The sequence below is a fragment of the Cryptomeria japonica genome, chromosome 3, assembly GCF_030272615.1.
Source record: "Cryptomeria japonica chromosome 3, Sugi_1.0, whole genome shotgun sequence".
Classification (NCBI taxonomy): Eukaryota; Viridiplantae; Streptophyta; class Pinopsida; order Cupressales; family Cupressaceae; genus Cryptomeria; species Cryptomeria japonica.
In genome coordinates this window covers 427,774,402-427,918,580 of record NC_081407.1, presented here as the reverse complement: position 1 = coordinate 427,918,580, position 144,179 = coordinate 427,774,402, and positions in this window count along the sequence as shown.

Here is a 144,179-nt window from a genome sequence, read left to right as displayed (position 1 = left end):
GTCAACAGGTAATACACTGATCTAATAATAATACTCAATGCCAAGGCAGATCCACTTTAGCTCCTTTGCTTCTACAATCACACTCTGCAGGTATCAAAACACTTCTCTGGTCTAGCAAGAATCAAGTATCTCTTCACTTGGATACACACATAACATTGTCCAACAACTTCAAAATAAAAATCATCATCGACCTTATAGGAAACAGATAGGTTAGTAGCATAAACCCTCAACCCTAAACATTTAGGTTTAACAATTCGATTGGTTCAATCCTGATCATTAATCACACTGTATTAAATACAATAGTCTTGAACAGATCTCAAGATGTTCTCCAATGTTCATTCTTTGTTGCTTCAGGAAGTTGCTAACCCATCACGTGCTCTCCACTATTTATAGAGACTTTGCACATTCCCAAGGTAGATAGGATCAATCTTCTTCATGCAAGATCCTCAAGGAAATCCTTCACGCGCACAAGGCTGACATGGCAACACAATCTAATCTTCATTACAATGCTAACTTCATCACAAGATTTCATCAGTTGAATCACACAGGCTTGGAATGCATCAACCAGAAACCCTGAAGCTGAGACTACCAACCGGTAGTCATGCCAAATGAAAGCCCAATACAATACTTCCCATATACCGGTTCTCATTCCAACATACTGCTTCGCTTTTTCACATATACCAATTCATAATATCATACCAGTTCTCTTGTCAGTTTGCTTACTTCAATATACTAGTTCATACTTCAACATATTGACATCAATGACAACATACAATATCATCATGTCATCAAGCTCTGCACATATGCCAACAATCTCCCCCTTTGGCATTGATGGCAATATACAAAGATATCTCTCTGCTTCACATCTTCTCCCCAATACTGCAGATATCTTCTCCGCTTCACATCTTCTCCCCCTTTGACAACAATGCCAAAGTGGAGGCACAAACAACTATGTTCCACTATGTTGCTCCTCCTAAGGAGTAGCATCCTTCAACACACCAATCCTGAAAAAAGATTTATCAATGCAATACCTGACTGATATGGAGCACACACCTTTAGTTCACCTCTTGAAGGGGCAGCACCCCTAATTCACCTCTTAAATAGGTAAATGTAGCCTTCGGTAGAGGCTTGGTGAATATGTCTGCTAACTGCTCCTTACTGGAAACATGTTCCAATAAAACCTCTTTGTTTTGAACCTTTTCCCTCAAGAAATGATACTTGAGCTTGAAGTGCTTGGTTCTAGCATGCAAAACCAAATTCTTAGAAACATTTATTGCACTTGTGTTGTCACAGAATATACTCACTAGTTCAGATACAGGAACTTTGAAACCACTTAATACATGCTTCATCCAAATTGTCTGGGTGTAGTTCATAAATGTTGCAACATATTCCACTTCTGTTGTAGACTGAAAGATACAACTCTACTTCTTACTCATCTATGAGACTAGTCTACCACCAAGAAAGAATGCACCACCAGTTGTGCTCTTCCGGTCGTCACATTACCAGCCCAGTTAGCATCTGTAAACACTTTGAGGTTGAAATCATTACTGTATGGATACCATAATCCATAGTCACTAGTTCCCTTCAGATATCTAAGAATCTGCTTGACTACTATCAAGTGGGATTCTCTTGGACTTTTCTGGAACCATACAGTAATGCCCACTACATGTGCAATGTCTGGTTTGCTATGTACTACATAGTGCAACTTACCAATCATTGATCGGTATTCCTTCTCATTCACCAATGCTGAGTCATCCTCTTTTGACAATTTACAACCGGTCACGATCAGTGTACCAACCGGTTTGCTGTCTTCCATGCCAAAGGTCTTCAACACCTCTTTGACATACTTGGACTGAGTGATAAAGATACCATCTTTCATTTGTTGAATCTGTAGTCCAATGAAGAACTTAATCTCCCCTATAAGTGACATCTCAAATTCCTTCTTCATCTCATCTACAAAATCATGACTCATCTTGTCATCTCCACCAAAAATTATGTCAAAAACAAATACTTCACATATTAGAATCTGATCTCCTTCTGACTTCAAATAGATATTGCTATCTTCACTTGTTCTTTCAAATCCAATATTCACAAGATGGGAGTGTAAGTGTTCATACCATGCTCTAGGTGCCTACTTCAATCCATACAAGGATTTATGTAGCCTACACACCATGTCACTGTCTTCTAATAGGGAAAACCCATCTGGTTGCTCTATATACACCTCCTCTTCAAGTATTCCATTAAGGATTGCAGATTTTACATCCATTTGATATACTTTGAATCCCTTGAAGGCTACATATGAAAGAAGCATACGAACTCCTTCCAATATAGCTACTAGAGAAAAGGTTTCTCCATAGTCTTCTCCTTCTTCTTGAGCATATCCCTTACACACTAGTTTGGCATTGTTTCTTACTATTGTGCCATCTTCATTCAACTTATTTCTGAAAACCCATTTGGTGCCAATGACATTTTTATGCTCAGTTCTGGGTACCAAAGACCATATGCCATATTTTCTATCTAATCAAGTTCCTCTTCCATTGCCTTGATCCAATCTTCATCTTTATGTGCCTCTTTAAAAGTTTTAGGCTCAAATTCATAGATCATGCAAGAGTTTTCTCTGACCTTTCTTCTTGTAAGAATTCTTGCATCCTTGTCTCCTATGATCTGCATTGGATCAAGATTCAACTTTACATACCTAAGAATGATCTTAACAGATTCCTCTTGCTTTTCTTCTTCATCCTCATCTTCATCAGCATCAACATCTACCTATGTAGAAGCACTGTTACTGATACTAGGTTGTTTTGCAACCAGTTCCTAGAAGGTTACAACCAGTTCATCTACCACTTGCTCATAACTAATTTCCTTAGGTTTCTCAGAAGTTTCATCAACTCTAACATTGATACTTTCAACAATTCTCTGAGTCCTATTGTTGAAACATTTGAGAGCTTTTCTCTTGGTGGAATACCCTAGAAATATTCCCTCATCACATTTTGCATCAAACTTGCTCTTATGTTCACTCCTCTTGATATAACATTTGCTACCAAACACTCTAAAGTAGCTTACCACTGGTGTCTTATTGGTCTAATACTCATAAGGAGTTTTATCCTTACCTTTCTTGATGAGTACCTGGTTCATAGTGTAGACTGTAGTGCTTACTGCTTCTCTCTAGAAGGTGTGAGAACCTTCCCTTGAATCAACACCATTTTGGTTGCTTCAACTATAGTCTGGTTGTTCCTCTTTGCTAGGCCATTTTGCTATGGAGTCTGGGGGGAAGACAATTGCCTCTTGATGTCATTCTCTTCATAGTACTTGTTGAATTCATCGAAAGTTAATTCTCCTCCTTGATCATTTCTTAGGCACTTAATCCTCTTACCGCTTTCCTTTTTGAATAGTGCTCTGAAAGATTTGAACTTTCCAAAAGCTTCAAACTTATCTTTCAAGAATGTGACCCACATCATTCTTGAGCAATCATCGGTGAGAATCATAAAGTACCTATCTCCCTGCACACTCCTAGTTTTCATAGGACCACAAAAATCAATATGCACAAGATCAAGTAAATTGTCTACAGTGAAAGATTTACCTTTGAAGGTTGAGGAAGACATTTTCCCCAATTGACACTCTCTGCACAAAGGATTCTCTAGTTTTCTCAGCACAGGCAATCCTCTAACTGCCTTGATCTTACTGGCCTTCATAATATTATCAAAGTTTACATGGTAGAGTCTCTTATGCCATATCCAGCTATCATCAAACTTAGCCATTAGACATGTACTGATATTTGCATTCAGTTGAAATAAGTTACCTTTGGTCTGCATACCAGTGACCATCAGTTCACCACTCTTTCCTTTTATTTTGCGCACTCCATCTTTGAATTCCAGAGTGAGTCCATTTTCATTCAACTGGGCAACACTCAAAAGGTTCTGCCTGAGACCTTCTACCCAATACACATTATCAACACTTCTTTTTCCACTTAGAGATATGGACCCTCTGCCTTTTACCATACATGGTGCATCATTACCAAATCGGACCACACCACCATCATACTCTTCCAAAGATAGAAACTTACTTTGGTCACCACTCATGTGGTGAGAACAACCACTGTCAATAATCCACTCATTGGAATTATCAAAGCGGGAGACAAGAGCCTTCTTGTCTAACACATCTTCCTTAATTGCTACAAACACAATGTCTTCACTTTCTTCATCTTCTAATTCCTCATTAGTGACACCTTCATCAACTACTACAAAATAGTTTCTCCTATTTCCTCCTTTGAACTTCTTGAACTTCTCTAGTTTGTCCTTATTATCACCATTAGGACAATTTATAGCAATGTTTCCTATCCTATTGCAAGAAAAGCATTTCAAAGGGAGCTTACCTCTATATTTACCAGTTCCCTTAGGAAGTCTCTTGGCAAGAAGAGCTTCAAATTCCATCAGGATCTCCTCATCATCCATTTCTCTGCTTTGTCTTGATTCACAATTGGTACTAGCTTATTTTCCCTTTCTAGATCGTGCAATAGATGCTCTAAATGTTGATTCAGTCTTCTGAATACTGCCATCATAATTATTTATCTCATACGCAGTCAACTTAGAAATGATGGAGTCTAGGGATGCCTTTGTCTTGTCTATAGACCTCAACTCCTGAATAGAAGCAACCCTTATTGCATAGACTGGTAACAAGGATCTCAAGACTTTGCTAACAACAGTGGAATCATCTATTTTACCTCCTTCACTCTTGATGTCTCCAACAACAGTTTTGATTCTTATTCCATATTGTTGAATGGTCTCTCCTTCAACCATCTGCATGTCTTCAAAATTTACCCTAAGGATCTCTTCCTTAAATTGTTTCACATGCTCATCACCACCATAGATATTCTCCAGAGCATCCCATACTTCTTTGGGATTTTCTTTATCCTAAACATCAATAAACTCAATGTCAGATAAACTGTTGATTAGGGCTTCCATGACTTGCCCATTCTCTTGAATCTCTCTTCTTTTATCATCGGTGAGAGTACCGGTAGGGATAACATAAACATTCTCAACATAGCTCTAGTGTTGAGCACCCATACTTCTAATGTAGATCTTCATTTTGTCCTTCCATATCTAAAAATTATCTCTATTGAACTTTGGACTTTCCCTCCTCATCATTAGAGTAGGATCTTTTCCTCAAGCGGTTAAGCTTTCAACATAGAGGACCTGGAAGATGCTCTGATGCTAATTGATGAATAATGATGAACAGTTAGTACCAAACCGGTACTGAGAGGGGGGATAAATTAGTACAGACAAAAAAAACTTTCCCTGAACCAGTTTGACTGCAAAGACTGCACTTAACTGGTAAACACTAACATCGGTCTAAATTAGGGCACTACCGATAAAACACATTGAGAATATGAAAGACATAACCCAGTAACACTTAGATCTCCACACAATCTAATATCTCATTTCCACTTCACCCGTATGCATAAACAAGTAATATATCATTAGAAATGTAATGACTACTGGTACAACATGCTTTACCACTTTGATAGAAAATATTAAAGCATCACACATGACACATTGATTTTTCATGTGGAAACCCAACTAGGAAAAACCATGGTGGGGATGAATACCCACAAGTTGTTCTTTGAACTCTTCTGAAGTCTACTCTATTAGGAGCCTAGTCTGGTTAAAGACTTTTTACAATAGGTTCTGCTAGGAACCAATCGTACTAGGGATCACCCGATTAAAGGATGGCTAAATACCTTGTTAAAGGTTACCTCGCAAGAGGATTTGAAGAACTCATTGAATTGAGTCACCCTGTTAAAGGATTTATACAAAAGCCTATTAAAGCTACCCAGTTAAGGGATTTTCCAACTGCTGAAATGGTTAGAAGTCAATAGGTAATACACCGATCTGATAATAGCACTCAATGCCAAGGCAAATCCATTTTAGCTCCTTTGCTTCTAGAATCACACTCTGCAGGTATCAACACACTTCTCCGGTCTAGCAAGAATCAAGTATTTCTTCACTTGGATACACACATAACATTTTCCAACAACTTCAAAATGAAAAGTATCTGTAGAGTAGAAATTAGGAATCATCACAAGATAAGTAAATCAATCAAAACACTAGACATGATAGCTCAATCATAAGAATACTCATTGAAATGAACCTAATTCTAAGCACATTCAATAGAGGCATAAAAACAAAGCATTCAAAATGAAAATTATGCAAACCAGATGTAAGATTGAATACTCCTTCCATGCGGCTCCATTGTTGTTCTTTCCTCTTCAATGGGTTTGTGGATCTCACCTACAAGTGCTCACACAATTGAAAGCAAAAAGCTCAAGAGTACTAGAAACGAAAGTTCGGTAGTTTTGATAGAAATTCGGACTCGGGATTAGAAGGATTAAGATTCAAGGGATTTGATTGAAGAAAATCATCCAATTTATAGAGAAATTGGAGAAATGACAAGATTAGCATGATAATGATTCGAATAGAAATTCAAATCAATAATAGCAAAGTTATGACATGTTGCTATGCAAAGAGGCTTGTGACAATTTTATGACAGATTTTATGACAAATTTCCATGTCAAGACAAGACTCTATGACAAATTTCTATGTCAAGAGTATGACGCATGAAGCACACAAATAGGGAGAACTAGAGACAAGTTAATTAGGTGGAATTTGAATTGGAAAATTAGAAAAAAGGTGGAAATTAGGAATTAGAATTTAGGAAATTAGGAAAATTAATGAAAATTAGAAAAATTAGAAATGAGGAAAATAGGAACTTAGTGAATTAATTAATAATTTCTCATTTATCAATTAATTCACAAAGAGGAATAATTAGCCAATTAAATAAACATTTAATTGTGACACAAAGACCTAGGATAAATAAATAAATTATTTAATCCTAGAGGAAGAAATGACGCACAAGGTTAAACGATTAAATCACAAAACCCTGAAAGATGAATTAGGTCTTGAAAGACAATTGACTCGATTTGATTTGATTTTGGATTGATAAATGACCAATGTGATAAATGATTTGATTGAATGCGCCAATCGACAAGGAACAATGACAAATTGATCCAAATTGACATAATTGAGACAGACAATGATCGATAACGACATGATCGCAAAATGACAAAATCGACAAGAAGACAAGAATCGATGACAAAATAGATTGCAAGACGACAAGATTGATAATGACCACGATCGACCAAAATCATGATTGAAGATTGTTGTCGACAAGACCTAATTCAAAAGTGAGACAAATGAAGAATACAGAAGAATGACTCAATGCTCGCAAATGATAAAGATCAAGTGCGTGACATAGGAGAAATGTTAATGCGACGCAAAAACCTAAAATGAGGCAATGCGCAAATGTTGAAGTATGACTTCGCAAGCGTTGACCATTTTTGGGTGTCTACAGTATCATCGACCTTATAGGAAATAGATAGGTCAGTAGCATAAACCCTAAACCCTAAACATTTAGGTTTAACAATTTAGTCGGTTCAATCTTGACCATTAATCACACTTTATTGAATACAACAGTCTTGAATAGATCTCAAGACATTCTCAAACATTCATTCTTTGTTTCTTCAGGAAGTTGATAACCCATCACGCGCTCTCCACTGTTTACAAAGACTTCACACATTCCTAAGGTAGATACGATGAATCTTCTTCATGCAAGATCCTCAAGGAAATCCTTCATGCGCACAAGGCTGACATGGCAACATGATCTGATCTTCATTACAATGCTAACTTCATCACAAGATGTCATCGGTTGAATCACACAAGCTTGGAATGCATCAACTAGAAACCTTGAAGCTAAGACTACCAACTGGTAGTCATGCCAAATGAAACCCCGATACAAAACTTCCCATATACCAGTTCTCATTCCAACATACCGTTTCACTTTTTCACATATACCGGTTCACAATATCATATTGGTTCTCTTGCCATTTTGCTTACTTCAATATACCAATTCATACTTCAGCATATTGACATCAATGAAAAAATACAATATCATCATGCCATCAATCTCTGCACATATGCCAACACATACTTGGGTAGAAATATAATAGTCTTCTTATTCTTGTCTCTACATTAGGGGGCAGGAATAGTTTGTCCAATCATTCCTTCTTTCCCTTTATGGAGTTGTGCCTTTTATAATGATCTCTTCTTGATTGTGGAGGTGCATATCCCCATTGAGGATATTCTTCCTCTTATTAGAAAAAGTATTCCTTATGAGGATCTTTTATTTTCTTGAGAAGTTTGTGTCTTTATAAATGATCTCTCCTTAGTTAGCAACATAATTATCTTCCTTATTTTTGTCTCCATGCTTGGGGACAAGAATGGTGTTTCAATCATCTCTCTTTTCAAGGATTTCCTTTTCCTTTGTTGATTTTCATCTTTCATAAATTGATGTCCTTTCTTGCATATAATTATCATATTGCAAGGTTGATCATAATGAGTTGTTTATGTGTTGTCATTGATGTCTGTATTGGTGAAAAATTAGGGCTTCCATCATATGAAGGATGAAAACCGCTAATTTTTACTTAGGGACCAATACATTAGGGAAAGATAGGAAGTAGATAGATATAAAACTAATAGGCCTAAATTCTAATAAGATTTCAGGTATCTTGGATGAGCCTCTTCTTTCCCTTGAGTTGAATTGATTTGTTGAAGATGTTGAAATTAGGGCAAATGGGATGAGCTATAATCATTGAATCGAGCCATGAACTTGGATCTAAGGGTTTTAAGAGTATTCAAACTTGTTCCCAAAAGGAGGTCTTGATTTGTCGAGACCATAGCAACAGTTTCTCTGGTCCTCCACACTTTTTGTACTCCAATAAGGGATTGATTCGTCACTATAAATAAAGCCAATTCTAAATATCGAAACTTTGTACCTATTCTTGCGCACACTAGAGAAGGGAAATAGGTTGGGAATTGGGGTTTGCCTAAGTCAAACCCCAGTTTAGAAATTAACCTTGAATGAAATAATGCAAATGTTGAAATAAACAATTGAAAGATATACCTCACATATGCAATGACTGATAATGATGCTTTGATTCTTGAATCTAATCACATATGTCATATGAAATGGCATGAACATGACAAAACCCTCATCACACCCACATTCTTGTATATGAATGTTGTATTTTTCTCCACAATGGTAAAATGGAGGTGTAGACATATAAAAATGACCATATTCTTAAATGAATATTTTATATTCATTTCTCTATTTAATTAAATCCATCACCCACATTCCTCTATTTAAATTAAGTAAATTACTCAATTTATTTAAATTAAATTCACTAGGCCTCTTTTGACATTTAATGAATAAATCATTTTATTCAATTAAATCCCTTCTATCCACTTTTAATTAAATTCAAATTTAATTAAATAGTTTATCCTAAATTGAATAAATCTATTTATTTGATTTCCCCAAATTACAACCAAGTTGAATTAAATTCATTTTATTCAATTAAATCCTATTATCCCTTCATCCACTTGCAAAACCCTACATCTCCCACTTGCTTCTTAAACCCTACCCCTAACCCCTTCTAGACTCTTCTAATCACTTTTAAATTAACTTAACCCATTTCCTAAACTTTGTCACATCCCTAAACAAAGGGAAGTCACTTCTCAAACCCTCAAAGTCTTTGAAAACCCTTAAAGGCTTCAACCACTTAACTTTGAAAGTCTCCCAAACCATTAATGATTAACTCAACCCTCTAGCATGATTAAAGAATTTCCCTAAACTCAACCTCCATGTAACCCAAGGGTCTCATTAAGCATTTATTGCTTTGACCATGGTTATCCTTAATCTTTTGCACAAGAGTTTATCCTTTGGGTAAAACCTTTATCCAATGGGTAATCCTAACTTAACCATAACCCTTACCCCTAAGATAACCATGAGGTCTTCTCAAGCATTTAATGCTTCCTACCTCTCTTCTCAACGTACTCTTATGTTGACATTTGTCACCATTTCATTGGTGACAATTGCAAACATGGATTCCCAACTTTCAAACTCAACCCTTGATTAATTCTTTCAATCCTGACCATCCATTGCCCTATTTTTGCTATAAATAGAGCTCTCATTCCTTCATTTTCATCATCCAAGTCTTTAGCATCACACTTATACTAAAATCCATCCAAGCTTTAATATATCATTTGTGCTCATCATTTAGCCTCTCTTTTCAATAGGAATTAATCTAAATATGTATGTTTAGAGTATTTTCCTTATCATTTAGCTTAATCATAGACTAATATAGCATGCTACGATAGTCTTGTTACTAATCTTGTCATCTTATAACTAGTTTATTGCATTTATATGATCATATATAACTTAGGATGCATTTCATCTTAAAATCAACCAAAGCATCCCTCGTTCTTGCATTTGTCATCCCTAAACCACTTTGCTCAGTGATCTGAGAGCAAAGACATTGGTTTGAGGGACCTTGTGAGATAGAGAACCATGGAACCAAGCTTGGGAAGCTGAGCCATACTTCATGACTCCATAGCTTGCACCAAGAAGTCTCGTGGGTGTGTGAGAAAGGCTCCTTAGACTCCATTTTCTACATATTAAGTTCTATCGACCCACTTTTCCTGTATATATTTTTGGTGCCCACCGTGGGGCCCAACCCCATATATCAAATCAGTTTTTGAATTTAACCACTTTTGTAGGTCCGTGGGAAACAAGAATTAGCACGTGGGAAACATTTCCCAGTGCATCCGGTTAACAGTATAGTGCATCCCATTTTCTATTCAGTGCGTGGGGTTCATCATCTAGCACGTGAGATCCTTATTTTAGCGCATAGCCCTCACTAACATTTTCCTATAGGTCTCGACGCGGGAGAAAAATAGAACAACACATCGGAAATACAGAACAATGCATTAGGGAAATAGAGTAGCGCATCACAGCCATCTTGTAGCATGTACAGTCTATTCTATAGCACATCACAGATAGAAAATAGAGAGCTAATTTGTAACAAAAATCAAAATTTAGACTTGTAGAAGTCCACAGAATTCATCTTTTTTCTAACTCACTGACTGGTTTTTTTTGCAGGTTACTAACATTTTGATTGTAGGTTTTAAATCTATTTAGGCTAGGATTAAAGTGGTTTAAATTTTTACTAACTTTTTAAGTTAGGAAAAATTCAAATTTCTTTTTTTTCCTTGTTTAAGTAAAACTGAACTCACTTTCATTTTGGGCAAGTAAAACAAACAACAATCAAAATTTTTTCTTGCTTTTCTAGGAGAAAATTTATCAATTTGGGCTCTAAAAAGAACAATACAAATTTTCATTTTTGCAAAAGGCCTAAAAAGAATTTCACCATCCTTTGGTGCATAAAATGATCCACCTTTAATTTGGGGCAAAATAAAGAATCACACCAAGTCACAAAAGTCAGTTACAATCAAAGAGGGAAGTTATTCCCCTTTTGCCGATTTTCTTTTGTTGACCAAATCAAAATTTTGCTTTGTTGACCAGGTTCTTTTCCTAGATTAAATAATCACTGATTTGAGGAAATAAAATAAACATCATGTTTTTGTGGAGCAACATCTCCATATAGATCTTAGAAAATCACTGAATTGATAGAATAAAAAGAACAACTTGATTGCTTTGTCTTGAAAGTAGAAGGTATATGCTCTCCCCTTAACTGGGTGATCAAAAAACCAGACTACTCTTATGCTTTCAGTATTTCAAGTAAACAAAACCCTTTAGCAGACCTGCCTTCTTGAGGGGTTGAAATCAACTCTTAAAGCCATTTATGGTTGGTGTGAAGGGAACGACCTAAGTGGGAAATGACTTTGACGCCAAGTGTTCCAACCCACTATAATCAAAAGTGGAAAGTGACGAAAGTCCTTTTCAACGGTTGTGCGCAGTGATTAGCCTTCCCCCAGTATCCTCAAGATACATAAAGCCTTTGTTCTAAAGGTTGGGAAGCCTCCTAAGGGAGTTTATCACTGACGGCCAAATAGGAAGCCTGATTTTGAACCTTAGAAATAGCAACCTTGAGCTGAGTCAGTAACCAGAAATTTGTAATATCATAGTGCAAGGGTGGGGAAGAATCCGCCCCCAAGATCGCTCACCATATATCTCCCAAGATAACTACTCAATTGTGAAGCAATTCACTTTGAGTTAATTTCTAGCTAAAGGCAAAAAAATGGGCACCCTCTAGGGGGTGACACAGCTATTTGAGATGATGGAGTATCGAGACTAGTGGGCTATGGTATTACTTATGACCCTTGAATAAAGAGTCTTTTTGGAAGTGTATTTATTGTAACCAAACCTATTAAAACATTGGGGATTTGAACACATCCTCGCAGAATATACACTTACTGTTTAGATTATGCAAAATGGTTATGTATTTTGTGTTGTGTTTACATTTGTTACTTCAGAAAAATCATCCATCAAAATTGAAAACCTAAGACAAAACACCAAAATCACAAAAAACAGTCAAAACAGGATAGTTTAGCACGTAAAAGCAACTTCTTAGCGCTTTGGAACCATCCTTTAGTGCATCAAAGCCTATCTTTAGCGTATAAAGTATTCATAGTAGCGCTTCATCAAAATCTAGAAACAGTCAGAGATAGTTAGCACCTCTGAAAAATAGCCTAGTGCCTTGAAGCATTAGCTTAGTGCATAGAAGTCAAAAATTAGTGCATCAGGTTTATCAGTTAGCACGTGGAAGGCCCATATTAGGGCATGCTCTTTTAAATAAAACATAAAACAATTTTTAACAGTCTCAACCAATTAGCACATAACTGGGGGCAGTCTAGCATGTGGGGTCTTTTGCTTAGCGTGTGAAGAAGTATCTGTAGTGCATTCAGTCTTTGTTTTAGCGCTTGATCAAACCCAGAAAAACAGTGGAAAATTTTGAAAATTTAGAAAACATTTTTTAGCATCCTTTCATCAACTTCATCTTCATCAAACCAGAGTATCAAAAAAAAGCGTTAAAAACTATTTCCTAAGCAAATTTCGTGTCAAAACAAAAGTTGTTCAGAATCCAAAATTGATCGCACGATAAAACATATCTATCCTATCAAAATCGAGAAACATCATCGCAAGTGATGAATAGGTCCTTTATTATCTCACGGATTATATCTCAAAACACTTGTTCAAAATCTCACGTTGTCAAATCAAGTTTCCATATCGGGAGACTTTATCCATATCATTTGACACACTTTGTCATGAAGGGGCATCTAAACCTTCACTTTGATAAAGTAAAACTTGAGTTTTCAAAACAAGATCAAATAAATCCAAAACAAATCAAAGGAAACCATTGAATCACTTGTGCATGACTAATCCCCATATTCTGAGAAGAAAGAATATTTATGTAACACCACGTTGAAGAAACAACAACCAATTTTTTCCAAATTTGTCAAAAGAAATAAATTTTTATACATCAATCGACAACTTGTCAAATCTCATCAAACATTCCTTCATCACGTCAAAATTTATATCCAGAACAAATCCAACAAATTTGACAAAGACCCTTTGAAGACTAGGGTATATTGTCAAAAATCCGCATTCAGTCAAATTATAAACCATGGAGGAAAGATCAATCCAGCATTCTTTCCTGATGAGTGCATCACTTACAACACACCCCGATTTGAACCACCAACCCTAGAGTAGCATATCGAAGAGGATTTTGTCCCCTTTGTCACAGAAAGATTCTACTAAAATGCCTGTCACTCGCTCTCAACGAAACAAACAAAGCGAGGCACAAGCAGAATCTAGTATGAATCGGAGGTTATCAAATCCTTTTGAAGGTCCACATCTAGAGGATACTGAAATTTCTAAAGAACTTCTTCAGGAATGCCAAGAAAGTGCTTCATTCCAAAAACTTGTGGAAAGACTCATGAAAAATGACAAGGAAAAATATTTGCTAATGCTCACAAGAAAAGGGGTTAAACTCCCTGAAGACTTTGACACAGACATGTTTAAAATGAGATCTCAACATTACGAATATCAAGAAAGACAATGAGAAGGGAAGCACGCATCCCTGAACAAGATATTCCTGAACAAAACATACCGGAACAACATACACTAGGACAAAACATCCCTGAGCAACACATCTCTGAGAAAAAAATATCGTTCCATACACCATTTCAACCCAAGATTAATGCAAGGGAAGAACTCTTCCCTCGGCAAAACAATGCACCTTTGGTTGCCCTTACTCAACAAATGCAAATGTTACAAAGACAAATGCAAGACATACAACAAGGGACAACAATACGGTATTCATTAAATGAAATTTGTCCTTATCCATTTGACAAAAGGTTGCACATGATCCCTTTTCCTCCGAATTTAGACATGCCTAAATTTGACAAGTACGATGGAAAAAGCGATCCCCATGATCATGTCAAAGAATTCTATACCATGAGTCTTGAATTTGCTCATGATGACACCTATCTGATGAGGTTGTTCCCAAGAAGCTTGGGAGGACAAACAATGGAATGGTTATCCAAAATCACACCTCCTGTCAGATCATTTGATGAATTAGTCAACAAATTCATAACACAATATTCTTATAACATTCAACATGATATAACCATGCTAGACATCTGCAACACCAAATAGAAAAACAATGAAACATTCATGGTATTCCTTCAACATTAGTGACGTATGGTTTCACGATATCCTTGAGATATTCCTGAAAAGGAGAAAATGGAAATTTTCATTGACAACTTGAATGGTGAGATGAGTTACAGGCTCAAACTCCAATGCATACCATCTTTCACTAAACTTATTGAAAACGACATTCAAGTAGAAGAAGCATGTGTCAAAAAGGGAATGCTCAAATTCTTCAAAGAAGGAACAAGTTCATCAAACTACAATAACCAAAACAAAACAACTTAGACAAATCTAGATTCTGGACTCGAAACAAAAATGAAGGTGGCAATGAATCACATGATCCAAAATCTAAATAGCCAGTGCTCGCATTATCAGGAAATCCTCAAGCTACAAAGAATCCTAAAGGTGCTAACCCAGATGCTAACACATACACACCGAATACCAATCAAGGTCAACCCAACACAAACAACACTGACGATACTCAAAACAAAACCACAAATCAAGGACCTAATAACAATTCGCGAGACGACACCAACAATTTCCAAAAACGTGTCTTCACACCACTAGGACAATCACTGGAGTCAGCATTCAGAGAACTCCTGGCAAACAAGATTATCTCTTTGCCCGCAATCAGCAACTATGAACCCCAAATCAAACCACCTTGGTGGAATGACTCACACTTTTGTGATTTTCATCGCAACAAAGGTCATCGAACGAACAATTGCATGAGATTGAAAAACATTGCTCAGGACATGATTGATAGAGGTGATTTAACGGTGGATGGTCTCAAAACAAATGGTTACCATGGATCCTTTAAAAATCCTCTTCCAAACTACAACAAAGATGGAGCTTCAACCTCGAATGATACACGTGGGGCTCGTATCCATCACATCTACAATAACACCATCAATCACATATCAGCTAAAGACAATCATGTAAATGTCATCACAATCCAAGACCAACATAATCATGAATCTGTCAATGTAACAACCAGAGCTCAGAAATATGTCTTAAAGGGCCACACAACAACAATGGACACTACACCAAAAATCCAATATGATTTAGTCAGCCAGCTATGCAAAACTCTTGCTCAAATATCTATACTGAAATTGTTGAAACTGTCACCAAAACATAAAGACATATTGGAATAAGCGATGTTGGAAACTAATGTACCTCAAGATCTAGATGATGACAAATTCCAAGCCATGGTCGCTCATATGATAGGGCCTCATAATCTCACCTTCTCAGAGCATGATAATACTTCCTTAAGTCATCCACATAACACTCCCCTCCATATTGAAGTCATCATTTATAAACATCGAGTAAAAAGAGTATTGATAGATGGAGGAGCTGGACTTAATATATGTACCTTAAAACTTATCCGTGCATTAGGCTTCTCAGAGGATTCAATTGATCCATGCAAAAAAATTACTATAAAGGCATATGATGATGAGGAAAGATCCTCTAAAGGGACAGTATTGTTACCCATTCAAGTTGGCCCCATACAAAAGGATACTATGTGTCAGGTCTTAGACATAGACCTCATGTACAATATTTTATTAGGTCGACCCTGGATACATGAAATGCAAGCAATACCTTCTACATATCACCAGTGTGTCAAATTTTCCTATAACGGACAAGAGGTCTCTATATCTACTGATCACAATCCATTTTAGCATTTTAATGCAATGGGGATAGCCCAGGACAGTTTGGTTCCCCATAATAGGGAAAAATAGAAATCCTCAACATCAGATCTACAGAAGGCAAAGTCTGAATCATTACTTGGATATTTCAAGCAGAACATGCAAATCAGAGAACAAGGCATGGGGGAATACTCTTTGGAACCCATATGTTTGGCCAACTTACCAACAACACCCAGATCTCATGGATTACCTACAACATCAACACATCACGTAACTCAGCCCATCGCCAAATTTGATGGTACCTTCATCCAACTCAGCACTCTAGCACATGAATCAGAGGAAAAGGACATCCTTAGCTGGTTATACAAAGATGAGGAAGAAGATAACCAAGCAGCTGCTCTGGACATAGTTCTACCAACACACCTATATGGAAAGGGATACTTAATCATGCAACAAATGGGATATAATGGTAAAGGACCTATTCGAAAATGCAAAGGAGTCACAGAACCAATAGACCTTCCTTCACAGCTCAGTAGAGACAAAACATGATTGGGCTGTAAACTCACTTTCCTACTAAGAAAGATACCACGCATAAATCCAAAACCTCAATGGAAAGCAAAGAATAAGTATGAAGAAGAATCTTGGCAAGAAGCACTACTTGAGTCAGCAGCAACAATTTGCAAGGACCATGAATGTAAAGAACAGAAGCAACATTAGGAGAAACTTCTCAATCACAAGAAGGCCATATCTACAGTAGTAGCTCATATTCAAGCACCAATATCTAAAAAAGCAGAACTACCTCCTGATATCATTATTCCTCCCTAAGGAGGAACAGTATATGAGCAAATACAAAAGGTAGAAGTAGGATCCGACACAGAATCAACGAAGACTATCAAACTAGTATCAATTATCAAAGATCTCTTTTCACCATACAACACACCTATTTATAGCACTAAAAAGATCAGGGATAATACCTCTGAGACTGATTCCAATGAATATGAATGGGGTAGCTACTCAAATGCTACTGGACATACTACTGACAATACTAGTTCCATATCCCTTTCTCAAGAAGAGCATGACACGGAAGTTAGACTACCTAAATTTGGACCATAGAATATCTATGACGCCAAGGAAAGCGAGCAAAAACATTATGAACAAGTCTATGTGGAGGATGATACCATCGAAGACCTCGACGAAATCCTGAACTTCTTTAGCACCTGAACCAATCATGATGAAACCTTTGTCTTGACACTTACAGTAGTAGAACTTGATCCACCAAACGATTCCTTACCACTTGTCTTTCTCGACCTCATTGATTGGGATGAACCCGAAATGCATGATATACCAATTTTCCCAGATGATGAATTTATTATCCACTACCTATGCACCGTTAACCCAAAAATAGGCTCTACCAGTGAACACGATAATGATGTCTGCAACCAAGGGAGTGCTAAGTCTCTCAGTCGCAAAAATGAACCAAATAAAAGATCTGATGCTGAAAACTAGTCAATGGCAGCTCTAGATCACAAAAAAGTAAAAATAAAGGATGCATCTGAGGGTGAAAACCTTTTTAAGGCACCTAAGGATGGGAGACTTGACACTCTTCCTAAACATTTTCATGAGCGATCACCCATATTGATTGAACCCACTCAATCAATCAACATTGGTACTACAGAAGCAGCCAAAAACATACACCTAGTAGAATCTATGATAGAGGAGGAAAGATCAACATTTGTCATCTTTTTTAAAGAAAAGCAAATTAACTTTTCTTGGTCATACGCAGATATGCCCGGAATTGATCCTTACTTAATCATGCATCACTTGTCCATCTCTCCAAGAGTTAAGCTAGTCAGGCAAAAACTATGAAAGATGAATCCATAGGTAGCACTCATGGTCAAGGCTAAATTGAAGAAACTATTAGATGTCGGATTCATTTGACCCATCCACTGTGCAGAATGGATCTCCAACATAGTACCAGTATCAAAACCAGATGGTAGTATCTGAATCTACATTAATTTCTAAGATGTCAACAAAGCCTGTCCAAAGGACGACTTTCCTTTACCCAGTATCGACATAATTGTAGACCTCACAGCGGGCCATGCAGTGCTCTCACTAATGGACGGTTTTTCAAGCTATAATCAAATAAAAATAGCCCTAGAGGATCAAGATAAAATAGCATTTACCTATCCTTGGGGAATGTACTATTGGAATGTTATGCCTTTTGGCTTAAAGAATGTAGGAGCTACTTATCAACGAGCAATGACAACAATCTTTCATGACATGATGCATACCTTCATGGAAGACTATGTGGATGATTTACTAGCTAAATCCTTCACTAGAGTAGAACACCTCAACATCTTAACAAAAAAATTTGATTGATTAGAAAAATTCCAAGTCAGGTCCAACCCTAAGAAATGTGTCTTCAGGGTACATCAGGCAAGTTACTAGGCTACATAGTCTCAGCTAAAGGTATTGAAGTAGATCCAGCAAAGGTACAAGCCATTATGGATATGCCACCACCAAAGAATATCAGTCAGCTCAGATCTCTACAAGGATGACTCCAATCAATCAGGTGATTCATTGCTCAACTAGCTAATAAAAGTCTACCATTCAATCATTTGCTACATAAGAATGTACCTTTCAGATGGGAAGCCAAGTGTGCAGAATCTTTTTATCAAATCAAACAGTATCTGATGAACCCACTAGTTCTAGTACCACCAATAGCAGGAAAGCCACTCATTTTATACATTTCAACAATAGATATATTACTGGGGGTACTATTAACACAAGAAGATCAACAAGGAAAGGAACGAGCCATATACTACATCAGTAGGACATTGAATGGCTATGAACTCAACTATACATTCATTGAGAAGGCTTGTCTAACAATAATCTTTGCTTCTCAAAAGTTCTGACATTATATGCTAGCACACACAATTAAGCTAGTTGCAAAAATTGATCCTCTCAAATATCTACTCAGCAAGGCAGCTCTTATAGGCCGATTGGCTAAATGGGTCATGATTCTCAATGAATTTGACATCCACTAAATAGAATGAAGAGCTATCAAAGGACAAGCAATTGTAGATCAACTAGCTGAAGCACCGCTACTAGGAAAACAAACTATGGAGATTGAATTTCTGGATAGAGACGTTCTTGCTATTTCTACCAAGCAATGGACCCTATACTTTGACGGATCCTACACACAACATGGTTCAGGTGCTGGCATTCTCTTCATCACTCCTGAAGGACACACTATACCAAGATCATATCGGCTTATGTTCCCATGCATAAATAATGTGGTTGAATATGAGGCATTGGTTATAGGCATAAAAATGGTCGTAGAATGTAAAATCATGGAGTTAAAGGTCTACGGAGACTCACAACTAGTCATCAATCAAATCAACAATGACTATCAGACAAAAGATGACAAGCTACTACCCTACAAATGAATGGTGGATGACTTCAAACAGTATTTTATACACATCACCTTCGAGAAAATACCAAGATTGAACAACAAAGCAGCCGATGCAATGGCTACTATCACTTCATTTCTACAGATTCCAGAGCAACAGAGTCGTTACAAGTTTTTGGTAGAGAAATTGTTCTCCCTAGCCTATGACCACTTTGAATCCCATGTTGTCTATGCATTGACTGGTTTAGATTCCCCTTTGTATGGACCGATATATGATTATCTAAAGAACAACACCCTACCCATTGACCAATCTCGAAGCCAAAAACGTAACTTTATCTGACAAGCCACCTGTTATACCCTTATGGCTGATACTTTGTACCGTCGAGGTCTAGATGGTACTCTTCTTCGTTGCCTTGATCATAATGAATCTAATTCTACTTTACATGAGCTTCACAAAGGTATTTGTGGCACACATTCAAGTGGAACTACCCTTGCTAAAAAGATTCTACAAATGGAGTACTACTGGCCTACAATGGAAAAATATTCTTACCACTTCGCCAAGAAGTGTCCTAAATGCCAGATCCATGGCAATCTGATACATGCACCAACACAAGAACTATAGCCATTTACAACATCCTGGCCCTTTTTTTTCAGTGGGGACTCAACTTGGTTAGCAAAATTCATCCTTCATCTTCACATGGACACAAGTTCATTATAACTGCAACAGAATACTTTACCAAGTGGATAGAAGCAGTCCCCATGGCCACAGTAACTAGAAAACAAATCGCCTCCTTTATCCTAAACTATCTGATCTGTAGATATGGTATTCCAAGTTCCATCAGCACCGATAATGGATGACCGTTCAAAACCCAAGATGTCTGAGAGCTATGTGAACAATTCAAAATACAACATTGGTTCTCTACACCATACTACCCCCAGGGGAATGGTCAGGCAGAAGCATCCAACAAGACAATACTGAAAATCCTAAAGAAAATAGTGAATGATGTAGGCAAAGATTGGCATGTACAACTCAATCCAGCACTTTGGGCATATAGAACTAGCATTTGCACACCTACAGGAGCAGCACCTTTCTCATTGGTCTATGGATCAGAAGCTATTTTACCATTGGAGGTAGAAATTCCATCTCTCAGAGTCTCTCTAAAAGGCTTAATCCCAGATGAAGAGTATCGAGTCAACCGACTACAAGAACTAGAACTTCTAGATGAAAGACGTCAACATGCCTACACTCATCTCAAAGCATATCAGCAACGTATGTGCAGAAGCTACAATCACAAGGTCATTCCTCAAAATTTCAAAGTTGGTGACCTAGTCCTCAAAGAAAATCCAAAAAATCAGCAAGATCGAGAAAATAAAGGAAAATTTGAGCCTAACTGGTTAGGTCCCTATGTCATCATATCAGTCTATGGATTAGGCGCTTATCAGCTAACAACTTTAGAAGGAGATGTGCTTGACGAACCAACTAACAACATTCATCTAATGAAATACTACACTTGAGTAGTCTAATGCATGGAAAAAGTCAAAAACATTAAAAAAAATCAAAAAATCAAGGAAAAGCAAATAAAAAAGTACAATAAAAGTAACTGGTTGAAACCCGGTAACAGATGCTATTGTGAAAGGATAGCTCCTTTATCTATATCAATATCCTTATCTCCATAGTAAAGCACTATCAGCCATCGCCCGACACTTAGCAAACATCCATTCAGGACATACTTAGCGTAGTCACTATCCTAATTTATCCATCTATCCTTTCACCACACTTTACCATGGCTTGGTAATCACTATACATATCCACATCAAGAGGTACACTTAGATAGGGGTAATATTCATCAACACTTGCTGCACGTTCAAGCCATCAAGACTATTTGCAAAACTCAGAGCATCATGTCCAACAAAGCAAAAACTTATACAAACCCAAATCAAAACATCGATCGATAAAAGATTCAGAAGAGAAATACGATGGATGATTTTATGAAGTACCAACTGTTGCATTTTGCATAAAGTCTTGACTATTTTTGCATTTAGCTTTTTGAATTATTAGATTCTCTAAATTTTCTCAACAATGCTTCCAAGCTAGAGAACATCGAGAAACTCCAATATTTTCTTAGTCTTTTGTCTATGAGGCGATCATTTGTACTGTGCAAATACTTGTCTCGAGATGTGATACAATGAATATCACTGAAGACATGATTCCACTTTACGCATACAAATGGTTTAATCTTGTCTGTTTATACGCAATCTGCACTCTGGTCATCCTGGTTCAATTATACCTTGATGCTTCTGCTATCTTGCAAAATCAAACATCATGTAAATTTTTCTCAGGTCATCATGGTTTAATTATACCATTATGCTTGTATAAATTTTTAACATATCCAAAAAAAATCAATCCATGCTCGATGATGATACATATATCGAAAGCAAATAACATGTGGTTATATCGGATGACAAGTGCAGAATGAGGGTGCTCCAAAAACAATTAGTTGCATATCATTTAACAATTAGTTGCATATCATTTTACAATTAGTTTCATATCATATCATTAATCTCATTTTCAAGATACATCTCACAGCATATCATATCATTCATCTCATTTTCAAGATACATCTCATAAACATCATACATTTACATCAGGCATTTCACTTCATCATATCATCTATCTAAGCATTGCATCATCATAAAGTAAAGTAAAAGTGATCAAAGAAAATGGTGTCATATATATATATATATATATATATATATATATATATATATATATATATATATATATATATATATATATATATATATATATATATATATATATATATATATATATATATATATATATATATATATATATATATATATATATATATATGTATATGTATATATATATATATATATATATCAGAATGATCAAAAATACAATAGACACAACATCTCTCAAGTATGACTATCTCCTGAAGGAGATGGTCTCGCCGCAAAAGTCCCAGCCCCTGGATCTCCAGGTGGATCATGTCTTGGTGGCCCTGTCACACCTTTGCTCTCTGACCACGATCTCGTCTCTTGAGATCGACTCGATCTTGATTGCGTGAAACTCTACACTCGATGATCCTTGGGCACCACAACCTCATAATGACGATGGTAGTACTTCGCCTCCTGCGCTCTCAAGGCCAGCTCTCTCAAGGTGTCCCTCATCGGCCCACCTTTTGCTGCTCTCTGTACACTCACTACGAGCTCCTCCACTTGACCTTGCTGCTCTATCTCAATGTCATGCTCAGTGGTCAGCTATGTAATCTGACACTAATGCGCTAATAGTTGTGCTTGAAGCTGCCGCACTGTCACCTGTAAGGTCCTAATCTGGGCGTCCTCCACATGAGTCAGAACCCGGACCAATAGGGGTACCTTTGAGGGGGTACCCCCTATCCCTCTACCTATCCTCAGTGCTGGTGGAGGAAGCACATCAGTCCTCCTCCTCTGGGCTAGCCATCTCACCTCATCGGTCCCTCCCACTGCTGCTATCACCTCTCCCACCATCCCCTCACCCCCTGCTCCAATTTCCAAGCCTCCTCTACCTCTATCCATCACATCTCATCAAACTACTCTCTACCTCTGTCTCCTCTCCTACCTTGACCTCCTCCACCTCCTCCCTCATCCCCATCTCCCCCTCTCTCATCCTCATCATCATCAAAAGTGGGGTGCATCTCCATTGGATCTGATATCCTTGCCACGACACAAGCTCCAAACAGTCTCGCAAACTCATCCATCATCCTAGCATCCAAAATCTCTAGGGCATAATCCCATATCTAGCCCACTAGCTACACAAACTCCTCCACGACCGCCACACTATCAATAGTCAGACCCCAATCTATTATGTCCTACCTCCGGCGCGCATACAAACAGGTCCCCTATGGTATCCCCTGCTGCCGACCAAATTGCCGCAAAACTCTCATAACCAAGAATCTCTCAATGACAAAAGGGGTCCTCCCTATCAAAAATTGGGTCATAAAGACATATGGCATCTCCAGCCCATCCTCATCCCAAACCTCACAACCTGTATATGGTCATCATATGACCATATCAATATCATCCAACACCCTCCTCCAATGCTCTAGTTTGCCCAACTTCCGCTAGACAACTAACCCCTTGTATCCATATGCATAGACACATTTAATCAACCTATCTTTGTCCACCAATGGTCTAGTTGCAGGAATGTGCTCCTAGCACCATACCTGTAGAAGTGTAACGCCAGCTAACAAACTGTCGTAACCCAGGTATACTACCTTATGCAAGTCCCTATACAAATTAGCTAGCATAGCTGATCCCCATGTGAACCTGTGGCTCTGTGTCACCATCTCCTCTAGAACCAGTCCCCATCCCACAAATAGTCCCTTTGACCTGTGGTCAAGACATAGAAAACCACCTACAAACCCTGCCAATACTGATGGAAGAGGCGCATAATCCAAATCTAGAAACTCCTGCCACAGAATCTCATATCCACACACTATCTCATCATGAAAAATCTGATGAAGTGCCTCTGTCCCGCCCTCCTCTAACTGCTCATAAGGTAGTAGTACACCTACTACAGGTATGTGCAGGATCTGGTAGCAATCCTCAGGGGTCACTGTCATCTCCCCTGTGGCAAAATGGAAGGTGTTCGTATCACTATGCCATCTCTCTACAAGCGCTGTCAGTAAACCCCAGTTCACAGTGAACTGAGGCATATCCAATAGGGAAGATAGGCCGCTTCTCTCAATAATGTCTAAATCAGCTTGTGCCAACTGTGGTATCAATGCCCATGGTATCGGGAACCTCTCGTGCAACTGCACCACTCCCAATCGCTCCTGTCAAACAGCAAAACAAGTTCAATATTAGTTTCCTCATAAAAACATAGATATCAAAATCAAAATCACATCATATCTATCCATATCAACTTGTAACACAACTCAAGTTTTCAAAAACTATATCAAACTTGTAACACAACTCAAGTCCCCATTTCACATCAACTTGTAACACAACTCAAGTTTCCAACCCATATCAACTTGTAAAACAACTCAAGTTCCACAATCATATCAACTTGTAGCACAAATCAAGCTCCACATATATTAACTTGAAACAATGCAAATCAAATCAAGTTTATCCCAAATCCACATCGATATCTATGAATAACTTGAAAAATCACAAATCAAACCAAGTTATATCAACACTTATATTGAACAAACTATCAAAACATGACGCAAACATAGAAATGAAATATTTTACACCTATCCCAGCCAAATTGACCTTATCCCATCAATTTTCGTCACTCATAACTCATCTTTTCTCACAAAACCGACAACATGCGCTAACTAAATTTGGCTATGCGCTAGATTGACTCGATGCACTAACCTATTTTCTCCACGCGCTATCCTATCTACCCCATGTGCTAGATTCACTCTATGTGCTACCTATTTCTTTCCATGCACTATCTAAGCTACCCTAGGTGCTAAACCTATCTTACGCGCTAACCTATCCTGCGGCTGCGCTACCTATCTAACCCTATGCGCTAGGTCTAACCTACATGCTACTTACCCCTACCCATGCGACTCACTATCTACCCAATGCGCTAGGTTTACCTAATGTGCTACCTATTTCAATTTATGCGCTACCCTGTGTCCCTAATGCGCTAATGTGCATTTATGTGCTAACCTAGCAAACCTAAGCGCTAACCTAGCAAACCTATGCGCTACTCTACATTTTTCAGACACAACCTAAATCAACAACCTTATGCACTATGAAATTTTTTCGTATGCACTGACCGGCGACCTAGATGCGCTAAAACATTAAACCTGCGTGCAAAATTTCAAAAAAGTACCCAAAACGACAAAATAAAAAATCAAAAAGGGGTCAAAAGGTTGACTTACCGGTGGTCCATACGCGACAGGCCTCCGATACCTCCGAATGCACTCAAATCGATGTGTAGACTATGGAATAGGAATTTTGTCTTCTCTCCAAAAGTCTCTTTCTCTGAAGTCAACAAGCACAAATGAGACAAAAAAATGCACTTTTCCCCTTTTATAGGGTGAAATAAAATTAGGTTTAGGGGATTGAGCATGTAATTCGCTCGTGGTCTTTGTCATACCCTTGCACACATCAATTATCGAGAGATGAATCAATTCAAGCATTCCACATAGCCAAAATTTTGCCAAACAAACACAATTATCAAATCACATCAAATTCTTCTGAATTTTTGATTCATCTCCTGAGGGAGCATTATCAACATCAATTATCAAAATTGGGGCATGGCATATCTCAAAATGACATAAAATTTTTATTTGATAATAAATCACAATAACACATCATTTTATTTGAATTAACATGTGCACACACGTCACTTCAAAGAGGGGCAAAATCTAGACGTATAAAAATGACCATATTCTTAAATGAATATTTTATATTCATTTCTCTATTTAATTAAATCCATCACCCACATTCCTCTATTTAAATTAAGTAAATTACTCAATTTATTTAAATTAAATTCACTAGGCCTCTTTTGACATTTAATGAATAAATCATTTTATTCAATTAAATCCCTTCTATCCACTTTTAATTAAATTCAAATTTAATTAAATAGTTTATCCTAAATTGAATAAATCTAATTTATTTCATTTCCCCAAATTGCAACCAAGTTGAATTAAATTCATTTTATTCAATTAAATCCTATTATCCCTTCATCCACTTGCAAAACCCTACATCTCCCACTTGCTTCCTAACCCCTTCTAGACTCTTCTAATCACTTCTAAATTAACCTAACCCATTTCCTAAACTTTGTCACATCCCTAAAGAAAGGGAAGTCACTTCTCAAACCCTCAAAGTATTTGAAAACCCTTAAAGGCTTCAACCACTTAACTTTGAAAGTCTCCCAAACCATTAATGATTAACTCAACCCTCTAGCATGATTAAAGAATTTCCCTAAACTCAACCTCCATGTAACCCAAGGGTCTCATCAAGCATTTATTGCTTTGACCATGGTTATCCTTAATCTTTTGCACAAGAGTTTATCCTTTGGGTAAAACCTTTATCCAATGGGTAATCCTAACTTAATCATAACCCTTACCCCTAAGATAACCAAGAGGTCTTCTCAAGCATTTAATGCTTCCTACCTCTCTTCTCAACCCAGTCTTATGTTGACATTTGTCACCATTTCATTGGTGACAATTGCAAACATGGATTCCCAACTTTCAAACTCAACCCTTGATTAACTCTTTCAATCCGGACCATCCATTGCCCTACTTTTGCTATAAATAGAGCTCTCATTCCTCCATTTTCATCATCCAAGTCTTTAGCATCACACTTATAATAAAATCCATCCAAGCTTTAATATATCATTTGTGCTCATCATTTAGCCTCTCTTTTCAATAGGAATTAATCTAAATATGCATGTTTAGAGTATTTTCCTTATCATTTAGCTTAATCATAGACTAATATAGCATGCTAGGATAGTCTTGTTACTAATCTTGTCATCTTATAACTAGTTTATTGCAATTATAGGATCATGTATAACTTAAGATGCATTTCATCTTAAAATCAACCAAAGCATCCCTCATTCTTGCATTTGTCATCCCTAAACCACTTTGCTCAGTGATATGAGAGCAAAGACATTGGTTTGAGGGACCTTGTGAGATAAAGAACCATGGAACCAAGCTTGGGAAGCTGAGCCATACTTCATGACTCCATAGCTTGCACCAAGAAGTCCTGTGGGTGTGTGAGCAAGGCTCCTTAGACTCTATTTTCCACATATTAAGTTCTATCGACCCGCTTTTCCCGCATACAGGAGGAAATGCATCCTTGAAGATCTCTAGGAATGATTGATGATTAACACTTCAATGCTTGAATACTTGATTTCTTGCATATGGAGACTTAGATAAAAATGAATTGATTAATGTCTTTATGTATGAGATCCTAGGTCAATTTACCGATTAGGCCAATCTTGAATGGTCACATAAAGCCACCAATTACATTTCCCATCAAGATGATAGGTCACACCCTCCACTTAAAAATTGAGTCCCATTTAGGGGGACTAGGGCATTGGGTGCTCTGGTCCTTGGTCCTCCTCAATCAAGGGCCTCATATCAGCCCCAAGGAGAATGACATAGCCCTAGAGGATCAATTGATAGGTGTATATGGCATAAAAATTGGAGTTAAGGCACTAAACAAACCCAGATAGGAGATGAGGGGTAGATGCACTAAAGTAGGGGTACAAACATGAGGTGCAAATTAGCCTCATGACAGTTTACAATGCTACAATGCCAACATCTAATTGGTATAAATGATGTTGAGTTTTTTGTGTAGTTGTGTTGAGAGATTTGCTCTATATATATTCTATGTTGCAAATCTATTCATGCAGTTTGGATATGTTGTTAAGCTATGTTTAGAGATTATATATTCCGGATGTGGTGCTCTGAATTGCTATGGAAAGGAAGTTGTGTTTACCAGTATGTTTGATAGTGCTTTTGTATAAAATGCATGCTCTCCATTTATTTGCATTATTATTTCTAGTGTTGCAGTTTTGGAGTTGAGTTGATAATGTCCTTAGCTTCATTCTATTTAGTTGGCACATGTTTTTGGGTTTCAAAAGAATGATTTTTAAGTTTGAAGGTTTTTACTCTAGGTTTGGCTGACCTCGGGTGTTTGCGCTTAACATTGTTTCTTCAATGATTATGGATTGTTGTTTAACATGTTTGATGATTATTTTTATCCTAGTTAAGATGTGTTATGGTCCACTTTACATTATTTTCCACTACGAGAATGTTTAGTGTTGACCTAATTTGAATTGTATTCAATTAAGTTGCTTAGATAACCTTGGAATACTTTGTGTATGTGAAAATGATATATATAGTGGTGCTTGGGTCTTGTGGATAAATATGTGTGAGTGTGAAAGAAAGTGAAATGTGATGAAGGTGTGTGAAAGAGGATCTATCTTCCTGACTATTTAATGACTGATGTTGAGTAGTGTGATCTTTCATGCATGTGTTAGCTACTAAAAGCAATGAGCCAAAGGTATCTACAAATCTTATGGTTGCAGAATTGCATCAATGGTGGATTCTTTCTCATTAATTATTCTTCATTCTGGCCGTGAGCCCTCTGGCATTGAGCCTCTCTTTCTTTCTCTCAAGTAGTGATCCTTTCTTTGTAAAAATCACCTTAAACAGTGTCACCCTAATAGGTGTTCATATATTGATAATAGTTTCTCTGTGGTTTTTCCCCTAACAGGATTTTCCAAGTAAAATCTAGTGTCTCATTGTGTATGGTGTGTTGTGATGTTTCATGTTCATATTTTTTATGTGGATTATGTGTCAAACTTAAGTTGTTCCATAAATAGATTTAAGATTTTATACAACTATTTCACCCCCCCTCTCAATTGTATTGTGTGTTAGAATATTCAACAATTGGTATAAGAGATTTGGTTCCTTGGAGAAGAGAATAACTTCTTGAGGAGATCCTAATGGCGCATAAATTGACAATCCCTATTTTCAATGGATCTAACTATGCTTTCTAGAAAGTGAAGATGCAAGGTTACTTAATTTCTCTTGGATATGAAGTATGGAAGTCTATTATAAAGAAGTAAATTAAGCCACAGACTAGGGTGAACACTCCAAATGAGATCAAGGATTCTGAAGACAATGAAAAGGCATGGTTTTGTATCTTTATTGCTCTTTATAAGATTGAATTAACAAATGTAGTATCTTTGGAATCTGCTTATGAAGTTTTAGATAAATTAGAAAAGACATATAAAGGATATGATAATGTTAAGGAAGATAAGTTGTAGAATGATAAAAATAAATATTAATGCATGTGGATGGATGAATAAGACAACATAACTATCTACTTGCAGAAGATAGAGGATGTTGTAAATGAGATTAGAGGTCTTGGAGGTAACTTACCAGAAGATAAAGTTGTTAAAAAGGTACTCAAAAGTCTTACTAAACCCTGCAGCTCTAAAGTTTCAGCAATAGAAGATAGAATCAAAATAAGTACATTAGAGAATACTTGTATGGCTCTTTATTTGATTTTGAGATGAGAGAATTTGGTACTATTAGTGTAATAACAAAGACAACATTCAAGGCTACTAGATCAGTGAAAGATGAGGAATCTGATGAAGATAACTTTGATGAGATTGAGGAAAACTTTGTGAGAATGATAAACAAAGGCATTGAAAAGTACAAAGGTAAACCCTTTAAATGTTTTAGCTATGGTAAGATAGGTCATTATGCTTCTAGATGTCCTGACATAATTGCAAATCAAAGGAACAAGGAATTCAAAGAAACATTCAATAAGAAGGCTTATTATGTTAAAGAAGATGCAAATATTTTTGATGATGAATCTGATTATGAAGAAGATAGTAAATGTTCGTTCTTGGTTGTAATGGAAGAATCTTGTTCTGCTAACCCTCAAAAAATTGTTAAGGAAAAAGCTTTGGAAGATGATGCTAAAACAAAAGGTACAATTGTTTCTTCTTTTCATGCTAGAAGAGATAAAGATGAATGGATTATTGATAGTGGATGATCAAATAATATGACTGGTGACAATAGTAAGTTTGTAAAGCTTGAAAAATTTGATGGAGTTAGATTTGGAGATGATCAAACAACTATGATAGTTGGAATTGGTTCAATTTGTTTGGATGGCATACATAATACTGACAATGTTATCTATGTTAAAGGCTTGAATCATAACCTTTTGAGTGTTGGCCAAATGTGTGGAAATGGATATAACTTGTTTTTCAAGATGATGGGTGTGAGTTCAAAAAAGGATCCAGAATTGTGATTGCAACAGGAAAGAGGATAGATGGAAATGTATATCAGTTGAAGATTGTTGATGGATATTTCATGACGATGTAGATTAATAAGAGTTGGTTGTGGAATCAGAGGATGTTTCATATTAATTTTTATAATTTGGTGAGGATTAGGTCAATTCAAGTTATGAGAGATTTACCAAAGATCAAAAAACATGTTAATTCTATTTGCAAAGAAAACAAGGAGAACTTTCAAAATCAAGTAACAACCTTCTACTAGACTATTGGAATTAGTGCACATTGATGTTTATGGACCTACCAAAACTAGAAGTCAACAAGGTGATAGGTATTTCGTGCTCTTAATTGATGATTACTCTAGAATGACTTGGGTTACTTTATTAAGAGAAAAGTCTGAAGCTCTAAAAAAGTTTAAGAAAGTCAAGATCATGGTTGAAAATGAAATTGATAAAAGAATCAAACACTTAAGGTTTGATAGAGGTGGATATTTTACTTCTGGTGAATTCAATACCTTTAGTGAGAATCATGGGATAAGAGGACATGTGTCTGCTCTAAGGACACCACAGTTAATGGTGTAGTTGAAAGAATGACTATAACAATTCAAAAAGTTGCTAGAACAATGATGAATGAAGCAAGTTTATCGAAAATATACTAGAAGAAGAAATACACACTATAGTATACACTCTTAATAAAGTACAAATTAGAAGGAATCATAGGAATAAATCTTATGAACTTTGGTATGGAAGGATTCCATCTGTGAAATATTTTAGAGTATTTGGAAGTAAATGCTATATTAGGAGAGAGAATTAAAATTTGGGAAAGTTTGACACAAGAGCTAATGAAGGTATTTCTCTTAGGTACTTTGCCAAAATCAAAGCTTACAGATGTTACAACAAAAGAATAAGAAGAATTTTTAAAATCATAAATGTGAAAGTTTATGAAGACACTTAAAAGAATACAGTCATAGAAATGGGATATAAATTTGATGGAACTATCAGAAAACCAAAAGATTTTTTTTTTAATAAATAGAGGTACGGGATGATAAAGAAGATGTTCTGAAAATTGCTCCTAAGACTCTAAGATATGTGTAGAAGAATCATTCAGAGAAACATATTATTGGAGACAAGAACAAAGGAGTTATCACAAGAAGTAAAGTTGTTGAAGAATGGGTGAACTTATGCTTAATTTCATAAATAGAATTGAAAATAGTAAAGGATGCTTGCAATGATCAACATTGGATGAAATCTATGCAAGAAGAATTGGAACAAATTGAGAAGAATCAGACTTGGGAACTTGTCCCAAGATTGACTGACAAGAATGTGATAGGAACTAAATGGGTATTTCAAAACAAACTAGATGAGAAAGGTCACATAGTGAAAACAAGGCAAGATTTGTATGTAAAGGCTACCCATAGGTAGAAGGAATAGATTTTGAGGATACGTTTGCCCCTATAGCAAGAATGGAAGCTATCAGTTTGTTTTTGGATTTTGAAACACACAAGGATTTCAAGGTCTATCAGATGGATGTGAAGTCTGCATTCCTTAATAGAGAATTGAAAGAGGAAGTATATAATGAACAACGTGAATGATTCAATCTATCAAACACTCCAAATATGGTCTACAAATTGAAGAAGGCATTGTGTGGACTAAAGAAAGCTCCAAGATCTTGGTATGCAAGGCTTGACAGGTATTTGCTAAAGCAAGGATTTCAAAAAGGTACTACTAATAGTAATCTCTATTTTAAGGTTGTAGAGAATGACATCTTGATTGTAGTTGATTATGTAGATGGTATAATCTTTGGAAGAAATCATAGTATGTGCAAGAAGTTTTTTAATGAGATGCAAGAATAATTTGAAATTTCTATGATTGGGGAAATGAATTTCTTTCTTGGTTTACATGTTAATCAGAAGGATGATGGTATATTTATTTCACAATCTAAGTATGTTAAGGAAATGTTGAAGAAGTTTGGAATGGAGAATGCTAAACATGTATGTACTCCTATGGCTATTGTTTGTAAGCTAAGCAAAGATGTTGAATCATTAAAGACTAATTAGAGCATATATAGATCAATTATTGGAGGATTAATTTAGCTGACTGCTACTAAACCAGATATCATGCATGTTGTTTGTCTTGTGGCTATATTTCAAAAATATCCCAGAGAGACATATGTTGTTGTTGTGAAGAATTTTTAGATATGTGAATGGAATAAAAGACTATGGTCTATGGTGCCCTAAAATATCTAATTTCACTCATATTATATATATAGATGCAGATTGGGCTGGTTGTATGGTCGATAGGAAAAATACTAATGGGGGTGCATTTTTCCTTGGACCTCGGTTGGTTGCTTGGCCAAGTAAGAAATAGGATTCAGTATCTCTATCTACTACTGAAGCTGATTATATTGATGTTGCTACTTGTTTTACTTGGGCATTGTGGATGAAACAAACTTTGAAGGATATTAGAATGTTATCTGATGAACCTATTTTTATCCTTTGTGACAATACCAGTGCACATTTCTAATAATTTGGTACTACATTCAAGAGTGAAACATATTTCGATTCAATGTCACTTCTTAAGGGAGAAAATTTTGGAGAATGAAGTGAAGCTTGATTATGTGCCTACAAAGGAACACATTGTCAATATCTTTACTAAAGCACTTGCTAAAAATAATCTTGAATATCTCTAAGAGAAATTAGGGGTAATTGTCCCTCCTTTTCTGAACTAAATGCATATAAAGATGCATTAGTCTAGTGAATTTAATGAATCCTACTATTCTGGACTAATGATTTGGTGATACCTCTTAGGGGTAGCTAGCTGTAGTTGTAAGTTTCTGAAGAGTTGAACAAAATGAACTAACAATTTTGTATTTGACCCTTTGTCCTTGATGGCAAAGGGGGAGAGAATGAGAAGATGATATATCTGGAAATGGACTCGTTTCTTGGATTTTGGTATGAGAGTTGTTGTTGTTTTTGTTGGTGGTGTTGTTGATGTATTTCCATCAATGACAAAGTGGGAGATTATTGCAATGTTGATTAGAATGAGCTATTTATGTGTTGGCATTGATGTCAACATGCCTTAGTTGTCATTAGTGATTGATTGGTATAAGTGATATTGAGTGTTTTGTGCAGTTGTGCTAAGAGATTTTCTCTACATATATTCTATGTTGCACATCTATTCATGTAATTTGGATATGTTGTTAAGCCATGTTTAGAGATTATATATTCTAGATTTGGTGCTCCAGGTTGTTGTGGAAAGTAAGTTGTGTTTAATAGTATGTTTGATAGTTGGCACATGTGTTTGGGTTTTAGAAGCATGATTTTCAATTTCGATGGTGTTTACTCTAGGTTTGGCCAACCTTGAGTGTTTACACTTCACATTGTTGCTTCAATGATTATGGATTGTTGTATAACGTGTTTGATGATTATTTTTGTCCTAGTTAAGTGGTGTTGTGCTCCACTTTAAATTATTTTCCACCACGAGAATTTTTAGTACCAACCTAATTTGAATTATGTTCAGGTAATTTTCTTAGCCAACCTAATTGGAAGACTTTGTGTATGTGAAGATGATATATATAGTGGTTCTTGGGTGTTGTGGATAAATATGTGTGAGTGTAAAAGAAAGTGAAATGTGATGAAGGTGTGTGAAAGAGGATCTATCTTCTTGACTATTTGATGTCTGATGTTGAGTTGGTGAAAAGTGTTGAGTAGTGTGAGATTTCATGTGCTAGCTACCTAATGGAGTGAGATGAAGGTATCTACAAATCTTGTATTTGCAGAAGTGCATCAATCATGGATTCTTTCTCTTTTAGTCTTCTTCATTCTAGCAGTGAGCCTCTCTTTCTTTCTCTCGAGAAATGAGTCTTTCTTTGTAAAAATCACCTTAACTGGTGTCACCCTAATAGGTGTTCATATATTGATAATGGCTTCTTCGTGGTTTTTCCCTAACAAATTTTTCTGTGTAAAATTTGGTGTCTCATTATGCATGTTCATATCTTTATGTGAATTATGTGTTAAAGTTAATTTGTTGTAGAAATAGATTTAAAATTTTATACTGTATGTCCCTTGGTTAGGATCCATCACTTGCTTGAAATAGTTTTTCCTTTATGAAAAATCCCTCCTTAGTGATTGCATATAATCCATCACTAAGAATCCTCTTTTTCTAGCAATAAGGAAGGTGAGAATTCTTAGTTTCCTCCCCTTTTCAAAGATGTCATCTTTATTAAAGATCTCTATTTTTAGTGGTAGATATATTTAGGAAAATATCTCTTCCTCCTTTCAATATGCATCCCTTAAAAGGATCCCTTTACACTTGTTGCAAGATACTTCTTTTACAGCTATCTCTTCCTTTCTTTAAAAGAGTTATGCCTCTTTGGCTTGGAGTAATGTAAATTTTTTCTTAAAGGATATCTCCTTGGTATTGAAGGTGTTTATCCTTGTCTTTTATTTCTACCTTTAGATGTCAATGTATGGTTATTATGACATCTAAAGTGGGGGCATATATGTAGCTTTTTTTTTGCTTATGTTGTGGATTTCCTTGCATACAATGCTTTGGTTGGTAATCCTTTTATAATTCATGTTATATATTTCCTTGCATACAATACAATTCATTGCTTGGTTATCCTTGTTCAGGGTTTCCTTACATGAAATGCTTTGTTTGGAAAAATATTTCATTACGATTTACACAGATTATCTACCTTAAAATTTTGCTTGGCACTCTTTTGCAAGATGAGTTGACTAGCATAACACAATTTTCTAGACTATTTGACTCTACCTTTTCCCTTTTTGATGCACCCATAACTGGTAAAAACCCTCAAAAGAGTCAATCGACTTATGCAGTAAGAGAGACACAAAAAAAGAAGTAAAGAAAACATAACAAATTCACATAAATAGATCAAATTAAAGCCTTAGAACTTATGGCAATCATCCAACAATCATCATATTATCATCAAAGAACATTCGATAATTAACTGGTTACATGCAGGCTTCAAGCCAGATACAATCCGACTGAGACTCTAGGAATCAACCAGATCAGAATATGTGAATCTCAATCCTTATTCTTAGTTCTACTTCCTCTGACCCCTATAAATGAATACATGATAACATATTTATACCCACCGGAACACTTATGGGTCGGCCTAATAAGATTACATTCACCAGTGCAGGAAAATGAAACGTGTAATTAGGTCGGCCCTAAGAATTAGATAAATCTTTCTAGAAAATAACAACCAAGTGATGCAGTTTAGCAGAAAGGTCGGCCACATGCCAAAGAACATCAGACAAGACTCAATATGGATCCACACACCAAGAAATGCATCGGTAATGAAGGAAAACCAACCGATAAGCATAAGAATTGTCCTGGAACCCAGAATTAACAGTCAACCAGAAGTGATAACTCACCAGAAAAGAACACAAATGAACTAAAAATTTGGAATTAAGCACACAAAACCACCTATAAACCAAAAATAAGATCTACCATAAAGAACAAGCAACTACCGGTACCAACCGGTAAGAACACAGAAAACTGCACAAAGAACCAAACAAGAACAAAGCTAAAAGGAAATATTTTTGGTTGATGCAATATTTTTCATCGACCAGGGATGCTCCTACATCAGACAACCTAGGTAGAAAAAGATGTTCCATGAGAGGCAACTCATGAACATCTAAAAGGATTCAGAATGAAGATCCCATGCTCATTTCTGATCTAAACATCTTTCTTATCTGCCAACCTCTTCTTTAGCTCCTTCGGTGCCTTAACTGGCTTCTCTAACCTTTGACTCCCTTTGTTTCTCATTTTTTCTTCAGATCTGCACATTGTCTCTATTTCTGCAACTCTAATTTGGTTCTACCACAAGACTTCATCCGGTTTGTCACCATCAGCTCTCTATCATCCGGTTCCATCTATCCATCAGGCTCAACTATTAGATCCTTCTGCAAACCCATGTCACCCTCTGATATAGCCTCTGCTACTAGTTCTATCAGATCTTACTTCAAACCCTCCAGTATAACTTCTACCACTAGTTTCTCAATACTGCAACTTTTCTCAAGACTCAAATTCTTCACCTCCTTCTCTTTCTCCTTCAAAGAAATCAATGCGAACTTATGTCCATCCTTTTCAATAGTAACTAGGTTTCTTCTACAGTCATAAATTACTCCTCTATCATACTACCAAGATTTTCCCAACAAGACATGACAAACACTCTACATAGACACAACATCACATAAAACTTTATCTCTAAAAGGCCCAATATCGAAACTTACGAAACACTGCTCTTTTATCTCTATCTTCCGATCATCTTGTAACCAACTCACATCATAAGGACAAGGATGCTTAAGCCTCTTCAACCCAAGATTCACAACCATCTCCTTAGATACTAAATTATCAGTACTTCCACTATCTACAATGACCTTGCAACACTTACCACCAGATTTGCATACATTCTTAAAAAGACTCTTCCTCTGAGTAGATCCGGTATCCTTTCTTCTGAACATAAGGGATTATCCTTGCTCTGGTGCACAGTCAGGTTTGGTACCATCTGGTTCTTCACTTGCCACACAACTTATTTCCATTCCTTGACTACATTCATAGGATCTATGTCCGGTTTCTCCACACTTGAAACATTTGTCAGGAAATTCTCTATCAGTATTGTTTCTACCTTTCCTTGGTGTCTTCTATTCCGGTTCTTCACTCCACTTAGGTTTTGACTCATCTTCTAAAACCGATTTCTTCATACCATCACTCATCTTGAATTTCTCCTTTCCCTTACTTGATTTTCTTCTTCTCACCTTCTCCTCAACCTTCAAAGCATACCGGTAAGCTTCTTCAACTGCGGAAATATTCAACATACTCATCTCATCTTGGATGTTAAAAGCAATTCCATTGATGTACCTTGCCACCTTTTCTCTATCCATCTCTTTATGTCTAGATCTAATCACCACCTTGTAGAATTCCTTAGTATATTCCTTCAAATTCATGTTTCTCTACTTCAGGTTCTGCAACTTCTTGAACAGTTCCAATTCATAGTCTCCCGGTATGAACTTGGCCTTCGATCTTGCAACCATCTATCTCCACTAGGTGATCTTCAATTCACCATTCTCCACTCTACTTTTCTGCAATTCTTTCCAGCAATAGACAACATGCCCTTTCAACTTGGTATGTGCCAACCGGACTCTCTACGGGTCCTTGACATCCTCCAACTCAAAGTAGTCCTCCAACTCTCCAATCTAATTGATCAGATCCTCTGGGTTTAGTGTTCTAGAAAAGTTGGAAACCTCAACTTTATGAACTTTACTCACGTGCACCACTGCTCTTAGGAATATTTCCTTTCTTTCATTATCCGGTCCTTCACCTTCCTCAAGCTCTTCATCGGCTTCCTCATATTCATCCTCTAAATCAGGGTTTCTCCACAAACTAGCCTAAGCATTTCGGATTTCATTCCTCACTTCATTCTTGAAGTCTTCCATCATCTTCTCTACCCTCCGGGGGTTTTTTCTCCTTGGTGGCATCTCTCCTTCCACTCCAATGAAGTGCCCCAACTCGGTGATCTGACTACCGATTTCAATTGCCTCCCCTCGGTGATCTATTGAACACATGTGCAACTTGCCTCCAATCAACAATCTATCCACTTCAAGGAATGCCTCAATGTTTGCAAATGATTCTTCCACTAGCTAGTCCATAACTAGCTCTAATACCACTTGATGCATCCATAACCGATAATTTCTCAAAAGAGTCAGTTGACTTATGCAGCAAGAGAGACACAACAAAAGCCACAAGAAAACATAACAAATTCACATAAATAGATCAAATTAAAGGCTTATAACTTCCGGCAATCATCATATTATCATCAAAGAACATCCAGTAATTAATTGGTTACATGTAGGCTTCAAGCCAGATGCAATCCGACCAGGACTCTACGAATCAACCGGATCACAATATGCAAATATCAATCCTTATTCTCAGTTCTGCTTCCTCTACCCCCTACAAATGAATACATGATAACATATTTATACGCATCATAACACTTTTGGGTCAGCCTCATAAAATTATATTCACCAATGTAGGAAATGAAATGTGAAATTAGGTTGGCCCTAAGAATTAGATAAATATTTCTTGAAAAATAACAACCAAGTGATGCGGTTCAGCAAGAAGGTTAGCCACATGCCAAATAACATCGGACAAGAGTCAAGATGGATCCACATGCCAAGAAACATGTTGGTAATGAAGGAAAACCAACCGGTAAGCACAAGAACTATCTTGGAACCTAGAAACAGTCAACCGAAAGTGATAACTGACCAGAAAAGAACCCAAATGAACTGAAAATATGGAATTAAGCACATGAAACCACCTGGAAACTGAAAATAAGATATTCCATGAAGAACAAGCAACTACTGGTACCAATTGGTAAGAACAATGAAAATTGCACAAAGAACTAAACAAGAACAAAACTGAAAGGAAATATTTTTGGTTGATGCAAGATTTCTCATCGATCAGGGATGCTCCTGCATCACTTTTGGAGGATGATTTGACTAACATAACATAAATTTCTAAACTATATGACTCTTCCTTCTCCCTTTGCAGGATGAGTGGAACTAGCATAATATAGCTTGCTAAACTATTTCAACTTTTCCTTTCTTTATCTATCCCTTGGATTACCTATCATAACACAACTTGCTATCCTATGGAATCCATATTTCCTTTCTCCTTATCCTTGAACCTATAAGCATAACATACTTTGATAGTCATTGAGTCATGGTTCCGTTGAAAACCAGGAAGGACTAAGAGGGGGCCTGAATTAGTCTAGAACTTGAAAATGTATTGTTAATAAATAACATTAACTTAGCATTAACACATTAATCATCAACACACAAGCATCAACCATCAACACATGAACACCATATTTACATGGAAAACCCAAACAAAGAAAAACAACAATGAGAATCTAACTCATAATATAAATAACAATGTTTATAAAATTTTAGGCTTACTGCCAAGGAGCACCAACACTTGAAGGACTTGCATAACTAAGATGCACAACCTTAGGGAAGATACAAAGAGGACTTGCACAACTGAAGAACACTTCTTGAGGACAAGATACAAACTATTTCCAAAAGACTCCCTATCAATTAGCAACGAATGAAATAGATGAAGTTAAATTGAGAAGGATAATCTTGAACATAAAATTATCCTTGAACAACTAAATCAAGTGACCAACATCATGGCAAACATCTCTAATAATCTTCATTATCACAACACAGAGTCTTGCAAAATATATTACCTTCAAATCTCTTCTCAAACTGACTTTCGCATCACTACAAACTCAAATTTGCTTACAAATCATTTTCATACACTTATCATACAATTCACTTTTCATCCACACACAATTCATCCATCCACACATCTTAAATATGAGATACAACATATTGAAATCCTAATTAAGGGTCGACCAAGATAGAATAAGAAATATTACATAAAATAAGCCACCTGAATCTAAAATACTTGAATCGGTCCACTCTAGGAGAAAGAAGGAACCAAAATATATCACAATACATCCTTCCATAATTTATCCAACAATCTGTACATGCTAACACATACTCCAAAGGTGTTACGAAATGTAACATTGTAAAAATAATAACCAGTCGGCCACATAACCTCTTCGGATGCAAAGTATACCATGAGGATCTCCAAATGCCATGGTGAGACCCAAATTAACATCTCAACACATCTTCCAATACATATATGGACCAAAGGAATATGATCCACTAAACTGCAATACAATAAACAACATATCTGGAGGGCATCAAAAATGTTTCAGACCACCCTAAACATAGGATGACACAACCAACACCAAAAACATTAACTGCAACATAAAACATAATTCAACAACAACCAAAATCATATCCAAATCAACATCCATCTAGATAACTAGGTTCAACATTAATGGCAACCACACAAGAACATGCTATCAACAAAGTCCAATAATCTCCCCCTTTTTCATTGATGACAACACCAATAGAAACACCAACACCAATATAATCCTAATAATCTCACAACAACTCTCACTCTAAAATAATCTCATAACAACTCTCTCCCCCTTTGACAACAATGACAAAGGCTGCTACAAACCATACTGACTAGCACACACCACTTATCCCCCTGAGAGTAGCAACAACATCAATCCAGGAGACAAGGATAAGCACTAAGTCTCCCCCTAGAAAGGTGCACCACTAAAATGCATCTAGTTAGAAAAAGGAGGGGAAATAACCCCTAACTTCTATCTAAGATACTCAAAAGTATCATTCACCAAATCATTAATAAAAATGTTTACTACCTGCTCTATTGTAGAAATGTATTCTAGTCTAATTTATTCCTCTACAACCTTCTCTCTTAGGAAATGATAATAGATTGAGATATGTTTAGTTCTCGAATGCATAACTGAATTGTTCAAAATGTTTGTAGCACTTGTATAGTCACGCATAAAAAGGAATAGATTCATTATACACTAGTCTAATATCCTTAAGAGTCTACTACATCCACAATAATTGAGTACAACAAGATGTTGCAAAAATATATTCAACTTCTTCAATGGATAATGAAATTGATTCTTGTTACTTACTCATCCATGAAACCAATTTGTCTCCCAAAAATAATGCACCACCACTAGTACTTCTCCCATCATCAATACTTCTAGCCTAATCAATATATGTAGATGCTTTCAACATGAAATATTCATCCTTCTTATAACACAGGCCAAAATCTTTAGTTACTTTCAGATATCTAAAAATCCTTGTCACTGCTTGATCATGAATTTGCTTCAGACTAGCTTGAAATATTGCAACCAAACATATAGCTTGCATAATATCTGCTCTCAAAGAGGTAACATATAATAATCCTCCAATCATAGATCTATACTTCTTCTGGTCAACATTTGAAGATGTATCATCTTTGCCTAATTTGCATCCAATTGCTAAAGGTGTAGTAACAGGTTTACAATTCTCCATATCAAACTTATTTAATATCTTTTTAACATACTTAGCTTGAGAAATAAGAATTTCATCATTCAACTGAGTAAATTGAAGACCAAAAAATGATGACATCTCTCTAAACATAGACATCTCAAATTCTTTACACAATACATCACTTCCTCCAAAGATAATATCATCAACATAAACAATAACAATCAACAACTTATAGTCTTCAACCTTGAAAAAAATATTATTGTCTACAGTACCTTTCTTGAAATTTTGTTGTGACAAATATTTGTTTAGTCTTGCATACCATGCTCTAGGTGCTTGTTTGAGTCCATAATGTCTTCTTTAATCTACAACTATGTCTAGATCATCTTGTTGAGACATGGACCAGCTAGGACTCAAACCTAGGACCTTCCATACGCTGTTGGAGTGCTCTACCACTGAGCTATTGGCCCCTCTTGGACCAGTCCATCATCAGTCTAGGTGTGGCTTATTTCCAACACCAACACCCCCCCCTTAAGTCACACCTCTCGTGTGCTTGGGGCTCCTAGCCTAGACCTGACTCTGATACCATGTTGAGACATGGACTAGCTAGGACTCAAACCTAGGACCTTCCATACATTGCTAGAGTGCTCTACCATTGAGCTACTAGCCCCTCTTGGACTAGTCCATCATCAATTCGGGTGTGGCTTATATCCAACACCAACACATCTAACAATCTAAATCCATAAGGTTGTTCAATGTATACTTTTTCCAATTCTCCATTCAAAAATGCTGACTTAACATCTATCTGATATACTCTAAAGTTCTTGTAGGCAAAAAAAGAAAGAAACATCCTAATAACTTGCATCCTAGTAGTTGGGGAGGAATTTTCTTCAAAATCAATACCTTTTACCCAAGAACAACCCTTACATACCAATCTTGCCTTGTTTCTTGTGACTTATCCTTATTCATTCAGTTTGTTTCAGAACACCCACTAGTTCCTATCACATTTTTATCCACCGGTCTAAGTACTAGCTCTCAAGTCTGATTCTTCTATATCTGATAATTTTTTTCCATTGCTTTTACCCAATATTAGTCTTTGTTCACTTCTTTATACGACTTAGGTTCAATAAGTGAAAGAAAAAAAGAATTAGTTTGCTCATTTACCTATGGAAAAATTCTTGTTTGAACTCCTTTATTCTTGTCTCTGATTATCTGATCTTTTGAATGAATACTTTGTACATATTTTGGGGTCTTGATTGCTTACTATGGTTTTTCTTTATATTCTTCCTCTATTTCATCTGATCTTTCTTCATTATTTCCTTCTGGATCTATCTTTTCTTCTACAACAATAGGAATAATCTCAAATTCGGTCTCTTGAATAGGTTCAAGGGCAGTCTAATTCCATACCTCACATACTTTCACATTGTCACATCTCGATCTTTGCTACTTTTATTATTTTTGATATATTTGATGAGACTATTGGACATCATCTTATGTGCTTGATTAAGTGGTTATGGTTAATTTGAAATACATAAAAATGAAATTGAAATGGAAATAATGTTAATTATAATGCCATGGTTATGAGTTTAATCTTGCATATATTCTTTGACTATGATTAAAGGTACTGACCTACTGATGTGAATCTAAGTGCAAGTGGGTGCAGGTACCATTGAAGACAAGAATTTGGCTAAAGTAGAGGTGTCCTAGCCATTTGACAATAATATACATGAAGGTACTCGGTGTATATGCACACACTCACGTAGGATATTCATATTGCATTCATGATTTAAAAGAATTTTGTGTTCTTATGATTTGGAATGGTGTTATAGATAAATACTTGCTTATTATATGCTTGTTTGAAAATAAGATGTTAGAAAAATAAAAATTGCCTCTTTTATTGCTTTTTCATAAATATGTAAATAGCTTTTTTTGAAAAATAAAAATTTACCATATTTTTAGTGTAATTATTTTCTTCAAATATATATAAATAGTTTTATTTATATTATTATAATTTATCGATACTTATATTCTTAATTTTAAAGTAAATATAATAAATTAATAATATATATTAACAATTCTAATTAAAAATTGCATATTTTGAATAAACATAACTAAAAATTGAATAAATTAAATAAATACTAATTTAGTATTATATTTCATATTTCTTTTAATATTAGTAAAAGTAACTTGATTAGTTTTATTTATATTAAAATGCTATGCATGTTGGAAATAAAACAAAACTAAAATTTTGTTACCATTAATAAAAGTTAAAGGTTCTCTTTTAAAAATATGTATAGAAAGAAATCATAAAAACTAAAAGAATCAAATTAACCAATATGAAGTTTCTAAGTTTCTTTATTAATTAAAAAAACTAAAAGCTAACTTCCATGTGAAGTAAAGAAGATACCTTAAACAAATAAATTAAAAGTAATATTCTTCAAAGAAAACATGTCTTATAAAAGAAAGAAGAACATACTTTAATATAAGACAAAGTGAGTTGTATAGAAAAAACTAATAACAAGAAATAGTAAAACCTATTAGAAAATTTAATGTATGAAGTAAATTTTTTTTTAAAAAACAAAAAGTATTCGAATTTTAGTTTTCTTTTATGACTATTTAGTCAATAAGGGAAGAAAATAAAACTAACTTCCATGTGAAGTAAAGAAGATACCTTAAATAAATAAATAAAAAGTAATATTATTTAAAGAAAACGTGTCTTATAATGGAAAAAGAACATACTTTAAGATAAGATAAAGTGAGTTTAAAAAAAAAAAACTAATAATAAGATAAGTAAAACCTATTTATATGGAATGCACTTCAAAAATTCGAGCATGACTTTTATTACAATGTATGAAGTAAAAACATTAAAAGAATGAAAAAACATTCGAACTCTAGTTTCCTTTTATGACTATTCACTCAATAAGGGAAGAAAATAAAACTATGACATCATCATGCAAAAGGAATTGATGAGTTACCAAAATCATGCAACAGAATGAAGGTCATAAATAGGAGTGGAACTTACGTTTTGGAAGAGGACCAATAAATTAGAAAGTAAAAGTTTGAAACGGATCCAAATATAGCTATTTGATGGCTACCTCTATAAATGGAGATTGAACTTCTTTTAAGAGATAATTCTCAATATACATGTAATTTTATACAACATCATTTTGAGGAATAGTGAATACTTCTAAGCAGCAATAAAGGAGTTCGCAATAGAGGATTGGAAAAGAAGTTTTGGAAGTTGTGTGGGATTGTTTACAGTTTGAATTGGGTCATTACCAGATATGAAGCACATAGATTCTTGGGTTATAGTAGGTTGATCTATCATTGATTTCTTTACAATTTCTTTACACAAAATCAATAGATAAATGTGCTAAACCAATATTTATAGTGCTCTATCTGTAATGTTATTTATTCTTTTAAACAATATATATGCACATACATACATATGTATAAGTGAATACACACACACACACACACACACACACACACACACACACACACACACACACACATATATCTGTGTGTGTGTGTGTGTGTGTGTGTGTGTGTACATATATATATACATATATATATATATATATATATATATATGTATATATATATATATGTATATGTGTATATATATATATATATGTATGTATATGTATATATATGTATATGTATATATATATATGTATATATATATATGTATATATATATACACCTGATTATTAGGGCAGAACCAGGGCGTGGCACCCTAGTCCCCCTTAATGGTGACCTATCTTGGGCCCTTCCCTCTGACCTATCTCAAATTTGAAGTGAGAAAATCCCCTCTATATCAGCTCATGTCAGAAAATTAATCAATTAATCCTATGAGAAAGTATATAAGAGGGATTTCCCCTCTCATTTGACAACCCACGATCACACACAATCATTATCAAGAATCTAAGCATTCAAGAGATCAAGCATTCAAGAGAAATTGAGCATTTTCAATCTTCCTTCAAGCTTTGGAGAAGCAATAGAGTCAAGATTTCATGCATTGAAGAGGAGATCATCATTCTAATACATGAAATTATAATTCCATGTGGAGGCAAGCAAAAATTCACAAGGAGGTATAAGAATTTCATTTTCTATCAGTTCAACATCCCCTCAAAGAGGAGCATTTCTACTTTCAGTCATTTCAATTACATTGTTTCAACCACTTGATTAATTCAAAAACTGAAGTTTGACCTAAAGTCAAACCCCTATTCCCAACACATTTATCTTTCCTTATATGTGTAGGAATAAGGTGCGCAACTATACTTCTGGAATTAACCTTTCTTTGCTGAGACAAAAAAAACCCTTTTTGATACGCGGAAAGTTCGAAGGGCCGATAGGAGGGCGACCTGGTACAGACACATGATCCCCACAACTTTTGACAAATTTTGCAGTGTAGCTCTAAATCATCTCAAACTTCTTAGATCCACATGCTTGACAAAATCCTGAATCTGTAGGTCATTGTTTTCTCATATTTGTCTTCATCTCCAATACTTAAGTCTTAATTCAACTAGTCAACTTACAAAAGAGGGTCAATTAAATTCCAAACACATTCAATTTGCTTAGTATTCAATCATTTGCATCATTTAGGATAGGATCTAGTGGATTCATCCCCTCTTTTGAATGTAAAGTCCCCCCAAGTGAAAATTGAGCTTAGTGAATCCCCCTTTCTTCGTGGTGAATTTGCTAAGCCCCCCAATTTTCCGCTTTACATTTTGGTGAAACTGGTGTGAACACCCTTAATTCTGATTTTTGTTTTCAGATTTGAGTGTATGCAATTTAAAATTCAAATTTTCAATTACAAGTATAATTTCCTTGCAATTTTCAAAAAATTAAGAGGTTAAATTCACAAAAACCCTAATTTTTAGATTCAAAATTGAGCTTGTGATTTTTCTAAATTGGATTGATTGTTTCAAATGTGAGAACTCTTCAATTTTACAATTCAAGTTTTCATTTACATGTTCAATTTTCTAAAAAAAATTAAAATTAAGTGGTCGAACTAAAAAAAAAAACCCCTAATTTTGAATTTTAAAATTGAACTTGTGGGTTGTGTAGAACTTGAATTAATTTTTAGATTTGAGTCCTTGCTTCAATTTCAAAATTCACTTTCCCACCTTACAACATTCAAATTTTCAAATTTAATTTTTTAAAATTAAGAGGTTTATGCAACAAACCCTAATTTTTAAAATTAAATTAATCTTGTACAATTTCAAATTTTCCTTTAAGCATTTAATTGACTCAATTAAATCTAAAGCCTCTTGTTGTACTTCTAAACATCATAAAAGTTGGCCCTTAAGTGTGCCCCTTTTTTGTTTTATTCTTTCAATTAATTATCTTCTCGAACATCCTAAGTGTGTTCTATTTCGACTTTCAAGGCTTATTTTTGCATATCTAGGCATCTCCAATTCACATATCCTTCTGGAATTTGCATTGAAATCACAATATCTTGCTTCCCTGAAAAATTTGGTAAAAAGTTGTTCGGACCAAGTAAGTACCTACTTGATCCTGACTTTTTCTCCTTAAATTTTGGGAGCCTATTTGGACCGTATTTTATTGCTCAATTCCAGAGATTTGTGAAATTTTATTGATTTTAGGTCACCCTAAGGTCAAAAACAAATCTAAGTTTCAACATTTCCATTTTCAATTTAAATTTTTAAATTAAGTGGTTAATTACATATACCCTAATTTTTAAAATTAAATTGATTTCTCCAATTTTTCATCATTCCAAAATTTTTAATTTTAAAATTAAGAGGTTATATTTGGACAACCCTAATTTTAAATTTAATCTTCCCTCCTTTCAATTTTCAAATTTTTAAAATTAAGAGGTCATTTTGAGCCCTACTTTTAAATCTCTATCTTCTAAGGGATAATTTCAAATTTAAATTAAGTGGTTATTTTAGCAAAGCCTTGATTTTAAATTTCAAATTCTTAGGAGATTGCAAATTTCCAATTTCCCTCCCTTAGTGCATGAATTTTACTACTATTAGTCCTACCTGTAGTATCCCCATAAGGAGAAGTTGTAGAATTAGGACCACCCAAGGTTTAATTACCAAGGAGATGGAGCCTAATTTGGCTAGCTTTTTCAATGAGGATATTGGTGGTTGTTCCCATCCTCCAGATATTCTCATTTATCCTCTTGATAATTCTCATAATGAGGAGGAGTCTTGTGAGGCCTCACCTCGACTTAGTCTGACATTCAGTGGATTTTATATTTAGACTATGATGGATACTTTATTTTGATGCTTTTTGAGACTTAGAACTTACATGATTTCAGGATTTGGATAACATTGCTATGATTTGATGATTTTACTTATATGCTTTATGAGGTAGAACACTACATGATTGTTAGATAGGATGATATTGCAATGATAGATGTCGTTATTGAATTTGCAGGACTTTACTCTAAATATAGAACTATGATGTATGTTTAGTTTATGTGAATTGGGATGAAATTGCTTATGTGAATTTGCTTGATAATTGTATGCAAGTAATGATGTGTATTGTTATATTATTGAATTATATTATATATGGATATTTGGAAGTACTATTGTGTAAATTGAGATGCGCAGGAAATTTACCATGTGACCATGGAAATTACGGAGAACCAAAACCTAGACTTATGTATGTTCGTAAGCCAGGGTTTGTCTATTTGGAGAGACAACACCCCGTTTGTGTTGTATTTTATTCGTAACAGTATATGTTGCATGAGTGTTAAGTGTTATTTAAATTTATTGTGTAAAAACCACAAGAGACAATTTCATGTTTTATTTTTGTAAAAGTGTTTTATTTGTGTCACTTGACACATGTGTGGATTTAAATTTAAATGTTTTATTTTGTCTCTTGGTGGGAAAGTGTTTAAATTATAGTTCTTCTTAAATAAAATAATGTGTTGTCATAAATACTTTGGGAATATAATATTTGGGGTGGTCAACTTATGTTTGACCCGAAAATAAACTTCAGAGGGGTTTAAAATGGGTTAAATGAACACCTAGGGGTAGTTTAATAGGGTTTCCTAAAGCCCATAAGGTATACCTAGGGGTTAGGGGTAATTTTAGGCAAGTTTCTACTTTATAATGATCTTTTTAACGCTTTAAAAATTGGTTTTTTTGAGTTGTGCGAAAATTGAAAATTAGAAGTTTAAATCTAATTTAGATTTTTCTTATTCGAATGGGAGTCTTTTTGCATTTTTGCTTTCTTTCCCTTTTGGTTTTTAGAAACTTGTGAGAACTCAGAGAGTGAGCTTCTTAAGCAAGATTTTTTGGGAATTGAAGGGTAATCACCCACTCTCCATTTTTGGAGACAAGAGAAATTTTGAAAAGAAAATAATGTTATGGAATAGAAAAATTGATTAAGGGTAGAAGGAAAAAGATTCGTGGATTGGACAGCTCTTCATCAAATATCATAATACCTTTGGGCAGATTAAGGTTGGTTTCAGTTATTCATTATAATGTCTTCTTCTTGCTTATGTCTGGAAGTTTGTTGGTGTAAGAAATCTGTGTTTCTTGAATGTATTTGTTGAAAAATCTTTTGGTATTTTTGCATTATGATTTGTGTTGTGTTTTGGGAGTTTCCTCAAGACCTCTTTCTCTTAGGAGAGAAGAGGATCTTGTGGGTGGTAGCAGTGACAACCCTCGAGTGAGAGACTCTCTTTTGAGAGCGATCACAAGGGATCTTTGTGTGACCCTTGCTGCATGGCCTGTTTGTGCAATGGGGGTCATAAGGAGGGATATAAGGCTAGAATGCCTTTGGGGGGCATAAGGAATAAGGGGTTGAGATTCTTGATATATTTATTGTGCCATGAGGTGGCTTCTTGTTTATTTCATACTTGCAATTCTCCTCAGGGTATTGGTCCACTACCACCCTTTGAAAAGATCATCACCAAAGTGTGGTGCTGTGAAGCCAAGTTGGGAGTGTGTCTGATTATCTGTATGCATTGCCTTCTATGTGTTTGCCTGTATGTTACCCGTCTAGGAATTGGTTCTCCGAGCTCGGGGGTGGCTACCAGTTAGCCTAGGCTAGGAGGTGAGCACTCCGTGGTCATATTTGTGTTTTCTATTATGCAGGAAAGTTAGGAGTAAGAGAATAGGAACCATGAAAAGACACAGAAGATTATTGTTGAAGATACTTAAATCCAGTTGCAAATATTTGTTTTAATTTGATTCAGAAGTATGCCCTCATTCATAGAAGTGAGAGGCAAGTTGTAATTCTTGAAAATAGACTTGAGTTTTATTGTTTTAGCTAAGCAAGGAAACATCCTGTAAATATGCAGAATATCTTAGAGTTGTAAAAGCTTGTTTTATTTCTACTTCTGTTTGGGTTTCAGAAAAAGAAAAGCCTCTTTGAGTTGCATGTAAAAGCTTCTTTTGTATTATGGAAAAATTAGTTTCAAATAAATTTTATCTATATTCTACTTGTTGAAAAGTATGAGTTATTTTGCTGAAGAATTCTAAGTATTAAAAAAAAAATAAGAGTGTTTTAAGTAATTGTTTTATTAGTGGAAAAATCAATGAATGTGTTTTATTCAGAATAGTATGATGTATTTTTTTATTTTTTTTTAAAGTGTTAGAATAAAAGTTTAGCAAAAGATCTACTTCTATTTCTTTTATCAGCAATTAGAATAAATAAATAAAGAGCCTAAGTTATATATATATATATATATATATATATATATATATATATATATATATATATATATATATATATATATATATATATATATATATATATATATATATATATATATATATATATATATATATATATATATATATATATATATATATATATGTTTATTTGTGCACATGTAATTTTGGATTTACATAATGTGTTTCCCATTGTTATTCTGTTTAAAATTTTGTATGTAAATCTTATTAAAAATATATATATATATATATTTTTATATATATTCACCCTTAAAACTTTTGTATATATAAATTTATATAAATATAAATATATATACATATATATATATATACATATATTTATATATAATATATATTTTTTAAAAATATATAAATTAGAAAAAAAAAAGATTTGGGTTCCACGCGGGCCGCACTGTGTGTACGCACAGTGAGGGCCGCGCGGCGCCCACTGTGTGAACACACAGTGCGGGCCACTCAGCTCCCACTGTGTGGACACACAGTGGACGACCGCGGCCGCCACTGTGTGGCCACACAATGGTGTGAGCCGCTAGCGGCGCCCACTGTGTGGACACACAGTGGTGCCGCGGCACCCACTGTGTGCCCACACAGTGGCGCCTCGGCCCTCCCTATTGCCTTCTTCAAACCTGCAATGAAAATGGCCGCCGCCTTGGGGTTTCGGCCCTATCAAAAACACTCAGTGGTAAGCAAAAAAAAATGGATTAAGCCCTAGCCCGGGTAGGGCTAGGGTAAATGAATTAAATTTTACATGATAGTTTAGAGTTGATAATATATTATAAAAAAAATAGAACCCTAATTAGGGTTGGGAAAATATTGTTTATTATTTTGGAAAGTTATTTTAGAAGAATTAAGATATATAAATATATGTAAATATATATCTATATATATATATGAATATATATATATATATATATATATATATATATATATATATAATTCTGGTTATATTTGGAGTAAGTAATTAATAGAGATTTAAATATTTAAATACCCCTGAATTGGTTTCTAATAGGTATTAAAAGAAAAAAATATACAAATTTATGAATAAAGCCTGGTCTTATAAAATTCAAATGTATTTAGCGAGTTAAATGCTTAATATTGCCCTAGTTAATTTAATTAGAGAATTAAAATTTTAAAATGGTTGTTTAGACTATATGGTCATATTGGAGATTGAATTAATTTTCCTCTCCTATTTCTTTAGCGTGATTGTTTTAATAAACTTAATGACTAGGTATCTCGTGGAGATAAATTTAAACCAGTTAGTTTTCCGCAATTAGAATTAAACAAATTATCGATGCTTGGTTCGTATCAGAATTAGCTCGAATATAATTATGGGAATTTCATTAATGCTTGTCGTGTGAGCAAACTTGTTAATTAATTAGTATTTTATAAAAAAAAAATCGTTTCGTTTTTGCCCTAAATTTTGGGCATGACAAGTCTATTGGAATCAATGAACACTGAGAGGAGGGGATGAACTAGTGTTTTTCAATTTACAAACTTATTAAACTGATTCTTAAAGCACCGAATAAAGAAGAATGAAAGTAAAGTGTAGAAACATAAAGAAATCAACCACACAACCATAACACTAAGAATTTTTCATGGAAACCCAGAAAGGGAAAAACAACGGTGGGATTTGAACCCACAATATTATTATACTATGGCCATGAGTATGATAATATTACATAAGGTGAATGCACTTGCATTCAGGCACACTGCCTATGGCTCACTGCTCAATTACATAAGAGGGCAATAACCCCCGAGGACTCAGTGTCCTACAAGTAAGATATAGGAGTAATTACAATGTTTGAATTGGAAAATAGCATCTACAAATGCCAAAGATCAGTTTCAGTTAAGCACAATCTGACTATCAAATGCTACTATGCCTTACAACCCTGTTTCATTGCACAGTCATCTACCAGAGCACCAATCCTGCATTTTGATGCTCATTCGCATATTTCATACTTAAAATGATCATCTAGATCAACATTTTATATGCGCACAACCTAATAAGATTTCAAACATGTCGGCTTCACAAAAATCGCATTACAGACAACATGAAATGTGTAACCTTAAGTTAGCTCAATCCATCCACAAATCCATATGTGGACCCAAATAGAATGATATAAGGCTTCATACAAGTCAGCTCAAACTCCTTGAACATGAAACCAATCACCAAAATCAACCCAACAATTCCACATCACACGTTACACAAGAATATCTATGTTCTAACCGAATTACTAGATACCAAACCTTTGATCTTGCTCATGAATCAACATCGGATATTAGGATTACAAGACAAGATTCCTCAAACCTTGAATCATCTGCCTTAATCACTGCAACCAAAATTACATAGTCAAAATCAAGATATGCACAATGATATAATTCTCTACCTATTATTGTATTCCAACTTCAAGAATTATGCCTTATGAACAATATGACTTTGGTAAATGAAATCTATATACACCGAATGTGTTCTCTAAACTGGGTTGCCATCAATGACAACTCCTAAGCATCTCCCATCCATCGATCTTCACCGAAACAATGTCTCTTACCAACAAAGTCATTAACTAGGGTATCTATTGACCAATTGGCAAAGATGGACAATCAATTTGACAATCTCAAACAACAGATAAGTCAAGAATACTAGGAAATTGAAGCTCTCTCATTGATTGAAGGATTAAAAAGAATGATTCAAAGTGATAAATATGGTGTTGATATCTTGCGTTGTATTGCTCATATTGTTGATTCTAATATCATGGCTATGAAGAGTTGTGTTGAAAACCTAGATTATACACAACCTCCTAGTCAAGTTAATCATTCCATTCCGTTAACAACTCCTATGACTATTGTGCCTACCTTCACATCAAACATCATGACTTCTTCTACACAAAATGTCATACCTACAAATATCAGTCATGGGGGAAATACCTCTTCTTTCATTCCTCCTACCATGAGTGTTCCTCTTGTTACCAAATCACATTCACCACCTATAAATGTTAGTCATGGGGGAAACTCCTTCAATCACAATTCCTTCATTCATCATATGAGTATTCCATGTGTTACACAACCTTCTCCATTACCTACTTATCATAGTATCCCATCTCCTTATTCTCAATCTCTTCCTTCATTCAACAATGTTACTCCTCCATCTCAATCCAACATGTCTAATTTCAACCCTTCTATCGAAGCTATAATACAATAGTCTAGCCCAAATAGTGTCTTCCTTACAACAACAAATAGCTTCTATGAATCAATCCAAGTATAATGTGCCCACATTTGATGTAGTGAGCCCATTATCCAATGACATTGTTAGAGTCATCCCTCCTAAACATGTAGAAGTCCCTCAATTGGAATGTTATAATGGAAAAGGTGATCCCTTAACTCATTTTAAAACATTCCAAACTTTGTGTAGTGACTTTTCTTATGATCAAAGATTACTAGTGAAATTGTATAATAGAACATTAAGGGATAGAGCTTTTCAATGGTATTGTTCTTTACCTCCTTATTCTATTACTTCTTTTCAGCAACTAGCTAATGCTTTTATTCAACAATTTCACAATAACATTGGTCATAAAGTTACTTTGACTTATTTGATGCATTGTAAACAAGGAGTTAAAGAAAAAGTGATTGATTTTATTGGCAGATATAAACATTTGTATTCTCAGATTTCTTTTCCTATGCCTAACCAAGATATTCAAAAAAAAATTTGCTAATTTACAAAAAGATATTAGGGATAAACTTCTCTTAACTAAGTTTACTTCCTTTCTGCAGTACTTCACAATTATCAATTGAATGTGAGTCAATTGGAACAATCATCTCCTTCCATGGCTCCGAGTGATAAGGGTGATAGTGCTCAAAAACCATTTGTGAAGTTCAAACCAAACAAAGTATTCATCAAATTCAATGACAACAAAAAAAAATCAACTGGTAGGCACTACAAGTGTGCCTCCTTTTTTTAAATACTTTAAAAGAGTAAAAGAATTTACTCCTTTGAATGAATCTTTACATAGCATTATGTCTCAGTTAATACACAAGAATGTATTAAAACTTCCCTAAATCAAACCAATTAATCCATCTAAGACAACTTCACCTTACTTTGATGCTAAATCCTTTTTTCAATACCATTGTCAGTCTGGTCATGATACTGAAAAATGTTTTTCATTGAGAAGTAGGATTCAAGAATTGATCGATAACAATACCATATATGTGGCAGGTGTGAATGATAAAGGAAACAAATCCATATCTCCTCCTAATCAAAAATTTCATATTTTCACTAATCCTTTACCATCCCATTCCACTAATGTGATTGAGACTGACCATCTTGCTTTTCCTCCTAATGATGTTGTCCTTGAATCTAACAATGTGGTGAACCTTGTAGATCAACAAGAACCTCCTAAGTATGTGTGCATCACATTTTATCCTAGTGAGACCACTAAAGCACTCGATGGCCCATTATACATAAGTGCGAAAATCAAAGGTATACCTACTAGAGGAGTGCTTATTGGTCCTGCTTGCATGGTTAGTGTGATAACTGAAGAATTTCTTTATACTTTTGAATTGCATCAAGTGATATATGATGATACTAATGTGGTAGTTAAAGTTTTTAATGGATTTTCTTGTCCTTCTATTTGTTCTATCACACTTCCTATTGATGTTGGCACTAAATGCTTAGATGTTCAATGTGATATCATTCCTACATCCGATCAATTTTGTGTGAAGTTGGGACATCCTTGGGTCTCTTCCATGAAAGAGATCACTTCTACTATTCATAAGTGTTTGAAATTTCCTTATAATGGTGAAATCATAACTATTAATCATAGCATGTATCAACCTACAATGAGGCATGGAGATGTTTGTCTTGATTACTTTTGGTCTAAATGATTCTAGCCTCTTTATCCTAGAAGTGATGCTCTCTTTAGATCATACCAACACTGGAAAAATGAAATAACTTTATCCTTGAGTAAACCTATAAAACCAACACTTGGCATTCCTCTTGATGATCATATACCCCTTCTTGAGGATAAGATTATTCTTCCTCCTAAGGAAAGAAATAATCTTTTGAACCCAAAGAAGAACCTATTCCTTCTCCTAAAGAGAAGAGTATCCTTTCTCCTAAGAAAATATATTCTTCTTCCTAAAGAAGAATCTATTCCCTCTCTTATGGATGAGTCTACTCCTCCTCCTAAAGGTAGAAAAAATATTCCTCCTAAACATCAATCTATTCCTCCTAAGGCTAAACCTATCCCTCCTCCTCATGATGGACCCGGTCTCCTTCCTACACCTCTCATTCCTCCTTTATATGGTGTGGTCCTCCTCCTTCATCTTATAGAGAGAAAAAACCGGCCTCTCCTATTGTCCAACCTAAAATACCTCAACCCATTCATCCTTCCCTAAAATAAGAGATGAATCCTATACCTGATGAACCTAAACCTCCTCAACCTTCAACCAAAACTAGATGACACCACTATGTGATAGAGCGTCGACAAATACATCGTGCTAGAGCTTGTGAAGTTGCTTCCCAAACCATTTATTCTCCTAAAACACCAACTGTTTACATGATTCCATTTTCTCCTAAACAAGATGTTCAACCTAATTCTCCAAGAGGCAAAATTCTTAAAACAGATGATGGTTCAAGTTCTATTCCTATTGGAGCTCCTATTCTTATAAATCTTGATGAAGAAATAGGTGAAAATGTTGATCCTAATATTTTTGATAATGAATATGAATATGTTGCTGTTGACAAAGATTTATTTGTAAAATTTTCAAAATCATTAATCCTAGCTCCCAGTAACAAACAAAGTGACTCATCATTAGAGAATGGTCCTTGTTTGGAACTTATGATAGCTCCACCTACTATGCTTGATGTGGCTCCTCTTGCATGTTGTCCACCTTCCTAAAATAATGATCAACAAGATCAAGGGGAGGATGATGTGCTTGATTATCATCATTAGCACCGTAGATTCTCTCTCTCTCTCTCCTCTCTTGCTTATTTGTGACATTCTTCTATTTGTTGTCCCTAGTGTTGTCTACTTGAGGACGATGCAAAGTGTTGAGATATCTTTTGGTCTCTTCCATGTTGACTCAACAAACACATGTGTTCCCTTCTTCCTTGGTGGTTTCCTTTCTTTGGGGGATGAGGACAATTATATGCACATATATATACATGATATACATGAGTTATCATAAAAAGCATACTGACTCCAAAGTTAGGTGAAACCACCTTGTGTTTTGTGCTTTGTGTTCAGTATCCTTTGATTTGTCCTCTCTTGGGGGCTAAATTATTGTGATAACATGCTTGTCTTTTTTGGGGTGTATCCTACCTTAAAGCAATTGCTCCTAGAAAGGCATGTGTAATTGCTTTAACATGGGGGCATACACTCCACTCATGATTCTCTCTCTTGATACTTAAAGTTTCTTAGTGAGCTTTGTCTTTGCTTTGTGAGTTTTAGTATCTTCTTTTCATGACTCATAGTAAGAGAACCTTACTAGTTGTAGTCATGGTTCTCTCTTTCTCTCTAATGATCTTACCTTTTACCTTATCATTGAAGTCGTAAGATCCTAAAGTCCATTGGGGGCTTGGTGAATCTTACCTCTTTGACTTGGTGAAAGTCTTTCAATCTGAATTCCTTGTACTTTACCATGAGTATTTGCATATGCTCATACTCCTACTAAAGTAGGGGGTAAATGTAACATCCTAAAATTGCACCCTTTGCAATCTTTGACTGTATTTGGGTCTTTTCCTTAGTGTTTGTGCCCCTCTGCCTAATTGTAGACCTGATTATGCTCACACATGTCAAAAACTTCATGCAACTCAATGATGCACCCTACCTGCACCTTGATCCTGTCCCAAATTAAGGCAGGACCAGGGCATGGCACCCTGGTCCCCCTTAATGGGGACCTATATTGGGCCCCTCCCTCTGACCTATCTCAAATTTGAAGTCGGAAAATCCCCTCTATGTCTACTCATATTGTAAAATTAACCAATTAATCCTACGGGCAAGTATATAAGAGGGATTTCCCCTCTCAATTGACAATCCATGATCACACACAATCATTATCAAGCATCTAATTATTCAAGAGATCAAACATTCAAACATTCAAGAGAAATTAAGAATTTTTAGTCTTCCTTCAAGCTTTGGAACAACAATAGAGTCAAGATTTCAAGCATTGCAAAGGAGATCATCATTCTGATTCATGAAATCATAATTCCATGTGGAGGCAAGCAAAACTTCACAAGGAGGTATAAGCATTTCCTTTTCGATCAATTCAACATCCCCCAAAGAGGAGAATTTCTACTTTTAGTCATTTCAATTACATTGTTTCAACCACTTGGTTAATTCCAAAGCTAAGGTTTGACCTAAAGGCAAACCCTATTCCCAACACATTTCCCTTTCCTTTTGTGTGTAGGAAGCAGGTGTGTAGCTATAATTCTGGAACTAAACTTTGTTTGTAGAGATGGAAAATCCCTTTTTGACGTGCAAAAAGTTTGAAGGACCAATAGGAGGGCAACTTGGTCCGGACACATCGCCCCCACAACTTTTGGCAAATTTCAAAGAGAAGATCTGAATCATCTCAAAATTCTCAAATCTAAGTGCATGATGAAATTTAGAATCTGTAGCTCATTGTTTTCTCATATTTGTCTTCATTTCCAACACTTAGTCTTAATTCAACTACTCAACTTACAAAGAGGGTCAATAACATTCCAAACACAATCAATTTATTTAGTATTCAGTCCTTTACATCATCGAGGATTGGATCTAGTGGATTCATCCCCTCTTTTGAATGTAAAGTCCCCCAATTGAAAATTGAGCTTAGTAAAATCCTCTTTCCTCGTGGTGAATTTGTTAAGCCCCTCAATTTTCCACTTTATAGGAGGTTAGTTAAGTTTAGTTAGCAAGATTATATATAATAATTTAGAGTTCAAGTTTCATAGAATTGTATTAAAAAGCATGTGTTAAAGAAATATGAATAATTGCATGACACTGATGATATGCATGAAAAGTGAAAGAATAAAGTATATGTGTTTGCATGAGTGATTTTATTTAAGTAAAGCGGTTTTCTTTTTCTTGTATTGGTTGGGTTTGCGTGCTTAAGAATGGGTGTCAAATATGGGTAACAGAGAAGGATGGTCCTCTTTTCAAGATCTTATGTTATTTTAAAGTCACTTTGATCAAAGTCTTGCATTCATTGAAATAGATGAATTATCTTAGAAAAATTATTTATCATATTTCTCTGCCATATCCTAATAGTAGGACGTGTATTTCATACAAACAAATGCATGTAGATATATCAAGTTGCACCGGATTTCCTTCTTGCCTATTGTTCCAAGTAGCTAGGCATTTCATTGAGGGATGGGTACTTTCATTTCATGAAAGATTCTGGGGGAGCATAAGCTTCATGGTTGGGTATAAAAGCAACTGAGCCAAGTTCTCATCTCTCAACCTAGCGGTTGACTATTGGGGTCGATGGCATTCAGAGACCTATTGTCTATAATTTCTCTATCATCTCTTATTTATGTGTCTTGTATTATAGCTCATATGGTATTGTGTTGGACACATGGAATGTGATGCCTAATTATGCACTATTGATAGATTATTTTTCATGTGCTAACACCTGGATTAAGAACTGTTGGCAAATGCACACTCCAATGAGAAATTGTAGGTGATTGAAGGTTTTGTCATTGATGGTAACCTTGCAATCATATGATATTGGCAAGACAATTATATCGGCACCTGCAACGACAAACTCTACACCGGCACACAGAACACCGGCAGTGAAAGAAAGGATACCGGCACCCAGGCTGACATGAATTTTGTTGATAATATATTTTGTTAGGTGAAATAATGCAGACCTAATATGTGAATTTTAGGTTAAGGGTTTATGTATGCAGCAGAGCTAAAACCAGTACTGGATCTGGCATAGCAGATGCTATTTTGAAGCAGTGCAAGACATTGGATTATTATAATCCATTTTTGTAAGTCAGTGTGACTTCCTTTTGTAATTGAGCAATGAGCTCTAGGCACTTGGCCTTCCTACATGTGCAGGCCCCTATTGTAGCAGTAATATTCCCTTATTGGCTAGTAAGTGAATATTCTGGGTCACAAATCCCACCGAGGTTTTTCCCACACCAGGTTTCCTCATTAAACTACTGTGTTATGGTGTGCTCTTCATGTGGTTATTGTTTTTCTTGTTTACTGCATTACTTTTGATTTATCGGTACACTGTATTGATATGCTTTACATGTTTTAATTCAAGTAAATTAATTAAATGGTTAGATACTGATTCAGCCCCCCTCTCAGTATCTTTAGGAATCCTAACAATTGGTATCAGATCTTGGTCCTGTATTTTCAGAAGTCTAACAGCTTGAGGAAGATCTTGACACTGATAGAGATGGAAAACTTGAGAGAACAATTGAAAATAGCTCTTTCAGACTATGATACATAAAAGGTGAAGAATATCAAACTTGAAGATGATCTAAAGGCTACTTAGGATATCATTCAAGAACTTCAAGAAAATCTTACCATTGTAAGAAATAAGAGAAGAGAACTTTATGAAAATGTAGAATGAGAATGATGAAAAGGAAACTCTTAATGATCTGGTAAACAAGCTAAGACAAGAGATCAGTACAACACAGAATGAGATGCAGGATATGACTATGAGATTTTGTAAAGAAATTGAAGATAGGAATAAAAATGAAGAAGACTTGGCCAGAAGACTAAATGATGCTGGAAATGAGAACACAAGACTTAGTCATGAAAATGATATGTTGAAGATAGATTTAATGCACACACAAAATGATAGAATTGAACTCATAAGACAAAAAGGAATCTTGGAAAGTGAACTAACTGCAGCAAATCATCACAAAGAAAAATTCAAGAAAATTTTAGAAGAACTTGGTGACATGCTAAAGAATCAGAAACCTAATGGTGATACAAATGGGCTTGGATTTGAAGTTGGTGAAAGCTCCAGTACTGCAAACAATCATGATCATAGCAAACCGGTAAGACAACCTACTGCTTACAAATTTAATGGCAATTGCTTTAACTGTAACAAGTATGGTCATAGAGAAAATTAGTGTAGATCTAGAAATTATCAGAACACCAATACACCCACTGGTCAATGTTCTAAATGCAACAAAGTTGGTCATAATTCATAAAATTGCAAAATGAATGTAAGATGTTATGTTTGTGGAAGATTTCGACATTTATCTAATGAATGCAGAACACATACCGACATAGGATATGGGAAAGTTATTCAGAAAAACAATGTGACTTGTTATGTTTGTAACAAGATTGGACACATTGCTAAGTTTTGTAGAAGCAAGACCTCATCGACAAATAACAAAGGTCCTAGTTTGAAAGGTAAAGAAAAGGTTGAAGAGGTAAAGCAAGAATTGTCAAACCAATGGATTAGAAAGTCAGATCAGAATGTTGATGTGAATACTCCTCCACCGGCCAAACAGAGTAACACTCCACCGGTAGAAGACTCTTCATCTAACTGAAGGAAAATCCTTTGACGGTTTAGCAACTAAATGAGAAACATGCTATTATTCCCTCGGTTGATGGTAAGAAGTTGAAATTACTTCTATACCAATAGAAAAGTTAAGTCATTACTTAACCGACAAGCCTTAAATGTGGTAGTTGAAGAAAATAACATTATAAAGCAAGTGTTTTGGTTCCATTTTTCATTCACCGAGCATTCAAACTTTTGAGAGCGTGAAAATTTCTGAGCTAATGCACCCTTAGCGAAGCAATTCATCAAGCAATCATTCCTTAAGGCAGATAAAGGTATTTATAACCATGGCTTCTTCATCTACTCTTGAATTCATTGCAAACCCTACTGTTGTTGAAGTAGTTAAGCACCCTAGACCCGCCTTCAAATTGGTTCCCAAAATTGATAAGAAAGATGATGAAATGGGTGCATTCTCCCAAATCCCTAAAGGAGTAGTTTATGTTGAAGACCCTAGAATATATATACATTGTCATATAGAGGAATTGGGTGATGATGAAATCAAAAACATGTATAAATCTATAATTTTTGATGAATTCAAAAATGTCAAAACTAAACACAAGATAATAGAAACTCTAGGTTTTACAAAAATTCTTAGTATCCCAGATTTTCCCAAGGATATCATAAGAATTGTGCTAAGCAGGGTTCATGGTGAATTCTTTTGGTTGGACTCTATTCACAAGATTACTAAGGAAGTTGTCAAAGCTTTAACAGGGTTACCTTCCACTGGTAACAGACCTGACAAAACCAAGAGAGTCTCAAATGACACAGTGATAGACCTAACTGGTGCAACATTTGACAAGAGATCACTAAGGGTAAATGATGTAACGGATATCAATGTCAAATTTATCAGTATGATCTTAGGCTACAAAACTACACATGCAAATAGGTTAAACTCAGTCTCTAGCCTATGCATTAAAAGTGCCTATGATATGGTAAATGATAATGCAAGGATAGACATATGTGAATGGCTTAAAGATGAACTGATTGATAATTTGGGAAAGATAAAGAAAGACAAAAAGGGAACATTCATATTTGGAAACCTACTTGTTCGTCTAATGTTGTACATAACCAAACAAGTACCCGATATTGGTATTAGAAATTTTGGTTTTGATATACCAGTAGGCAGACAATTGTTAGATTTACTGAACAACATGGGAGAGAACAAGGAAAAGAACTTAAATGAGTATTTTCAGGCATTGAAGGCCCAAATGAAAACTAGAGTTAGATTGTCACAAACAATTATGGACAAATATAAGGATGAAATCTATTTTATAATAAAGAAGGATGAAATCTGGATGGAGGCAGTTATTCCTAGAAGCATCTGGGTAACTGAAATGGGGTATGAAACTGATGACAACATAATAGAAACTTATGCAAAACCCCTCCTGGAAGCTCCAAAGGAACCTGAAGAAAAAGCTTTTGGCAGTGATGAAACAATAGAAAGCTAGATTCAATCAAGAAAAAGGGTTAAGAAGGTTGAGGCAACTGTTAGAAAAGGAACCCGATAGGCACAAGCTATTGAGGAAGATGTATTAAAACAAATCAGTATTAAGGAGAGTGAACTAGAAGAAGTCTAACTAGGAATTCATCTGTCACTGGTTGTAACTTCCTCTGAGAGTGACATACTGGCTAAATTTAAAAGAGCTAAAAGGAAGAGAAAAAATTCACCGATACCCTCACCTTCTCCTAGAAAAGCAAGATAGAAGCAACAAGCAGTGAGGCCCCTAGAAAAGAAACTGACTCCAAAGAAAAAGAAGATGACCCCTAAGAAGAAGACTCAACAAACTGTTGCTCCCATTGATAAACTTCTCAATGAAATAATAGAGTATGGAAAGCTGAAAAACATTAACAAAATATATGACACACTATCGGCTGATGACAAGGAGAAAGTAGAGAACAATGTAATCTTACACTTAGATATTTACAAGAAATTTTTAATGCAAGTTGTTGATGAAATACTAGTAGATCTATATAATAGACTAGAAGCTAGAAGGTTAGCTATTGTTGAGCTTGATAAGAAAATAAAGATTGAAAAACTACTTGTTGTACATCTTGTCAACTCACCTGATGAGATAGATCAATTGATCTCTGAGGCTAACCGGTCAGTATTTTCAATTGCTCACCAGCATGTAGCACTGATGGTAGGTAGAGTGAATGAGGTAATAGAAGAAACAACTGATGTATGGGATATATTCCTTATAGAGAAGGAGAAACAGGAAGAGTATAGAAGCCCTAAACCCATCAAGGTATATCAAAATGATAAGGGAAAAGGTAAGGTTGGTGGACCACCCAGTATAAAAATAACAGACAACTTATCCCCACCGCCTTTAGATACTCTACCGGTAGTTACTACTAACAATCAACAGGCTATTGAGAGTATGGACACACCACATGAAGATACAAATCTTGATTTTGAGGTGTTATATACAATGAACATTGACACTCAGAAATTCAATATTGTGGTGGATAAAGAATCAACTAGAAAATCAAATGTGGCAATAAAGCCATTGACAGAAAACATTACAGTAATCCCGGACATTGGAAAGGAAAAGACCACAGATGTACATAATGATTCATCTACAAAGCCACTAGCAACAGGTAGTATAGAAGAAAAACCAGCAGTGGACAACACTGAGAAATAGGCAAAGCAACAGGCTCCCTCACAGGAACAGGTTCATGCAGAGACAATGCCACCGGCAATAGCTGAGAAACCCAAACCTTTGCTTAGAGAAATGCAAACACAAACTGACCTACCAGAGGTCACTACAAGAAAAGAAGTTACTCACACCAGTGGAATACAGATTGTTGGTTCTTCCATGGCAGAATTCAAACCAACAAATGTGACAGAAGTTCTATTAGATTCAATCAAGAAAATAACAGAGTGCAGTGCACAAGCATACAAAGCTATTGATGATACAATCCCAATTTTGAAAATGATAGCACCCAAGTATAATGTGGATAATAAAGATTCTTTAAATCAACTTGACACATTGTCCAAGTATATTACTAACAACATTGTGACAGTTGAACAAATAAATGAGGAAGCATTCAAAGAGAAAATTGAGAAAGAAAAACATAGATTCTTTGAAGAGGAAATAAAGAAGTTCATGAGATAATTTGACACTCTTTTACCAGCACTATGTAAAACATTAAAAGAATTTAAAAAGTTGTACAAAGATACATGTAAAACAAACTTTTTGACAACAGATATAGACAAGAAGATCAGTATGGTACAAGAAGAAATAAATAAACTAGCTAACAATTTCATTAATTCATCTAAACCATTATCAGTTTTTGAGTAGAAAATAACAGGTTTTGAGGAGGAGCTTCAAAAATTTGAAAAAGAGAAGGAAAGAATAAAAGGAAAGGTGAAATATCTAAAATGGAGACTTAGTCCAAAATTGGACTACCTCGCCTCCTTGAGAAAAGAGATATCTAAGGCATTGGTTCAAGGATAGAAGACACTGGAAAAACAAATGCAACACCTCACCGATACAATTTAGAGGATAGAGGGCGCATTAAAGGACAGTGAACGGTTCACTAAGAGCCTGAATCTGGTATTAGCAGACCTTTTTTCAGATTGTAACCAACCAGTTACAGGGATGAAGCTGGAAACCACACTCAGTTGACACTTTGACACCCTTTGTCATTGATGCCAAAGGGGGAGTAATGGTAATGAGAAAAATCATTAGTAGAAGACACCATCAGCTCAGGGGGAGCACATATGATTTGGCACATAGTTTTTGGTAAGACAATTTTGGCAGATTCTTTTTGGACAACACTTTTTGGATTTTTCTCATGAGTGTTGCCATCAATGCCAAAGGGGGAGATTGTTGGAAAATGCACACTCCAATGAGAAATTGTAGGTGATTGAAGGTTTTGTCATTGATGGCAACCTTGCAATCATATGATACTGACAAGACAATTATACCGGCAATGACAAACTCTACACCGACACACAGAACACCAACAGTGAAAGAAAGGATACCAACACCCAGGGCGACAAGAATTTTGTTGATAATATATTTTATAATTAATTGTAAAATCATTGTAAGCTGACATGGCAAGTTGTAATATGACTCATATATGTATGAGATCATTGTAGAACATTTTGTAATAAGGTGATAGGTGAAATAATGCAGACCTAATATGTGAATTTCAGGTTAAGGGTTTATGTATGTAGCAAAGCTAAAACCGGTACTGGATCTGGCATAGCAGATGCTATTTTGAAGTAGTACAAGACATTGGATTATTATAATCCATTTTTGTAAGTCAGTGTGACTTCCTTTTTTAATTGAGCAGTGAGCTCTAGGCACTTGGCCTTCCTACATGTGCAGGCCCCTATTGTAGCAGTAATATTCCCTTATTGGCTAGTAAGTGAATATTGTGGGTCACAAATCCCACCGAGGTTTTTCCCACATCGGGTTTCCTCATTAAACTACTGTGTTATGGTGTTCTCTTCATGTGGTTATTGTTTTTCTTGTTTACTGCATTACTTTTGATTTACCGGTACAATGTATTGATATGCTTTACATGTTTTAATTCAAGTAAATTAATTAACAGGTTAGATACTAATTCACCCCCCCTCTTAGTATCTTTGGGAATCCTAACAAGAACTATGTTAATGAGATGCATTTGACATTTGATATGAGTACTAAGTCATTACTTATTGTTTTTCTTACATTATTATATTTATGAGCATTTAATTAATGTAGTAAAGTCTAAAAGGAATGAGCCTTTACATCTGGTATCAGAGCTCTAGGTTTAGCACTAGGGCCTATTTGTCTATGATGCTAAATGCAGACTTTGATATAGGACAATGCTAATCAATTTAAATGGATACAAGGAACACCAATTGCACTGAACCTAGTAGTGGGCAAAACAATGAGCAAAATCAAAGGTTGGACTAGATCCTCAACCTCTTAAGCTAACAAGAAACCAAGATGGATAATCTTGAGCAAGAGGTCAAAGGTATTTGAGATGGTTAAAACCAAAATAATAACCTAAGGGTTGAGGAGCAAAGGAATAATCAACAAAATGTTGGCAATGAGAACAATCAGGATAAGATTGCAAAGGAGCTGGGGAAGGACCTAAAGAAGGTTAGTCCTCCTAAATTCTATGGCAAGACCATTGGAGATGGAGCTGATGCATGGGTTATTTAGATGGAGAAGTATTTTAAGCTCTGAAATTTGTTGAATGAGACCAAGGCAATGTGGGGGTCATATCAGCTTATTGGAGATGCAACAACTTGGTGGGAAAATGAGAAAGATGAGAAGAAATTGCAGCCAAGGGAGATTACTTGGGGTGTTTTCCTCCAACTTTTTAGGAAGAGGTGGCTACCCCAACACTTCTCTGACAAGAAGATGATTGAATTCCTGAACTTGTCCCAAACTGCTATGTCAGTGACACAATATTGGGAAAAATTCTCCCGTTTTCTCAAGAATGTGCAATAGTACCAGACGGATGAGCGATTCAGAATCAAGAAATTCATCTTGAGATTGTGACCATAGATTGGAGGAGAGGTGGATATCCATAGCACATAGATTATGGATGAGGCCTTTGAGAAAGAAACTAAACAAGAACAAAGGCTTCAACAAGCAGCTACCTATCATGATAATCATGAAGCCATGTTTGGGAATAGGAAATTTCATAACAACTAGCAAGGTGGTAACAACAAATAGATTCAGAACATGAAGAGGGGTAATAACTATCAGGATAGGCTAGAAGGGAATCCAAATTGAATTAACAAGAGGGCCAACAACAATAGAATGGATAGACCAGAAGGACCCAAAGCACCTTGAGATGGGTGTTATGTATGTGGAGGTGAACACTATGCCAACACTTGTCCTCAATGTTTAGGAGGGAAAAGGAATCATCCATTAACACCATAACACCAGATACATGCAATAATAGACAATTGTCAAGCTAAGTTCCAAGCCATACCTATCCATTTTCTAGGTAAGCTTTATAGCCATGTGTAGACATCTAAAAATGGTCAACGCTTGCGGAGTCATACTTTAACATTCACGCATTGCCTTATTTTAGGGTTTTTGCGTCGCGTTAACATTTCTTCTATGTCACACACTTGGTCTTTATCATTTGTGAGCATTGAGTCCTTCTTCCTCATTTTTATTGCTTTTGAATTAGGGTTTTGTCATTTTCAATCTTGTCATTTTGTGATCGATTTGTCATCGATCGTCGTCCTTCTCAATCATGTCAATTTGGATCAATTAGTCATTGTTCCTCATCAATTGGTGCATTTATCAATCAAATCATTTATCAGCATTGGTCCTTTGTTAATCAGAATCATGATCGAATCAACATCAATTATCTTTTGTCAAGACCTAATTGTCGTCCTTGCATTTCTAATTCATCTTCTAAGGTTTTATGATTTATTCATTTAACCTTGTTTGTCATTTTCCCTCTAGGTTAAATAATTTATTTATTTATCCTAAGTCTTCTTGTCACAATTAAATATTTATTTAATTGGCTAACTAATTCCTCCCTCTTTGTGAATTAATTAATAAATGAAAAATTATTAATTAATTTACATAATTTTCCAATTTACTAATTTCTCCTAATTCCTAATTTTCTAATTTTCATCAATTTTCTAATTTCTTAATTTCTAATTCATCTAATTTTCTATTTTCTCTAATATTTCTCCTAATTTCATGGGAATGACATAGCAATCTTGTCATAATTTGTCAATCAATCAATTTTGCATAGCAACCTTGTCAATTTTGTCATAATTGGTCAATCAATCAATCTTGCATAGAAAGTGTCAATTTATCATAATTTATCATATTTGTCATTCTTGATTTGAAATTTCCTTTCAAATCTCTTCATGCTAATCTTGTCTTTTCTCCAATTTATCTATAAATTGCATGAATTTCTTCAATCAAAGGGTCGATCGATCAATCAATCACGCTTCTAGTATCCTTATGTTGTCTTATCAATCTTGCTTTCATATTATGCTTATGCACTTGTAGGTGAGATCCACAAACAAAGCAATTTGAAGGAGAAAGAAGGACAATGGAGAATTATGAAGGAGATATCTGCATTTGGTTTGCTTTAATTTCATTTTGAATATCTTGTCTTCATATCTCTATTGAGTGTAATTAGGATTTGTCATTGCAATTTAGTTTTCCGTGATTGAACTAGTTTAAATTCCTATTTGCTTTGATGATTTCCAAATTCCTAGTTACATTTCTTGGTCAACCTGACGTGAACTAACCCCTTAACCATGTTTTGAGTGCTTTTGAGCTATTTGCAGGTGAAAAACTCAAGAAACAAAGCAACTCAGAGCTTTCTGGGCACTTCTGTGCCTATGTCAAAGAGATCTGCGCTTGTGTCAAGGCATTCTGTGCTTGTGTAAGGTACACAGGCACATCTTGATGGGTTTTGCACCTGTGTTAAAAAAAAATAAAAAAATCTGCACCTGTGTAAGCAATCCTACGCCTATCTAAGGTATCCTGCACCTGTGTAAGACATTCTGCACTTGTGTAAGGCCAGAAACAGAGGTGAAAATCAGTGTTTTTACTTGCAAATTACTTTGTTTTGCATTCTATTCTTGTATTCTGGTTTTCTTTGGTAACTAATTCTCTGTGCAGCACATTGGCATTACGTGTGACGAAGACTAAGAATGAAACTACTAACAAATCTTATGCAGGTTCGCTAGTCAAAGACCAAACAAATCGAACTCCTAACTTAGTGATTTTGCAGGTTGCCTTATATTCCAACTAAACTTTGTGTTTGTGATTCATAATTAGGCACCTAGTATGTTTGCTAAGTAGGATGGAATGAACATGTGTTCACTTTGCTTGTTGAGTTTGACATTGGAGTAGAAGAGTATTCTCTCATCCTTTTTAGGGTGATTAGAAATCTAGACCTTCGATACCATTCTCATGTTTTGGATTGTTTGTTACCTTTAGAGGGTCTGCCTTCCCGACCATTTGCTTTCTTTTGCAAGCAAGTGAAAATCGTGAGAAGGGAACGACCCAAAGTGAGCACAACCAGAGTACCTTGGCATTCTAACTCACTATAAATAAATACCTGATGGGTGAAAGCTTTGAAGGAAGGGTTACATGGGAATTGTAGTTACTTGGGAAGTGATGACCCTTGGACTCTTTCTCATATCAACATCTAAGTAGGGCCTCACAGTCTAAATCATGCTTGCGCAACTAAATTTGTTTGGTATCTTGGTGGGCCTAAGTCTCAATCACGCTTGCGTGACACCAAGGAGTAGTGCTTAATAGAAATCCTTATTAAACACCTTGTATTTAGAGGCCAAAAATCCTTCTAGTTGCTTGAGAAGGAGGAGTTCGGATACTTGGAAGAGATACTAAGTTCACCATGGGGAGATTTCCATTGGGACTGATGCTTGGCTGCCCTGAGAAGTGAGTGCCATGGAGGGGAGCCCATGGGGTCAAGCATCTATGTATTCTCCTTGAATCTCATAATGAGTCTACCTCTCAAGTACCTACCGTCCTTACCTACCATAAGAAATGTGTGAATGAGCATGATTGTCTTGAGTCTAAGTTAAAATATTTTGTCTTCTTTGCTTGTCAAAAGTTGAGTCGTGTCTCATTTCAAAAACAAGACAAATTTATTTAAAACAAGGTTAAACACAAGAGTATTTCATCCAACAAAGTTCAAAATGCCTTCAAACATGGTTGTAAAATATTTTTTCAAAATCTTGTCTCAGCATTCATGTCACTTAGATTTAGGTCCTCCATTGTCCATACTTAGGGCTTAGAGCATCATTCTTGCATTCCACTTGGTCCATTTCATTTAGGTGTCCCCTTGCATGTCATTATTAGGTCTTCACTTAGGTGTCATATAGGTGTCATATTGCATGTCCAACATTAGGTTCATCCTAGGTTTGCATTTTGCAAATTCATTGTCAAGTACCAAGGTTAGGTTTCACCTAGGTCATACTCATTTGCATATCAATAAGGGTCATCCATTTCCATGTGTCCTCTTGCATTAGAGTAATACCATTTCATAATTCAACCTTAGGTTTTGTCTTAGGTTGACATTGTCATACATTTGCATTTGCATCCTCATAACATTGGGTCACATTTGCATACCCTAGGTCTCTTCATTAAGCTTAGGTCATTATCATATCATATTAGGGTCATTTGCATAGTAATTTCCCCTTTGCATATAGTGTCAAAACTAGGTTTTGTCATACTTGAGTAATCCAAATCTTTGATATACCCTAAGTTGTTGTTAGGGAGTCTTTACCTTGTCTAAAATTTGTCCTTTCATTAATATCATTTTTGTCAAACCTAGCTTAGTATCCAAGCATATAGGTGAGACATTGTCAATTTTTCCTATTGTCATTTGGTCCTTTGTCCTTTAAGGTCTTGGCTTCATTTCAATTTCCCAAGGTTGAGTCTTTAGGTTTGCATTCCAAAAAGTTTGTCCAAATCTTGAAAAACAACAAAAACATAGGTTGCATTCTTGCCGTAGATTGCATTTTCATTTATTTAGGTTGCATTTAGTTGCATATCATACATCATCCTTTTAAAATCAAAAATCCCAAAAACATTGCATAGTGACATGTCTATTGAAACAAGGTTCCAAGCACCAATGATGCAACAAAGTTTGACGTATCAACTGACAATGCAATCGAATTTTAATCCAAGGCAATCACAATTATATCCAACCCAACAACAAGGCAATATCGATCAAACTTTTTATGATGTAATTGTCCAAATACAAAAACTAGAGGAGAAACTAGCTCAATAAAATGAGATTTTGGAACAAAGAGTGAAAAACATTGAGAAGAATAGATCACAAATGTCCAAAATGTTTCAAAAATTTCTAGGTCGAAATCCAAAGATTGAGCCAATTGATGTAAGATCTCTTCTTGAATGATGAGACATACCAGCTCTCCTCTCCCAAATAGAGATGATGAAACAATTTCAAGAAAAGAGACAACAACAATTTCAACATTATGTGCCTCCACAACAAGAACAAGAAGGTGTTTACTATCAATCAAATTTTCAACCAATACAACCAATGGTTCAACCAATTGTTCAACATATACAACCAATATAACCAATGGTCCAATTTCAACAATATGTCCAACCAACTATACAATGTCCACAAATAGTTCAACCAATGGTGGAATATCAACAAGTTCAATCAACATATCAATGTCAACAACTACAATCACAAATTCACAAACAAAACTTGCAACATGCACCAAGCCAAATTTTGAACATGTCAAACCAATTTGAGCAACATCTAGTTCAAAATCAAAACATGACATCAAACCAAGACCAAATTCTTGCCAAACAAGTTCAAATTCCAGATACAACTATGTCAAAACCTCAAAAGAAAGGTGGCTTTATTGCAATGATCTTAAGGAAATTACCAAGTGAGTTCTTTGAGGAAGATCAAGATAATACACTTATGTCTAGCAATGTCGCATCCCCCTGCAAACAAATTGACTCTCCAGTGGCATCTATCCCTACACCTTTAGAAGTGTCACAAGAACCTTCCATATTATCCTCATCAAATAATACACCCAAGGATGAAATTATCCAAGGGCTATCCATAATTGATTGCCAAGATAATCCAATTCATGATGCACAACCTTGTCATATTTCAGAAATACAAGACCCAATGCAACCATGTACTTTATTGCCATTACCTATTTTAGAGGACCCCATTCGAAGTCCCTCTTCCTCATGTTCAAGCATTGATTCCTTGCCAGAATCCATCACAAATGTTCAAAGTGCATTTCCTTCATGCCAAAACATTGATCCCTTGTCAAAATCCCCCATGCATATCCAAAGTCCAACCCCATGTCAAGAGGATAATTTAGAGCATGAAGAAATGAGTCCTAAAAAAGATCAAGATCAAGATCCTGAAACCTTATCATCCCATCCAATTGTTGACCAGGACCCCATCTTCCCAAACACTCATGACGATTCCCCTATTCTTGTCCATCCGATCCAAAGTCCTATTGACACTCCATTCCCTGAGAAAGATCAAGATATCCTAGTCCATCCAATCCCAAATGATCCCCTTCCATTTCATGAAAAAAATGTCCTTTCAAATCCCATTGACATTCCACTTCCTAAGAAAGATCAAGATATCCTTTCCATCCTTTATGATGATCCCATTAAAAATCCAGAGCAAAGCAACTTTAAAGAGGATTCCAATGATCTTCCTCCTTGTCAAGATCAAATTATTCCTTTAAATCCTCCACAAGATCCTTTTGTTCCTCCATCTCCTTGTCTTAATGCTCCATATACACTCCAAGATCGCATTTCTTTTGATGATCCCATTATTTCTCCCATTCCATCTCTTGAAGAGCCTATCATTGAACCATGTCCACTACACAATCTTAGTCCCCCTCATGATCCTAATCCCCCTCATGATTCTAACATGTCATTGCAAGATGTTCATGAACCCTCGACATGCATAATGGGTTCTTCCACTTTGGTGCAATCCGATCCACTTCAAGATCTCATTATTTCTCTCATATCATATCCACCTCATAATGGACTCGCGTCTTCTTCCCAAAGAAAAAAGTATCCTACAAGTCAAGATATTCATAAAGGCAAAGGAGTAGATCTCCTTAAGCAAGCATCCCTTCATGTTAAAGAAAATATTAAGGGTCACGACCTTAGTGAAATTCCTCAAGACATGGGTACCCCTACTAAATCCAACATCCCTTCAAAATCCAAACATATCCCTTCCCCATCATACTTTCCATCCATCTTAGGTCCTTATATTCCTTCATCCTCTATGCAAGGTCAACAAAGGCACACATCCTTGAGTAAATTTCATCCATCCAAAAGAACTCCATTTCATTCATATCCATCCATGCATTCCTTTCCCCCTCCAAGCAATTTGGATGCCAAGTATAAAAGTCATAAGTCTAGCAATCCACATGTATTCAAGGATCAACATGTCCAATATAATCGACATGTCAACACAAATAAAAATATGATCTATAAAGAAAAAGAAATATCCAAAAGGCCACAAAGGCCCATTTCTCAAAAACAAAAGTTAAAATCTATATGGGTTCCTAAATCCCTTGTGTTGGCAATGCACTCCAAGGAACCACAAAAGCATGAAAAATAAAAAACCATGTGGATCCCTAAGTGGCTCCTTGAAGCACAAAAGCCTAAAGAAACATCCAACTTGGCATCCAAAATTGTTATTCCTCCATCCAAACCTTCCAAGTCTATTCCTCCATCACCTCCTTCTTCCATTTTGGGCCCTTATGTCCGCAAATCCCTAGCTATTCCTTCATCAAAATCTCCATATCCAAAACCCACTCTTCCTCCATCAATCCACCACCCCTCAAGGTGTGTGCCAATGTTAATCTTGCCAACATTTCTATCCACTCAAGCACAGTTCTTCCAATACCCTATCTATTATCCAATGCATATTTTCCATCCTTCGATCCCTCTGGTCCAATCCTTTGCATAAATCCTTGCCTTAATTTCATCTCTTTTTCCATGTCCTTATCCTACCAACATCTTTGAGCATACTTTTAAAGGTCATGGTCCATTTTTTTTTCAAGGCTACTATCCAAACAAAAAGACCCTTGAGTCCTTCTTCCATCCCCTATCATGTGTCCATCTTCTCTTGAAAAAATCAAAAAAATCAAAAAAATCAAAAAAAAAAAAAATGAGAAAAAAAAAGACAAAAGAAAAAAGTAAAGCAAAAATAATCTGTCCATTGGTGAAAACCTAGCAAATAGGCAACTTGGGCAAGTACCATGATGAAAAACTGGCAAACAGGCATCATGCGTAATTTTTGAACTTCTTGCACACCACACTTGGGGGCAGGTTTCCTCCTTCTTATCCTATTGCCCTTCATTAGCCTATCATACCATGTCATACTCCTCCATTATCCTATTGTCCCTCATGTCCATTTCCCCTTTCCACCTTTGATCTTGACAAGGCTGAGGATCTTCATGAGCATCATGCATCTTGTTTGCAGCTTTTAGTCCATCATAGCTTTTGGTATTTATCCATTTGCTTATTACAACCTTTCATCCATATTCCCTAGCTTATTGCAACTTTCTGCCACTATCCCTTAGCCTACCCCGACCTTCAGTCCATGTCCCTTATCCATTCTTGGTCTTGCTTATCCTATCCATATCTTATTGCTATCCATACACTCTTTTTCATTCCCTGATCTTGATCTGACATAAGGATGCAAAATTTAAGCATGGTTTCAAAAACGTCTTGACATGTCCCTCATGCCATGTCACTGGTTTACATTGTCATATCCAGTCTCTTGTCCCATCACGCAATAACCCTTGAAAATTGCATCTGTATTGTCTCCATGATAAAAGGCCTTTGTCTTCCCTCTATCCACCGACATTTCAGAAAGCCTATTTATTCACCTGTCATATTCCTTGCCTTGCTAGACACTGGGGGCAAAATAAATAAAAAATTGCAAAATGTCTTGAAATAATAAAAAAAATTGAAAAAAATCCTGAAAACATTCAAAAACATCAAAAAAATCAAAAAAATGTCCTGAAATAATCCCTAAAAATCAAATAATGTCCTAAAAATCATATAATGTCATGAAAAAATCCCTAAAAAAAATCAAATAAAGTCCTTGAAAAACAAAACAAAAATATCCCCTTTGTACATAGGCAGATCGTTGAGCATACCTCCAATGACACGCAATCACACATTGTGCTTTAATGAAATCACGCATTCACAGATGAACTTTTTCAATCAAACCAGACATTCAAACTGATTAAAATTGTCATATCAATAAATCAACATCAATATCATTCGTCCTTGGCACATTATCATGAGTCTTATACAGGGTGTGGTATGCTCGAAACCAAACTGTGTCCTGTCTTAGATGGGGTACTGCATGTCCTAAAACCAAACAACATGATCATCCTATCAACACTTTCAACTTTTGACAATGAAGATCAAGATGTTTGTTTGACTTGTTGGAATTAGCGAGTCTTATCATTTATTGATTTATCTTTGATCATGTTCCTATGTTGCTCGATGATGTCACTGAGTGATTTAGAGTGACCGGGATGGTTCATGGTCTATTTTTTTTGTTGTGTTTGTTGTTTGTGGAATGTTTGTCACAAACTAGGGCAACTATATCATTGGGTGTCTATGATAAGTACATTCACTTTGTGAACGCCGCACATACCTCAACCCTTGATGTATGCACCCTAGGATGATTCACTCATTCCTTGTGTGTGATGTGTCTGTCTTTTGCAAAAAGGGTTGTGTTTCAGCTCTAGCCTTCAATGCCATGATGCTTTGCATCCGCTTTGCTACATTAAATAAAGGTTCTCACCTACTTATGTGCATTTGTGAAAGCAAGTTTTCCTTCATTTGTAACTATCCTCTGTCTAATTTCTTCTTACTAACATTTCTTCTGTCAATCTTGGCAGTCCATTCGGTCTAGTTCTTCGATCTCCAACCTATCATTTTCTATCATTCTTATCGATCAATTGGCCTCTTTTCTAGATGTTTCCAGCCAATTCCTCGAGGGGGCATGCATATGTCATTGTCATTGTCTGGGGCATTTTCATTATTGTTCTTTGAAACAATGCTTAAAATCACATTGTCTCAAAGAGGGGCAAAATGTAGACATCTAAAAATGGTCAACGCTTGCAGAGTCATACTTTAACATTCACACATTGCCTTATTTTAGGGTTTTTGCGTCACTTTAACGTTTCTTCTATGTCGCGCACTTGGTCTTTATCATTTGCGAGCATTGAGTCCTTCTTCCTCATTTTTATCACTTTCAAATTAGGGTTTTGTCATTTTCAATCTTGTCATTTTGTGATCAATTTGTCATCCATCGTCGTCCTTCTCAATCATGTCAATTTGGATCAATTAGTCATTGTTCCTCGTCAATTGGTGCATTTATCAATCAAATCATTTATCATCATTAGTCCTTTGTTAATCAGAATCATTATCGAATCGACATCAATTATCTTTTGTCAAGACCTAATTGTTGTCCTTGCATTTCTAATTCATCTTCTAGGGTTTTATGATTTATTCATTTAACCTTGTTTGTCATTTTCCCTCTAGGTTAAATAATTTATTTATTTATCCTAAGTCTTCTTGTCACAATTAAATATTTATTTAATTGGCTAACTAATTCCTCCCTCTTTGTGAATTAATTAATAAATGAAAAATTATTAATTAATTTACCTAATTTTCCAATTTACTAATTTCTCCTAATTCCTAATTTTCTAATTTTCATCAATTTTCTAATTTCCTAATTTCTAATTCATCTAATTTTCTATTTTCTCTAATATTTCTCCTAATTTCATGGGAATGACATAGCAATCTTGTCATAATTTGTCAATCAATCAATTTTGCATAGCAACCTTGTCAATTTTGTCATAATTTGTCAATCAATCAATCTTGAATAGAAAGTGTCAATTTGTCATAATTTGTCATATTTGTCATTCTTGATTTGAAATTTCCTTTCAAATCTCTTCATGCTAATCTTGTCTTTTCTCCAATTTATCTATAAATTGCATGAATTTCTTCAATCAAAGGGTCGATCGATCAATCAATCACACTTCTAGTATCCTTATGATGTCTTGTCAATCTTGCTTTCATATTATGCTTATGCACTTGTAGGTGAGATCCACAAACAAAGCAATTTGAAGGAGAAAGAAGGACAATGGAGAATTATGAAGGAGATATCTGTATTTGGTTTTCTTTAATTTCATTTTGAATATCTTGTCTTCATATCTCTATTGAGTTTAATTAGGATTTGTCATTGCAATTTAGTTTTTCGTGATTGAACTAGTTTAAATTCCTGTTTGCTTTGATGATTTCTAATTTCAAATCTTGTTATAATTTGTCATAATTTGTCAATCTATCAATTTTGCATAGCAACCTTGTCAATTTTGTCATAATTTGTCAATCAATCAATCTTGCATAGAAAGTGTCAATTTGTCATAATTTGTCATATTTGTCATTCTTGATTTGAAATGTTTCTATATAAATTGATACTAGAGCCACAAAATGTTTTGTAGATCCAAGAGTAGTTTCCAAATTACATGTTAGATTGGTTATATGGCCAAATCATGGATGATCCAATATGGAAATTGGGTAAAAAAGAGGGTAGAATCATGTCTTATTTGCAGTGAGTTAGAGCTTCCCAATTTTCAAACATAAGTAAACGTATATGTTGCACCATTAGGGTCACATGATGTGATTTTAGGGATCAATTGGTTCGTTGAACATAAGTCACTACTCAATTGTGAAGATAAGGTAGTGAAATGCTTGGATGACTTTGGGAATTATGTAGATTCATGGATTTCATAAACCTCTATAGCTTATATAAATTTCAGCTATGCAACTCAAGAAAGCTCAAAGAAAGGTTCATTCAATTTATGCAGTTCAAGTCAGTGATCTAAACAACACAAAGCCTTCTTTAGATGACTGCCCTATCCTTAAGGAGTTTCAAGATGTATTCCCAAAAGAGTTGACATAATTTCCACCTAAGAGGGAGTTTGAATTTTCAATTGAGTTGCTACCAGGGACAAAGCCTCAATCTAAAGCTCCCTATAGGATGACCACAATAGAGATATGAATTGAAGGCACAATTGCACGATTTGTTGAAGAAAGGGTTTATTAGACCTAGTGTATCCCCTTAGGGTGCACCATTTATTTTTATGAAGAAGAAAAATGGGACCTTGAGTTTGTGTGTTGACTATAGGATGTTGAATAAGGCAACTATGAAGAACAAGTATCCACTTCCAAGGATAGATGATCTTTCTAATCAGATGAAAGGAGCTACAATGTTCTCTAAATTAGACCTTATATTTGGCTATCATCAACTGTGGATCAAGGATGAGGACATTTCAAAAGTGTCTTTATATGGAGCCTCATAAGACTCAGAGGTTAATTTTTCCCTTCCTCTATCGATGTGGTTTCCCCCCATATTTTTCGACTAGGGTTTGGGGGCAGCAAACCGAAGATGGAGTCAAGGGGCAATGCCTTGCGAGGCCAAAAAGACTTATTATTTTATAAAGGTGTAGAGTGTTATTTTTCTATTGGCTTACATGTTTTAACCCTAATTTTGTAACTGACATAAGTATTGATAAAAAGGATATGGGTTAGTATTTTTTGTAGAGAATTTTGTAGCATTTTGCAATGATATTGAATTGCAAGGGGATTGTTGGTTGTAATCGGTTTTGATTTACTAGATAATAATATTGGACTCTCTATTTGGTGGATGTAGCCTGAGATTGGGTGAACCACGTTAAATATTGTCTCTTCGTTGTTATTATTTATGTGTTTTTCATACCTGTGTTTAATATTTATTTGCATATAATTGATATTTTTTGCATGCAATTCCTAACAAAAAGCATCTTTCAAGACTCACTATGGTCACTACAAATTCATAGTTGTACCATTTGGGTTAACTAATGCTCCAACAACTTTCATGAATTTAAAGAATAGTGTGTTTAGGGATTGCTTATATGACTTTGTGCTGATATTCTTAGCTGATTTCTTAATTTACTCATAATCAATTTGTTGGCATTATGTGAACCGGTTTGTGGACATAATGACATTGTATGTTGTCATTGATGTCAATATGTTGAAGAGGTATGCACTGGCATATGTGAGAACTGGTATAACACTGTGAACCGGCATTTGTGCCAAAGTGAAGCGGTGTGCTTGTTCAAGGTGAATCGACATATGGTTATGGGAACCAACACATGGAAGCGTTGTATGACTACCGATTGGTAGTCTCAACTTTAGGGTTTCTGGTTCAAGTGCTTCAAGCCTGTATGGCTCAACCAGTGATCTTTGTGTAATGAGTAAGCAATATAACAAAGAACAGATTGTGTTGCCATTTCAGCCTTGTATGCGTGAAGGATCTTGCATGAAGAAGACTATCCCTATCTACCTCGGCAATGTGTGAAGTTTGTAAATGGTGAAAACGCGTGATGGATTATTAGCCGCCATGAAATTGGTGGATAATGAACGATGGAGAATGTCTTGAGATTTATTCAAGATCTGCTGCATTTAATACAATATGATCAACGGTCAAGATTGAACTGTTTGAATTCCTTAACCTAACAGGTCTAGTGTTTAGGGTTTATGCTACCAACCTATCTATTGTCCTATAAGGTCAATGTTGTGATTCTTTCAGATATTGTTGGCAAAAGTTGTGTGTGAGTATCCAAGAGAAGGGATACAAGATCCTTGCCAGACCAGAGGAGAGAAGTGATACCTGCAGAGTGTAAGTGCAGAAGATGAAGAAGAGCTTAAGTGGATCTGCATTGGCATTGAGTGCTATTACGAGATCATTGTAATACCTGTTGATCTCTAACCACCTCAATAGTTGGAAAATCCCCTAACAGGGTAGCCTTAAATGGCTTGCTATAAATCCCTTAATAGGGTAACTCAAAGTTATTGAGATCTGGAAAGCTAAGAGAGCTCTAGAAATCCTTTAGCTATTGAGTTCTTGAAATCCTCTAACAAGGTACCCTTAACAGGGTTTAACCCTTAACTGGGTATTGTAGCCATCCCTTAACCGGGTGATCTCTAATAGGATTGGTTCCTAGCAGAACCTTTTGTAATGTCTTTAATCGAACAAGGCTTCTAACAGAGTGGACTTCCAAAGAGTTCAACAACAAGCTTGTGGGTATTCATCCCCACTGTGGTTTTTCTCAGTTGGGTTTCCATGTGAAAAATATGTGTGTCATATGTGATGCTTTTATCTTGTGATGCTTTGTTATTGCCTCTTAAGCATATGATGGTTCTGTGATTTATGCCTGTCAATAAAACATGTTGAACTAGCTATTGTAAAGATATGTTGATAGATTACCTGTTCATGCATAAGGGTGAAATGGTAAGTGTAGTTTTGAGTTGAGTGGAAAACTTAGTGAGTACCAGTTTATGATTGTTTTAGTTGTTCTGAGTTTTACCGGTTGCACTCTGTGTCAAACCAATGTCACTGTTTGCCAGTCATTTGGAGTAATTGTTGCTGAACCGATTTAGGTCTGTATTTTGTCTGTATTGATTCACCCCCCCCTCCTCTCAGTATCAGTTTGGTACTATTCGTTTATTATTGAGTTATCAATTGGTATTAGAGCATCCTCCAGGTCCTTTGTGTTATAAGCTTAACCGCTTGAGGTAAAGATCCCAGACAAATGATGAAGAGGGAAGGTCCAAAGTTTAACAGGGAAAATTTTGATATATGGAAAGATAGGATGAAGATATTCATCAGAAGCATGGGTGCTCAACACTGGAGTTATGTTGAGAATGTCTATGTTGTCCCTACCGGTACTCTCACCGATGACCAAAAGAGAGAGATACAAGAAAATAGGCAATTCATGGAAGCTCTCATTAGTAGTCTATCTAACATTGAGTTTATTGATGTTCAGGACAAGGTAAATCCCAAAGAGGTATGGGATGCTCTTGAAAATATCTATGGTGGTGATGAACATGTAAAATAGGCTAAGGGAGAAAGCTTGAGAGGGAAGTTTGAAGATATGCAGATGGTTGAAGGTGAGACCATTCAGCAGTATGGAATAAGAATCAAAATAGTTGTTAGAGAAATTAAGAGTGCAGGTGGTAAAATAGAAGACTCCACTGTGGTAAGCAAAGTCCTGAGATCCCTATTGTCAGTCTATGCAATAAGGGTTGCTTCTATTCAGGAGCTGAGATCAATAGACAAAACTAAGGTATCCTTGGACTCCATCATAGCAAAGTTGACAGCCTATGAGCTAAATAGTTTTGATGGTAGTGTTCAAAAGACTGAATTAGCTTTCAGAGCTTCTATTGTACCATCCAGGAAAGGAAAAGAAGCAAGCACTAGTGGTGAACCAAGACAGAGTAGAGTAATGGATGATGAGGAGTTTCTGATGGAATTTGAAGCTCTACTTGAAGCTTCCTAAAGGAACCGGTAAATATAAAGGTAAGCTACCTTTGAAATGTTTTTCTTGTAATCGGATAGGACATATTTCTATAAACTGTCCTAATGGCAATACCAAGGACAAACCAAAAAGGTTCAGGAAATTCAAAGGAGGAAATCAGAGAAACTATTTTGTGGCAGTTGATGAAGGTGTCACAGATGAAGAATCAGAGGATGAAGAAAATAAAGATATTGTGTTTTGTTGCTGTCAAAGAAGATGTGTCAGACAAGAAGGCTCTTGTCTCCTAGTTTGATAATTCCAATGAGTGGATCATTGACAGTGGCTGTTCTCACCATATGATTGGTGATCGGAGCAAGTTTTTATCATTGGAGGAGTATGATGGTCAAAGGCAGAGGGTCCATCTCTCTGAATGGAAAGAGTAGTGTTGACAATGTGTACTGGGTTGATGGTCTCAGACACAACCTTCTGAGTGTTGCCCAGCTGAATGACAGTGGCCTCACTCTAGAATTCAAGAATGGAGTTTGCAGAATCAAGGGAAAAGATGGTGAATTGGTGGCCACCGACATGCAGACCAAAGGTAATCTATTTCAGCTGAATGCAAATATAAGCACATGTCTTATGGCCAAATTTGATGATAGTTGGATATGGCATAAGAGACTCTACCATGTAAACTTTGATAATATTATAAAGGTCAGTAAGGTCAAGGTAGTTAAAGGATTGTCGGTGCTAAGCAAACCGGATAATACCTTGTGCAGAGAATGTCAATTGGGGAAAATGTCTTCCTCAACCTTTAAAGGTAAATCTTTCACTGCTGACAACTTGCTTGATCTTGTGCATACTGATTTGTGTGGTCCTATGAAAACTAGGAGTGTGCAGGGTGATAGGTACTTCATGATTCTCACTAATGACTACTCAAGAATGATGTGGGTCACATTATTGAAAGACAAGTCTGAAACCTTTGTAAAGTTTAAATCTTTCAAAGCATTAGTGGAGAAGGAAAGCGGTAAAAGGATCAAGTATCTGAGAACTAATCAAGGAGGGGAATTCACTTCCAGTGAATTCAACAAGTATTGTGAAGAATTTGGCATCAAGAGACAACTATCTACCCCCCGGACTCCACAGTAGAATGGCCTAGTAGAGAGGAATAACCAGACTGTGGTTGAAGTAGCTAGAACCATGTTGATTCAAGGAAAGGTAGCTCACACCTTTTGGAGAGAAGCAGTGAGCACTGCAGTCTACACAATGAACCGGGTACTCATCAAGAAAGGTAAGGACAAAACTCCTTATGAGTATTGGACCGGTAAGACACCTGTGGTTAGCTACTTTAGGGTATTTGGTAGCAAATGTTACATCAAGAGGAGTGAACATCAAGAAAAATTTGAAGCTAAATGCGATGAGGGAATATTCCTAGGATATTCCACCAAGAGTAAAGCTCTCAAGTGTTACAACAATAGGACTCAGAGAATTATGGAAAGTATCAATGTAAGAGTTGATGAATCCTCTGAGAAAACTGAGGAAATCGATAGTGAGCAAGTTGTAAATGAACTGGTTGCAACCTTCTGGGAACCAGTTGTCAGTCAACCAAGTACCAGTAACAGTGTTCCTGAACTGGTGAATGCTGATATTGATGAAGATGAGGATGAAGAGGAAAAGCAAGAAGAACCAGTCAAGACCATTCCTTGGTATGTCAAGCTGAATCATGATCCTAAGCAGATCATAGGAGATAAGGATGCAAGAATCCTTACAAGAAGAAAGATCAAAGAAAACTCATGTATGATCTCTAAATTTGAGTCTAAATCATTCAAAGAGGCTCATAAAGATGAAGACTGGATCAAGGCAATGGAAGAGGAACTTGACCAGATAGAGAAAAATGGTACATGGTCCTTGGTACCCAAACCAGAGCATAAAAATATCATTGGCACCAAATGGGTGTTCAGAAACAAGCTGAATGAAAATGGCACAGTGATTAGGAACAAAGCCAAATTGGTGTGGAAAGGATATGCTCAAGAAGAAGGAGAAGACTATGGAGAAACCTTTTCTCCTGTAGCTAGATTGGAAGGAGTTCGTATGCTTCTTGCATATTCAGCTTTTAAAGGCTTTAAAGTATATCAAATGGATGTAAAATCTGCATTCCTAAATGGTGTACTTGAAGAGGAGGTGTATATTGAGCAACCAGATGGGTTTGCCCTATCTGAAGATAGTGACATGGTATGTAGGCTACATAAAGCCTTATATTGTCTAAAGAAAGCACCTAGGGCATGGTATGAGTGCCTACATTCCCATCTTGTGAAGATTGAATTTTAGAGAACAAGTGAAGATAGCAATATCTACTTGAAGTCTGAAGGAGATCCTGTGAGGTATTTGTTGATGACATTATCTTTGGTGGTGATGACAAGATGTGTCATGAGTTTGCTGATGAGATGAAGGAAGAGTTTGAGATGTCACTCATAGGGGAGATTAAGTTCTTCATTGGACTACAGATTCAACAGATGAAGGATGGAATCTTTATCACTCAATCCAAATATGTCAAAGAGGTGTTGAAGACCTTTGGCATGGAAGATAGCAAATTGGTTGGTACACCGATGGTGACCGGTTGTAAACTATCCAAAGAGGATGACTCTGCATTGGTTGATGAGAAGGAATACCGATCAATGATTGGTAAGTTGCATTATGTAGTGCATAGCAGATTGGATATTGCACATGCAGTTGGCATTACTGCAAGGTTCCAGAAAAGTCCAAGAGAATCCCACTTGGTTGCAGTCAAGCGAATTCTTAGGTATCTGAAGGGGACTGCTGACTATGGATTGTGGTATCCATATAGCAAGGACTTCAACTTGAAAGTGTTCATAGATGTTGATTGGGCTAGTAATGTAGATGACCGGAAGAGCACAACCGGTGGTGCATTCTTCCTTGGTGGTAGATTGGTCTCATGGATGAGTAAAAAGCAGAGTTGTATCTCTCAATCTACAGTGAAAGTGGAGTATGTTGCAGCTTTCATGAACTGCACTCAGACAATTTGGATGAAGCATGTACTAAAAGGCTTCAAAATCCCTATACCTGAACCGGTAAGTATATTCTATGATAACACAAGTGCTATCAATATTTCAAAGAATCCGGTTTTACATTCTAGAACCAAGCACTTTGAGCTTAAGTATCATTTCTTAAGGGAAAAGGTTCAGAACAAAGAGGTTGCACTGGAGCATGTGTCCAGTAAGGAGCAGTTAGCAGACATATTCACCAAGCCTCTTCCAAAGACTACATTTACACACTTAAGAGGTGAATTAGGGGTATTTCCCCTTCAAGAGGTGAGCTAAAGGTATATTCTCCACATCAGTCATGTATTGCATAGTCAAATCTTTCTTCAAGATTGATGTGTTGAAGGATGCTACTCCTCAGGGGGAGCAGCATAATGGAATCGGGAAACTTGTGCCTCCACTTTGGCATTGTTGTCAAAGGGAGAGAAGATGTAAAGCAGAGAAGATATCTGCAAAAATTGAGAAGATGTGAAGCGAAGAGATATCTTTGTATATTGCCATCAATGCCAAAGGGGGAGATTGTTGGCATTATGTGAACCAGTATGTGGACATAATGACATTGTATATTGTCATTGATGTCAATATGTTGAAGAGGTATGCACTGGCATATGTGAGAACCAGTATAACACTGTGAACCGACATTTGTACCAAAGTGAAGCAGTGTGCTTGTTCAAGGTGAACCAGCATATGGTTATGGGAACCGACACATGGAAGTGTTGTATGATTACCGGTTGGTAGTCTCAACTTCAGGGTTTCCAGTTCAAGTGCTTCAAGCCTGTATGGCTCAACTGGTGATCTTTGTGTAATGAGTAAGCAGTATAACAAAGAATAGATCATGTTGCCACGTCTACCTTGTGCATGTGAAGGATCTTGCATGAAGAAGACTATCCCTATCTACCTCGGGAATGTGAAAAGTTTGTAAACAGTGAAAATGCGTGATGGATTATCAACCGCCATGAAATCGGTGGATAATGAACGATGGAGAATGTCTTGAGATTTATTCAAGATCTGTTGCATTTAATACAGTATGATCAATGGTCAGGATTGAACTATTTGAATTCCTTAACGTAACAGGTCTAGGGTTTAGGGTTTATGCTACCGGCCTGTTTGTTATCCTATAAGGTCGATGTGATTCTTTTAGAGGTTGTTGGCAAAAGTTGTGTGTGAGTATCCAAGAGAACGGACACGAGATCCTTGCTAGACCAGAGGAGAGAAGTGATACCTATAGAGTGTAAGTGCAGAAGGTGAAGAGGAGCTTAAATGGATCTACATTGGCATTGAGTGCTGTTACCAGATCATTGTAATACCTGTTGATCTCTAACCACCTCAATAGTTGGAAAATCCCCTAACAGGGTAGCCTTAACCGGCTTGTTGTAAATCCCTTAACAGGGTAACTTAAAGTTATTGAGATCTGGAAAGCTAAGAGAGCTCTGGAAATCCTTTAGCTATTGAGTTCTTGAAATCCTCTAACAAGGTACCCTTAACAAGATTTAACCCTTAACCGGGTGATCTCTAACAAGATCGGTTGCTAGCAGAACCTTTTGTAATGTCTTTAATTGGACAAGGCTTCTAACAGAGCGGACTTCCAAAGAGTTCAACAACAAGCTTGTGGGTATTCATCCCCATCATGGTTTTTCGCAGTTGGGTTTCCATGTGAAAAATATGTGTGTCATATGTGATGCTTTGTTATTGCCTGTTAAGCATATGATGGTTCAGTGTTCTTGCCTATCAATAAAACATGTTGAACTAGCTATTATGAAGATATGATGATAGATTACCTGTTCATGTATAAGGGTGAAATGGTAAGTGTAGTTTTGAGTTGAGTGGAAAACTCAGTGAGTAACCGGTTTATGATTGTTTTAGTTGTTCTGAGTTTTATCAGTTGCACTCTGTATCAAACCGGTGTCACTGTTTGTCAGTCATTTGGAGTAATTGTTGCTGAACCAATTTAGGTCTGTATTTTGTCTGTACTGATTCACCCCCTCCTCTCAGTACTAGTTTGGTACTATTCATTCATCATTGAGTTATCACAATTAAGGTGTAGGATAAGCATTTTAGGATAGTTTTACAGTGCTTAAGGGAGCAAATTTTTTTTGGTAAGCTATCCAAGTATACCTTCTACCAAGATAAGGTGCACTACCTAGGCCATATCATATTAGAAAAAGGTATTACAATTGATTCAAAGAAGGTTAAAGCAATTGTGGAGTGGCCTAAACTACATAATGTGACTGAAGTCTACAGCTTCATGGGACTTGCAGGTTATTAAAGAAATTTTATGGAAGGGTTCTCTAGAATAGAAACACCTATCACTTCACTCCAAAATAAAGGGAAGATATTTGAGTGGAATGAGAAGTGTGATAAATCTTTTCAACTTTTGAAGGAGAAGCTCACGTTAGCTCCTATCTTGACTATACCTGATCCTAATGGGCATTTCACAATTATAATCGATGCATCAGGTGAAGGTATAGGAGGATTACTTATGTAGAATGGGAAAGTGGTTGCTTATGAATCTAGGAAGTTGAAGCTATATGATTTTAACTATGCACCACATGACCTAGAGTTAGAAACCATAGTACATGCACTTCAGATGTGGAGACACTACATTTTGGGTAAGCCTTTTGATTTGAAGACAAACCACCTAGGACTCAAGTATATATTTTCTCAACCTGATCTCAATTCTCTCCAGAGAATATGGCTAGAGTTTCGCATTGAATATGAATTTGGGATTGAATACATCAAGGGTAAGGAGAATAGAGTGGCAGGTGCTCTTAACAAATGAGGGAATCTTGCAGTTATGGTTACAACTAGGTCCAATTTGAGGCAACAAGTGATTCAAAATCTATCAAAAGATGAGAATTACTCCAAAGTGAAGCAAGCTTTGGAGAAGAACCCCACGAACCATTGGTTTGATGGTTATGTTTTTGAGTCAGATGGATTATTGAGGTACCAAGGGAGGATGTACATTCCAGACTTAAGAGATTTGAGGGAGTTGAACTTAGAGGAAATCCACAACACACCTTATTCAGGACACCTAGGGGTGACCAAAATGGTTGCAAATTTGAGATCTTTATCTTTTTGGCCAAGAATGAAGAAGGATGTCATTGAATTTGGGGCTCAATTCTTGGAGTGTCAGCGAGTCAAGGCTGAGCACATACATCTAGTAGGGATTTTGTATTGTCATGACATACTTAAGTATAAATGGCAAGTAATTAGTATTGATTTTATCCAGGGGTTGCCTATTAGGTCCTGAAGACAACTGAGAGGGGGGGGGTGAATCAGTTGTCCAATAAATTCAACCAAATTAACTTAACCAAAAATTAATGCTTAATACCGATATACCAAACTTTATGTCGGTAGACAGTCTTAACAATTAGTTGCAGTACCAGTAAATATTAATGCATGAAATAGAAAGACAATAACATCCACAACACATAACACAAATATTTTTACGTGGAAACCCTGCAAGGGGAAAAATCATGGTGGGAAGCCTTGCCCACAATCAAATGATACTACTGCAGATAGTATGTGTATACAATACGGATTCTGTACATGCAGAAAGGCCAGCTGCCTAGAGCTCACTGCTCAATCACAAAATGAGAGTCACACTGACTACAATTGGATGGTTAAATCCAATGATAATGTACTGCACAAAATAGCATCTTCATATTCTAGATTCAATACCGGTTTAGTTCTTATTGCCTTCACAAAATCCTTCCTTCAATCTTCAAATGATGTCTGCATGTATAGCTCTACTTATTTTTGCATATACCTTATTGCAATCCTTTTCGCAATCACACATTAATCTCACAAATGAGATCTTACATTTATACCATAACCTAAGACCAATTTGAATAGGTCGGCTCATTAAAAGATATTACAATAAAATCAATTACAAATAAATCAATATATGATGCATGATATCGACTCAATGCATTTATAATAATAATAAATCATCTCCATAACATGTTGTGCTGATCTAGAATAGATATACCTGTCGGTGCATATCCTGGACCTATTTGCCAGTAACAACAAATATGCAAACCCGAATAAGCAAATAACCAAATCGCTAGAACCAAGTGATTGAATAATGTCTTTGACATAACCAAGTAGTCTCCAAGTCATTCCAAGTGCTGGTGAACCAGATATCGGTGATTGTGCATAAGTCTTTGAGTTGCTGGTGAACATAACCAAAATCTCCAAGTGTTGATAAGTGTTGACAAGTGATGACAGGTGTTGACATCAATGACAAAACCATATCAACATATCCAAAATGCCAACAATCTCCCTCTTTGGCATTGATGGCAACACAAGATGGAAAAACCATCAAAGTGCCAAAACAGAAATACGAAAAACCAAAAACCAAAAACCAACAATCTCCCAAAGAGATCATTAACCAGAAATCAAAATACATAATATCTCTCCCCCTAGGAATAATCTCTCCCCAAAAGAAAAAGATAATGTGTTTTTCCATATCAATCTCTCCCCCTTTGACATCAAATTCCAAAGCATTACAAAACCAAATACAACATACCAATTTATTATACCAACTACTCCCCCTAAGAAGCAGCTCTCCTCATCAAAGCCGGAATAAAAATATTTCTCTGTTAGTTATACTGGTTGATGACAAACATCAACTATCTAAGTCTCTACTGGTGGGGGTAGGACTCCAAGTTGCTCTCTGAGATATTCAAATGTTTCCTTAGGCAAAGGCTTTGTAAAAATATGTGCAATCTACTCTTTAGTATTCACATAAATCAATTTCACTTCTTTTGCTTCAACATTCTCCTTTAGAAAATTGAATTTGATAGAAACATGTTTAGTCTTAGAGTGAAATACTAGGTTCTTTGATATATCAATTGCTACCATATTATCATAGTATATAGTTATAGGTTCCTTGCATTTTACCTTTATGTCCTTCAACATTTGTTTGATCCATAATACCTGTGTATAATTTGTTGGTGCTGCAACATATTCTGATTTTATTGTTGATAGACTTGTACAACTATGTTTCTTGCTCAACGATGAAATTAGTCTGCTGCCAAGAAAAAATGCTCCATCGGTGGTGCTTTTTCTATCATCCACATCTCCTGCCCAATTAGCATCAGTGTATGCACATAAATCAAAATTTTCATCTCTAGGATACCATAAACCAAGATTTGTAGTGCTTTGCAGGTACTGGAAAATCCTTTTCACTCTTAATTCATGATTTTCTTTAGGATTACTCTAAAATCTTGAAACAATACATACTGCATTCATAATATCAAGTCTTGTTTGTGTTAAGTACAGTAAACCTCCTATCAAGACTTATATCTAGTTGGATTAACAGGTGTAGATTCATCCTTCAAAGATAATTTATCAATTTTAGTCATAGGTGTGCTTAGTAGTTTATAGTTTTCCATGCCAAATTTCTTTAGTAATTCCTTCAAGTACTTAGATTGACATAGGAATATACCTTTATCAGTCTATGAAATCTGCAATCCTAAAAAGAATTTTATCTCTCCAATAATAGACATTTCAAATTCTTGTTGCATTTTGTTAGAAAAGTCTTTACACAATCCATCTTCTCCTCCAAAGATTATATCATCAACAAAAACTTCAATAACCAAGATGTCATCATTAGTCACTTTGTAGTATAGATTGTTGTCAGCATTACCTTTAGTGTATCTGAGCTTCAAAATATATTTGTCCAATCTAGCATACCAAGCTCTAGGAGCTTGCTTCAATCCATATAAATCTTTCCTTAACCTGCAAACCATGTCTTTCTTATCTGTCAAAGGAAAATTCATCAGGTTGTTCAATATAAACTTCTTCTTCAAGATATCCATTCAAAAATGCACATTTAACATCCATTTGATATACTTTATAGTTCTTGTGTGCTACAAAAGCCAATAAGAGTCTGATTGCCTCAATTCTAGCACCCAGTGCAAAGGTTTCATTGTAATCAATTCCTTCTTTTTGTGAATATCCCTTACACACTTATCTTGCTTTGTTTCTGATTACCATACCATCTTCATTAAGTTTATTTCTGAAAACCCATTTAGTTCCAATTACATTTTTGTCTTTAGGCTAGGGAACTAATGACCAAGTGGTATTCCTTTCAATTTGTTCCAATTCTTCTTCCATAGCTTTAATCCAATATTTATCTTCACATGCCTCATTAATTGATGTAGGTTCAATTTGAGAAATAAGACTTACCTCTTCATTTTACAATCTTCCTCTAGTCATAACTCCTTTAAATTTGTTTCCAATTATCTGATCTTCAGAATGAATCAGTCTTACATACCGGGGTGTTTTTACTTGTTGTTGTTCTTTAGTGACTGTTGAATCTCCAGATGATGTCGGTGTCACTGGATCACCATTTTGTACTAGTGTATTCATAATAGGTTCATTTGTGATTATCTCTATTGCCGATTCAGAGTCTGTGTACCTTGAATTTTCTCTAAACTATTCATCAAGCTTCACATTTGTACTCTCAACAATTTTCTGCAATCTCTTGTTAAAACATATATATGCCTTGCTCTAATATGAATAACCAAGAAATATCCTTCATCACTTCTATGATCAAATTTGCCAATATACTCATCTCTTCTAATATAGCATTTACTTCCAAATATTCTAAAATATTTAAGAGTAGGAGTATTACCAAACCATAGTTCATGTGGGGTCTTATCGGTTTCACCTCTGATGTAAACTCTATTGAATGTATAAACAACTATTTTGATCGCTTCTCTCTAGTATATATGAGGTAGATTTGCTTCTGATATCATACTTCTGGCTGCATCCAAGATAGTTTCATTTTTCCTTTCCACAACTCCATTCTACTAGGTGTCTGGGGTGTTGATAACTATCTTCTGATCCCATTCACTTCATAGAATGTATTAAATTCCTTAGATGTGAATTCACCTCCTTGGTCTAATCTCAAACATTTGATTTTCTTGCTGGTTTCATTTTCTACCACCACCTTAAATAGTTTGAATTTCCCAAATGCTTCAGATTTCTCTCTAAGAAAAGTAACCCAACACATTCTAGAATAGTCATCAATGATTAGCATAAAATACCTATCTCCTTGTATACTTCTAGTTCTTGTTGGACCACATAAATCAATATGAATTAAATCAAGAACATTATTAGACTTCTCCAGAATACTCTTGAAAGTTGCTCTAACTTTCTTTCCTAGTTAACATTCCTTACATACTGGATTGTGAGGTTTAACAATCTTAGGTAAATCTCTAACTGCCTTAGTTGTACTGATTTTCACAATGCAATCAAAATTTACATGACGAAGTCTCTTATGCCATAACCAAATTTCATCAATATGTGCAATCAAACATGCTTTCTCATTGTTGTTCAAATGAAAGATATTACCTCTAGTCTGATTACCGGTTGCAATTTCCAAACCAGTTCTATTTAAGATTTTTCATTTACCATTCTTGAATTGTAACTGAAATCCTTTCTCAACTAATTGACCAACACTCAAAAGATTATGCTTCAAACCTTCAACATTGTAAACATTAGCAGTATTGTGCTTACCATCAAAAGATATAATGCCTTTTCCTTTGATCAAACAAGCTTTATCATCTCCAAATTTTACTAGACCTCCATTGTATTCCTGAAAGGTTAAGAATTTACTCTTATCACCAATCATATGATGTGAACATCTTGAATCAATAATCCATTCATCCTTATCTTCAACTTTAGCTACCAGGGCCTGCTCTACCGGTTGAATAGTAGGTGTCGGTTGATCTTCTATTATAGCAACAAAAGCCCATCCATTGTCTGTTGGATCTTCATCATAATCATCAGTAACTCCTTCATCAGTATAATAACAATATTTGTCTCTATTCTTCTTAAACTTGTATTTCTAATAGTCAGGGTTAGGCTTATATGTTTTTTTAGCTTCTTCTCCTAATCTTGCATGTCTATCAGGACATCTAGAAGCCATATGACCAATCTTATTATAGTTAAAATATTTAAAGGGTGCTTTACCTTCATACTTACTTCAATTGGACCTTTAGGCATTTTCCTTGCAAATAGTGCTTCAATTACTTCAAGTTCTCTTGCATAGAAGGCTTTCCAATCAGATTTATCAGATAATGATGATGATGCTGCAGTTGATGATGATGCCTTGAAAGCTAGATCTGTCTTGATAGTAGTAACAGGACCAAATTCCTCAAGCTCAAAAGCTGAAAGTTTTCCAACCAAAGTGTCTCTAGATACTGATGCATTAGGCATTGTTCTCAATTCATTTATAGCAGTAACTTTCATTTTATATGCTGGTGGCAAAGCTCTTAAAACTTTAGAAACAATCTCATCTTCACTTAAGGTTCCTCCACAACATTGTATACCCAAAACAATTTCATTTACTCTTTCCATAAAAGCAGAAATTCTTTCTTCTTCTTTCATTTTCAGACTTTCATACCTGGCCCGAAAGTATTCAAGTTTTGCAATTTTGACTGTGGAATCTCCTTCATTCAATGTTTCCAGTTTGTCCCAAATTGCTTTAGTAGTAGATCCATCTGACAATCCCATGACTTGTTGATATGATAATGCGCTCAAAAGTGCTTCTCTTGCTTTACAATCATTTTCCTCATCTTTAGTCAAGGTAGGTGGATTAGGTTGACCTTGAGTAGGAGCAGTATAGCCATTCTTTGTAATATCCCATATGTCCTTTCCAACACAATTCAAATGTGTCTCCATCTTGATCTTCCATATGCCATAGTTAGTTCCATCAAGTTTCAGACTGTCCTTCCTGAAATAGATAGAAGACATTGGATCTCCTCAAGCTGTTAAACTTCTGCAAAAAGAGGACTAGGCTCTGATACCAATTGTTAGGTCCCAGAGATAATTGAGAGGAGAGGGGGGGGGGGGGGGGGGTTGAATGAGTTGTCCAATAAATTCAACCAAATTAACTTAACCAAAACTTAATGCTTAATACCGGTATACCAAACTTTATGCCAGTAGACAGTCTTAACAGTTAATTGCAGTATCGGTAAAGATTAATGCATGAAACAAAAAGACAATAACATCCACAACACATAACACAAATATTTGTACATGGAAACCCTATAAGGGGAAAAACCACTGTGGGAAGCCTTACCCACAATCAAATGATACTACTACAGATAGTATGTGTGTACACTATGGATTCTGCACATGCAGAAAGGCCAGCTGCCTAGAGCTCACTGCTCAATCACAAAATGAAAGTCACACTGACTACAATTGGATGGTTAAATCCAATGATAATGTACTGCACAAAATAGCATCTTCATATGCTGGATTCAGTACTGGTTTAGGTCTGATTGCCTTCACAAAATCCTTCCTTCAATCTTCAAATGACGTCTGTGTGTATAGCTCTGCTTATTTTTGCATATATCTTATTACAATCCTTTTCACAATCACACATTAATCTCACAAATGAGATCTTACATTTATACCATAACCTAAGACCAATTTGAATAGGTCAGCTCACTAAAAGATATTACAATAAAATCAATTACAAATAAATCAATATCCGATGTATGATGTTAGCTCAATGCATTTACAATAATAATTAATCATCTACATAACGTGTCGTGCTGATTTGGAATAGATATACATGTCGGTGCATATCCTGGACCTATTTGTAGGTAACAACAAATAAGAAAATAACCAAATCACCAAAACCAAGTGATCGAACAATGTCTTCGACATAACCAAGTAGTCTCCAAGTCATTCCAAGTGCCGGTGAACAATATAATCTATCGGTGAACCAAATACCGGTGACTGTGCATAAGTCTCTGACTTGCCAGCTAACATAACGAAAATCTCCAAGTGCTGATAAGTGTTGACAAGTGATGACAGGTGTTGACATCAATGACAAAACCATATCAACATATCCAAAATGCCAACATTTCCTATGTCAAAGAATAAGCATGATGTTATCTTGGTTGTGGTGGATAAATTGACCAAGTTTGCACATTTCATTCCAAGGAATCTTAAGGATGGATCCTTGACTTTAGCTAAGAAGTTTGTCCAAAAGATCTTTAGATTGCATGGAGTGCCAAAGATGATCATCTCAAATCATGACACTCTCATTACTTCTAGGTTCTGGACAACTTTGAATATGATTTTAGGAACATGATTGAATTTCAGTACATCATATCACCCTTAGATAGATGGCCAAATAGAGAGAGTGAACTGGGTAGTAGAAGACCTTCTTGGAATGTATTTTATGGACCAACAGTACAAGTGGGAAGAGTACCTTCTATTGGTGGAGTTTTCATATAATAACTCCTACCATGCATCTTTAGATATGGCACCATTTGAAGCTCTTTATGGGAAAAAGTGTTCTACACCAATCAGTTGGGATAAGGTGGAAGATATGATTGTGATTGGTCCAAATATGCTTAGGGAGATGTGATGAGGGCACAACCCAAAGAACAGAAAAAAACACAACAAAAGAGACACAAAAAATCTATATTATATTATTATCTGAAAACTATTTCAATACTTGCAATCACAAATAAGAGGAAACAATCCTCATAGGCTACAATACAATAACTTATAGAGTTTTCTGGAAAACCCTTATAATGCAAATTTCCCAACCCAGAAGTAAACTCCCAAAAACTCACATACAACAACTCAAATCACAAGTTTCCTTCCATGAGTCCTAAATAGCCTTTCACCATTTTGGAGCTAAAATCACAAGTTAGAAATTACCAATTGGCGGACAAATGCCAAAACATGAAATTGGAAATATGAAAAATACAGCCAGATTCAAAATTTGAAACTTTCCGAAAATTGTCCAACTTCCAACAGCCATAACTTTTGGTCCAGGAATCGGATTAACATGTCATTTGAAGTGTTGGAAATCTCTCTGAGTGACGAATATGCCAAGAATCTTCTCTACTGATTCCCACTATTTTTGGGGCTATTTGAAATCATTTAATGCCTTAAATCTGACTCGAAAGAATTTTTTGCAATTTTTTGGGTAACTAAAACTTGAATAAATTTCAAACCGTTAATGATTTTAACCTAATTATTTTGCCAATGTGCTTACTTTTTTATTCTCAAGCTTCTTGCAAAATTCGGGCTCCATCCGCCTTTAAATAAAAACTTTCTATTTTTGGCAGTTGGTAAGAAAAAGTAGCTTGACAATTCTGAAAGTTGGAATCTTTTATTCATCCAAATGGGTAAATGGGTATCCAAAAATGCAAAAACATTAAAAGAAAATTAACTAAAAGGAAATATTTTTGGATGATGCAGGATTTGTTGGCAACAACAATGAAGGGAAATTGAGAGGGGGGGTGAATCAGTTTTCATCGTATTAACAAACTTAACCACAAATACAAATATGATTAACTGTAGAAACAAAAAAGATAAGCAAATTGATACCACAACACACAACACCAAGATTTTGACATGGAAAACTTGGTTAAGGGAAAAACCATGGTGGGAACCTACCCACAATAAGATGATACTCTGTAGTAGTATGTGAAAATAATTACTATGGGGAATGCACATGCATTCAGGCTCACTGCCTAGAGCTCATTGCTCAAAATACAATAACCTAGAAGGCTACAACCCTCAAGGAAGGTTCACTACCTTAAAAGGAAGTCTCACTGACTTACTAAATATTTGGATAACAATCCAAAATCAAATGAACTGAAAGAATAGCATCTGCAAATGCCTAATGACAGTTCTGATTAAGCATATTTATCTAATCTACAACACTTCAATCTTTTCTCAATCATAATGCCAAAGGATGTATCCGCTTATTCACACCTTTACCATTCTCTAATAATGCAGACACCACACTAATACCAAATTTACATGACTATCACTTATTTATACAATTCATCAACCTTGACTACAAGGTTGACCAAACCCTCAACTCACAATTACAGAATTACATCACATGATACAAATATCAACCATCAGACCAATGTAATTATATACATTACATAACATGGCCCAATTCTCAAACATGCAACACCATCGAAAATCACACCAAGATCAACCGCAACATGCTACACCACCAAATAGGTCTAATATAGCATGAACAACACCACTAGATAAACAAAACACCAAAACCATGCACAATGATCAATATAGATCATCAAAACAAATAGGACACAATTAGGAAACACCAACAAGCACGTTAGAATCATCTGTAACAGTTGTACCAACACTACTTATCAAATCTTCATTGATCAACATCTGAAACTCAGGAACACTCAAACAACAACAACTGCCACGAGGAAGGATAACTTGCAAAGAACCAAATCATGAACCATTTGAAATGAAGATACAGAAGAACATCCCAAACAATCTCCCAAAATCTCAACTCAAGATTTGATCACACTGGAATATACCAGAGGAAATATTGAACTCTGCAAAGCACTAATTAGAAGAACCAAACCAAAAACCAGATCATATGATATGATCAATTAAGCTACCAAATCACTAAACCCATTACAGAAAGATATAATGATACAACAAATACTCTATATACTAAACCATGATCCCAATAAACCAATCTACAACCATCAGAGCAATAAATCACAAGAATATATTGACATCAATGGTAACAACATATCCTAGCAGCAACAATGTCCAACAATCTCCCCCTTTGGGATTGCTGGCAACATATTGATGTGAAAAACAATCAATGCAAGAAAGAAAAAATCTCCAACAAACTCTCCCTAAGACCGATAAAACAATTTTTCACATGCTTTCTCTCCCCTTTTGACATCAATGACAAAGGTTCTCAAAACAAAAAACAAAACTCTCCCCCTTAGATAAACAAATCATGATTACAGCCAGCTCAACTGAACCACAAACATACTACTCCATCAGAGGAGTAGTATAAGCTCATCTGTAAGGCCTTCCCCAAATCAAGCTTTGATTAACTTAGTTGACCATGTTTGACCCTATTAGTAAAGGCTTTATAATTCAATAGAATGGACTGTGTTAGACAGATAGATTGGTGAGAAAAGTAATTGAGCCAAGTTATAGAGTTATTGCACCTTGTGGTGTACATTTTTAGGTGTTATGAATTTGAAATCCTAAAAGATCCATTGATTGGATAATCTTGATTTAACGTATGTCAGCTATGTCTGGATTTAGAACTTACATGATTCCATGATTTGGATAACATTGATGAATGTTGATGCTTCATTTATATGCTTTATGATATAGAACTCTATATGATTCTAGAATAGGACAAATTGGAAATGATGAATGTCATTATTGGATTTGCAAGACTTTACTATGATGATAGAATTAGGATGTATGTTTTATGTGTGGATCAAAATTACGAGAATTATGATAATTGCTTATGTGGATTTATTTGGATATGAGATATATTGAATTGTTCAAATGTAAATTATATGCGAAATGTTTGACGTGTATTCTCATTCATGTGTTTAATATTATACGAGGTTATTGGAAATTACTAATGTGCATTTGAGTGTCACAGGAAAAGATATCCATGTGACCATGAAAATATTATGGAGAACCAAACTTAAACCTATGTATGTTCGTAAAACTAGGGTTTGTCTATTTGGAGAGACAACACCCCATTTGTGTCATATTTTATTCATAATAGTAGATGATGCATGTGTGTTAAATGTTATTTATTTGATTTATTTAAATCCAACAAGAGACAAGATTTCATGTGCAATTTTGTAAAATTATTTTCTTTGTGTCACTTGACACATGTGTTGATTTATGTTTGAGTTTTTAAATTTGTCTCTTGGAGGGAATTGTTTAACTATAGCTTTTTCAATTAATGTAATGTGATTCCATAAATGCCTTGCGTAAAGAATCTTTGGGATGGTCAACATAGGTTTGACCCGAAAATAAACTTTAGAGGGGTTAAAAAAGGTTTAAATGGACACTTAAGGGTAGTTTAATAGGGTTTCGTAAAGCCCATAAGGTATACCTAAGGGTTAGGGGTAATTTTAGGCAAGTTTCTACTCCCATGTGACCTTTTAGACACCCTAAAAAGTGACTTTTCTAAGTTAAGCGAAAATGGAAATTTGAAGACTTGAACTAAGTTGTGAACCTTCCTTTTCGAATGAGAGTTCCCTTTCCCATTTTACCTTACTTTCCTTTTCAGTTTTAGAAACTTGAGAGAACTCACACTAGTGTCTTCTTAAGAAAGAAAGAGAGATTTTGGGGGTAATCACCCACTCTCCATTTTTGGAGACAAAAGAATTTTGAAAAGAAAAAGATAGATTTGGGATTTAGAATTTTGGCTAAGGGTAGAAAGAGAAGACTTGTGGAATTGGGTTGCTCATCCTCAACAAAACTAGCATACCTTTGGGCAGTTTAAGGTTGGTTCTACTTTCTTGTAATATTTTCTTATTGTATGTTATTTTAAAGAAAGAAGCCTGTGAAAAAAAGACTGGTTTTCGTGCATATATTTCTTGGAAATTTATTTAGTGTTTTGTGCTTATGCAATGTATGTGTTTTGGGAGTAATCAAGACCTCCTACTCTTGGGAGAGAGGATGGTCTTGTGGCTGGTAGAAGTGACAACCCTTGAGTGAGAGGATCTCGTTATGAGAGTGATCACAAGGGATTTTATGTGACCCTTGCTGCATGGCTTGTTTATGCATTGGGGGTCATAAGGAGAGAAATAAGGCATGAATGCCTTGGGGGGCATAAGGAATGTGGAGTGGTTACACTTGATGTAATTGGTTTGCCATGAGGTGGCTATATGTTTTGGTTTTCCATGAGGTGGCTATATGTTTTACCATACTTGCAGTCTCTTTAGGGTACTTGGTCCACTACCACCCTTGAAAAGACATCACAATGTGTGGTGCAGTGTAGCCTTGGTTGGGAATGTGATTGTGGTTGTTTTCCCTTGTTTACTTGAGTTTGCATGTGTGTTACCTTTCTAGTGCTTGGTTCTTCAAGCTCGGGGGAGGCTACTGGTTAGCCTAGGCTGCGAGGTGAGCACTCCATGGTCATATTCTCGATTTTTATTTGCAGGTTGTTGGAAGGAAAGGATTAGGACAAGTGGAAAATTCGATGAAGTTATTTGTTGCAGAAATCTGATTGGAAATATTTTTATTATTTTGTTTTAAAAGTCCTCATTTTTAATAATGAGAGACCCATTTGTAAAATAACGATAGTGTCTTGAAATGTAATTTAAAGAAATGAAATATGTTATTTCCATATTGAAAGAAAATGAAATGAATAAATCTAGATTTAGTTCCTAAAGTTTTTCTGAATTTTAATATTTGCTGAATAGATAATATTTTGGAAAAGCAATAAATTTATTTTATCCCTTAAATGCATATGAAATAAATCAAGGAGATAAAGAAATGATGTAGGGATTGCATGCATGTTGCTTTGAAAGTAAATGATTCAGTTTAAATCCTAATTGCATGGTTAAAATTTAAGGAATTCTAGATAAATAAAGTGTTGTTGAAATTTTATTTTAATCTGTCATTTATATAGTTGCTATTCATATCTATTAAACTTTGTTATCGCTTATTTGCTAAAATTAAACCTACAGTTAAATAGTCTATCTCTTTTTTAAATCAATCTGTTAAAAAGTTCAAAGGAAACAAAAAAAAATAAAAAATTAATACATTGTTTTAAATCTGAAATTATTAAGTATCTGTTTTAAAATTTTCAAAAAAAATACATATTATATATCAGCATAGAAAAGACAGCCCTATGCATCTAATATATATATATATATATAAAAGAAAAAAAATATATAAAAACAAAATTTATTTAAAATTTTTAATGACTTTAGGGGGGAAAAGGCTGAAGGGCCGAACCACTGTGTGGACGCACAGTGGACGGCCTGTGGCCTCCACTGTGTGGACACACAGTGGCACCCGCCAGACACTGCCACTTCTCTTTTCCCTGCTTCAAACGCCATGGCCGCCGCCATTAGCATTCTTTATCCTGCCTTCGATTCCTTCCTGCATTCAAAAAAAAAATTTCATTAAACCCTAACCCGGTTAGGGTTAGGGTGAATTTAATGATATAAAAAAAAGAATAAAAGAGGGGTTAAGGTAAGATCATTTATTTATAGTTTTCTTTTAAAATTTTAGGGTTCCTATTTAGGTTTAAATGTTTATGAACCTCTAAAACAAAATATGCTAAACATATATGTGTGTGTGTGTGTGTTAGTTATAATGTTGTATTTATTGTTTTACGATCATAATATATACGCTTATAAAACATATAGGCATATGGATAAAGGAATATGGTATCTAAAATTATAGTTCTTGGAGATAAATTCTTGCAAAAAAAAAAAAAAGTTTTTTTTTGGTAAAGTTATTTTTTTTCTTTATGAGGAAAATTATATAGTCCGCCTAGATTTAGGCTATTCCCAATTTAAATTTTTAGGTCAATTTACTTTAGGGGTTTAATTGGCCCTTTTAGTCGGTTTAGTTTGAACCCATTTTAATTATCGTTGAATAAAATATAGGCATTGATAATCTAAGTGCCAAGACTAATTTATCTGCTTCTTAAAAGCAAATAATGACTATTGGAAAATTAATATGGTCCTTGTTTATCAATTTAGATTTTTGGATATAATTTAACCTATTGGGCTAAATGGATGAGTTAAAATAATTTAGTATTCCGCATTACATTTAAATAATTTTTGGCTCAATTGAGTTAGTGGTTTACTTGTTAGTGCATTTCATATTTGCTAATGTAATGTTTTAAGTTGGGATTTAAAAAAATATATATATATCCTGTTCGTGCCCAAAAGTTTGGGCATGACATCATCAATGTGGACAAAAAGATAAGACTATGAAGTCCACCATATTGATTCAACTCAATGCATCTAGTTCCCATCAGGAGGGGTGGATACCCCTAACTTGTCTCTCATATAGACAAATGTATCTGTAGGCAAAGGCTTGGGGAAAATATCAGTAGTTTGTTCCTTTGTAGACACATACTCTAACTTCACTTCCTCTTCATTGACTTTTTCTCTCAAGAAATGATATTTGATTGATATATGTTTAGTCTTTGAATGTTGCACTGGGTTCTTTGATATATTAATAGCACTAGAATTATTACAATATATGACAGTAGACTCATCATAGATAACTCTAATATCCTTCAACAGTTGTTTCATTCAAATGACCTGAGTACAATTACTAGCAATAACAATGTATTTAGCTTCAGTAGTAGATTATAGGGAAACTGAATCTTGTTTCTTACTTGCCCATGAAACCAATTTTTTACCCAAAAAGAATGCACCATCGGAGGTACTCTTCTGGTCATCAACATCACCAACCCAGTCAACATCAGTGTAAGAACATAACAAGAAATCATTATTCCTCGAATACCACAAACCATAATCCATAATTGCTTTCAAGTATCTAAATATCCTCTTTATAACAGTGACATGAATCTCTTTCGAATCAGCTTGATATTTGGTAGCCATAAACACAACATGCATAATGTCAGGTCTAGTCTGAGTTAGGTATAGCAATCCACCAACCATAGATCTATACAAGGTCTGATTAGCTTTCAGAAATCCATCATTTTTAGATAATTTGCAGCTAGCCACCATAGGAGTTCCAACCGGTTTATAATCTTCTAACCCAAACTTCTTCAGTAATTCCTTCACATATTTAGTTTGAGATATAAAAATATCTTTTCCAGTCTATGAAAACTACAAGCCTAAGAAAAATGTCATCTCTCCTATCATAGACATTTCAAATTCTTTTTGCATATCACCAACAAACTTCATACTCAAGTCATCATCTCCTCCAAAGATAATTTCATCAACAAAAACTTCAACAATCAAGATGTTATCATTCTCAATCTTGAAATATAGATTACTATCAGGAGTACCTTTATTAAATTCTAATCTCAACAAATACTTATCCAATCTAGCATACCAAGCTCTAGGGCCTTGTTTCAATCCATAAAGAGCTTTCTTCAGTTTGCATATCATGTCTCCATCATCTGATAATGAAAATCCATCAAGTTGCTCAATATACACTTCTTCCTCAAGATCGCCATTAAAAAAGGCTAACTTAACATCCATCTAATATACTTTGAAATCCTCATAAGTATCATATGTGAGCAATAGTCTGATAGCTTCAAGTCTAGCTACCGAAGCAAAAGTCTCCTCATAATTAATCCCTCCCTTTTGTGATTATCCTTTGCATACCAATCTTGCTTTATTTTTGACAACTTTACTGACTTCATTCAATTTGTTCCTAAATACCCATTTAGTACCAATCACATTCTTGTCTTTAGGTCTAGGCACAAGTTCCCATGTGTTATTCTTTTCAATCTGATTCAATTCTTCTTCCATAGCCTTCATCCAATTTTCATCTTTGTAAGCCTCAACAACATCTTTAGGTTCAATTTTAGAAATCAAACATACCTTTTTAGCATCTAGCCTTCTTATAGTCATCACGCCTTTATTTTTATCACCAATGATCTAATTTTCAGAATGATTCAATTTTACATACCTCAGAGTCTTCTGATTATTCTGATTTTCAGGGTCTTGCACCTCTTCACTAGCAGCAACAATATCCAGATTAACATTTTCTACTGGATTATTCTACGTCAATTCTTTAGTCTAAATTTGTGTTAAAACAACATTGTGATCATCATCATATCCGCATGCTCTGATTTCTTTTCCACAGTTCTCATCAACCTTCACATTTGTACTTTCACCTATCTTTCTTAGTCTCTTATTGTAGCACTGGTAGGTTTTTCTCTTTGTTGAATATCCCAAGAAAATTCCTTCATCACTTCTCGCATCAAACTTTCCTATATCCTCATCTCTCTTGATATAACACTTGCTTCCGAAAATTCTGAAATATCTCATAGTAGGAACATGTCCAAACCATAGCTCATAAGGAGTCTTATCGGTATCACCTTTTATATGTACTTGGTTGAATGTGTAAACAATAGTGCTAACATATTCTCTCCAATAGATCTTATGAATATTCCCTTCAATCAACATAGTCCTTGCATCATCCAAGATAGCTATGTTCTTCCTTCCAACAACTCCATTCTGATGTGGGGTTCTAGGAGCAGATATTTTTCTTCTAATTCCATGCTTCTCACAGAATGAGACAAATTCTCTGGAACAAAATTATCCTCCTCTGTTAGATCTCAAAGTTTTTAGCTTCAATCCTGTCTTAGTCTCAACTTTTGCTTTGAATATCTTAAATTTGTCCAATTCTTCTACTTTTTCCCTAAAAAAGGCAACCCACATCATCCTGGAATAATCATCAATCAGTAACATGAAATATTTTTCACCCTGCACACTTCTTATACTTGTAGGTCCACATAGGTCAGTATGCACAAGATCTAGTAATCCATCAGATGTATATTGCTTACTCTTGAAATAAATTCTTGTTTTCTTTTCCATTGACATTCTTTACATATCAGATTAGCAGGCTTAACAATTTTAGGCAAATCTCTAAAAGGTTGAGTAGAACTGATCTTAATTATTGAGTCAAAATTAACATGACACATTCTCCTATGCCACAACCAACTTTGATCAATATGAGCAATCAAGCAACTTTTATCATCGATATTGAAATGAAAGATACTACCTTCAGTCTTAGTTCCTAATGCAATCTCTATACTAGAGGCATTTAGGATCTTGCATATGCTACTGAGATCAAAGATCTTCCATATAGCATAATTACTTCTATTGGATCTTGGACTTTCCTTCTTAAAAAATAACACATCCAATTGCCATCCCGGATCACCTCAAGCAGACAAGCTTCTTTCAAAGGATCTAGCTCTGATATCAAATGTTGGGAACAACAATAAAGGAAAACTAAGAGGGGGGGGAGGTGAATCAGTTTTCATTGGATCAACAAAATTAACCTCAAATATGAATCTAATTAACTGCAACAACAACAAAGATAAGAAAATTGATACCACAACACACAACACCAAGATTTCTATGTGGAAAACCCGGTTAAGGGGAAAATCATGGTTGCAACCTACCCACAATAAGATGACACTCTGCGGTAGTATGTGAAAATAATTACAATGGGGAATGCACATGCATTTAGGCTCACTTCCTAGATCTCATTGCTCAAAATACAATAACCAAGAAGGCTACAACCCTCAGGGAAGGTCCACTACCTTCAAAGGAAGTCTCATTGACTTACAAAATATTTGGACAACAATCTGGAATCAAATGAACTGAAAGAATAGCATCTGCAAATGCCTGATGATAGTTCTGGTTAAGCATATTTGTCTTCTCTGCAACACTTCAATCTTTGCTCAATCACAAATTTGAAGGATTTATTCACTTGTTCACACCTTCACCATTCTCTAATAATGTAGACACCACACCGATACTAAATTAACATGACTTTATCACCAATTTATACAATTCATCAACCTTGACTACAAGTTTGGCCAAACCCTCAACTCACAATTACATAATTACATCACATGATACAAAGATAGACCATCAGAACAATATAATGATATACATGACATAACATGGACCTAAACCAAATTCTCAAACACGCAACACCACTAGAAATCACGCCAAGATCAACCGTAACATGCTACACCACCAAATAGGTCTCATATAGCATGAACAACACCACCGGATAAACAAAACACTAAAACCATGCACAACAATCAATGTAAGTCATCAAAACAAATAGGATACAATTAGGAAACACCATCAAGCATGTTAGAATAATTTGTAACAGTTGTACCAACACCACTTATCAAATCTTTATCGATCAACATCTGAAACTCAAGAACACTCAAACTGCAGCAACTACGACGAGGAAAGATAACTTGTGGAGCACCAAATCATGAACCATCTAAAATAAAGATACACAAGAACATCCCAAAAAATCTCCCACAATATCAAAATAAGATCTAATCACACCAGAATATACCAGAGGAAATATCGAACTCTACAAAGCATTCATTAGAACAACCAAACTATAAGCTGGATCATATGATATGATCAATTAAGCTCTCAGAACACTAAAACCAATACAAAAAGATATAATGATACAAGAAATACTCCATATACCAAACCATGATCCCAATAAACCAATCTGCAACCACCGGAGTAATAAATCACAAGAATATATTGACATAAATGACAACAACATATCCTAGCAGCTGTAATGTCCAATAGGATTGCCTTGCACCACTGGATGCTGGAGGATTAGATGATATTTGATCAAACAGAGGTTGAAGGAGGTATCAGATAGACAAAAGAGCTATCTAGATAGGAACAAGACTTTCAGATAGTTTTTAGTAGGAGACAAAGTGTTTTTGAGGGTCAAACCTCATTAAAGTTCCAAATCATTTGGAAAATCATCTAATCTTTGATAAACGTAGAATATTTCATTATTTGTGCCTTACATTTTCTTCTTTACCTTTACCTCTGTCCATATTCTTGTCACCATTTGCTGAAGGAACCTTAATATTTAATAAAATATGGAAAAGAAATTAGGATTAACAAATTAATAAAAAATCATGATAATAGTGATTGTTTTGTGTCTGAAATGGCAGGAGATGGTTAGGAAGGAGGTTACAGCTGGTATGAGCATTAGGACCATGGGAGATCGGTGGATAAAATTAGAAAGACTTTGTTAATGGCCAATCATTTTGATTTAGGATATTTTATTTTAAAGTTATAATTGGCCTGCGACCCTTTGTCATTTTCGTAGGCTCTTGATTGTGAGTGGTCGATAGGCCAAATGAACAAACAAACTTAAAAACATCTTGTTAGCGTGTATGATCGGTATAAATATGTGTACCTCTCTAAACTTAATCATTAATAGTACATCTTTTTCAGATTGAAGTTTCCTATGAAACCATGTTTCTGTTTATTATGAGAATTGATACTAAGTAACAAGTTGTGTTAATAATTGATCACTTCGCGACCAAGGAGGAAGGGCCCACTTTGTGGTTACCTGGTGATTTATGTGTGAGTTGTGTTTAATTTTTATGTTCATGTGTGATTTGTATGTAATTTACTTCAGTTTTAATTATATGTGCTCGATTTGATCTAAGAAAAAGAAATTTAATACAATTATTTCTAGATAGTTCATTCTTTATGATTTAATAGGTTCCCGGTTGTTTTATGATTATTTCAGATTACATTGAACATTTATTAAAATTGTTTCTCTTGTGTGGAATTAAGAAAAAAATTTGTATCTAAATATGTAGCCTTTACCAGTATGTGACAGTTTTTGTCTTAGTTCCTATCACACAATCTGACAGGAAGTAAAATTTGCAATTTAAACTTCCAATTGAGAGAAGTGTGAAGTGTGAACTAGTTTAAGCCAAGATTGACTAATTGTTGATGTGGAATTCGGTTTCTTACATTAGATAATTGCATCTCACTTTCTCTTAAGTCACTATCTTCATCCCTTTGGCAAACAACCTCAATATCTTTCATTAGTTTATGACCCGAGATTGACACATCTAGGTGCAACTAAACACATCTATACAAGCCCAATTTGAATTAAAGATAGAATTAATTTGGTCACAGTTTTACCCAATCATTTTGGTGCCATTGCCGGGGAAAGGTATTAAAGGCGTGAAGTCACAGTGAGTTAAGTTAGGACTAGTACATCTTGAGGAAAACTTGTACAATTGTCGACCTTGTTTGGGTGAATACTCTTGATTTGTGTTGTTATGTCATATAGGTGTATACATTGACCTAGGGATAGCAAAGGTAGATTTGTTAAGGTACATGAAGTAAGAGAAAATTCACAAACTCAAAAACAAGATAAATCACAAAAATTTCCATTGGTGGTTGAGCCTGATTTGGAGAGGTGTGTTGTAGAACCTTCTATTATTTACCCACCTAGCATATCACAAACAATTCCCAAGTTTCCTCAAGAGCCATTAATTACCCTATAATTTTCCAAGCAATTTGCTAATTCATTTGAATTACATAGTGGGAAGACTATAGAAAATCCATTCCCGGTTGTTTATACCCCATGGGAATTTGAAGGAAATATGGGTGACAATAACAAAAATAATAGGGGGGTACTTGCCAATAATAATCCTATAACTTTTGAGTTCCCTATTGTTGACCCTACCGAAGATGCTCCAATAAAAAATATCCCTCACTCTGCTTTGCCTACATTTAAGGGATTGATAGTGGAAGATCTTGATGTGTTATTATTTGAATTTGAAGTTTTTTGTAACACCTATGAAAATCAAAATGATGCACATAAACTTAAATTGTTTCCAGCTACCTTGAAAGATGCAACACTCGGGTGGTTCATGAAATTGGGATCACAGTTAGTCCACACTTGGGACAATATGAAAGAAAAGTTCCTAGCTAAATATTAGGAATATTGCAAGACCAAAGAAGTATGCAATGAAATCTTCCACATGACACAATGTGAAGAAGGAACACTAGAGGATTATTTGGAATGGTTTTTGTTTAGTCTCCAATGAGCCTGAAAAAATGGTTTAAATATGATACTATTAAAATATTATTCCTTAGGGAGTCTGGGATGATTTCAGGGAGATATTAAATCTTATGGGTGGGGGAGATATTTCTAAAGTCCATTTTGATGACATTTGTGAAGAATGTGGGAACTATTCATGGTCAGATCGAACAATGTGAGGTTCTATAGGGAGGCACAATGTGGCAAGAGGAAGTACATTAGGTATCACCAAAAGGGAGCTAGGTATGTTGCTTGAAGATTTAAAGATTGATTTGTTGAGTCATATGGGTAAACAAATAGATACACTATATACTTGTAAAAAGAAGGAAGAGGCTGAAAAAGATTTAGCAATCTTTTGTCCAAAATGTAAGAAGAAGCATGGTAACGAAGAATGCCCTTATATTAGGACTAAAATTATATCCCTAGAAGAAGCTAGCAAACATACAATCCTTAGATCCCTTCTTGTGGATGTGGCGGAAGTGGAGTATACAGAAGAACCAGTCTATTTTATGGCTCCTAGACATCCTTGGCCACCTTGGCCTATGCCCTTTGGGATGACTACTCATTATTCTATAGCCAGGCCTAGTCAACCTTCCTACTTCACAAACCAATCTAGGTGGTATAATGGCTAGCCACAACCTAATCCTTATCAAGCCTAGCCTAATCAATATGCTTCACAACCTTGGAATCAACCTTGGAGGTCTCAGCCACAGTTTTCAATTACACAATACCCACCATAATTTCCACCTTATCTACCACCTTCCATTGTAAACCCATATCAATCACCACCACAACAGCTCCTTCCACCTCCACAAATAGGTAATCATTTTCCTCAGTCAATACAACCACCAAAAGCTACACCTATGCCAACTTAACCAACTCCAAATCCTAATAATAAGCCCACAATCCCCATATATAATAATGAGGCAACTGGATATCCACCTTATCCTGTCAACTCTATTGAAATTGATGGAGTCAATTGTAGTCAGGTAAATCCCTTCAAGGGCCCACCATTACGAAAATTGATGATTCACCCGAGGAACCTGAAGTTGAATGAGTAAAACAACCTCCATACCCTGATCGCTTACAAACTAAACAAATACAAAGGAAGTTCCAAAACCTGCATTTGATCTTGTAAATGAATTACATAATGTTAACATCAAAATTCCTTTATTGCAAGATATCACAAACATTCCTATATACATGAATACAATTTAAGATTTATGTACTCGCAAGCAAAAGAAGAAGATGGATCCCAAGACTGTTCAAGTCATTGGACAACATGTTGACCTTATGCTTGGGAACCTAACAAGTCCTAAGTATGTTGATCTAGGAAGTCCTATGATAATGGTACGCATTGGTAATGTTGTTATTCCTAATACACTCATTGATTTGGGAGCTGCAATTAATGTTATGATAAATAAAACAAAGGAAAATTATCACTTAAAGGACTTAGACCCACTCCTACAGTTCTCCAAATAGTAGACCGTTCTTTGGTCAAACCTAAAGGTATGATAGAAGATGTAATTATTTCTATTGATTCATGGGAATACCCAATTGACTTTATGATTTTGCAGCCAAAATTAAGCTAGGGGGATATCCCCTGATCTTGGGGTGACCTTGGTTAGCTGATGTAGATGCATTCATCAATTGTAGGTTAGGTAATATGGCGATTTCTAATGGGGAGAAAACTAACCAATTAACACTATATCCTCCTGCACAACCGATCCAATATGGATTGATAGTGATTCCGAGGAATCATTGCCAATCCTCACTATTGGCCAAACATTTGATATGGGAGAATGTTCTAAAGAGGATATACTTGTTCATTTTCTCCAAAATAGATATGGTTCTAATGAAATTTTGGAAAGGATGATGCTTTCATCTGGATGGGTGATAATTGCCCTTTTGGTAATTTTCCAATGGTAGGTAGTTCACAATTTGTTCAACACTCTATTACATTACATCAATTGCTACCTCATGATTGCTTGTATAGTTCATAAGTCCTAGCTCTTAATTCACCTACACAATTCGAGGCTATGGAAATTTTACCAGGTCACACACTTAATCTTAATCCATATTTAAGCATTGAACAAATTCAAGATCTAATTGCTATGCTTAAAATTCATAAAGATGCATTTTATTGGGAATATCAAGAAATGCATGTCATTCACCCTAATACTTGCAAACACCACATCTATATTGAAGAAGGTAGCCACCCAGTTAGGCTACCACAAAGAAGGCTTAACCCTGTCTTGCGTGAGATAGTTAAAGAGGAGTTACAAAAGTTATTAAATATAGGGTTCATATACCCGATTTTTTATAGTCAATGAGTCTCTCCTCTTGTTTTGGTTCCAAAGAAAAATGGTAAGTGGAGAATTTGTGTCGATTACAGAACACTTAATAAAGCTACTAAAAAGGATCATTTTCTACTAACATCTATTGATCAAGTGTTGGATACTCTTACAAGTAAAAAGCTATTTTATTTTCTAAACGATTTCAATGGCTACAACCAAATCCACATAGCACCAGAAGATCAAGACAAGACCACTTTCACTTGTCCTTAGGGTACTTTTTCCTATAATGTGTTTCCTTTTGGGTTATGTAATGCCCCTACCACATTCCAAAGGGCAGTACTGAGTATTTTTGTTGATCTTGTACATGATTATATGGAAGTGTATATGAATGATTTTACGGTGTATGGTAATACTTATGAGGAAGCTAAAGCAAACATATAAAAAGTGCTTAAGAGGTGTATTGAAACTAATTTGTCTCTAAGCCATGAAAAGTGCCATATTCTCATGATAGAAGGAACTGTACTTGGTCATTATATTTCCTCTAAAGGTATTGTGGTAGATACCAAAAATATACAAACCATTAAAGACCTGCTTACACCTGCCAGTCAAGCTCATGCAGGGTATTATCGTAGGTTCATCCAAAACTTTAGTAAAGTTGCCTCACCTCTCTTTGCCTTGCTAGCAAAAGATGTTGTTTTCTCTTGGACACTGGAATGTCAAGAAGCCTTTGAAGCCCTTAAGACCAAACTTGTAACTACACCTATACTCAAAGGTCCGAATTGGGAATTTCATTTTCATATTCATACTGATGCTTTGGATAGTTCTATGGGTGTTGTGCTTGGACAAAAAGAAGATAATCTTTTCTACTCCATTTACTATATCAGCAAAAATTTCACTTGAGTTGAGGTCAATTACACAGTAACTGAAAAGGAATTTTTAGTTGTTGTTTATACAATAAATAAATTTCATCATTATATTACTAGGTATAAGGTGTTTGTCCATACTGATCATTTTTCCATTCAATTTCAAATGAATAAACCTATTGTAACTAGTAGAGTAATTAGATGGCTACTTTTACTTCAAGAATTTTACATTAATATACTTGATAAGCCTGGTCGTGAGAATGTGGTTGCAAATTTCATATCCAAGTTACAACAACAAGATGAGTTGATCCTCATTGATGACACTTTTCCAGATGAGCATATTTTTGCCATTTCAGCAAAAGACCTATGGTTTGCTGACATGGCAAATTACCTGATCACATTTTAGTTTCCCTTGCACTTCTCTCCATGGGAACGTAGGAAGTTGGTTGGAGTCAGTGGTCAATACACATGGATCAATGGAATGCTCTTCTGCATAGGGATAGATAATGTCATGCCCTGATGTGTGCCTGAAGATGATGTCTTCAACATACTTTGTGCATGCCATACTGAACCTTGCGAAGGACATTTTTCTGCCCAGAGAACTGCTACAAAGATTCTTATTGTTGGATACTATTGGCCTACGATCCATAAATATTGTAAGAACTATGTTCATCATTGTGATAAATATCAGCGTATGGGTCATCCCATGCACTCTAATGAGATGCCCTTGCACCCTCAGCTATCTATTGAGCCCTTTGGAAAATGGGGGCTTGATTTTGTTGGGCCTATTAATTCACCATCACAAAAAAAGGAATATATTCTTGATTGTACAGATTATGTCACTAAGTGGGTTAAACTTACTACTTTGAAACATGCCAGGGACACCAAAGTCACTGACTTTCTATAATCCAATATTTTTACCCCATTTGGTGTTCCATGGGAAATTGTTATAGACCAGGGACCTCAGTTCACATCAAAATTGATTTCTTCTTTGGTTCAAGAGTACGAGATTTGACATCGCAAGTCTTTGCCTTATCACCCCCAAGCCAATGGGCAGGTTGAGGTCACCAACAAGGCACTTGAAAACATCCTTACTAAGACAATTTCTCTTCACAAGCGTGATTGGGCCACATGACTCCCTGAAGCTGTGTGGGCCTATCGCACAACATGGAAGACCATGTTAGGTCCCGGAGACAACTGGGAGGGGGGGTGAATCAGTTGTCTAATAAATTCAAACCAAAAACCAATTAACCAACTTAATGCTTAATACCAGTAAACCAGTTAAGTATGTCGGTAGACAGTGTTAATAGTAAATTGCTATACCGGTAATGATTAATGTATAAAACATAAACATAAAGTCATCGACAACACATAACACCAATATTTGTACATGGAAACCCTATAAGGGGAAAAATCACGGTGGGAAACCTTACCCACAATCAGATGATACTATTGTAGATAGTAAGTGTACATAAATGGGGTCTACACATGCAGAAAGGCTTACAACCTAGAGCTCACTGCTCAATCACAAAATGGGAGTCTCACTGACTACTGTTGGATGGTTAAATCCAATAAAAATGTACTGTACAAAATAGCATCTTCATATGATGGATTTAGTACTGGTGTAATGTTGATATGCTTCTACAAAAACCTAACTTCACCTTCAAATGATGTCTTTGTGTATACCTTTGCTTAATCTTGCATATACCTTCACACAATTCTCTTTCGCATTCCACACTTGATCTTACAAATAAGATCTTACATTTATACCATACCCTAAGACCAATTTTAGTAGGTCAGCTCTACAAGATATAAAAATAAAATCATTTTACAAACAATATAATATCCGATGCAATAACCAATTAAACATGTTGGCTTAATGCATTTACATCAATAATAAATCATATCCATAGCATGCCATGTTGATCTGGAAAAGATAAACCTGTCGGTGTAACCCTAGATAACCTGGACCTATTTGCCAGTAAAAGCAAATATGCAAATATGAATATACCAATGATTAATTCTTCAAAACAAAGTGTCCACATGATGTCTTCAACATTACCAAGTGTCTTCCATATCATTCTAAGTGTCGGTGAACATTACATCCTACCGGTGAACCATATACCAATAACTGTTGCACAATTTACTTGCTTGCCGGTGAATGTTGCTAGATCTCCAAAGTGCTTGTTTTCAGTAGGTGTTGAGATCAATGACAAAACCATACCAAAATACCAACAATCTCCCCCTTTGGCATTGATGGCAACACAAGATGGAAAAACCATCAAAGTGTGAAAACAGAAATGCCAAATATCAAAAGCCAATCAATCTCCCTTAAACAACAATTTCTCCCCCTGGGAGCAACATGTGTTTATCCAAAGATTAATACCAACCACTCTTCAAAAGATAATGTGTTTTTTCATAGATATCTCTCCCCCTTTGACATCAAATGCAAAAGCTACAAAATTCAAGTTCATACAAAATACCAACTACTCCCCCTGAGAAGTAACTTCCTCATCAAATACCGGAGTAAAAGATTTGTCTTTTTAATTCTGCCGGTTGATGACAATCATCAATTGTCTAAGTCTCTACCAGTGGTAGTATGATTCCAAGCTGATCTCTGAGATATTTAAAGGTCTCCTTAGGCAAAGGTTTTGTGAAAATATCTGCAAGCTGTTCTTTAGTATTCACATAAACTAGTTTTATCTCCTTTTCTTCAACTTTTTCCCTTAGAAAATTCAGTTTGATAGAAACATGTTTTGTTTTAGAATGTAATACCAGATTCTTAGATATATCAATTACTACAGTGTTATCACAATATATAGTAATAGGTTCCTTTCATTTTACCTTTATGTCTTTCAACATTTGCTTAAGCCATAGTACTTGTGTACAGTTAGTTGTTGCTGCAACATATTCTGATTCTGCTATTGATAAAGATGTACAACTCTATTTCTTACTCAACCAAGAAACTAATCTCTTTCCAAGAAAGAATGCTCCTCCAGTGGTGCTTTTTCTATCATCCACATCTCCTGCCCAATTTGCATCTGTATATGCACATAGGTCAAAATTTTCATCTCTAGGATACCATAATCCAAGATTTGTTGTGCCTTGTAAATACCGGAAAATCCTTTTTACTGTTGATTCATGATATTCCCTAGGATTACTTTGAAATCTAGAAACAATACATACTGCATTCATAATATCAGGCCTGGTTTGTGTCAAATATAGTAAACCTCCTATCATAGATTTGTATCTAGTTGGATTAACAGGTGTAGATTCATCCCTTTGAGATAATTTGTCATTTGTAGTCATAGGTGTGCTTACCAGTTTAGAGTTCTCCATCCCAAATTTCTTTAGTAATTCTTTCAAGTACTTGGATTGACTAAAAAATATACCTTTATCAATCTGTGAAATCTGCAAACCTAAAAAGAATTTTATTTCTCCAATCATAGACATTTCAAATTCTTGCTGCATTTTAAGAGAAAATTCCTTACATAATCCATCTTCTCCTCCAAAGATTATATCATCAACAAATACTTCAATAATCAAGATGTCATCATTAGTTATTTTGTAATATAAATTGCTATCTACATTTCCTTTAGTAAAACCAATCTTCAAAAGATATTTATCCAACCTTGCATACCAAGCTCTTGGGGCTTGTTTTAATCCATACAGAGCTTTTCTTACTTGCAAACCATATCATTGTCATCTGTCAAAGAAAATCCATCAAGTTGTTCAATATATACTTCCTCTTCAAGATCTCTATTCAAAAATGCACATTTAATATCCATTTGATAAACTTTGTAATCCTTGTGAGCTGCAAAAGCCAAGAATAATCTAACTGCCTCAATTCTGGCTATCGGTGCAAAGATTTCATTGTAATCAACTCCTTCTTTCTAAGAATATCCCTTACACACTAGTCTTTCTTTATTTTTTACAACCTTACCATCTTCATTAAGTTTGTTTCTAAATACCCATTTGGTTCCAATTACATTTTTATTTTTAGGTCGGGGAACTAATGTCCAAGTATTATTTTTCTCAATTTGTCCTAATTCTTCTTCCATAGCTTTAATCCAAAATTTATCTTCACATGCCTCATTGATAGATGATGGTTCAATTGAGAAATAAGACATACCTCTTCATTTTCCAATCTTCCTCTTGTCATAACTCCTTTAAATTTTTTTCCAATTATCTGATCTTCAAAATGATTCAATCTTACATACCGGGGTGTCTTAGTTTGTTGTTGTTCTTCAATTACTGTGGAATCCTTTGATGATACTGGGGTAACTAGATCTTCATTTTGTATCGATGGATTCAGTATAGGTTCATTTGTCACACTTTCTATTGCCGGTTCAGAGTCTATATACCTTGAAGTTCCTCTGAATTGTTCATCAATCTTTACATTTGTACTCTCAATAATTTTTTGCAATCTCTTATTAAAGCATCTATATGCCTTGCTCTTAGATGAATAACCAAGAAATATTCCTTCATCACTTCTAGGATCAAATTTGTCAATATACTCATCTCTTCTAATATAACATTTACTTCCAAAAATTCTGAAATACTTAAGAGTAGGAGTATTACCAAACCATAGTTCATGAGGGGTCTTACCAGTTTCACCTTTGATGTGAACTTTGTTGAATGTATAGATAGCAGTGCTAACTGCCTCTCTCCAATACACATGTGGTAGATTTGCTTCTGATAACATACTTCTTGCTGCATCCAAGATAGTTATGTTTTTCCTTTCAACAACTCCATTCTGCTGTGGTGTTCAAGGTGCAGATAACTGTCTTTTGATTCCATTCACTTCACAGAATGTATTAAAGTCCTTAGATGTGAATTCTCCTCCTTGATCTAATCTTAAACATTTGATTTTCTTATCGATTTCATTTTCAACCATTGCTTTGAACAGTTTGAACTTTCCAAGTGCTTCTGATTTTTCTCTGAGAAAAGTAACCCAACACATTCTAGAATAATCATCAATAATTAGCATGAAATATCTATCACCTTGTAAGCTTCTAGTTCTAGCTGGACCACATAAATCAGTGTGAATCAAATCAAGAGCATTATTGGATTTTTTTGGAATAATTTTGAAACTAGCTCTAACTTGTTTTCCAAATTGACATTCCTTACAAATTGTATTCTGAGGTTTCATAATTTTAGGTAGATCTCTAACTGCCTTAGAAGTGCTAATTTTTATCATGCAATCAAAGTTTACATGACATAGTCTCTTATGCCATAACCAACTTTCATCTATATGTGCAATCAAGCATGCCTTTTCACTGTTATTTAATTGAAAGATATTACCTCTAGTCTGATTGCCGGTTGCAATTTCCAAACCAGTTCTATTCATGATTTTGTATTTTCCATTTTTAAATTGTAACTGAAATCCTTTCTCAACTAATTGACCAACACTTAAAAGATTATGCTTTAACCCTTCAACATAGTAGACATTGTCAGTGTTATGCTTACCATCAAGAGATATTGAACCCTTACCTTTGATTGAACAGGCTTTGTCATCTCCAAATCTTACTAAACCTCCATTGTATTCTTGAAAGTTCAAGAATTTACCTTTGTCTCCAGTCATATGATGTGAGCATCCTGAGTCAATGATCCATTTATCCTTTACTTCAACTTTGGCTGCTAGGGCTTGTTCTACCAGTTGAGCAGTAGGTGTCAGTTGATCTTCTGTTATAGCAACAAAAACCCATCCATTGTCTGCTAGATCCTCATCAGAATCATCAGTCACACCTTCATCAGCAATGTAACAAGATTTGTCTTTGTTTTTCTTAAATCTATATCTCTGATATTCAGGATTAGGCTTGTATGTTCTTCTAGCTTCTTCTCTTAGTCTAGCATGTCTATCAGGGTATCTCGAAGCCATATGACCAATCTTATTGCAGTTAAAACATTTAAAGGGTGCTTTACCTTCATACTTACTTCCAATTGGACCTTTTGGCATTTTTCTTGCAAATAATGCTTCAAGTTATTCAAGCTCTTCATTCTCCTTCCTAGTTTCTTCAAGTTCTCTTGATGTTGATGCTTTAAAGGCCAAATTTGTCTTTATAGTAGCAACAAGACCAAATTCCTCAATTTCAAAGGCTGAAAGTTTTCCAATCAATGTATCCCTAGTTATTGATGTATTAGGCATTGTTCTCAACTCATTTATAGCAGTAACCTTCATTTTATATGCCGGTGGCAAACCTCTTAAGATTTTTGAAATGATTTCATCCTCACTCAAAGTTCCTCCACAACATTTAATTCCCAAAACAATTTCATTTACTCTTTCCATAAAAGCAAAAATCCTTTCATCTTCTTCCATTTTCAGATGTTCATACCTGACTCAGAAGCTTTCAAGTTTTGCAATCTTGACTGTTGAATCTCCTTCATTCAGTGTTTCCAAATGATCCCAAATAGCTTTAGCAGTAGACCTATCTGATAATCCCATGATTTGTTGATCTGATAGTGCGCTCAAAAGTGCTTCTCTTGCTTTGCAATCATTCTCTTCATCTTTAGCTAAGGTAGTTGGAGCAGTCTGACCAGCTACAGCAACAGTATAACCATTCTTTGTAACTTCCCAAATGTCTTTACCAATGCAATTTAGATGTGTCTCCATCCTGATCTTCCATACCCCATAGTTGGTTCCATCAATTTTAGGACTGTCTTTCCTGAAATAATTAGTAGATATTGGATCTCCTCAAGTTGTTAAACTTCTGCAAAAGAGGACTACGCTCTGATACCAATTGTTAGGTCCCAGAGACAACTGAGAGGGGGGGCTGAAACAGTTGTCTAATAAATTCAAACCAAAAACCAATTAACCAACTTAATGCTTAATACCGGTAAATCAATTAAGTATGTCAGTAGATAGTGTTAATAGTAAATTGCTATACCGGTAAGGATTAATGTATGAAACATAAACATAAAGTCATCCACAACACATAACACCAATATTTGTATGTGGAAACCCTGTAAGGGGAAAAACCACGGTGGGAAATCTTACCCACAATCAAATGATACTACTGCAAATAGTAAGTGTACATAAATGGGGTTTGCACATGCAGAAAGGCCAACAGCCTAGAGCTCACTGCTCAATCACAAAATGGGAGTCTCACTGACTACAATTGGATGGTTAAATCCAATAAAAATGTACTGTACAAAATAAAATCTTCATATGCTAGATTCAGTACCGGTGTAATGCTAATATGCTTCTACAAAAACCTAACTTCACCTTCAAATGATGTCTTCATGTATACCTCTGCTTAATCTCGCATATACCTTCACACAATTCTTTTTCGCATTCCACACTTGATCTTACAAATAAGATCTTACATTTATACCATACCCTAAGACCAATTTTAGTAGGTTGGCTCTACAAGATATTACAATAAAATAATTTTACAAATAATATAATATCTGATGCAATAACTGATTAAACATGTCGGCTTAATGCATTTACATCAATAATAAATCATATCCATAGTGTGCCATGCTGATCTGGAAAAGATAAACCTATCGATGTAACCCTAGATAACCTGGACCTATTTGTCGGTAAAAGAAAATATGCAAATATGAATATACCAATGATTAATTCTTCAAAACAAAGTGTCCACATGATGTCTTCAACATTACCAAGTGTCTTCCATATCATTCTAAGTGCCGGTGAATATTCTATCCTATCAGTGAACCATATACCAGTAACTGTTGCAAAATTTACTTGCTTGCCGGTGAATGTTGCTGGATCTCCAAAGTGCTTGTTTTCAGTAGGTGTTGACATCAATGACAAAACCATACCAAAATACCAACAGACCACCATAGGTCTGACCCCTTATGAGCTTGTCTATGGAAAGAAACATTTCCTCCCTATTGAATTTGAGGAGACTCTTCGCACTGCACTTCAGTTAGGCATTAGTATTTATGATGCACAAAGAGAGTGAATTGCTCAATTATATTCTTTGGATGACTTGCATCAGGAGGCTCTCTTTCATGTAGAGACAATTTAGAAACAACATGCTCTTTGGCATGATCACTTCATTCACCAGTGGTCATTTCAGCCAAGTGATTGGGCACTCTTGTATGACTCCCATTTTCAAGATTTCAAAGGCAAGTTTCACATGCAATGGCTCGGGCATTACGAGATCGAGAGAATATATGATAATGGTGTTGTATGTCTCTATACTATGGATTCTGAATGAAGAGTTTTGCTTGTCAATAGACATCACTTGAAACTCTACAAATGACCTCTCTCCAAGGAAACTTTCTTTTGTGATATAGAAAAGGAAATCACTATCGTTCCTTTTGGCCTTCTTAAGAATTGAATTCCAAAAATAATAATAATAAAAGAGAAAAAATGCAATAAAAGATCCAACAATGAAAACTGGGTTTCCGGTGTTGTTGGCCAATCGCCATTTGAAAACTGGATTTCTGGCAGGTGTTGGTTGTGTAATAAACCTTGGGGGTGAAAACCAGTCTCTCAATGCTTCTAGGCGTCATTAGGTTGAAAACCAAGTAATCAACATTCTATTGTCATAAAAAAAATAACGTCCTGTCACCCTCTGCAATAGGAGTTGTCTTTCTTTTGCTTCTCATGCTCTCCTTGCGTGGTCCACCATTTTTTTTGGCTTCTTACCTTGATTCTTTCCAATCATCCTTTGCCTAATGGTGGTGGACTCCCATTCTTTTTTCTAGCACCTTACCCTTGGACTTTGTTCTTGTCATCTCTTTGACAGGAAGTCTTTTGGAACACACCGTTGTGGTTCAGACTTGTCTTTTTCCTCATGTTCTTTTCATCTCGCCATATCATAGATCTCTTTTCTTTATGTTATTTGAAGGTTTTTCTTATGTGGCCCTTGCCACGTCTCTTCATCCTTGCTGCCATGTTGTCCTTCTCCATTGAGATCATGGTTGATATCATCCATGATGTACGACTTCCGACTTGTTCCATCCTCTTTACTTCTTGTCACATCTCTGCAGATCTTCCGCCTCTGACGCCTTGTTCCATCCTCTTTACTTCTTGTCACATCTCTGCAGATCTTCCACCTCCGATGCCTTGTTCCATAATTTTGAAGCGTGTCGATGTACCTACTTCTAAATTGAGCACGTCCCACTTGTGGTAATCAATATATTTTTTTCTTAGTTTTTTTTCTTATTTTATTTTATATTTTGTGTTTCCTTCTGTCACATGGTACATCACCCTGTGGATGGTTTGACCAATCAGCTAGGGGGAGGGTGTGTAACTGTCATCATTTTAACACATTATCATTTATAACCTCTCATTATTCTATTTGTCCTCATTCCCTGTCAATTACTCATTGTTGGATTTAGAAGTTGTTATTGTAAAACTGCCCTACCAAAACCATACTTGTCCAAATCACCGGTATTGAGCTACAGTGAGTTTTTGCAAGCATGGAAAAAGCTCACCTCCCATGCCATGAACCTACTAGTTTGCAAGATCTAAAAGCACACACCAAAGCATATGAAGAATTTTAGAAGGCCCACTAGGATGTCTATTTCAAACGACTGAAAGGGTTTGATGAGAAAATTGTGCTAGAATTTGCCCACACTATTCACAATCAAAAGGCTACCGTTTGAGGGTTGGAAGTTATAGTTTCCATGGAAACCATTGTCAAAGTCTGAGCTGTCACTGACAGTAGAACAATATTTTCTAAAAAAATCCAAGCAGCCTACATAGTTAAAGCCAAAATGAAAGAATTTTTTGTAGAGGGGCGAGTCTGTGGAAATGGTTTCTAGGAAAAGCACCAAATTACAATCTTTACCAAAACATTGGAAGGACATTGCAAGGTACATCATTCACTATATCATTTGTGAAGGTAGGTTCTAGAATATTTTTTCCCTACATTTCAAATTAATGATGTATTTCCGACAAGGCTTATTTCTCAATATTCCATATTTTTTGTATCATGCCCTGCAACAAATGTCCAAAACTCTTGGTAGTCCGAGACTTGAAATTATTATCCCCTCTCGGTGATTGGAACTCATTTGTCCATTCTTAGGATGATGAGGATACATAACCCATTGAGGATGAAGAATCTACCGCAGAGGGTTCCTCTGAAGATAATTCACCTCAGAAATTGACCTCCAACTTGTTAATCCATCATGAAAAATAAAAGCTATGGGAACTCAAGCTTCAACAAATGAAACAACATGAAATAAAGAAAATAAAATCATTATATCTTCATGAATTATGTCTCATTATATCCTAACCCCATTGTTCTTGGTTGTAGATGATTTTCTCTCAGACAAGAACTTGTAGCTTCCAAGATAGAAAGTGTCGAATGGACTGATAGATAATCTGATATGCAAAAAGCTATGCTATAAAAATGATTTATGCTAATTTGCTCAAAAAATCTAAAATGCTTAGACAAATGAACTCACAGACGCAAAGATTAAGACTCCTAGTTAACTTAGAATATTGGACATTGGGGTCAAAATGCACTAGAACTCCTCTATTTATAGATTTTTGAGTGCATAAGCTTAGGTGGTAGAGATCAACGATCATGGTTAGATATTGCTTTTTGAATGGCTATGAGCAAGAGGCTTGAGGTTGAGAGAAAGGGGAAGGAGAAGACAAGTGTTAATCATCTCACCTTGACTTAGGGGAAGACTGAGAGAATCTAAGATTGGTTAGAGAATATTTAAGGATGAAGTGACAAGTGGAGATGGACTAGTGTTAGGTGGATAAAACCAGCTCCAAGAATATAGGAGTGTTGAAGCAAAAATAGGGAGGTTTAAAAGATTATATGCATGTACACATTTTATTCATGAATATGGGAGTTGGAGATAAGTGGATCATAAATTATTTATTTATATTGATTTAAATTATCCAAATTATGGATGAGTTGTCAAAGGTGGAGATGAAGGGTGAATTGGAAAGTGGTAATTAAATAATTATGAAATTATTCAATAATGGAACTATGTGCTAGTGAATAGTGCACAAATATGATAAGAGATGATAATTAAATATTGAATATTTAATTATTTAGCTTAGAAGAAAGAGGGATAATGAATTAAATAATTAAATGTTTCAACTCAATTAATTAAATAAATTAATCTTTTCAAATTAATTATTTAATAAAAGAATAATAATTAAACAAATATAAAATATTTATTTAATTACTCATAGCCAATTTTATGTGTATACATTTTGCCCCTCTTTGAACTGATGTTGAAACAACATTGTTTCAAAGATTAAATCAAGTCTCTATGATGCCCTTGACAATGATGAAAATCCTGACAAAAATGTATCGACTCAAGTTTTCACCTCGGAAATTGACCTGCAACTTGTTAGTCCATTATGAAAAATAAAAGCTATAGGAACTCAAGCTTCAACCAATGACACAACATGAAATAAAGCAAATAAAATTATTATACCTTCATGGATTATGTCTCATTGTGTCCTAACCCCATTGTTCTTGGTTGCAGATGATTTGCTCTCAGACAATCACCGGTAGCTTTCAAGATGACAAGTGTGCAATGGACTGATAGATGATATGACATGCAAAAATCTATGCTATCAAAATTATTTATGCTAATTTTCTTAAGAACTCTAAAATGCTTAGACAAATGAACTCACAGATGCAAAGATTAAGACTCCTAGTTAACTTAGACATAAGCTTAGGTGGCAGAGATCAATGGTCATGATTAAATCTTTCTTTTTGAATGGCTATGAGCAAGAGACTGAAGGTTTAGAGAAAGGGGGAACGAGAAGACAAGTTTCACTCATCTCAACTTGACTGAGGGGAAGATTGGGAGAATCTAGGATTGGTTGGAGAATATTTAGGGATGAAGGGACAAAGGGAGATGGACTAGGGTTAGGTGGAAAAAACCTCCTCCAAGAATATAGGAGTGTTGGAGCAAAAATAGGGAGGTTTCAAATATCATGTGCACGTACACATTTTATTCATGAATATGGGAGTTGGAGATAAGTGGCTCATAAATGATTTATTTTTATTGATTTAAATTAACCACATGATGGATGAGTTGGAAAAGGTGGAGATGAAGGGTGAACTAGAAAGTGGTAGTTATAAAATTATGAAATTATTTAATAATGGAACTATAGGCTAGTGAATAGTGCACAAATATGATAAGGGATGATAATTAAATATTAAATATTTAATTATTTGGCTTAGAAGAAAGAGGGATAATGAATGAATTAATTTAATATTTCAACTCAATTAATTAAATAAATGAACCTTTTCAAATTAATTATTTAATAGAAGAAGAATCATTAAATAAATATTTATTTAATTACTCATAGCCAATTTTATGTGTATACATTTTTCCCCTCTTTGAAATGATGTTGAAACAACATTGTTTCAAAGATTAAATCAATTCTCTATGATGCCCCTGATAATAATGAAAATCCAAACAAAAATTTATCAACTTAAGTTTTCACCTTGAAAATTGACCTACAACTTGTTAGTCCATCATGAAAAATAAAAGCTAGAGGAACTCAAGCTTCAACCAATGAAACAACTTGAAATAAAGCAAATAAAATGATTATACATTCATGGATTATGTCTCATTGTTTCCTAATCCCATTGTTCTTGGTTGGGGATGATTTTCTCTTAGACAAGCACTAGTAGCTTCCAAGATGGCAAGTGTGGAATGGACTGATAGATGATATGATATGCAAAAAGATATGCTATGAAAATAATCTATGCTAATTTTCTCAAAAACTCTAAAATTCTTAGACAAATGACCTCACAGATGCAAAGATTAAGACTCCTAGTTAACTTAGACTATTGGACATTGGGCTTAAAATACACTAGAACTCCTCCATTTATAGATTTTTGAGTGCATAAGCTTAGGTGGCAGAGATCAATGGTCATGATTAAATCTTTTTGAATGGCTATGAGCAAGAGGCCGAAGGTTGAGAGAAAGGGGGAAAGAGAAGACAAGTGTCACTCATCTCACCTTAACTGAGGGGAAGGCTGAGAGAATCTAGGATTGGCTGGAGAATATTTAGGGATGAAGGGACAAGTGCAGATGGACTAGGGTTAGGTGGACAAAACCTCCTCCAAGAATATAGGAGTATTGGAGCAAAAATAGGGAGGTTTCAAATATTATGTGCATGTACACATTTTATTCATGAATATGGGAGTTGGAGATAAGTGGTTCATTAATGATTTTTTAATTTGTTTTTATTTATTTAAATTAACCATAGGATGGATGAGTTGGAAAAGGTGGAGATGAAGGGTGAACTGGAAAGTAGTAATTATATAATTATGAAATTATTTAATAATGGAACTATAGGCTAGTCAATAGTGCACAAATATGATAAGGGGTGATAATTAGATATTAAATATTTAATTATTTGGCTTAGAAGAAAGAGGGATAATTAATTAATTAATTAAATATTTTCAACTCAATTAATTAAATAAATTAATATTTTCAAATTATTATTATTATTATTTTAAAAATAAAAGTGGAATATCCACTAAACTTTTATATTAATAATAAAGAGTTTAAATCGGGTTCAAACAAGGCATACCGGTAGGAAAGAACCCGCAAGAAAACCTCTCATTGTAGCCTTTAAAATAGATACAAGTATACACTACCCTTACAACATATATACTGTCCAGCCATACCCCCCCCCCCCGACCCTCCTATTTCTACAATTTTTACAAGAGTCCTATAGGACAATTCAAAAAAATAGAGTATCCCCAACAGAAGAAGATGAACATGAAGAACCACCAAGCAGATAAATGAGATAAAATTCCCTGTCAGGACTATAGCTAATCAACTAAGAAAAAATGAAGCCGTATAGCCTTCAAGCCTGCAAAAAACCGTTCCACCAACTACAAAAAAGAACTTTGTTAGTTATCCAAAAATGAGGAACTAGAGCTCTCATCTGGAGGTTCATGAGATGAGGCAGGAGGTGGAATCACCCTTAGAGGGAACGCCACACAAGCAGGAGCAGAGCACAAAAAACCCAAAGTGATTAATGAATGTAATGCCTGGAAGACAACCCAAGCTTTATCCACATACTGATCAGGAGCAAAATACAACAAAAAATCTATAGAGGCCCGAGTGTTTTACATGGAATCACATATCAAACCCATTCATAATTCATGCAGTAAATGGCCAGACCAGCCATTAGCCAAAAGCTCATGATGAGGGAGAAAGCCACCATAGTAAAAAGAACTCATATCAAACTGATAACCAGCCAATGCAGGAGAAACCAATGCCCAATTGCATACTGTCGGAAAGACAAACGTGGACACCAAGAGGTGGACCAAGTCCATATCAAGTAAAACATCAAAACAAATACTAAAAAAGTGAGAGAGAAGCTCAACATAAGAAACTTGAGGACAAACCTACAACCACCGACATCTCAAAAGCCTACAGAATTCAAAATCCACCATGGGAGTAAATAAATTAAAAACCTTACCAAGCTTGACAGAATTGTCCTTATTTTCATTTTCTTCCCCCAATGATCGTGCTTCTAAAACCACTCTGTAAACACCAATTGGTAGAGAAGACAACATTTGCAATAGGAAGGGCTCCGAAAAAACCACAAAAAGCATAACATAATCCACTTTGACAATAACATAAGATAATGTATTTGAAAGAGAAATTGTCCTAAATTTTCCATAAAGATACTGCAAAATATCCATTTCAAGCATGCTTGATTAAATCAATTCACACGAATTAATAGCCTTCCACTAAAACCCATAAGTGGCTATCCCGCAAGTAAGGACGCCACCTACAAATATGATTATCCCATAAACCAATTCTACCAGGACCAAACATACATAAGGCGACCAGCGATATGGTACTTACATCAAGGAATAACACCTCATGAGTGTACCAACTGTTTAAGAAGTTATAAGCATGTGAAATCTTATTGAAGGACTAAAAATAAAGACTGGACAAATCACACATGCCACCATCCTATAAATCCAATAAATGACGTTATCAATGCCAAATACTCAAAAACAAAAAGTCGTATCAATATCAAATAACAACCTTTATAATGCATCACACTACCTTGAACATAATCTTAAGGAAATCTCTCCTCGACCTTCGATATAGAAATAATTAAACCTTTTAAATTAACATGCATACTTCAAATAGACTGCAAAATCCCTTTTAACCATAGCACCCAGGATATACACCCCACCATCTAGCTCAAAACAAATTTTAGAACACACCATATGTAAATAATGATGTAAGCCAACAATTTATGCATGTGATGCAAATATAATCTGAGCCGAGAGGAAGATGAAATGCATACCTCAAGAAGTAAAAGAGATGGATGATGTGGAATAAAATTCCATGACCACATAGTTAAACCACACAGCATAGAGGACACACCTCATCAGATTAAAAATTAGCTCTTAGGATGAAATGCAAACTGTAATTTACCTGTCTACACCTCATGAGATACACACATTAACATCTAGCCCAAGTGTAGAGTTGTAAGAATACACCATATGCAAATAGAAACATAAAAACCTCCTATCAACACATGTGGTAGAAATACGATCTGATTAGAGAAGAGCATAATATGTATACCTCAAGAGGAAATGGAAACAATATCTCAATATAAGTAGCTTAACCTTTGGGATGGATCATATGCCCGAGAAGGATGTCTTGAGGAATGTCACATACTGCTACACTCTTATGATGTGCACTAGAGTCAATAGCCATATTAGCCAGAAAATATGCCAGTTTATTTAACTCTCTAAAGAAATGAAATAATGTGAAAGTATCAAAGAAGGATAATTTCTCCAAAATATGATTAATTATATACTTCAAGTGCCAAAAATTACTCTTACAGCTCAAAACACTTTGAATGATGACCATTGAATCCCTCTGAATTGAAAGATCTTTAATCCCTAAGGAGATATCCAAATCAATCCCAAGTGATAAAGATTGGCATTCAACAAAATTGTTTGACTTAGACCTAAGGGCATGACATTGAGCAGCTATTAGGACTGAATTATGGTAAAAAATGGCCATATCGGCCCCAACCAAACCCGGATTACCCCTAGAAGCACCATCAAAGTGAAGCTTGAAATGACCTAGAGGAGGAGGATCCCATCTAGCAGCAAGTCTCTTATTCCTAGTAGCCAAACCTCTTGCAACAGACCCATGGGAAGGGATGACAAAAAGAGATTTCCATGTCCTTGTAATCATGCCATCCCAATGAGAAAAAGATGTCAGATTTTCTAAATTCTTATGAATATATGACAAGGCCACCTCCGAAATAGAAGCCTCTATCTTGACTAAGATATCAGAAAGCAAATTAGATAACTTTCTAAAGATCCTATTGTTTCTTTCTAACCATATGTTCCAAATAATAATCGATGGAGATATGAGCCAGAGGTAGGCATAAAAGGAAGAGGAGAACAAGATAGGCCATGCTCTGAAGTGGGAGAGAAGGTCATAGCCAATAACAAAAGACAGACCTAGTTTCTCGAATAGCCATTGCCAACAACCAAAAGCAAAGTCACAATGAAGGAACAGGTGAGAGGACGATTCCAAATTCTTATTGCACAAAACACAAGTGAAAACAACAGACAAACCCATCCTATCCAGTCTCATCCCAGTAAGAACCCTGTCTTGAACAACAAGCCAAGCAAATGCTCTAGCCTTCGAGAAGCAAGCTGGATGCCAGAATAATTTATAAGGCCAAGAAGAAAGGTCCTTAGCCGGCATAAGAGAATTATATCCATCTTTCACTGAGTATTTTCTAGATGTGTTCTTGGTCCAAATAAGCTCATCTTCCCTCTCAAACAAGATGATAATTCTATCTTTGAGGATAGTACAAAAATCTGCTTTTAGGCTAGGACTAACAGATAGAAAATCAATCGATTTCCATTTAGCCACCTTCACATGTCCATTATGCACAACATTAAAATAATCGAATAAAAAAACCCCCCATTTATCTAGAAGAATTGATTTCAAAGGTGACCAATCTCTAATAGAATCCAAAGGACAATGACCATTCCAAGCATCATCCCAAAATCTAATTTTACTACCATTATGCACAACCCAAGAAATATGTGGCAGCAAGACACTTCTACATTTCCCCATAAAATTCCAAATAACCAACCCTTGAGGTAGAATCGAGGCATGAAAAATAGACTCCCTAGCTCCATTATTAAGATACTTGGCAAACATGATCCTAGCACAAAGGGAATTCAATTTATTGTACAATTTCCATACTAGCTTAGCCCCCAGAGCCATATTCTAATTCTCCAAACTGCGAATTCCAAACCCCCCAAGCTCTTTAGGAAGACAAACCTTATCCCAGGCTAACAAGGGGATCCTAGATTTCCCATCCTTATTATTATTCCAAAGAAAAGATCTCAGAATATCCCTTAAACTGACAATAACAACCTTTGGAGCTTTTAGTATTGACATTAAATAGATTGGCACTGCATTCAACACAGACTTAATCAACATAATTTTCCCAGCCATGGTGAGCCATTTATGGTTCCATGACAAGATTTTCTTTGAAACCCCTGAAACTACTTTATCCCAAAAACTTCCCTTATCCTTTTTAATAAAAAAGGGGATTCTGAGGTAGCTGCAAAAGAAATCCCCAAGTTGGAAACCCTAAAACTTCTTAAGCTTATCCTGGATTAGGGAGTGAGTGTTTAAGAAGAAAATCTTAGATTTTTCCTTGTTGACCTTTTGACCCGAAAAAGGTACATAATTCCTAACCACTTGATCTATGACTCTAGCCTCCTTCAAGGATGCACTACCAAACAATAGAGTGTCATCAGCAAAAAGGCAATGGGAAATCCTCTGATCAAAGTTTTGAATTTTGATACCCTTCCATAATCGGTTTACACGAGTTGATCTGATTGCCCAACTCAGAGCTTCAACTAATAATATAAATAAAAAAGGGCACAATGGATCCCCTTGCCTCAACCCCCTAGAAGAGTGGAAGAAGCCACAAGGGGACCCATTGACAAGAATCGAAAATCTTGCCAAGGAAATACAAGACATGATCCATTTTATCCAAGCCAAAGAAAAACCCAACCTTGACAGAACAACTTTTAACGCATTCCATTCGACCCTATCATAGGCCTTCATCATATCTAACTTAAGGATCATGGTAGGGTATTTCTGAGCTAAAATTGAATGTAAAACCTTGTGAGCAACTATAGCCCCTTTAGAAGTTTCTCTGTGTGGGACAAAACCTCCTTGCTCAAGGGAAATTATTCTTGGTAAAAGTTTGGCCAATCTCATAGAAATCACTTTGGCAAAGATCTTATAGATGGTGTTACACAAGGCTATAGGTAAAAAATCTACAAAGTTTTTAGGGTCCTCCTTCTTAGGTAAAATAACAATTAAGGTAGTGTTCATCTCTTTAAGGATAGACCTATTTCGCCTAGCTTCCTCAAGAGCCAAAAGGACATCTGGACCCATAAAATCTCAACATTTCTGGAAGAATAAAGGAGTGAAACCATCAGGCCCGGGTGCCTTATCCGGATTCATAGCAAAAATAACCCCTTTAACCTCATCTAGTGAGAAAGGAGACATTAGCATTCTATTGTCATTGGGAGAAACAAGAGAGGGAATGTGAGAAGAGATATTGTTAGAGTCATCGATATTCTCAGATGAAAGAAGATTCTTAAAAAACTTTACTGCTTCCCTAGAAATATCCCCTTCCTCTGAGAGAATATTCCCCTGACAATCCTGAATACAAGAGATCCTACTCCTGGCCCATTTCATTTTAGTGGTGGCACGAAAAGAATTTATATTCTTATCTCCATTAGCTAACCAGAGCTCCCGGGATTTTTGTCTCCAATATACCTCCTCTCTTGCCAATATTTCTTCTAATTCACTCCTGAGAGACCTAATTTCATCCAACACCCTAGAACCCATACCATGAAGCATCACATGCCTATTCAAAACCTCTATCATATCTAAGGTCCTTTGTTTTTCTTCAAAAATATTTTTGAAATGAAGGGAGTTCCACCCCCTGATATTTTTTAAAAATAAATTGATCTTCTTGACAATCTGGAACATTCTAGAACCTCTAATGAATGGAGCCTCTCCCCACCATTATCGCAGGAGGGAAAGAAAAGAAGGATCCCTAAACCACATGGGTTCAAACTTAAAAGGTAGTTTGTGAGAAGGTCTATCTCTCACAACAGACAAGGAAACCAGGAAATGATCAGACCCAGACAGGGGAAGGATGGAAGAGAAAAACTCAATATCTGATTCGAACCAATTGGAGGAAAGTAAAAATCTATCCAATCTTTCCGCAATTTGAGAGAAATTCTTCCTCATGTTTGTCCATGTGAAAGGGCCATTATTTGGCTTGCAATAAAAAAGAGACATATCAGAAGTGAATGCATTAAAGTCATCCATAGAATTCTTATTTTGACAAATACCCCCTGATTTTTCTCCTAAATCCAAAATTGCATTAAAATCTCCCCCAAAAATAATAAAGGAATGATTCCTAAGGGGGGATGAAACCCTAATGAGTTCTTGCCAAAGATTGTATTTAGCCGAGATACCTGAGGGGGCATAAATGTTAAACACCCATACTTTAAATCTACAGTCTTTGTATGATATTAATGATAACATCCAATTTGGCGCAGTAGTGACCAATTCCACATCAACCACAAAATCATTCCATAATAATGCCAGGCCTCTTGATGCCTCAGAGGCCGGGCAAAATAAAAATGTCCACCTCTTCCAAGAAGAAAATACGAATGCAAAATTCTCCAAAGAGAGCTTAGTCTCTTGAAGCATGCCTAAATCCCACTTAACAAAGTCTAACTGAGACTTGATCAAGTGTCTCTTGTTAGGGGCATTTAAGCCCCTAACATTCCATGAGATAATCCACATTGCTCTCGAGGGGAGGTTGACACTCCCCTCTTTTCACGCATGGGAGAAGAAAAGTTCTCCCCAAAGCTTTTATGTAAGCTTCTCTTGACCACCACAGATCTAGTAACCGGAGGACTGAGAAAACACTTTTTTTTCTTTTTAATGGAGCTCAAGTCATGGCCACTACTTTTCCCATTACCTAAAGACAATGTTGAAGCCTTCTTAAACCCAGGGGAAGTAGACAAAACTTGTTGAATGCCTACATTAATTTCCAACTGAGTTTTATAGTTTTTTGGAGGTCTACCCCTGCCCAGGGACACAATGGAGATAGGAAAATTCAGCTCAACTTGGGCAATAGAAGAACTAATAGGCATTTTAACAGAAGTTGACTGAGGAGACGGGACCAATTTCTGGGGAACCACCCCATTAGAAGCATCCTGGGTGACATTAATAGGAACCTCAGAGGGATTAAAAGAAGGGGATAGTGGTAAACTCATGAATTAAATCCAAGTCATTTCCAATAGAGCACATTATCTTATCCGAGACCTCTTCCTCCAAAAGATCCTTGTTAGACTTCAACAAATGCTCAACTTGCTGAACTGTGTGTTCATCTGGAGAAATATGTAAAGGCACCTGAGGCATGCCACATTCCCTGGTAGGCTCACTAAATGCTAACTCTTTTACTTTTTGAATGAGAACAACATCGTCAAGACTAAAGGGGGTAGACATAACTAGAGCAATCACCCCAGTATCTGCAATATTATGAGGAATATCCATATGGGTGAACTCACAATAATGGTTCCCACTTTTTTGCCACTTTTGACACTGAGATGAACAATTTTAAAATAATCTTCAACTTCCAACAACTATAACTTTTAAACTATTAAGAATTTGAAGATGATGTAAATTAGTGATTTGTAGAATTTTGTCTGTAGATTCTGTATATATTTTTTTTCAAATTTTTTTGAATTTTTCCATCTCCCTCGAAAAGTATTTTTTTACAACAAACTACATTTTTTAAGAGTGATGTGCCTCCCAAAATGCATAACTTTTTTTCTAAAAATGATAAAAACTCAATTCTTTTGAATTTTGGTTTGTAACATCAATATCCAAGGCTTGCAGTTGGTTTGATAGTGATATGTTCAATATTTTTCATTTTATTAAATTTTGAAGTCTGACTAGTCATAATTCAGATATAGGTTTACATTTGAACACATAACTTATTCTATATATATCGAAATTCAATTTTTTTTTTTTGTTAGAAAGAAGACATCAATACCCAGGGCTTAGATATTTTTCAGAATTTTTTTGAAATAGTTTCCTATTTTTCCCAATGCATTGAACAAAGAAGTTCATGTTCGGTGAAAAACCTATATTTGGTAAAATTATTAAAACAAGTTCATAATAAACTCAATATGTAATAAAATTATATTCATTGGAAAGCTTGCTTCGAGGACTATAATATTACATTTTGGGTTGTCAAGATCATTCCATTTGAAACTTCAACCAGAGGTTTCAAGGCCAAAAATCTGCAAAAAAATGTAGAAATCTTTAGAGAAGTGTTAAAAAAGGGGTTCGAATGAAGGGGGGTTTGATCGAGCCCCCGTGCTATAACTGAAAAATGACATAAACAGGCATTAAAGGTGCTTCGCTTGAAAGATGGGGTTCGAGCGAAGTGGGGTCTTTGCTCAAACCCCAAAGGGTATTTCGTTCAAACACCCCCATTTCGCTCGAACCCCCCGTAAGAAAAATTTTCCACTTTCGTCATTTTCCTTCGTTGGCAAAAGTGGGAAACAGCTTTGTGAGTTCACCCCCATATGACCAGCTGACCGTTCTAAAGAACAAAGGGCCTCATCACCTAGATTATCAACAAGCCCCTCCTTCTGAATAGGGCAATGATTGGGGCCTTGTAAGGGAGGAAGATAGGTCTAGCTAGCTAGATTATCAATGCTATCTTTAACCTGAACGGAAGACTTAGAATTAATAAAACCTTCCAGCTCAACCTGATTTAAAGTGTTCACAACACTCTCCAATTTGTCAGTGGAGGTTTTATGTTTAAATTGGATGGTATTATTGAGACCCTCCTTTAACTAGCAATCAGACTCAACCGAGACATGAATGGATTCTCTAACGGGGACGGTATTGAAGGCAGCATTCAAACCTTCCTTATTATTTATACCAGCTTTTGCATTATGAAAATCCAAGAACAGGGGAGCATCCATGACAATCAAATTTTAACAGAGATCATTATCCAATTTCACAATAGGTTGTTCCAAATGCCCTCATTTGATTTGAGATTGCATGAAATCAGGCATACAGAAGTAGGGGGAACCAACACGTAGATTTTTACCAAAACCTTCCCTTCCTCAAAAATAGATTTAGATGTCAAAAAATTCCCAAAGTTATCCCTTATGGATTTCAGCACTTCTGGATCCATGAATTCAAAGGGAAGCTGAGGCAATCCAAGCCAAACCTATAGAGTTTTAGGTTTGACCCACTCTAGGACAAAAAAGGGTTTCCAAGCGAAAACCCTAAACAAAATATTACCAATCCAATGATATGAATTGGCAAGAACATCATCCTTAAAATGGGTGGATTCAAAAACCAAAAACATGGGAATTTGATGATAACAACTGAAAACAAATTAGTGTAGGCCAACGTTTACGCAATTTAGAGTGCAATTTAGACCAATTGGTCTGAGGACCCAAAAAATTCCCTTAAGAGAGCCACAAAATGTAACTTAGAGGCCCTTTCTGCCACAAAAGAACCATAGAAATCAAAACATGACTGTGGGAACCATACCTCTTTCGTCGGGGCTATATCAACCATGTTACCTTTTCCCAAACCAGAGAAAGGAAAGGCTTTATTACTCGAGATTGATGCGTCTTTGCCAGAGATACCAGTGACACCCACGTGTTTGACAGACCCGAATGCCCTTGAAGTAGCCTTGACTCCCATAGCCACCACTTCAGCAAAAGAATGGTTAACAGTACCGGAGATGCCCAACTATTTCCCCATGTTATTGTTTCTCCCATTACCACTTTGACCTCGCCGGTTTAAGCTCCCCATACGAGGATGCAAAAAACTCTTAAAAAAGCCCTGAAAATATTTGGAGACCAGACGAAATCCTTTGTAATGCCTTCCCGAATGCAAAGCCCTGTCTTCCCATCACCACTTGGAGAACACCCATTGAGGCACATGTGGCGGATCATCCCATGCCACATTTTCCCAAGTGCCAAACCGCCTGTTGTCACCTAATTGTAGAGCCATCTTAGGGAGTTGTTGAGGTTTAATATTTAATATTTCAAATTAATTATTTAATAGAAGAATAATCATTAAATAAATATTAAATATATATTTAATTACTCATAGCCACTTTTATGCGTATACATTTTGCCACTTTGAAATGATGTTGAAAAACCATTGTTTCAAAGATTAAATCAAGTCTCTATGATGCCCTTGACAATGATGAAAATCCTGAGAAAAATGTATCGACTTAAGTTTTCACCTTGGAAATTGACCTACAACTTGTTAGTCCATCATGAAAAATAAAAGCTACAGGATCTCAAGCTTCAACCAATGAAACAACATGAAATAAAACAAATAAAATGATTATACCTTCATGGATTATGTCTCATTGTGACCTAAGCCCATTGTTCTTGGTTGTAGATGATTTTCTCTCGGACAAGCACTAGTAGCTTCCAAGATGGAAAGTGTGGAATGGACTGATAGATGATATGATATGCAAAAAACTATGCTATGAAAATGATTTATGCTAATTTTCTCAAAAAATCTAAAATGCTTAGATAAATGAACTCACAGATGCAAAGATTAAGACTCATAGTTAACTTAGAATATTGGACATTGGGCTCAACATGCACTAGAACTCCTCTATTTATATATTTTTGAGTGCATAAGCTTAGGTGGTAGAGATCAACGGTCATGATTAAATCTTTCTTTTTGAATGGATATGAGCAAGAGGTTGAAGGTTAAGAGAAAGGGGGAAGGAGAAGACAAGTGTCACTCATCTCACCTTGACTTAGGGGAAGATTGAGAGAATCTAGGATTGGTTGGAGAATATTAAAGGATGAAGGGACAAGTGGAGATGGACTAGGGTTAGGTGGGAAAAACCTCCTCCAAGAATATAGGAGTGTTGGAGCAAAAATAGGGAGGTTTCAAAGATAATGTGCGTGTACACATTTTATTTATGAATATGGGAGTTGGAGATAAGTGGCTCATAAATGATTTATTTTTATTGATTTAAATTAGCCAAATTATGGATGAGTTGTCAAAGGTGGAGATGAAGGGTGAACTGGAAAGTGGTAATTAAATAATTATGAAATTATTTAATAATGGAACTATAGGCTAGTGAATAGTGCACAAATATGATAAGGGATGATAATTAAATATTAAATATTTAATTATTTGGCTTACAAGAAAGAGGGATTAATGAGTTAATTAATTAAATGTTTCAACTCAATTAAGTAATAAATTAATCTTTTCAAATTAATTATTTCATAGAAGAATAATCATTAAATAAATATAAAATATCTATCTAATTACTCATAGACAATTTTATGTGTATACATTTTGCCCCTCTTTGAAATGATGTTGAAACAACATTGTTTCAAAGATTAAATCAAGTCTTTGTGATGCCCCTGACAATGATGAAAATCCTGACAAAAATGTATCGACTTAAGTTTTCACCTCGAAAATTGACCTGCAACTTGTTAGTCCATCATGAAAATTAAAAGCTATAGGAACTCAAGCTTCAACCAATGAAACAACATGAAATAAAGCAAATAAAATGATTATACCTTCATGGATTATGTCTCACTATGTCCTAACCCCATTTTTCTTGGTTGCAAATGATTTGGTCTCAGACAAACACTGGTAGCTTCCAAGATGGAAAGTGTGGAATGGATTTATAGATGATATGATATGCAAAAAGCTATGCTATGAAAATGATATATGCTAATTTTCTCAAAAAATTTTAAAAGGCTTAGACAAATGAACTCATAGATGCAAAGATTAAGACTCCGTGCCCGTGATGAACAAACCAAAGCCACCCCAAGGGAAATTTTTGGAGCGCAAGAGCTCTATCCCTGTGCTCAGCTTTCAGATCTTGGTCAGCCAGCTAGCTTCATTCACTTGAGGAAAAATAGAGACATTGCAATTTCCGTCCAGAGGCGCCATTTCCAAATGTTCCTCATAAATATGGCTCTAGTAGGATGGACTACTATCCCTCACGCTGAGAAAGACTGGGCCACTACCAACTTTAGCCCCAATTACGAACAACCGGTCTGGGGGGGATCCCTACCATTGCCCGACCGGAATGGGGTTAGTAGGGAAACCGAGTTGGGAGCACATTGCCCTATTTAGTGTGACCTATCTCACCCTTTATTGCTGAATAAGTCTGTGAGCTTAGTTGCGTTAGCGTATTTGCTATCTATACGTAACATCTTCCTAAAGAGAATGCTTCATAGTACTCATGAATACTGAGGAAGAGTATGGGTCGAAATGCCAGGAATTTGGCGAAAAGGCGCTTGGCAGGATGAGCAAATGGAAGCGCCCCACCACTTTTCCACCCCCCCTAATACAATGGGACCAATTGTTAGGGAGTTTTTATTAGCTAACTAGCTCAGAAATTAGTTACGGATAGGGGGCACCCTTTTTTTGGTCATTTTTTTCTGCGTTTTTGAACGCGGATTTGTTGAACACGGATTTGTTCATTATGAGGCCTAACCAATCCCCCTCCTTTCATCAGGGTATTTGGCCTCGGGGGCGGAGGAGAATGAAAAGGCCTAACCAATACCCCTCCTAAGGTCAGGGTATTTGGCCTCTATTTAAGACGAGGGATGAGGAACAAAAATGAGGGACGAGGGACGAGGGACGAGGGACCCCACCAGAGGACAAGAGACCAGTTGTTTTTATTGGCTGGAAGGAAGGGATGGAAGGAAGGGACCCCTGTCTCTCCTGCCCTTAGTCTATCAGGTCAGGGCCCCTCTTGGGAGGGTCCCTTCCCTTCAGCTGGGGCAGGCTGACCTCTACGTTCTTTGTTTTTCCTTCCTCTCCTGCCTCTGTAGTTCAGTCTTTCTTCCCCTGCACCTTTATGGGCTCCGAGAGAAATCCCTCCTCAGAGTCAGTAGAGTAAGGAAAAAAGAACTACTCCTGCCCTCGGTCTATCAGGTAAGGGCCCCTCTTGGGAGGGTCCCTTCCCTTCAGCCAGGGCAGGCCGACTAGGACAACAATGAATTACATATGTAATCTAGAATTATAATTGTCTAATAAAGAAAGACAAGGACGAGGGACGAGGGGCGAGGGGAAAGTTGTTCTCTATTGGCTGGAAGGGCTGAAGGGCCGAGGGACACCTACCCCAGGCCCAGGCCCCCCTGCCCCCCGCTTGACTTCGTCTTTGTTAGTGAAGTATCCCCTTAGGGGTATACTTCCCTCACTCAGTACTTCAGTCAAGCCCCTCTACGTTCATTATTTTTCCTTCCGCTACTTCCTCTGTAGTTCGGGCTTTCTGTCCCCCTTCGCCTTTGTGGGCTATGGGGGGAAAGCCCTCCTCAGAGTACGTATCAGAAGGAAATCAATTCACTGCTCCTGCCCTTTGTCTTCAAGTTCGGACCCCTGTTGGGAGGGTCCCTTCCCTTCAGCCATCAGGTCAGGCTGAAGAGGTAGGAGAATTACGAGGCCTAACCAATACCCCTCCTTCGGAAGTAGGGGTATTTGGCATTGGGGAACAAGGGACAAAAATGAATTACATATTAATGGGCACCAATAAAAAGAAATAATTAGAATGATAATTACTAATAGGAAGGAAAAGTTAGAATGATAATTACTAATAGGAAGGAAAAGGGCCAAGTTCTCTTTCTTATTTGAAGGGCCGAAGGGACGAGGCCCACCCCAATCAATCTATGACTTCTTAGATCAGAAATCTCTTACTTATTAGATCAGGTAGGCACACCTCGATCTTTCCCTCTATCGAGAGGGGCTCGAGGAATGGGGTTCAATTCCCCTCTGATCTGGAATAGATACATGTCGAATGCAACTCCTCCTTCAGAACCCCGTAGAGGATAGATATGTATTGGCCTTTCTAAGCAGCAACGATGCAAAGATTAAGACTCTTAGTTTACTTAGACTATTGGACATTGGGCTCAAAATAAACTAGAACTCCTCTATTTATACATTTTAGAGTGCATAAGATTAGATGGTAGAGATCAACGGTCATGATTAAATCTTTCTTTTTGAATGGCTATGAGCAAGAGGTTGAAGGTTGAGAGAAAGGGGGAAGGAGAAGACAAGTGTCACTAATCTCACCTTGACTTAGGGGAAGACTGAGAGAATCTAGGATTGGTTGGAGAATATTTAGGGATGAAGGGACAAGTGGAGATGGGCTAGGGTTCGGTGGAAAAAATGTCCTCCAATAATATAGGAGTGCTCGAGCAAAAATAGGGAGGTTTCAAAGATAATGTGCACGTACACATTTTATTCATGAATGTGGGAGTTGGACATAAGTGGCTCATAAATGATTTATTTTTATTTATTTTAATTGATTTAAATTAGCCAAATGATGGATGAGTTGTCAAAGGTGGAGATGAAGGGTGATCTGGAAAGTGGTAATTAAATAATTATAAAATTATTTAATAATGGAACTATAGGCTAGTGAATAGTGCACAAATATGATAAGAGAGGATAATTAAATATTAAATATTTAATTATTTGGCTTAGAAGAAATAGGGATAAAGAATTAATTAATTAAATCTTTCAACTCAGTTAATTAAATAAATTAATCTTTTCAAATTAATTATTTAATAGAAGAATAATCATTAAATAAATATTAAATATTTATTTAATTACTCATAGCCAGTTTTATGTGTATATATTTTGCCCCTCTTAGAAATGATGTTGAAACAACATTGTTTCAAAGATTAAATCAAGTCTCTATGACGCCCCTGATGATGATGAAAATCTTGACAAAAATGTATCGACTTAAGTTTTCACCTCAGAAATTGACCTGCAACTTGTTAGTCCATGAAAATTAAAAGTTATAGGAACTCAAGCTTCAACCAATGAAACAACATGAAATAAAGAAAATAAAATGATTATACCTTCATGGATTATGTCTCATTGTGTCCTAACCCCATTGCTCTTGGCTGCAGATGATTTTTTCTCAAACAAGCACTGGTAGCTTCCAAGATGGAAAGTGTGGAATGGACTGATAGATGATATGATATGCAAAAAGCTATGTTATGAAAATTATTTATGCTGATTTTCTCAAAAAATCTAAAATGCTTAGACAAATGAACTCGCAGATGCAAAGATTAAGACTCCTAGTTTACTTGGACTATTGAACATTGGGCTCAAAATGCACTTGAACTCCTCTATTTATACATTTTTGAGTGTATAAGCTTAGGTGGCAGAGATAAACGGTCATGATTAAATCTTGCTTTTTGAATCGCTATGAGCAAGAGGCTGAAGGTTGAGAGAAAGGGGGAAGGAGAAGCAAAGTGTCACTCATCTCACCTTGACTTAGGCGAAGACTGACATAATCTAAGATTGGTTGGAGAATATTTAGGGATGAAGGGACAAGTGGAGATGGACTAGGGTTAGGTGGAATATTTTATTCATGAATATGGGAGTTGGAGATAACTGGCTCATAAATGATTTATTTTTATTGATTTAAATTAGCCAAATGATGGATGAGTTGTCAAAGGTGGAGATGAAGGGTGAACTGGAAAGTGGTAATTAAATAATTATAAAATTAATTAATAATGAAACTATAGGCTAGTGAATAGTTCACAAATATGATAAGGGATGATAATTAAATATTAAATATTTAATTATTTGGCTTAGAAGAAAGAGGGATATTGAATTAATTAATTAAATTTTTCAACTCAATTAATTAAATAAATTAATCTTTTCAAATTAATTATTTAATAGAAGAATAATCATCAAATAGATATAAAATATTTATTTAACTACTCATAGCCAAATTTATGTGTATACATTTTGCCCCTCTTTGAAATGATGTTGAAACAACATTTTTTCAAAGATTAAATCAAGTCTCTATGATGCCCCTGACGATGATGAAAATCCCGACAAAAATGTATCGACTTAAGTTTTCACCTCGAAAATTGACCTGCAACTTGTTAGTCCATCATGAAAAATAAAAGATATAGGATCCCATGCTTCAACCAATGAAACAACATGAAATAAAGAAAATAAAATGATTATACCTTCATGGATTATGTCTCATTATGTCCTAACCCCATTGTTCTTGGTTGTAGATGATTTTCTCTCAGACAAGCACTGGTAGCTTCCAAGATGGCAAGTGTGGAATGGACTGATAGATGATATGATATGAAGAAAGCTATGCTATGAAAATGATTTATGCTAATTTTCTCAAAAACACTAAAATTCTTAGACAATTGAACTCACGGATGCAAAGATTAAGACTTGTAGTTAACTTAGACTATTGGACATTGGGCTCAAAATGCACAATAACTCCTCTATTTATATATTTTTGAGTGCATAAGCTTAGGTGGCAAAGATCAACAGTCATGATTAAATCTTGTTTTTTGAATGGCTATGAGCAAGAGGTTGAAGGTTGAGAGAAAGGGGGAAGGAGAAGACAAGTGTCACTCATCTCACCTTTACTTAGGGGAAGATTGAGAGAATCTAGGATTGGTTGGATAATATTTAGGGATGAAGGGAAAAGTGGAGATGGACTAGGGTTAGGTGGACAAAACCTCCTCCAAGAATATAGGAGTGCTGGAGAAAAAATAGGGAGGTTTCAAATATTATGTGCACGTACACATTTTATTGATGAATATGGGAGTTGGAGATAAGTGGCTCATAAATGATTTATTTTTATTTGTTTTTATTGATTTAAATTAGCCACATGATGGATGAGTTAGCAAATATGGAGATGAAGGGTGAACTAGAAAGTGTTAATTAAATAATTATGAAATTATTTAATAAGGGAACTACAGGCTAGTGAATAGTGCACAAATATGGTAAGGGATGATAATTAAATAATAAATATTTAATTATTTGGCTTAGAAGAAAGTGGGATAATTAATTAATTAATTAATTAATTAAATGTTTCAACTCAATTAATTAAATAAATTAATCTTTTCAAATTAATTATTTAATAGAAGAATAATCATTAAATAAATATAAAATATTTGTTTAATTACTCATAGCCAATTTTATGTGTATACATTTTGCCCATATTTTAAATGATGTTGAAACAACATTGTTTCAAAGAATAAATCAAGTCTCTATGATGCCCCTGACAATGATGAAAATCCTGACAAAAATATATCAACTTAAGTTTTCACCTCGGAAATTGACCTGCAACTTGTTAGTCCATCATGAAAAATAAAAGCTACAAGAACTCAAGCTTCCACCAATGAAACAACATGAAATAAAGAAAATAAAATGATTATACCTTCATGGATTATGTCTCATTGTGTCCTAACCCCATTGTTCTTGGTTGCAGATGATTTGCTCTCAGACAAGCACTGGTAGCTTCCAAGATGGCGAATGTGGAATGGACTGATAGATGATATGATATGCAAAAAGCTATGCTATGAAAATGATTTATACTAATTTTCTCAAAAACTCTAAAATGCTTAGACAAATGAACTCACGGATGCAAAGATTAAGACTCCTAATTAACTTAGACTATTGGACATTGGGCTCAAAATGAACTAGATCTCCTCTATTTATATATTTTTGAGTGCATAAGCTTAGGTGGTAAAGATCAACGGTCATGATTAAAACTTGTTTTTTGAATAAGCAAGAGGCTGAAGGTTGAGAGAAAGGGGGAAGGAGAAGACAAGTGTCACTCATCTCACCTTGACTTAGGGGAAGACTAAGAGAATCTAGGATTGGTTGGAGAATATTTAGTGATGAAGGGACAAGTGGATATGGACTAGGGTAAGGTGGAAAAAACCTCCCCTAAGAATATAGGAGTGTTGGAGCAAAAATAGGGAGGTTTGAAAGATAATATGCATGTACACATTTTATTCATGAATATAGGTGGTGGAGATAAGTGGCTCATAAATGATTTATTTTTATTGATTTAAATTAGCCAAATGATGGATGAGTTGTCAAAGGTGGAGATGAAGGGTGAACTCAAAAGTGGTAATTAAATAATTATGAAATTATTTAATAATGGAACTATAGGCTAGTGAATAGTGCACAAATATGATAAGGGATTATAATTAAATATTAAATATTTAATTATTTGGCTTAGAAGAAAGAGGGATAATTAATTAATTAATTAAATGTTTCAACTCAATTAATTAGATAAATTAATCTTTTTAACTCAATTAATTAATAGAAGAATATTAAATATCAATTAATTAAATAATTTAATCTTTTCAAATTAATTATTTAATAGAAGAATAATCATTAAATAAATATTAAATATTTATTTAATTAGTCATAGCCAATTTTATTTGTATACAGTTACAAGTAGCTTATTCCATTATCAATTCACAAACACAAAAGATAAATGAACTCAAGGCTGAACCTTAAGCATTAACAATCTCCCAAATGTCCATTTAGGAGCACAAGCAGGAAATCTAGGCAATGCAACAACAATGGGTAAACGAGATCAATGGAACCCTGTAGAAGCTCATAGCTCTACCTGGTTTTTTGCCTAGATTCCTTTGCATGAGGACATGTAAATTGTCTAGCTAGGGGGAAATGATAAATGTAGAATATTTCATTATTTGTTCCTTACATTTTCCTCTTTACCTTTGCCTCTATCCATATTCCTGTCACCATTTGCCAAAGAAACCTTAATATTTAATATAATATGGAAAAGAAATTAGGATTAACAAATTACTGAAAAATCAGGATAATCATGATTGTTTTTTGTCTGAAATGGAAGGACATGGTTAGGAAGGAGGTTACAGCTAGTATGAGCATGAGGACCATGGGCAATCGGTGGATGAAATTCACAATACTTTGTTAATGACCGATCATTTTGATTTAGGATATTTTGTTTTAAAGTTATAAGTGGCATGCGACCCTTTGTCATTTTCATAGGCTCTTGGTTGTGAGTGTCTGATAGGCCAAACGAACAAACAAACTTAAAAACCTCTTGTTAGTTTGTATTATCGGTATAAATATGTGTACCTCTCTGAACTTAATCATCGATAATACATATTTTTCAGCTTGAATTTTAATTCCTATGAAGTCATGTTTCTATTTATTATGAGAATTTATACTGAGTAACAAGTTGTGTTTGTAATTCATCCTTGGCGACCAAGGAGGCAGAGCCCACTCTACGGTTACCTGGTGATTATGTGTGAGTTGTAATGCCCCACCAAGAAACCCTAAAGGATCACACTAAAGCATATGAATAAAAGTGGAAAAAAATATTTTTGTAACATAACATATCATTAAGGTGCATTAAGTTATAACATTGCACTGATTAATTACACAAGTGGAAGACTTAACCATATTCCTAAAGGGTTTCCAGAAGATTACTTTAAGAAGAAACTGAAAGCATAAGGTTCACTTATCCCCTTATGATGCATGTTAACTATCCCTAATACATTGCAATGATATTCATATAAAGAACTGAATTAGATATGCTTAAAATTACATACTTGCATTTGATTTCATTACATACATCAAGTTTACTACAATAATTCATTCAATAACCCCATATTTACCATTACAAAATTTAATAACTTATAATATCTCAAATACATTGCATTTAAATTACAAGATAACATATGAATTAAATAAAAAGATCATATAATGAATTACATAGTTTACAACATGCCAAGAAGGCATAATAATACAAATGTTACAACTGAACTCATAAGGTTCAAATAGGTACAAAAATGAATCCAATGAGTACAAAGGAAATCCAACTGGAACAAGGAGATGATCAAGACCAAAGAGAAATTGGAACACCTTGAAAGACAACCCTCGCAAGAAGGAAGTGAACGTGCTACCGATACAAAGTGGCACTACCACCCGACCGTGTGTCTCAAAAATACCACCCCTCCGTGTTAAGAGATAGCACTAAGGCCCACTAGCAAACAAAGAAAGAAATACATGGGCTAACAAAACATTGGATCAACTCACAAACATACAAATAAACATCAGATAAGAATTCACAAGTATACCAGGTGACATCTACAAGTCTACACACTAGTGCACATAAGAGAAGAGTGTCATCACATAGTTTGACATGTTATCTCGGTAAGCCTCCATAGGCCCTGACCCCCACCATGTCTTATCCTAGTACCCTTTCCCGAACCCCCAACCCCATCCAAATCTAATGCGGACCCATGCTATCCTTTCATGATGACAAGGTAGATGGTTTTCCATTCCAGGCCTTCCCACTGCATCCTGAGTCTATACGAGCACTCAACCATGAGCGAGGTAAATTAATCTTGTTTAGTGTTTGAAGCTACCCATACCCCTAATTCATTATTAGGATTATCACTTATTATCTAACTTTTGAAGGGTTGTCCTACTTACCACTTTGGGTGTGGACCCCACTCGAAAGCCACTCTCTCTTACGACACCACAATCCTACTAAACTCTAAGGTATGACTCACGATACCAAAATACTCAAGGAGTTTAGACACAATAACAGTTCACTTGGTCATTCAAAAAGAGTACCTAGGTTGAGTAAACTAGAGAACTCAATAGAGTCATGAAAAGAGACTATAACAGATAAACAACACCATATAACAATTAACTTAATGATTTGTACATAAACTTAATCATAATCCAAACACATAAGCAAACCAAAAAAAAGTACATCATGATATAAAAGAATTTCAATAATGGGTTTTCCATCTATTTTCCTTTCAACCAAGTTTGCTACATTTTCCAATTTTGTTTGATTCAAACCGAATACAATTTCACTATCCCAATTAAATAATTCATTAATAATCTATCAAGTTCTCGCAACACAACTAGATCATATTTCATAAAAAAAAACATATATAAATATATAAATTTTCCCAATAAATCATTTCCCACTAAATTTTTAACTTGCGAATAATTATTAATAAACATAAATATATAATATTTTACACACACACACACACACACATATATATGTATGTATGTATATATGTATGTATGTATGTATGTATATATGTATGTATGTATATATATCTATTATATATATGTGTGTGTATATATGTCCATTATATATATATCCAAAAACATTATATATCTATTTTATTTTTATTTTTATTTTATTTTTAAAAAGGTGGCAATGCCACTTAATATATTTTATTTATATATTTATTTACAAAAGTTGATTCAAAGAGCTCCCGAAGAAAAGAACCAGAAAGAAAAACTCTGATC